At 45.5% G+C, this 126,911-nt stretch overlaps 1 protein-coding gene across 3 annotated transcripts; it reads right to left on the bottom strand.

Annotated features, from left to right (window-relative positions):
* Window positions 1–4,975: 4,975 nt before the first annotated feature.
* LOC125716953 (phosphatidylinositol 3-kinase regulatory subunit gamma-like) lies at window positions 4,976–111,743 on the bottom strand. 3 transcript variants are annotated; one of them, XM_048989832.1, is made up of 14 exons: window positions 111,629–111,743; window positions 108,852–109,379; window positions 57,953–58,081; window positions 56,471–56,672; window positions 55,645–55,730; window positions 13,365–13,467; window positions 11,965–12,063; window positions 11,664–11,844; window positions 11,246–11,371; window positions 10,908–11,050; window positions 10,375–10,551; window positions 10,076–10,150; window positions 9,678–9,848; window positions 4,976–9,221 (listed from the first exon to the last, which is right to left on the bottom strand). In XM_048989832.1, exons 2-14 carry the CDS (start codon window positions 109,165–109,167, stop codon window positions 9,023–9,025), a joined length of 2,007 nt encoding a protein of 668 aa, XP_048845789.1. In that variant the 5' UTR covers window positions 109,168–109,379; window positions 111,629–111,743; the 3' UTR covers window positions 4,976–9,022. The 3 variants fall into 3 exon arrangements, with proteins under 3 accessions (XP_048845789.1, XP_048845788.1, XP_048845790.1); XM_048989831.1 differs by lacking the exon at window positions 111,629–111,743 and adding an exon at window positions 111,489–111,583; XM_048989833.1 differs by lacking the exons at window positions 55,645–55,730; window positions 56,471–56,672; window positions 57,953–58,081; window positions 108,852–109,379; window positions 111,629–111,743 and adding an exon at window positions 20,613–21,098.
* Between the last annotated feature and the right edge of the window lie 15,168 nt (window positions 111,744–126,911).

Consider the following 126,911-nt stretch of genomic DNA (forward strand, 5'->3'; position numbering starts at 1 on the left):
TCACTCCTCTCTGCTATCCCTCCATTGTCCTCACATGGATCTCCTTCCTCCTGTCCCTGTGTCACCCACACCACCTGTATCTCTTTGTGAGGCCTGGCAAAATTTGTCACATTTACGGGGAAGCTGAGAAGCAGGAAGCCCACGGTGACCACTCAGTCCCCCCGCTGACATTTCAAACAGCTTTTCCACACTCAGCAGCATAGCAGCAGAGTAGCCATTCAAGTCTCTGACAGCTCTGAGAGGCGCCAGGAGAACATGAGTGGCTCACGCCAGTTGCATCCTGGGAGATTGGAGATTTTATAAAATTACTCCCCTGTTTTTTCTCTGTCTATCATTCCCTCACAAAAAAAGTTTAGTACTTTAGTACAAAAATGTGTCCTTTTGAGCGACAATGAATTATCTTATTAATTTTGAGGTTTTTTTTGTGCTTTGTCAGTAATACATTGATTTTCCCTTTACTTCGTGACACAGAGGTACCAATGTGGCTCATTGGGTTTGTTTTCAGCAAATCAGTTTCTCTGTATTACCACAGTCTGTGCCCAGTGATGGACTGACATCCCATCTATCAGGGTTGCCAGCTCTCACGCATCTGTTGACACACTTACTTATCTTACAGCAAATCCATATTATTCCATTATAAACCTAAAATTAGCTCAATCAAAAGCACTGGGGTAGTTTGAATGCCCTACAGACTAAGGTAATACTGTTACACACATGTAAATAAGTGTGCATGTCTGTGCAGACTTGTCTCGAATTGAAAATCTCACTCCAGCCAGCTGACCACAGTTGGCTACCCTGCATCTATGGTGATCTCCTGCCTTAGGGCCTGTGCATCCTGTGACAGGCCTCAGGCACTCTGGCACCACGCAGTGGTCTGCAGTCATGAAAAAGAGACAGATATTGTGTCATGGCATTCCTGCTGTAATTTGAAGGTTTTAGACAATCCTGTTGACAGGAAATAAGTAAAATTACAGAAAATGTTTTTGCACCATGTAAAAAAGTGAAATGTTATGAAAAATCTCTCCCAGCTAAATCTGAGCATTCTTTGAATAACAATGTTGCTTCCATATAGTGATATGTGCATCAAATTTTTACCGAAGTGGTATAAGTTAACGCTCTTGCTAGCGTTTTAAAAAGGAGGCTTTCTGCAGCGGTCAGCACTTCTGCACAAGAAGCCCCTTCCTCCTTCTCCTGCTGTCAGGGAGCACTCCTCCTCACCGTGGTGGGGGAGGGATTCCCCAAAGCCGTGTCGGTTAAGCTTTCTGGGACATGCAGAGCTAGAGTGACGTTTATTTGGAGAAGCCGAAGAAAAAATAAAACGTGCCAGAAGAACTTTTATTTTGCAAACTCTTCTGTTCCGTTCAGCTGAGACACCTTCCCTTTCCTGGCGGCTCCCACGTTTAAATTCGCTAATTTGTCTTTTACCGTTGGGAGGGTGTTTCTCATTAAGTGTTAGCTTGAATGGTCAGGGAGCGGGCTACGCTTCTTTATTGAGTCTGAAATTGTTCTTTTTTCCCTAAAGATGAGGTTGTTCCTTTGAGGGAACTGAGGCTCAGTAATATGGCCGCAACAAACAGATGATTTTATCATCAGAACGGCCCCCCAGTGTCACGCGTTAGATTGCGTGTGAGAGATGCAGTGTGGACGCCTTGAGCGTGACCCTGCTCGGGCTGCGACCCTGACTCCCGGCTCCAGACGGGTGGCCAATCAGGAGCACAAACTGTACAGCATCACGCTCAGCATTCTGGGAGGAGCTCTGCCCACAGATTCCTGGAACGGGTTGCTGTCTAAAGGGCACGTCTGCCTGAAAAACGACCCCGGGGCGTCTACCGCGAGCGCAAGGCCCACACCATGCCAGTAATCTGCAGCCCAGCCTGTATTTTTATCCCCTGTTTTCATAGCGGCTGCCTCTGGCAGGCTCGTATTTAACGGGCTGCACTTATTATGGGTAGGTAAATTTTCACTAGGCAGTGCCCGGTGTTGGCACAGAGGCCTGCGGCAAACTCATTACCACTTTATTATTCCCCGTCTGACTTGAATTTATCCCTCAGAATGGCAAGCCCCCCACCCTGCAGGGTACATCCTTCTCACATGTTCAGACCCCAGACTCAAACAAACAAACAAACAAAAATGCTACTGACAGATGCTACGTCATTGTTCATCTTAAAAAGGATAATACTAAAGTGCTAAAGCTAAAGGTGCTAAAATGCTAACACTTGATCGGAGGCTGGAAGAGTTGGGCTGTGGATTGTATCTGCGTTATATTGTTATTATTTGGATACGCTGAGGGCCGACTGATGATTGATGACCTATAAAGTCACCTCACACATTTATACTGTTGCCCGGGGTTATTTAGAATGAATTTGGCATTCAGTGTGCGCAGAAAGTGTTTTTCTTAGCAGTGACGGTTATTCTGTAAATTACTTAATGTGTACCCTACTAGTGAAATACATTGTGTAATTTTACTATGTAAGCATGCCAATAGGAGTAAATCCTTGCATTCCGAAGATTCGTAAATGAGCTATGTGAAAGAAACCCTGAAAAGAAGGAATGTTACATATTTCCCAGACTCCCTTGTTGTGAGAGGAACTTGGCTTGAACCCCCAGTAGCCTGATTGCAGGGTATCATTCGGGAAAGTGACTATATCCCATAGCTGTTAATCTGCCTGAAAAAAATGCATGTTATTTCTGTAAGGATCCCGCTGTACAGACTTGGGTCCACATGTGAAATTTGCCAGTCGTGGTTAAACATGCTGCCCCTCCTTAACATCACTGACCTCGTTCTTAGAACTTTGTATTCAAAGCTGTTTGCATTCTGCAAATCTCATTGGTGTAGAAAGGAAATGGATTAATACCGCAGCATGTGCATGTGCACAATGAGAATTAATGATTTAGCATCTATATATGAAGCAGGTTTATATTCGTTCCTGTACAATGGGGAATGTGGCAAAGGCATGTGACGAGCCCTTTCAGTCACCTGCGGATAATTGCCCGTAATATAAAATTCTATTTCGTCTTGGCACAAGCCCAGACTCCGAAGCCCAGGTCGCTGCAGCCTTTTCCGCAAACTGACGGCATTATTTTTTCCCGTGTGGTGAAAACAAAAGAAGTGCTTGGTTAAACTCGTCCCCTTCCGCTGCCCCACGAGGCCCCTGCTCCTTCCTCCGGTCCCATGTCCTCCATCCACAGCGAGCCATGCAAATTGTGTAACATCACGGCTCCAAAAAGGAAGGACTTGGGGCCACAAAGCGTAGCGCTAAAATCAAGTTTAAGATCGCATTAAATTGCACCAGTTTTGCGAGTTCTTTTTTCAAAAGGAGAACAATGAATAGAGTGACCCTACATCCTCATTTTCCCAGACCTGTTCTCTTTTTGGTACCTAAATATGGCTGAAATGTGTGGGATTTCGCTTTGCTATGGTGTCCCTCATGATGAGGATCAGACCTTCATCTGGGCTAAGTGAAGAGGAGTCAATGGCGCTGATCTCACGTTTGTTATTTACTCTACGCTTTCATGCTCTTGATTTGCCGGCTTACAGAATGTGGCAGATCAGGTAGAGTAGCTGGAGGTTAGGGCTGGACCCAGAAACTCTACTACATGCCTCTGCTCTGTGCCGTTGGGACCGGAGAGGTGGGACGGAGACAGGCGGCCCATCGCGTGCGCCGTGCTGCACTCTAACCCATGGGGAAGAAGAAACAAAAGCAGGCGAGAGAGGACCGTACTGCCGTAGGCCCCCCGCTTCTCCATTTCCACTACGTTTGATGTTTTGGCTGCGATTATGCGTAAAGTACGTCAGCTGGTGCTGGCAGCCTTTGTAATGCAATATCGGCTCTCCCTACCAGTCTCCTGAATTAAGGGACCCGTAATGTAATATCAGGCACCATCCTGAGCTGGATGGGGCTCGCACTCGAACAGGAAAAAGAGGGAATAATTTCTATCTCCTCTAACCTTCTCCCATTATCCAGCTGAGGGCATCTATCTTTTCAGTGTGTAGCGAGATGCCCTTTTACAATTTTAATGGGAACACAAGGAGGGCCCTTACACAATAAAGGTGATTTAGAGACACCAATCCCCCCCCCCCCCTTTTAAAAAACATGTCTCTGGGTTTGCAAGAGGTAACCAGAGCAGAGAAAAGAAAACCACATAAACACGGCTGGAACACGAAGACGCAGAACGCGGGAGACGAACGTAGCTGCGGACCTGAAGTACGGCTATGATTGAACGTGCCGAATTGCTAAACTGCCCAGATATAGACTACCACCCTACTGAGCAACACAAGCATCCAGTTATGTGGCTGCAACTGAATACATACAGCAGTCACAGCTTCAGTTTTAACCGAGATCAGACTTCTGATCTAAGTTTTTTTTTTTAATCAAACGGTGCGATTGTTGGTTCCAGGATCTTTCCATCAATCCTCCTGGGATTATCACAAACCAGTGTCTAGAGTTTACAGAGCATGGTGTGATGGATAAAAAAACATCCAGACAGTGGCAGTTCTGTTGTGGAGAGAGGTCAGAGAGGAATGGTCACTGGAAGCTAACAGGAACAGGTGTTTAAGTTTAGGGTGGGGCCCCAGATTTTCCTCTCCAGGATGGTGAGTCAGGTGAACATCTCTTCTTTTCTCCAGTAAACGTGCCCCAGATCCTCATATGTAACTTGGTCCAGCAGCTGTTACCTGTGTAATTTCCCCTTGACTGATTTAGTTCCTCCTCGTTATTTAGTAAAACCCCCCAAAAAAATCCTCGCTCGCGCATCACGTGACCATGACCTCTCCCCAGAGCGAGCATTACTTGGTGTTTCTGTGGTTGCTCGATGAGAATATTTGGCAGAACGCAGATCATGAAAATGCTGTATACATGCGAGAGGAATTACCGTGGGCATTTTACAGATCTCTCGTGTCACAAACAAATGCAATGGGGCACCGTTTGCACGTCAGTCACAACAGAGCAGGAAAAATAAAACATAAACCAGGAGCAGCTGAACAAAATATTTTCTTTTATTTTGCACGGGAAATGAGCATCGCGGAGTGTATTTGATGGCGTACACAAAAATCGTCCAATAACAAATGGATATTCAACGACCAATACAAACGGTACTGCGACAGACAAACAAAACGAACAAAGCCTGAAGCGAATGTGACACTTAATACTGAGAAAGAGGTCTTTGACTGGAGATTGAGATGAGATGCTTAAGAGGTAAAAAGGTACAAGTACGGCAGGATGGGGGGGGGGGGGGGGGGTTCGGACTGAGAGCAGAAGCACATTAGCAGGGCGACCTGTTTAGCTGCAGGGCCTGGGCTAATGCCTGGTTATTGCTTATAAATCTTAAGACCATTAAAACTTATAAAACTGCGCCCTGTATGGACGGGATGCTGGTGCGGAGGAGCAAGTCTCTCGAGCCGCCCCAGAGCCGTATCTGGAAACAGATCTCTGAAGTTGTACAAGTATGTAAGTAGACAGATGTTTCGCAAGCGAAACGATAATCTTGCAGACATCGATTGGTCTGTAAACATAAGCAAGCCCTCTTTCTTAGTATTACACTTTTTTCAAGATATATTTGTATATATTTTTAAACAGCTGTACATGGCTCTAATGTGTCTTAGCTGGAAACAGTGACCCTTTTTCTCGTTTTGTAAGCATTTAATTCAGATCTGAATACACCATAAAACACAAAATTTTGTTCATTTTTTTTTCTTTTTTTGTTTTGTACACAAAACAACAGGTCAAGAGTTCCAAAGATTCATGCTGTATTTCTGTATGCATGTCGGGAAACGGGTACGAAAACGAAACTAATGGATTAATGACACAGCTGTCCCTTTAAGCTGGGCTGGGGAAAAAAAAACTTATAAAATAATTAATGTAATTAAGGCCACTGCAAATAAAACTTTGCAGAGCTTCATAAGAAAAAAATTAAAACTAAAAAAAAAAAAAAAAAAACATTAATAGGAAAGCTACACTTCTCAGGACCACTTCAGCACCACGCGGCTGGTCCTTCACCTCCTCCGATCGATACTATTTAACTCAATCCACCGTCTGACTCAACCCCACACCAGTTACCCTCCAAAACTCCATCTTCTGATGTTGAAATCCAGAGACAAATGTTTCCTGGGTAACGCTCCTCAAAATGAACGAATCTGACTGCTTTCTGGCCTGCAGAGGACAATCACATTCTTGTAAAAAAAAAAAAACAACATATCTGAAATTACTGATACAGGCAATTCCTAGCTGTAGAGAGAGTGATATTACTCTCAGCTATTTTCACTAAGATCTGCAAATAGATGCATATTAATAGAAGCAGGCTTTTTTTGTTCTTTTTAAAAGTAGTGGGGCTGTCATTTACCTATTATTTTATTTAAGTAGCCAGGTAACCAGTGGCACTAGGAAACCTTGAGAAACACAGACATTAATCAAACCTTGGTTTTAATTGCTCCTTTTGGTTTGTTGAAAAATATGTTTTCTACCATAAAAAACCCCGGTACACCTTTGTGATGCTGTGACAATCTCAGTTGCATTCATATTCAGATTACCTTAACCACCAAGGTACATAAGCCATAATTTTACTATTTTAAAATAATAATAATCTAGAGGAAAAGTAATAAAGTTAAATGACCATAGAGCTTCACAGTGGCTTTTCTGTGATTTTCAGGGGAAATCCAGAACTTTTATAGAGAGTGTTAAATACGACTGATTCAACTTAAGTCTTTGGTCTGAAAAGCCAAGTGAAAATCGTAAAGGCCAAAAATACATGAAAATTACCAAAGACAAAAGGTAAGGAACATGAGAAAGTCATCGGCTGGCTTAGCCTGAGCGGAGAACCTCACCTTCCAGCCCAAAACGGCTGCAGCATGCGCTTCAGCACCTGTCCAATCTGGACCTCCAAAGCACCACCAAAAGATCCAAATATTAACATGGTTTTTTTGCCTCAGAGACCATCTGGTTACCTCAGCCCAAGTACCGTCAGCTATGAGAATCTGTCATTTTTATATAAGCTTCTATTGTATCAATAACATTCAACAGTGAGCAATGCAATAGTTCAAGTAGTATAGAACGCATGGGCCCTTTGAAGGATCCTGGTTAATATAAATTCAAAATAAAAGCACCCCCAGAAAAGGGAAGAACCAAGGACTAAAATTAAAAGCACTGCCACCAGGGACGTGCACATGGGGCTGGACAGCCGCAGTTATTCAGGGCCTGAGTCCATCGCTGGAACATTCAAACCAACGATCGCTCGCCCTTAGGATGACCTTTCGGGGGGGATCTCCCCATCAGCATCCCAGGACAACAGACCGCACCAAGGGACGTCGTCTGGAGTGAGGCCGAGCAGCGCCATTGTCTAAACAATAAGGTGAACCCTCTCCACACCACTGTTATTAGCTAACATCCTTTAAACAGTCTTGCTTTTAGAGGCAGACTGGAGTCACATGACTTTTGGCAGGGTGTCCCATTGGCCTTTCATATCAACATTGTAGCAGTATAGACAATTGCAATAAACAAGACCAATGACGGTCTTGGTACCTTAGCCAATCAGAAATAACCCATGTGACCACTAATGTAATGTATACAGCTCATCCTCAATGAGGCATTTTTCATTTTATTAAGTTTTACTTCCAGTGACATTTTAAACTTCAAAAAGTTTAAACTTTGGACAGAGCACCAAAGTGGAGAATTTCAACAGTCTGGTGCAGCAGACTGAGAGTTTACTGTTCGATTTCCTGTCTCAAATATTCATTTCTTTTCAGCGGACGCCCGGAACAATCTCCAAGGCACTGTAATATTGCTAGAAAATACTGTCCAGCTTAAAATAAATCTAATTTAACATAAAACCTATACGCACTAAAGGCTTTTGTTAAACTGATAATGCATGAACGGATATAATCAACTATAAAGACAATTAAGCAATTAAAAAAACAATTTTAAATGAGACACCTGTTAACTGGTTACCATTCTTCTGTGCCTTTAATTAGTGCATCGCTCTGCTTCTGTTCCACTTGTAACGCGTCACGTCACCAGTGTCACACGCACGTACCAAGTCCTCCTTCTTGCTATCCTCCATGCTTCCTTCATGCAGAATTATACGAATGCTGTCAGGTGTCGAGTGACACAAACAGTACGTAACAGTCCCGGTTATTTTGCCCATTTTTGTTTCTTGCAGTCCTGTAAATCTGCAAAACCATCGTTCGGCTCACGCTCTGAGACTCGCTCTGGAGAATGTGAGACTGCAGATGCTGCTATTTCCAAATAAGTGCTTCAGCCAGGCGATGCTGGTGCCTTCGTGGAAGAAGCTGATTAACGAAGGACACCTTCTCCACAGCACCACCCTCCGCTTTCCTCTGCAGGACAAAATTTTACCTCTTACAACTTTTGAGTTTTCTTTTGGAATTACTGATGTCCCCAACTATAATTCTGGATAGATGTCCCCCCCCCATTATTTCTCTGCTTGGCTAAAGCTTTCAGAAAGAAGCAATCACAATAATAATAACAATAATAATAATAAACTCATCCTTAACAACAAAGGTTATGCACTTTCCAAAGTCCAGTCTGATGCAGGCAGGAGGATGCACTGAGGCTGGCTAGAGGCTCCCACAGGCTGCTACTCTCACATGTCCTGCCCCCTCCGCTGACCGGCCACATTCTACATTAACCTTTCATGTCGAGCGGAAGCGGAAGAAAACTAAATGAAAACGGTACGATTTTCTATGTGTGTGGCTGTCCGACAGCAATACATCGAGACAAACAAATAGCAGAAGGAAGGAAAAAATAAAAAGGAGGAGAATGAAAGCGTTTGAGAGTCCCGGCTGAAGTCTGGGCAGCGGGGTCCCCAAACTCAGGTCCCTCTTCTTCTTCACATTCACAGACGCTGAAACCTTCCATGTGCAAATTCAAGCAGTTTTGAAAGAAATGCCCTAAAATTGTCCTGGTAAAAATATATATTTATATATTTCTATAACTCCACGGTAGCTGACACACGTGGGTTGCAGCATTGTTTTCTCTATTTTTCCTTTTCTGCCCCCCTGCGCAGGGCTTCATCTCTGCAGCGGGGGCGCCAGCGAGTGCACGGGGAAGGTGAGCCGCACATTGAGGGCGTCGTTGTGCTGTACCAGCGACGCACGCTGATAGTGCAGCACCAGCTCCTTCAGGCTGCCGTACAGGTTGTAGGGCTCGGCGAAGCCGTAGCCGCTCGCTGTGCTGTAGATCACGCAGTGCTTCACCTCGCTGTCCGCCCTGTGGGGAGGAGGATGCATGTTACTGTGGGTGTATGCAGTGACACTACAGGACAGACACTCGCATCGCAGGGCAGGCCTGCACAGACAGATACTCACACCGTGGAGCAGGCCTGCACATACACTCACACCACAGACCAGCCCTGCACGCAGACACTCACACCATGAAGCAGGCCTGCATAGAAAGATATTCACACCACAAACCACTCCTGCGTAGACGCACACCACAGAGCAGGCCTGCACAGCCCAGCAGACAGATACTCACACCACGAAGTAGGCCTGCACAGCCCAGGAGACAGATAGAGCATGGTGCAGGCCTGCACAGGGCTGCAGACAGATACTCACACCACGAAGCAGGCCTGCACAGTGATACTCATACCACGAAGCAGGCCTGCACAGCCCGGGAGACAGATAGACCACGGTGCAGGCCTTCACAGGGCAGCAGATAGATACTCACACCACGGAGCAGGCGTAGCAGCCTGGCTTGCTGCTCTCGCGGATGAGAAAGGCTCCATCTGGCTTCCCTAGCAGCAGCTCTTCGGCCTGCTGGCGGTTCAGGGGGCCCACAAACCAGCTCTTCTCGTCATGGTGGGGTAGGTTCTCGTCCTCCTCGGCCACGCAGTAGGCGCTGCAGACCAGGCCAGAGTGAGAATGGGACACTGGCCGAAAATGTAGGGTTCAAAGCTGACTGTACTGGCTGTAGCAGAATGCTGGATGCCAGGCCCTGTTTCCATACCAACCACACAGATGCAGCTGGCATGACGCACAGCAAAAGCAGGGAGGGAGCTCAGTGCAGCAACAAGAACACGATCACGATCAATTACGGCAGGGGGAGGGAAGGCATGATGTACTCACTCGTCAGTATTTTCATGTTTTAATCCAAGCCACTCGTTGATCTGCTTCTGCCGCACACCCTTCTGATTGAGCCAGCTATTTTGGGGGGGGGTGGGGGGGGGGGGGTGGGGAGAGATACAGAAAACACTCAGGACAGGAGTCATCCTGCAGTGTGGAAAGAAGCTCGGAGTGACACTAGCTGAATGGGACCCCAAACTGCAGAGTCCGCCCTCCTGGAGTAACGGCAAGGATGCGGGAATGGGGGAGCGGCTCCTCATACAGACACACCGAACGCGGGATCCGTTTGCATGGTCACTCACAGGATGTACTGGTCCCGGATCTTGCGCAGCTGGATCAGGTCGGGCTTCAGGCTGTTTATCTTCTTGTCCGTCTCACGGTTGTCCAGCGCCTGCCTCTTCAGGTCCTGCTCCAACCGGGACTTGCTGTCATGGATCTCCCCCAGACGGGACTTGAGCTTCTCACAGTTTATTCGGATCCTGGCGGACGAGGGCATTGAATGAGGGGTCACCCAAATTTTGGACTCGCACATGTAAGCACTGCACTAAATTTATTAAATGACTTTGCTAAATTTGCCCTGTCCCTTTCAGTACAAATAGCTATCGATCCCCCCATCGTTCATAACTGCTTAAGCAGAGCCTTGAGCCTATTGCAGGAAGCGCGAGGATAACGGAGGACAGAGCACAAAAGGACACTCACATGCACCAGAAATTTAGTGTCACTAACTGACCAAACTACATGCTTTTGGCCGGGAACATGGGGGAATCATGAGGAGACCGAAAAGGGGCTCAGCCCCCATGAAGCCCAGGAAGCGATGGAACACGGCTAGACTTACCGCTCCATCTCCGTGTCACTGCCGTCCATGTGGAAACGCTCTATGTACTCCTGGCTGCAGTGCTCCTGATTCTGGAACTGCTCCTCGAAGATACTGATGGTCTCGCTGAAGGCCTCGATGGCGGTCCTCTTCATCTGAATCTCCTGTGTGCCAATCGGGGTGGAAATCAGTCAGCTTGGGCGTAAATGTACGCAGCGATACTGGGACCCTGTCAAGACTTGGAGATGTAGCTCGATGTCACCCAATAATAAATCTAAGAAAACTTCACTTGCTAGGATCCCAAGAGGAGACGTGTAACGTGACATGAACGGCCGGAATACTGAGCAAACGGAGGGTACCTGCGAGGTCTTGCTGTACTCTTCATAAAGCCGGTCATACTCCTTGCTCTTTTCCTGATAATAATTGTGATATTCTTGGAGTTTCTTCCCAACAGCTTCAATGCTGTCTTCCTTCACCAGCTGGTCCTAGAGACACATACGTGAGATACAGTTTTTTTTAGGCTGAATTTTGGTGATCTGGGCAGAAAATGGCCCATGTACATGCACACGCAGACCCACGCAGTATGAATATAGAGGCTCTGAGTGACATTTTCCCTGCTAACACCCACTGGCATGCTGATGTGTGTAATGTTTTACGAACAGCCTTTTGGAAGTAAATAAGCAGCACAGTATATCGGCAAACAGGAAAAAAAATGGCTCCCTGTCCTTTCAACTAAGTGGAATAGTCTGTCTTGGGTGGTGGTTGTGGGAGCTATACCTGCTGATAGCGGGAGATGGGGTACGTGAGCTTGACATCCAGTTTGGTGTTGTACTGGGCCAGTGACTCGTTCTGGTAGTGCCGGATGAGCTCCACCACGGAGTCGAAGGTGAGGGGGTCAGAGAAGCCGTACTTTCCCTCCCTGTGGTAGATCCTGATCAGTTTGTTGTTGCCGCCTTTCCTAGAGAGGGCAAGGAGAGGGTATGAGACAGGAGGCCCAAATCACCTGGCAAATCAAATTCCATAATTCCAAAGATGGAATTATGCCTTGGTATTGCAGAGCGGATGAGGTCCGTATTACCTCAGGGTCAGCGTGTAATCACCCTGAATCTTGGTGGATGCATCCCGGACCAGGAATGTGCCATCAGGCATGTCACGAAGTTTCTCGTTGACCTCCTCTCTGCATGGGAGGGCAGGACACACAGGTTAAGTCTAAAGAGTGTCCAGGCAGGCGCAAAACAGTGTTGACAATGCCCTGGCTGCTCCTGTTGATTTGCTTGTTCTCCTGCCACTCATGCATGTCCTCCAATAACAATCAAATAACCAGAATGAACAGCCCACAGCCCTTGGAAAGTATGTGTACAAGGTGCTCTGAGACACGAAGCCAAGTTTCACTCCAGTCGTGGGCAAAGTCACTGTCCCATGTCTGCCGCAGATGTCAGATCTGGGAAACATCTTGAGATACTTTGGCTCATTAACCCCTGTCCTCTGAAGCACTAGAAACACACTATTCTACACTCCCTTCCCCCCGCAAAATCATGGGGGCATGCTTTCAAAACACGTCTCAGTCCCAGAGGTCCTGCTAACCTCCACCCCCACCAGCTGCCTCCTCCCACTTTGACAGACAGACTTCTGCCATAAGGTTGTCAGCTCTAATCTCAAAGGGGAGAAGGAATTGCTGTTGAACCCTTAAGCTTGGTACAGCTCTGGTGAAATTCTGATGTCACTGTGTATTTTAGAAACTCCGATCTGGTAGAAACGCAAGCTGGTCCATCCCACCCCACCCAGCCTACTCAGTAGCCACAGGTACAAAGGGAGCAGTGCTGATGCAGTCATTACTCTCTCCAACAGCAACCACCAGAACAAAAGAACTGGAGGGATCGGTGTAAAAGGTTGTCTTCTGTCCATCCATTAGCTGGTAGACCTGTCACTCAAGCAGGTCCAGTAAAATGGTTTCATCTCCAGAAAGCGACTTCGAAAAGCCCGACTCCAAATTTAGTTGGCAGCGGCCTCGCAGAGCAGCGCTTTAATCTGTGAGACGCCCAGGGTTTTACGAGCTCGTGTGGAAGCAGCCTTGGATGCTTGATGCTTCGGAAGATTTAGCCCCTCCCACCCTGATTCCCCCACCCCATTAATCTAAACCTGCTGGACTTGTGTGTGTTCAAAAGAAGCAAAGAGGCTGGGGACTGGAGCCACAAAATCATCAGGTCTTATGTTCCTTAGACCAATTTCAGGCTGGCTGGCTCTAACAAGAAAGAGGGAGTGTCCAAGGACAGGTCTGCTGACCATCTAGAAGTTGGGCAGACCCCCTTGAGAAGAGAGTAAGCTTCAAATGGCCAAAAATCCCATCGCTATTCATCATGAGGCAAGGATCTGGCACTTTCTGAAACACAATTGATGAAGCACCACGGTGCCCATTGTCTCATGTGCTGACTCCAGGGAGGTGTGAGAGAGACAAGAGCCTTGTTGACGTCAACCTACCTGGAGATGTCTCCCCAATACCACTCAGCCTCCTGGAGGGAGCAGTCGGATGCTTCCTTGATGCTGCTGGGGGCCGTGGGCTTGGCTGGCTTGGGTGGAAGAGCTGTGGGAATAACAAAGACAGAAGAGAATGAGTCACCAAGCCATCTCGCCAACCACCATCTTCTCAACCTTCCCTCAAAGTTGCTGTCCTATGGGCTGAAGCTCAGAGACTTCCACTGTGTCTGAGTAAGCAAATACAGCAGAGTCATAGGCAAGCAGGGATCTGTGAAACACTCTGCTGGAGATCACAAAAAACATGTATTCAATTATGCCAAGATCCCATCTGATGAACTAAGGGTCTCTCGCTCAGAGTGTTATATTCCACATGAAGATTTATTACTTTACGGATTTTACGCTTCCAGTTAAGGCTGGAGAATGTGCTTATAAGGGAAGTGAGTGTGAGTTTTAATCAGGCCACATACACCCACTTTTATCCAGATAAGGATCTCACATCTACGCAGCTGTACAATCGGACCAAGGAGTGGGAAGTGGGCTGCTTTTTGTGCTCAAGTCACTAAGTGGCAGGTGCAGGAAGTGGCTTTGGGTGCTCCTGGGAACAGGGGGGGTCTAGCTGCAGAAGGGCGGTGAGGAACAGAGCTGCCAAGTCATGCAGCCCGCTAACCGTCTCCTGCTTCTCCCTCCACCCACCCAGCAGCCAACTGTACCCTTCACCAACTCCAGGGCTGGAAGGAATGTAGGGAGCAGAGACTCCTGGGGTGCACAAAGGCCCATTCAACTAAATGAGGCAGGGGGAGGGAGTGGGGGGCAGGCAGGAAGCAGCACACTGACAGACTGGTTTGAGGGGCCGGTGCTTGATGCCCACCAGCGTCAAGGGGCACAGTTAGGCTGGGGTGCGTTACAGAGCACGCAGCAAGATAAAGGCACAACCCGGGGGGCTGGACATGCTTGACTGGGAGGTGGAGGGGGGATGAAGACACCCAGGTGATATGCTCCCCCCCCCAACCTGTATGCATCCGTTCACTTGTCCAAGATAAACTTTAAAAACCGCTCTCCAGTCCAGACACTGAGTGTCCCCCCCCAACCTTAAAGCGGTACTTTCTCTGCAGCGAGAGCAGAAAGGTCATCTGCCAAGAAGATTCCCCACAGGCCAAAAATAAGCAAGAACAAACACTCCTAAATGAAGGAATCAGAGTTCCTGGTTGCCGCAAAGCACCGTTGCACTGAGGCAGCAGTGCTGAACGTTAGCATCTCGCAAAGCACTGTCATGGGGCACACTGCCACTGTCACCCAGCCAGAGGCACAGTGATACAGCAGTGCTGAACGTTAGCATCCCGCAAAGCACTGTCACGTGTCACACTGCCACTGTCACCCAGCCAGAGGCACTGTGATACAGCAGTGCTGAACGTTAGCATCCCGCAAAGCACTGTCACGTGTTACACTGCCACTGTCACCCAGCCAGAGGCACAGTGATACAGCAGTGCTGAACGTTAGCATCTCGCAAAGCACTGTCATGGGGCACACTGCCACTGTCAACCAGCCAGAGGCACAGTGATACAGCAGTGCTGAACGTTAGCATCCCGCAAAGCACTGTCACGTGTCACACTGCCACTGTCAACCAGCCAGAGGCACTGTGATACAGCAGTGCTGAACGTTAGCATCCCGCAAAGCACTGTCACGTGTTACACTGCCACTGTCACCCAGCCAGAGGCACAGTGATACAGCAGTGCTGAACGTTAGCATCTCGCAAAGCACTGTCATGGGGCACACTGCCACTGTCAACCAGCCAGAGGCACAGTGATACAGCAGTGCTGAACGTTAGCATCCCGCACAGCACTGTCACGGGTCACACTGCCACTGTCACCCAGCTAGAGGCACAGTGACACAGCAGTGCTGAGCGTTAGCATCCCGCACAGCACTGTCACGGGTCACACTGCCACTGTCACCTAACCAGAGGCACAGTGACACAGCAGTGCTGAACGTTAGCATCCCGCACAGCACTGTCACGGGTCACACTGCCACTGTCACCTAACCAGAGGCACAGTGACACAGCAGTGCTGAGCGTTAGCATCCCGCACAGCACTGTCACGGGTCACACTGCCACTGTCACCTAACCAGAGGCACAGTGACACAGCAGTGCTGAACGTTAGCATCCCGCACAGCACTGTCACGGGTCACACTGCCACTGTCACCTAACCAGAGGCTCATGTGCTGAGTGTTAGCAGTCATTACTAGCACACCAACCCACCCCACTGCATCCCATAAGGAAGACACCCCCGCCACTCTCCAGGCCTCAATGGCTGGACCAGGTCAGGTCCTGATGACCGAACACCAGCCACATTCACCAGTGTAACTAGCTCACCAAGCTTGTGTGGAAAAGGGGGGGGGGGGGGGGGTTGGGGTACGTCAGCCAATTACACCTCACTGGATGGGAAACTGGAAAGAAGGAAAATATTTTCATATGACATAAATTTAAAAAAAAAAAAAAACATCCGCTACACCCAGTCACCAAAGTGGAGCTCCTTTCCCTCTGTAAAAATGTTCTGGCTGACGCAAATCACTTAACTAAGACCCGTTTGTCCGGTCCAACTACATCTGAAGGCCGGTCCCTCATGTGGCAGTTAATGATTAATGCCGTTCCACTCTATCCCCGCCGACACCATAATTGCAAGATTAATTATATATCCCGTAGCAGGCTGCACTGGAGACTCGTTAATGCAGCTGTAAACTCTCACGCTTTGAAGCGAAGGAAGACGGTGAATGTGGCTGTAAGTGATGTGGACCCACGGCACAAAGCAGCATTCAGCGATCCAGGAGGAGAACTGCGAGTTTCACGAAAAGGGACATACTGAGCTGAGCAGCCCCTCCCGGCTCACGTCCGGCCCGGCGCATGGACAGAGGCGCAGGTGCAGCACCGTAACGTAGTGGAGCGTATTCCAGGCCGGCAGCACCACGGCACCTGAGTGATTCCACCACCCAGAGAAAAAACCCGGGATGTGGAGCCTGGGCGACGTAGGGAATTGGGAATACCTCCACCTTCATCAGGGAATACCTCCGCCCTCACACACCCTCATCTGGGAATTCCTCCACCCTCACCAGGGAATATATCCACCTTCATCAGGGAGCACCTCCACCCTCACACATCCTCATCAGGGAATCGCTCCACCTTCATCAGGGAATAGCTCCACCTTCATCAGGGAATACCTCCACCCTCACACACCCTCATCAGGGAATACCTCCACCTTCATCAGGGAATACCTCCACCCTCACACACCCTCATCAGGGAATACCTCCACCTTCATCAAGGAATACCTCCACCCTCACACACCTTCACCAGGGAATACCTCCACCCTCACACACCCTCACCAGGGAATACCTCCACCCTCACACACCCTCACCAGGGAATACCTCCACCCCTCACACACCTTCACAAGGGAATACCTCCACCCTCACACATCCTTCATCAGGGAATACCTCCACCCACTCACACCTTCATCAGGGAACACACACACACACGCACACACACACAGGTTTGTAATTATATCTCTGTGGGTGACTCTCCATTCATTTCCATTGGGAAAACTCTAATCCCAACATGACAACCTTACCCCTAACCAGCTGTAACCTTAACCATAAGTAAACAAACAAAATACAAGACTCCTGGTATTTTTAGTTTTTCGATTGCATTCACAGATCTTTGCGAGGACCTGAAAAATAGACCCACAATGTAATATAAACCTAATCCACACACACACACACACACACACACAGGGCACACAACAGACCTGTCAGCTGGGATGCCTCCTGCAATAACATTACAAAGATTTAATGGGAGGGCAAGGGTCCATACATGGGTCACCTGCTGACAGAAATAGCAAAGGTAGTGGAACAGAATAAAAAAATCACACCGCCGGAACGGCCGATTCTGCTTTGTGAAGCCATCTTGTAGCCATTACCTGCATTGTTTCCAACTTGGGAAGGGATGGCACGGTTTGGCTGGGTTTCCAGGTCAACTCAAGGGGTTTCACTTCATAGCATTAAAACTGAGACCCTCCCCCCCCCCAATTCCCCAACACAACAAATAAATGGGGAATAAACGGTGAATGACTATTTAAAGGGCATCTCAGCATGCCTGTGTCACTGAGCCTCAGCTGCGAACCGGACCGGCACCGCAGTCTGTCAGTGATATCGGATGGAGCGGGCCAGAGGCCGCCCCGGAAAGGGCGCGTTGAAAAGAAAACAAAAGAACCTCCACCAGGTTAATAAAATGCCTGTCAGGCTCCTGTGAACTTCCATATAAATCAAAGTAATGCCTCGAACCACACCCAGGCTACACCCCCCCCCCCCCCCACACACACACACACACACACACGCATACACGCATACACCACCCCGGCTCCCGAAAAAAGAGAGGGCCAACCTACAAGAGGTGAGGTGTGTGGGGGGGATGTGATATGATTTTTGATTTGGCAACACAGGTAAGAGGTAAAGCCCCCCCCAAGGCCCTGTCTGACCCCCTCCCTGCATCTCCGCTTTCATCTCTCATACTCTGGGATCAGGCCAAGAAGGGTCAGAAGTTAACCTTCTTAACACACGGAACCTGATATCGCCAAACCTCCCCCCCCAAGCTGATGAATCCAAAAATGCCCCATCTGGTGAATACGTGTCTGACGGGCAGGTACAGCTCTGCGGCCGCAGCAGAGAGAAGCATGTGGCTGTGAAACGGTCTCCGGATTGCGGAGGTGTCAAACACTGGCACAGATTAGCATGAGCAGATTAGCGTGAGCAGACGGTAACACCAGGCCACTGGCCCCAGTGGCGACTCTCATTTGTAGCCTTATAGATGACCCCCCCCCCCTTCCAATTCTGTCTTGGCTCACTGGGCCTAACCCACACAAAGCAATGAGAAGCGATGTGTTGCCGTTGGAGACCAAGGAGACAGCTGGTCCCACGGGCATCCCTCCACCTGTGAAGAAGGGCCCTGGCGGAGGGGCAGAGAGAATCAGAGCACTGCCCCCCCCCCGCAAAATAAAAACGTTTGTCAGGCTCCTCTCCCTCAGTCACAGACCCCAACACACGTCCATATAATATTCTATCCAAGAATAAATATTCTAATGAACATCTGCAAGACATATCACCCCCCCCCTTCTCACAATCCCCCCGGGGGGTTAGAAATGACACTACCAGAGTAAACCGCACCAACTCACAGGAAGCCTATAGAAACGGGCACAAATATGGAGGAGGGGTGCCATAGCGCGAGTATCCTTAAACCTCCTACTTTTACTGAAACACCGCAGGACTTAGCGAGCTGGTACTATTGTTAACTTCTGGCAAACTCGCTTTGGCGGCGTATATGAACATTCATGAACATCATATTATAGATACGAGTATTAATCTGATCGCTGGGATCCCTCGCATTCCCTTACGACCAACACGTATAACAAATGTGAAATGTAACAATCTGCACAATGACAGTTACTTTCATTTTTTTAAATCCGTTTTGGCTTGTCCGATTTATGCTTAAGGTTCTGAACCGAACAGCGGATTTCAACAGAGAACTGAAACGACTTCGTGACTTCTTTATTAATGCTCTTCTTCTGAATTTACAAAAATCTTATCACGTCATAAAATTAAGTTTATAAACTAAAGCCATACCTTAATTTGCAAACTTAAAGAAAAGAAAAGAAATAAGCAAGCAACACCGAAGACCGAAAGAAAATTAAATGCGGACACATTTTAAAGGAGCGGCTCGCACTACACAGTAAAACTACAATAAACTAGTTCAGCAAAGATCTTGCAAATTACTGCACGTCGCAAGAAAACTACCGGAACACAAAAACAAAAAGGAAATCCTGATAGCCAGACGGACTACAGATACCGCGACTACAGGTATATAAAAGCATGAACTTGGGGAGAAAAATGTCTATGTACACCAGAAAAGTGGCGAGAAAGTCGAACCGCTTTATAACAGTAATATAATTCAACAGCGCCTCCATCTATAACATCTGCGACGTGAAGCAAAGGCATGACAGAGAAAGAAGCAGCGAGTGACTATCTGAAGGCAAAACGCCACATCTGAGGACGATGATCACTACATGACATGACAGTTACAACGAGACGTAATGTACCGAACTGCTCCTACGTATAATGCCAGGGTTTCGACATGCATTTGTTGGATTTTTCTACTAAAAGCCTGCCCCTCCCCCACTCCAGGGGCAACCGAGTTGAATGTAATTGAGTGATATGAGTAATCAAACATAACACAACCCCAAAAGTCTTAAGTATGCTACACCGCGATGATCGTATTTAAAGATTTTAAAGAAAACAGAGCAAGGTGGGCAAACTGTACAGATTATGTGGGTGACGAACACGAACTGCACAAGAACATACTTGCACTAATGCGATTTCAAGGAGCCTAACCGATTTATGTATAATTCCATTTATTCATACGCAGCCAATTTTCCAGATTATTTAGGGAAAATATACGAAGTTGTAAATGAGACCATTCCAGTACTGCAACGAGGATCCCATGAAGTAATTTGGTGGAAATCTTTTCTTGAAAGATTTCCGCGCATGGAGATCATAATTACACACAAACCGCCTCTCCTCTTTCAGACCTAAGTATTTCTTTTACAGAAATGCTACTATGAAACCTGATCCCGCAAAATAAGCGGCATTCGGCGCAACAGCTCATCCCTCGCCATGTAATAAACTGAACAATGCAAGACCAACGGATAAGTTAACGATAAATCCACGATAAGAAATTACTGTAAAGTCTTAGACATTTAAATGCGTGCAAAACCTGGTAGAATAACGAAATAACAGTGAAAGCATTGGTCATGCGTGATATACGTATGCATGTGATTAAATTTATATATTATACACGCATACATACCTGTACACAGGAAGAAAAACTATCGTTGATGCATAAACGTAAACGATTACATTGGAAAACGAACTTAAAAGCCAATTAAGCGTTTATTTTGTACCGTCTACAAATGTTACATTTTACATTATCGGGGCAAATTTTATACCCGAAGACCAGTACAAATCAGACGTTACTTACGCTGCAACAATTACATAATTACTTTGTCGGGCTCCGAAACAAAGTGATTTTTGTGGGTTATTTCGCCACAGAGGCATCAAAAGATTATACGTGTGAAAATCGGCCTTTTTGAAGATAGCACAGCCGGCATGAGATGGCTCATGGACCGTGTAGGTGACCGCAGTGAATGAAAGGAGAGATACCTGGGGGTTGATCCATTTCAATGTAAAATATTAATTCTGTAGAATATGGCATCACCACTTCCCTCCATCCATCGGCGTCCTTCTCCGTATTCCAGACTGTGTTGTACATCGTCTAGCTAATGTATTAGTAAATAAAACGCACCTCCTCTACAGCACTTAGGATAAAACAAGCATCGGAACCATAAAATGTACTATAATAAGCTGACTGTAGTCAGCTACATACGCTAAGTAGGAGGTGCACAGTCAAGTGTCCTGAAATCCTGCTTCAGAATGAATACGCGAAAGAAAAATCCCCACAGCACTGATCTTTCTTGCTGGGGAACATTCAGAATGTGAACAGTCCTACAGAAAGGCAAGTTGAGCCCAGTTATACTATCTACTCCGCTCTTCCTTGGGCTAGCAGGGACTGTAATCTTCATTTTTAAGAAAGAGCACCCCGGTTTGGTAGGAGAATTTTTACATCATCCCGGAACAGCCAACCTGCTCGCCGGCGACGGGGGAGTCCATTGGCTGAAACATTTCAGGACTCCTTCATATCTGTCTCCAATTAAAATGATTTATATAATAATCGTCAGGTTAGATTAAACATGTGCACGGTGCTAATTATGTTTCAATGACATATAATTTGGAAGTTCGGTCTTAATGATTATTCTTACCCCGTTCATGATTAAATATGCTCATCCCCTTAAGTTGCGGCTAAAGTGGTACGTCCCTACCGGTGCCTAGCTAATGCGCGCTGGCTAACAGCGAGCAGGACCTGGATTTGGGAGCCAATGGGAGAAGGGCTTTACTTTAACTCTGTTGCCAAAGTCTGAGCATCTTCTCAATTTTGAGAGACATAAGCGAGTTGGCGTACGTGTAGCGTTCCCTGGCCAATCAATAGGGCACAACACGCAAAACAAAACGCGATAGGCTGGAATAGTTACTATGAGGGACAAAGGGAGGTGAATCGCCAGGAGAGACCCCCCCACCGCTGCCTTTCAGTCATTTGACAAATGTCCAGGCAGCTTTAATTCTAAGCATGCGTGCACAAATTCAATATTTTCACATCCTTTCGTAAAACTTTACAGATACCATAGATAAATGCATAATATACAATTGTTGTTTTAAATAATCACTGTCTGAATACGTTTGAAGTCACGTAGCTTTGACTTCGCAAGGACCCTCTGCGCGGTCCCTGAGTCTCCGTTCAAGTATCAACAAGTTACTTTCCAAAAATGACATAAAGGTGTTTCAGTGACGCTTCTCTCTGTGCTTGTTAAATTTATGACTTCATCCGAGCTGACAACGGACCTGTAGCCCCACAAACACCAAGTATCCCGAACAATCAAGAGCAGGCACTTCTATTTTGTGACTCACTAAATCTCAACATCAACGGACCATAATGTCTGGCCACAAAAAATATGTTGTCATTAATGTAGAAGCCAGTTCTGCTGCCTAGCCCTATCCAAACTGTCAGAAGGAAAAGATTCACCGCTCAACTTACACGGCGGCTGTCAACCAAAGAATCCAGTTAGCTATCGTGAGAAGAAAGGCGCCCATATGGTGCGGGACCGGGACACAGATACCCTCCATCAAATGTGACAAGCACAGTCACTGTCAATCGTTTGAAGCAAAGCAGCATGCGGACAGATGGATCCAAAACAATGACCAGGAACCAACTTAACTTGCCTATTCTGCGCAGGAGCCCTGGGTAATATTATTCTACTTTGTAAATTACAATTACAACCATGACTGCAGGAAAAAAAGAACAAGAGATTAAGAAGAAGCACACAACATACCCTTTGGAGTGTTTCGTTTTTTACTTATTTCAAACAACCACTATTCCCTGAGATATATTATACAGTAAATATAAAAATCGGGGAGAATTAGTCATTTCTGTTATTCACAGCCCCACTTATTCTGCCATGACAGGTGTGAATCAAATCACCCTTTACGGTTCAGCTAAGCTTGAAAGTAATTGACCTCAAAATAATTTTGCTTCATCATCCTCAAATTAAAGACAGAATGGAAATTGCAAAAGATATAATATGGTAAGTGAGACACAAACAGAACTCATCAAAGCCTGAGAGATGCCTCTCTTTGTGATTTCATTCTTTGTTACTAGGCACCTGATATCAGAATTTGTTCCAACTAAAAAAAAAAATAAAAAGAGGCTGTTGCATTTCACAAATATTCTCACACAGCCCCAAGGACCTGGCTTGTGCAGCTGAGAGAAGATACTGTAGTCTGCCCGGCTACAAGGCCAGGCTAATCGATGCCCGATTGTGAGAAAATGAGCACGGGGGTCGCCTTGCCTGGACTTTCAAAAACAGAGCAACTACTTTCTGGGAGATTTCAATAATAGCAAACTCGAGTAGAGGGCATTGAAAAGTAACTCCTTGAGAGTGTTTGTGCTTTTGTGCAAGACTAACAAATGTTTAGAAGTTTCACTGTAGGTGTAAACAGGTTGTTTTGCAGGTTCCAGACAACACTACAAGAAAACTAATAAAAGGGGAAACTACCAACGAAACAGTGTCTAATTCTTAAAAGTTCAAATAAAAGCTTCTAATGTGTGTGAAGTGCAGGCCTCACAAAAGCTACATTCAACATTAGATAAACCCGTGTGGATATCAGTCTTTAACTGGTGATGCCGGGAAGCCTAAAGTGAACCAGAATGGTTTGAATCACTTGTGTTCCTAGTCCATCACGTTGACAGCGACGTTAGGGTTTAATGGAAAGCGTCAGATCTGGAAACATGATATGAACACACATGCGTGCGATCCAGCCGGCTGGCACCGGCGGGCTGTGGAGAGAGGCTCCGGCTACTGGCCGTCTGACAGGACATCTGGAGGGGACCGATTTCCCACACCGCAGCCCAGATGGTGATAAATAACAGCTTTTTTTCACAGAATCTCCCAGCACTGTCGCTACATATAGACCTATAGTAAACGTACTGGATTTTGGCTTGGAATGTGATACTACTGAGTGGGTGGGGTGGGAAGACCTCTACCATTAATTCAATGATCTTTCGAGCTCAACAATCATTGCTGCATAGTTTATTTGTACACCCACACGAGCAGCAGTGACCCCCCTCTGCCTCTGTCATGGTCTCTCCCAAAGTCTTAACCAATGACAATGGGGAAGATTTGAGAAAGCCTCTCTTAATGTCCCAGTAACACGCCCCACCATCACCACCATGCACGCACACCAACTTTTGCTCTTCATTGGTGGGGGTGAAGGTGTAAACCTTCAATGATGTGACTACAGCACTGTGCAAATGACCATTTTTGAAGTGATGCAACGATCCGGTGATGCTGTTCATTGCATGTTCCATCCATGTGTTTATGTGCCTGGCAGAACAACAAATTGCTGATGGTACAATTACAGCTGCATATAATCTGTTACAACATACAAAACACGTCACATTTTATTTACCTACCATAATAACCTGAAGAGTAAATATTAGAGGTATTCATTGTTCAGCAAGAATCTAAATGAACAGCAGTTGGCTCTAAATGTAACAACGTCACGAAATAGTATTAATGAATTGTGATATTTTGGGTCCTCCAGTACAAGTGAAGAATTGTAGCTTGACCTCTGTCTTAGCACGCATATCTGTGTGTTTTGGAGGTATCCATAGGGACAGGAGATAAGTTAAGCTAGAGAGGAGCAAAGAGTCTCAGTAAACAGTAATGGAGATTACGAGCAATTGATATTGTTTCACCTCATAGGGGTACATGACTGCTGTAGCAGGAGAGCGGTAAAGAGCAGTGCCATGTATCTGAAATGGATGCACACCGGAATATTTAAAGCCAGTTGTGACTAGGAAGACCTGTCTAGCTGGTGTGTGTTTGGCAGAAAAATGGAAATGTGAGAAAATGAGTGGTAAAAAGAGCAAAGGAGGGCATGTGTAGGTGAGCCATCATTTTGATTCTGAATAAATGAGGAAAAAATCTGAAAATAATTAAAGTCAAGCTGACTGTAGTCATCAGACTGAGCCCTACAATTCATTCCTCGTTGGATGCCTGACTTGGGCCACACACACACACACACACACACACATTCTTTTCTTGGCATGTGATACTGTTAAGAGGGCGGGGGCAGGAAGACCTCTACCATTTATTTGATGATCTCAACACAATTACCAATCTCTAACCCCACACCGAACAAAACTCAAAACCCTTTTAGTACTTTCTGGAACCATATGAATTCACAACAAATGCATTTGGTTTGAAGCCCCAAGGCATCAGATTTTCTGGAAAAAAAAACATTTTGCCATTAAGAAACCTGCATGCAAGCATATTTGACTGTCTTATAATTAAAACTTTCACCTTTTCTCACCTCATTTGCATGGCATTTAAATACCTGCTAAAGTATATGTGTTAAGACAAACACATACGTAAGTACAGGAGCACGTGCCTGATTGGGGTACTAAACCAGCTGTGTAAAGAAGCGCGAGTCTCTCAAAATTTCCGACCTGCTAGAGTGTCATGGAACATTCAATTCAACAAGAAATCGGCAATAAATCTAAAATAAATTGAATGAATCCTTTAGATTTTTTTCCCACTGACATTTAACAATCACAAAATATAATTGACAGTGTAATATAATTAGCGGAGAAGTCTTAAGGCAAATTAATGTCCAATGTCCTCACTAATAATTAGGCAATTTCACCTTATGTGACCCCTAAGGAACCAATTAAAACCTGCCAATTTTTCTTTTGTAAAATCAGCACTTGGCCAATAGCTCATCTATTCCAGTATTTTTTTTTTCATGTACTTTAGTTTTGCCTCTTTTGTTCAAATGAGGACGTTGTGCTTTACCTTCCCCATTTTAAATCTGTCTCTGTCTGATATCCTCTGGTAAATAAATGAAACTTTGTTTTAAGGCAGAGACAAAAAGGAAGTACTTGTACAGTACTGTGCAAAAGTTTTAGGCAGTCAGAGAAACGTTTAAGGCTACATATCTGTGTAAGTGTATATTTGCCAAGGATAAAAAAACACAATGTAACACTGGAACATATGCAGATAATAATACAATAAAACTAGCACGAATTTCTTCTCCAAAGAATCTGTTCTCCAAAAAGTTACTAATATCTTGCTGGATGGTTAGATGAACCCCACTTCTCCTCAGGGGCACCTCAGCCATTCCATGTATTTGTTCATTTTAACTCCCAGCTCAGTTAATTTTGTTTACTTAATTACACAAATAAGCTGATGATGAGGTACTGATTAGCCAAACATGGTTGAGTCTAAAAATGCATATTATATAGTTGCTGGGGTCACTTTAGGAAAGGTTTTGAAATGGCTACACATTTTGACAAATATAGAAACATGGTTTTGCACCAAAAGGAAGATCATGTAAACGTGATTTTATTTGACTACCTAAGACTTTTACACAGTAATCTATGTCAGGTCACACTCCAGCTCTGCATGATTATTGAAATAATTGAGACAGAATCCTTAGTGTTTCGTACTGGGAAAATGCGCCATCTAGTGGCTGCCAATGAAGCTCGCTAAGCAACATAACTTTGGGAAAGTATTCTGCTTTTTCACGAGTAAATAAAAAATAAACGAACACATCTAACAAATAACAAAAGACTGGCACTCTATTGCAACAACAAACAAACAACAATAACAACAACAACAATAATAATCATCTTCAAGAAAACAGTCTGGAGCGATATTTCACGCAGAAGTGACACATTTGACGTATTGTTAACGTTATTATGCTATACAATTTTATGAAAGTGATTCTCATATTTATTTTGTTTGAAAAGATGGTGTCAAACCACATTTAACATTTTCCAGCACATATCAGATGGTAACAATAATTTGATTACACGCGTATAGCTTTGCACCATAACAGTATCAAAAAAGCAAACGGGGGCAGCCTTAACTGAAAATTCAATACAAATAAGTATATTTTCACATACAAGGGTTTTGTACTGGAGACGGGAATTCAAAAGCGAGTTCTGGGAACATTAGATGCACGGATCTCCCATGAGCTCTAAGTTTACAGGTCTTTATCTGAACCATTCGTTATTTTTGATATTACTGAGCACAACAAAACTGATACCAGCACATTTCAATGAGGATTAGGTCGTGTGTTCCCTCCCCAAAGTGCCATGCTGTCAGCTTTTACTGGGGACAAACGGGGGAGCCGTGAAAAGGAGCGCTTTTTTCAGTTACTCAATTTTGCGCTTGAGTAGCTCTTAAACTTTTAACTTAATATATTTACGCGCTGAATTTAAATTCGCACGACCAAGTTCTGCATTCAAATATGCATAAAAATACTAATTTCTTGTTTTATTACTTCCAAAGGAGCCCTATCCAGTGCGCCTTCGCTTACACGTAGATTTCGATTGCAAGCTCTGTCAGAGCACATGCATCTCACGGGTTTGCACGGGCACGAATCTAATAAATTACATTGCAGACCTTAGGTCAGAAACTTGAGAAATGTCGCTGACACACCGTTCAGAGAAAACCTGTACGTGCCGGTCCGACGGTCGATTAACACCCCTTGGCCTTCCCCAGAGAGATAACAGGAAAAGGAAGAACAGCGAGTACAGCCTCGTCCTTGGCTATCATGGAAGTCGCTGGCGTTTACGGCCTTCCATCAGCAGAAAGAGACTATTTTGACTATCTTTAATCACAGCTTAATTTGATAGTGTAAAATTACTAAGTTATAAATAAGCATTGTGTGTATACACACGTGTAATTTATTGATTTGTGTGACAGGCAGATATAAGGAAGGGACGGTTTAAGCACGATACAAAAGCAAACATGACAAAGAGGGTGAGGTGTGAGTACACAAGAGGAGAAAATGAAGGGGAGATCGGATAATGGGTGTGTAAAGCAGTCAGGGTTCCTGCCTGACATCAAGCCCAGTTTAAAATTGGGACAGGTGGAAGTAATTAACATAAAGCCCCTGACAGGTCACCTGACTGTCCTGTCCCTACAATCACAACCCGTCCAACACCCAGTAAAAGCTACAAAAACCCCAAAATAATGATAGCATGTCAAGGAGAGATCTTTAGCTACAAATACACCTTGCTAGTATTTTTCCAATCAAGCAAAATTATCACCTTGGGAACGATTCCCTCAAACACAGTTCGTGGCAATAACTGTACTAACAATAATGTCAGTGTGTCAGTTTTGTTATAAAGAAAAGACCCAAATGAGCGAATCTCACTGTTGCCTAAAAATACCTCCTTTCCCATAGCGATCACACTCGAAAAGGTGCGTATTTGTTTAAACACCATTAAATCTCACACAGCACCACTTCGCACCATGGATAAAGATGCATGGGGTAGAACACAGCCTTAATCCCATTTGCTGCCCTTCAAGCTTAAGTGGAACCTTGCTGGGGAGACTCAGAGATTCCAGCAATGTAATTCCTGGCTCTGACTTTCTGCTTGCTCTGTGCTGATTATGTCCTGTCCTGCTACAAATGAGCTCTGGAATCTCAGCCTGTTAATTCATTCAGATGTTGTTTTCTGGGTTCCGCTTGACTTGTGAATCATTTTGTTGTCGCCCTAATGACCAGCTGAATTGTACATTTTCTAGAATCACCTTCCACCAAGTTCTGTGGTCTGGCCTACAATGTGACATTCTCCAATTTATGAAGTGCACTGACCTGTGCTTTGGAAATTCTGCTTTCTGATACGTTCAGGTGTTTCACAACTTGGATAACCGTATGGGAATTTCATTTCCGGATGGGGCGGGTTCTTACTAAGCTCTCCTCTGAAGAGCTTGCTGGGCTGTGGCATTAGAAGACGGAAGGTTCTGGATATGCCGTAACCTTAAGTGCTTTTTTGGCGAGCTTCCTTCCCCCGTTTTGGGTGGTGCCACCCTGGCGTGTGACCACGTAGCTAATAGTCGTGTGGAAAGATCTAGGAGGGACACAGAGAGCAGCACTCATAGGACACCTGCGGGCCGTTGGCCAATCCAGCTCTGCTGTACCAGTAAGGTGTGTGTCGGTAGCCAATCAGGTGAGGGCAAGGAATGAAAAGGCGGGGCCAACGTCAGGTGGGCCATCACTGTGGAGCTCCAGGAATATAAAACCGCCTCCCAGACAGAACCTGCTTGAAACTCATAATAAAGGTGATACTGAGATGGAGATGGAAAGGTGCAGCCTTATGCAGTGATGGCAAGGTTGGTGTGAGACACATGGCTATTGCAGAGGCTCCAATATGGCCAGCGTGTGGCATTCATACACAGACGTGCTCTTTGTAAGTCAATGTAACCCAGTGAGGAGTAGAGAATGGAAAAAAAATGCTTTGAGCCACAGTGCGTAAATGTAGCGTTTGTAAGTGGGAACCGCAGCCCGGTCGAGTAACAGTGAGTTCGCTCTTCACTTCGTCTCCAGGAAAAAAACAAACCGTCTATACTGCAGCCTGTATCCCTGGGCTGAGTCAGTCCAATTTCTCACAGGCCCAGACATGATCCCACAAAATCCCCCCAGACCCGCCCCACCAGGGTTTGTAGTGGACTGGGGCTGGGGGATGGGGATGGGCTGCAAGGCAGACTGCCACTTGGGAGTGCGTCCCGTAAGGGATACGTCCGGTGTCTGTCAGCACACGGCACATGGGAATGAAACCGAAGACCATACGTGACAGCCTGGTCTGGACTCGCTAGCAAAATGTGCCCTGGCAGGTAACAGGCTGAACTCAGCATCACCCGTCTCCAGGTCCATCTGCAGCTTTCCCTACAAAAACAGCACTTGCATCATTTTTACGATTTGACTTAACAGATATTGCAACCTTTTGACGAATGTGAGTGGTTATTATTAATGACATTAATGATGATGAAAAATAATAATTTGTTATCAAGCAAATATAATCAGGAAAACATCCAAAGTTAAATTTGGGTGTTGAAACACTGTTAAGGTTAAGGAATTTTATTCAAAGTTATGCTTAGACTCTTTATAAAGCTTTGTCTGGAGAATTGTTTGGTTTAAAAAAAAATGTCCAGTTCTGGTTGGAATTTCCATAGCAATGCCTGATTCACCATGTTAAACAACATTTAAAAAATTTGATGGAATTCTCTTTTTGGCATGTTTTCAGCACATACCCAGCTTTGACAATTGTAACATAATTTACCAAAATGACGTAAAATGCATTTAAATGTGGATCCAGTTAAAACTAATGTTTTAAAAATTAAATTCTGAACCAGCAAGAGGTACGAGATTTCTTTTTTGTACGCTCAGACAGATACTGCAGTCTGCCCCCTGCTCCATGGAGAACAATGAGAGTCCAGTAACCCTGAGATCTCTGGGGAGTTGACCTATCCAGCTCTCCACCGTGATGCCTCTGGCCTCAGCAGAGCTCCGTCTCCGCCTTCCTGGAACGCGCCAGCACCCCCTCCAGGGCACCTGACCCTGTCATGGAGCCTGACCTTTTGGTCAAGCTTTTGGGGCCAAAGTTACACTTTAACTTGCTTTCTGGCGTCATCAATGAAGATGGTTCCATTATAGGTTACATACCAGGAGTTAGTCAACTAGGTTAAAATGGATTCTAAGCAACTGGAGAGATTTAAACCACTTAAAAAGATATTTAACATTAAAATGTTCCATCTATCCTTCTATCATCCATATATCTATCCATCCGTCTTCTGAAAGCTTCTGCTACATGTATAAAAATGTTCCACAAACAACACACTAACAATCATCTGAATCATATGAACCTAAAGGTGTATCCACCAATCATATATCCATGGAGAAACCAATCCCTATGATTCTCTATAATCTTTCACGCCATCCCACCGGCACTAACAGCACATGGGCACATTGTGGACAAACAGTCCTCATATGCCTGATCTGTGCACAGAACCTTCCAGGGCTTCTCAGCTGAGGTGCAGCAAGGGCTGGAGCCTGAAGGCACTTTCTGCTTTCGCATTTGTGCCAGAGAGAACCGTTGTCTGTTCTAAATCTGTCGTTTTCCTCGTTCTCCCCGCACTGACCATGTATGTCGCTCTACTAAGTAAATAAACCTCAACTGAGAAGAATATGATCTGGTTCAGACGGGGCCTGGCGGCCGTTCCAAGGCCATGGAGGGCGGGTCACGGGTCCAGTTAGGGTTTCGACACCCTCCGCTCCTCCCCCAAACTGCCCACGGCCGAACAGCTGATGGAGATCAGTGCCATTCCAATGCCACACGTAAACACAGACTGTATTGTATGCATGTTTTAGGAATCAGGAAGGCAATAACAGGCAATTGTGGTTTCCCACTATTACATTACGGGTGGAATGTTAATGAGGTGATTTCTCTGTGTACAAACAACTAAGTCACAATAAAATTTAGCTCATCTAGTAAAATCCAAATATCAATAAGCTATTGTAATCAGGTTTATTATCAAAGGAGCTCCACGTTAATATTCATTTTGTGAAGTCATTGTGTAAAGGAATAGCTGCTTAGCTCAAATATATGCAACTATTTGTGCTGTCAGGAGTAACCGGCGGTTCTGATTTGTTTAGGGCGCCGGTGGGTGGCCCCACAGCAAGCGCCACGTGTCAACAGACCTCCCAGAACTTTATGAGCATCATGCTTCTTGTTGGGCTGTGGAGCATCTCATACTGGGCTCACTGTCTGCTTGCACAAACGCAAAGAAAGTGTCTATCTTAACAACTTCCTCCTCAGATTCCTTGGCGTTAGGACATTTCTACTTGTAAGAGCCATAGTGATTATACTGAAGGTAAGGTGGTGAATGACTGGAGCTGAGGAAATCCAAGATGCAGATGCCTTAGACACAGTGTAAAAGTACAGCACATGCTGCAGGATCGTCATATTAGGTGATTAGCCAGGAGCATGATGGGATGCAGCGGCATGGAGGGGAGCCGACGGGTGAGGAGCCAGGAGCAGAAGTGAGGGGACAGTGGACATCAGGTCACCAGCCGAAACCCCCCATCGGTGCTTGTTAAGGGCCAGACCCAGGGCAACGAGAAAAGGGGAAGCCCTCATCCCAAACCTCCACGAAGGGATTCCTTACAGCTCAGGTTCACCTGGAGATGGGAAGCATGCGTGGTGGGGGTGGGAGGAGTGTACCCTGGGAAAAACCCCTTCAGGCAGGATTTGGGGGCGTAAACATACAACATGGGAGGGCCTGTTTCCAGTGAGAGTGCTGGTGCAGCTATCGACCTACAAACACCAAACAACAAACTAGTAAAACCTTTGCCTTTCAAAGAAGAAACTAACTTGTCAATTCATTAAGAGAAAGTTTTTTTTTTTTTTTTTTTTGGGGGGTGCCCTCTGGGGGTAAGACAAGCTTTAGTTCTCATGTCTTCAGATCTAGGCAGCCCAGATTGGATTAATAAAGGCTAATCTGGCATTAATGGGATCAGCTGATGCTGCCTGCTTTCCCAACAGTTGCCAGACATAACTAATCGGCTCCGTGCAGAGCAGCCTTGCCTGTGCAGTCTGTCATCTGTGGGTGCCTGATGAATAATGATAGTAATCACAATCGTTACCACTCCCAGTAGAGCTCATTCTGAAGGGTACACACAGGTACCATCTCGTGTTATGTAGGTGTAAAGCATAAGGACATTATCATAATCAGAACGTCCTGTCAGGTGTGTCCCTCTCCTCCCAGCGGTAAAGGGGCCATCATATTGGTTTTGGAAACATAACACTCGCCTAGTAATTTCACTGCCAGATGCGAGATTAACAGTTAAAAGGTGGGAGCATATGGGCGTTTGAAGTGTCTATTCGAGGTCGAGTGAAGAGTCGTCAACTCCTATTTCTACTGGCTCTTTTCCTACTGTTTTCAAAATAGTGTGTGTGCCACCTCCTCAGATAATGAGTCTCCATCCCAAACTGTTCAGGAATTCTAGACCAGAGTCTCCTCTTCCCTACCTCTTACCCTACCGGGAGCAAAAACATGGACCATCAGGGGGTCCCCAAAGGCCGGATTGAGAAACACTGCTCCAGACTTCTTTGTCAGACTACCTGATTATAGCACTGTGGTTCCAAACCGGCCACTCAGCTTCACTGTACGCTTCTTTCGGAGCCTGTGCTTCCCCCCTGTTCTCTTCCTGGTGGATCTGCCTGCTGATTCTGAGACCGTAAATCATTAGATCCTTCCCTGTAGATGATCAGTTCCTTAGATGGAGTAGGAATCAAAAAAGCTATCCATGATAGAGAGCTACCTAAGAGGCAGGCCCTAATTGATGGCTGTAAGACTGGAATGAGGATGTCCTGGGCCAGGGTTAAGTCATGTGACCAGCCAAGTCATTCACCTGCACCTAATTCATCACAATACAAAACTGTATCTGTCTTACAGTATCTGTCAGCCCTGACATTACAGCCCAATCCTAAGAGCCAGCACTGGCTTTTCTCTGTGGATTTCTCTTATTCTGATGCCAAAACACCTGTCTTTTGTTTTCATTCCTCTCCACTATTCATCCATCCAACCATTCATTGTAATCGGTTGTCCTGGTCGGGGTCACAGGGTTCATTGCCACCGTTTTTTTTAAACTTGTCCTTGAATAACATCGCCATTTTGTCCTCCCTTCCCTGTGTCACATGGTTTCATTAACTGTTCTAAATTTCATCAGACTCTTTCTGCGAGGGTCCTGCAGGGGTCAGTGCTGTGTCCCCTCCTGTTTTCCTCATACACCAAATATCTGGGCATCTCATGGCTTCTCACATTCTTGCTGCTCATGTGTCTCATCCATCCTGTTCTCCCTCAATCACCTACCAGCCACAGCTTGTTTCTGGTTCACTGCCTTGGTAGCAGCAGACGATCCTGCCAAACAGAACGGATGCACCCTATCTAGAAGATCTCCTCAAACTTCTTTAAGGTCTCTATATTCCTCTAAATCAGTTCCAGGTCTGAAAGTTTAGAAATCAGGATCCCATCTGTTTTAGTGCTGTTATGTAAGCTGGAATAAGTGTTCCGTGTGTCTCAGAATCCCTCCCAAGCTCAGAAAAAGAACCAAACTACAGGCTCCAGTCTGCACGTCAGCCACTAACTTCTGAATGTGGGCTTTATCTGCTGCTGCTTGACACAGAGGCTGCAATGGTGTGGCCGCTGGGCATCACCGCGTGGCGACCCCAAATGCCCCCGGCTGGGCATCACCGCGTGACGATCCGAAATGCCCCCAGCTGGGCATCACCGCGTGGTGACCCCAAATGCCCCCGGCTGGGCATCACCGCGTGACGACCCTAAATGCCCCCGGCTGGGCATCACCGCGTGACGATCCCAAATGCCCCCAGCTGGGCATCACCGCGTGGCGACCCCAAATGCCCCCGGCTGGGCATCACCGCGTGACGACCCTAAATGCCCCCGGCTGGGCATCACCGCGTGACGATCCCAAATGCCCCCGGCTGGGCATCACCGCGTGGTGACCCCAAATGCCCCCGGCTGGGCATCACCGCGTGACGACCCTAAATGCCCCCGGCTGGGCATCACCGCGTGACGATCCCAAATGCCCCCAGCTGGGCATCCCCGCGTGGCGACCCCAAATGCCCCTGGCTGGGCATCACCGCGTGACGACCCCAAATGCCCCCAGCTGGGCATCACCGCGTGGTGACCCCAAATGCCCCCGGCTGGGCATCACCGCGTGACGACCCTAAATGCCCCCGGCTGGGCATCACCGCGTGACGATCCCAAATGCCCCCAGCTGGGCATCCCCGCGTGGCGACCCCAAATGCCCCCGGCTGGGCATCACCGCGTGACGACCCCAAATGCCCCCAGCTGGGCATCACCGCGTGACGACCCCAAATGCCCCCAGCTGGGCATCACCGCGTGACGATCCCAAATGCCCCCAGCTGGGCATCACCGCGTGGTGACCCCAAATGCCCCCGGCTGGGCATCACCGCGTGACGACCCCAAATGCCCCCAGCTGGGCATCACCGCGTGAAGAGCCCAAATGCCCCCGGCTGGGCATCACCGCGTGACGACCCCAAATGCCCCCGGCTGGGCATCACCGCGTGACGATCCCAAATGCCCCCAGCTGGGCATCACCGCCTGACGATCCCAAATGCCCCCAGCTGGGCATCACCGCGTGGCGACCCCAAATGCCCCCGGCTGGGCATCACCGCGTGACGATCCCAAATGCCCCCGGCTGGGCATCACCGCGTGACGATCCCAAATGCCCCCGGCTGGGCATCACCACATGGCGACCCCAAATGCCCCCGGCTGGGCATCACGACGTGGCGACCCCAAATGCCCCTGGCTGGGCATCACCGCGTGACGAGCCCAAATGCCCCCGGCTGGGCATCACCGCGTGACGACCCCAAATGCCCCCGGCTGGGCATCACCGCGTGGCGACCCCAAATGCCCCCGGCTGGGCATCACCGCGTGGCGACCCCAAATGCCCCTGGTTGGGCATCACCGCGTGGCGACCCCAAATGTCCACAGCTGGGCATCACTGCATGGAGACCCCATGTGCCCCCAAATGGGACTTGGAATCTACCCCCCCACCCTCGAGACCGAGTTTCTCATCCCTCTGCTAGATCACTGCTAGGTCACTGTCTAATTGACTAAGCTGAATTCAGTTCAGTCTATTATATCTCACATTGACTTGCTGGCTTATTGCTCTGCATTTCAGGTTCGGGTAACAATGTAGCATTCTGCTTACTGGTGGTGTTTACGATCTTACGATGTTTTTTAATGCTTCCATCACTCACAGTGACCTGTGAGAACATCATTCAGCACACAGGAGCTCTGGCGGTACTCTAAACTTACACATTGCCCAATCGGCCCACTTGGCACACGGTTCCCTTAAGTATCAACTTGCCCCAAGGTCTCAGGGCACCTTCAGGCTCCTGGGGAATGTCAGACGGTAATACAGGATGTTCCCACTAAAAGTGGGCTTGCTGAACAACACGTATCTGTGTAAATGTGGCAGGTGAGGGAGCCCATCTCGGTCTGCCCCCCCCCCCCACCCCCATCCTCTCCAAGCGACACACATGGATGCCTCTGCTTGTCCACCATAACTGTCTGTTATGCTCCTCCACCACAGGACACAATTCCTGCCTCCCACCCCCTCCACCAACCACCCTCCCCCGACACCCTAGGCACAATACATCTGCAGTACTCCCAGACCTAACTACACCCTGTGTGTCCCCCCCCCCTCAATATTGACCACTCTGCTGTCAGCACGCCTTCTGAGAAGAACTTCAAGGCGTGATATACACACAACTAAACAGTTGCCGATTGATCGCTCTAATTGATTACCACAGGCTAGTCCCTCAGCACCACCCCGAATCTCAAACAATCCTCCACCTTTCTGGGCTGCATGGGAAAGTAATTTCCATGAGACCTCCAGGGTTGACGTGTGAACTGAATTGTTTGGGAGGTCTCATCCCTATAGAGCAGAGGGTCCGTCCACAGTTGAAGGCTTTGAAATTTGTTCCTTCAGGTCTGGTAAGTCCTCTAGAGACACTGCAGAATTAGGGTCTAAGGTTCTGTTTAGATCACCTGATATATATTTAGAGAAAGTCTCAAATCCAACATTCTGGTAAAGACGAAGTACCTGCAGGAACAGAATGTCCAGCTCCGGACCTACATCAGGACATCCCTACCATTGCAGACCAGTCTGATCACCCCCCCTTACACTCTAGACACTGGTGGGTCTCCCCCTTAAAAGACTAATGGTAGAGTGAGCAGCATGTGACTGGCTGTGAGCAAAGCACATGGCTACAGCCAAGTCCAATCCACATCTCATGCCTATCCGATAACCTGATTTTTAAAGGAAATGAAATTAATCAAATAAAAGAATACTGTGATGCATTACATTTTGGGTTACAGTGTGTTCAGCGGTGTTTTTGCTCAGCCACAAGTAGTATCAGTAGTAGTGTCCATCCAAAACTACTAGCTAGTACTACTATTACTTCTAGTAGTATAATTCCTTCTCTGAGGATGGTGTACGGAGCAGGATAACATGAAGCAGGTGCAATGGGAGCTGCCGATGGCATGGCCTTCTGGAGCATGCAAGGCGTTCCACGCTGACTGCCAGCACAGAAGCACTACGGGCAGCGCACGGGACGGCCCCCGGGGTCCTGCTGCTGCGGAATGGTCTGCCCTCTGAGTCACTCCCCACAGAGTTATTAGTGGCACTTTCTGGAAAGAACCTTGGGACTCCCAAACTGGGAGCCTGAAATAGCGGGGTCTGGGAACGCTGCAACGTTTATAAAAAAAAGAGCAGGCGAGGCAGAGGACAATGGAATTTCCCAACCCGCCTGCCATCACGCCCTCGCTCCTTTCTCACAACCTCTCTTTCACTCACTCCATCTCTCGAGTGCACACATTCGCTCAGTCATGCCATCAGTCCATCCCATCGAAGCTAACCCTAAAAACACGGGGGGCGTATGCATAAAATCGTCCTCAAACATATGAAATTTTTTTACAGATGTGGGTCTGGAACAGGAGTGACGTCAGCAAAGCCTTCCAGCTCCTTCCGTGTGGATGTGGCCCCCAGCGGAGCTTACTCTTCAAAACAAGCCCACATTCAAAGGAAAACCAACATCCGGAAAAGTCGATCAGCTGCCTATGTGACGTTCTGTCTCTGCAACACATATATGATGAAAAATAACTCTTTCATATTCTAGAAAATTCCACAGCCTAGTTAAAACAGGTATTCACTCTTGTGCATTTTACATTACTTGCAGACCCTTTTGCAAGAACCATAATGATTGTGTAGAGGCTCAAATATGAATTTGCGTTCACTTGGCGACACCTTAACAAAGACACCAGCGACCGGGGCTACAGCTACACGTGAGGAATCAGCCGTTTGTTTAAGCTTCTGCTTGTCATAAGCGGACCATTCCATTACTAACACTTCTACACAGAATTTAACCACCTACAATGATTAGATACTCATGAAAGCACATGTAAAACTGTACCTTATCATTAACACAGAAGCCATATGGAGGGAAACACACAAAGGCAACGGAGGGACATGGAATTTTTCTTGTCTCTTATTAATAATTTAAATGTGGCACCATGCAGGATGAGGAGAGCCATCCAAACTGCCACTCTATTAGGGTTATCACTGCCACACAATGCCTAGTGTCCCCAACAAAGGGCTCATTGTTGTCCAAGGGGCCCATTGTTAACCAAAGGAAGGATTTATGAACCTTCCATGGTGACCTTCACCGATGACCTTCCCTTTAATCACTTAGCTCTTAGCAGAATTTGTGAACTTACAGGGGTGGCTGGCAAATAGGCTCTCTCCCTTCGTGCTCCAGCCCAAAACTTGCATGTGGCTCAGACACCCTGCACTGTTTGAGAAAGCTGCAGAAACCCATCGTCCGCTTAGTCCAGGGCCACACGCTCTTTGTAGGAGAGCAGACCTTTCAACCCTGCTTCTCATGCTCGTGACTCCAGGCATTGCTTAGACACCCCCCAAATAACAGGGACTTAATCAGGTGCTGTTGCCCAGAGGCTGATGATGTTGCTGTAATGCCGTTTCTCTACGGATTCATCAATATCACCTGGGTCAGTCCAGCTAGGGCTCTGACCCTCCGACAACAATTTATTCATTCCTACCCTCCCAATGCAGCCCCACTGTTTTCTTTCCCATACTGAGATGTGACGCTCTGACAGCCTGAACACTCTGTAAACAGAATGAGAGCTTCTATCCAAACTACTTCAGCCTTTACCGCACTCATTGTCACACCCCAGACTGTCATGTCTTCGCTTGAGCACAATTTGTCAGCCACCTTGTCCTCCTGCTCATTCCCTAAGCTGAATGAAGGACGGAGCCACCAGCCCCCACTGGGCCCAGCCCCAGCGGCAGCCTGTCGACAGGAATCCCAAATCAAGCACCTTCGAGAATCCGCCCCCTCATTCGAAGCCCCATTTTGTCAGGGAGCAATTTTGGAGCAGAACCCGAGTTCACTTCAACATTTAACCTGACAAATCTCTGCAGCTCATGTTTCAGCCGATACGGCTACTTTAGCCGTTTGATAGACGGGCCTATTTTCCCTGGTAATAGCCGCGGTAATCCCTCCAATCAGACACGAGCACTGGCTCACAATAGAAACACAGGGTCAATAATGTAAATCCCCAGGCCCGCGCTGCCTGGACGCCCTGAACGCTTCAAAGTCCTTTCTCGCCAGCAGGATATGATTCCACAGAACCTTCTGCAATAGAGCATGTAGAAAAGGAAAAACTAGCTATGAAAAGTGAGTTTTAGGCTGTTATCTGGGAGCTGAGGCGAGATCCACTTCAAAGCGGAATGCTCTGGGAGATCCACTGCTCATGACACAAAGGAACACAATTACCGCCTTGCGCCTAATGATTTTCGCTACGCTTCTGCTACAATCTTCTCCTTTTTTCTGTATTTTTGCTCGCAAACAATATGTAATTTAACAGGTTTTGAAAATCTGGGTCAATTTCAATATAAATAAACCAGCATCAGTCTGAATCCGGCCTCTGTTCTTTTTTATCGGCTTCTGAGAGGGAATATTTTATCCGAAGCGATTTCGCATGGCTTGGAATTTCACGCTTCAGCCCCTTACACAGCTGCATGTGCTCATTGGGATGATTTAGATTCCGAACGTCATTTGGGGGGGTACAAACAGCAGACCCCCCCACCCCCCCCCCCGGGACTGCAACCTGGCAACTCTTGGTTAGAAGTCTTTAACTACTGCTGTACGTTCTACCCTCTAATTACGTCCCACTCCTTGCTGAAGAAGGATTATAAGCCTCTTCTGTCACTGTGCACCAGCTTAGCTGTCACAAGATTATATTCAGATGAAAGAAAATGTAACAGTATGGAAATCACTGGAAATGGCAAAGTGATCAATAGATTATCTAGGTTTGGCTAAGCCTACCTCCTAACCCTATAGTTTTTCAAAATCTGATGGGGGGGGGGGGGTTGAGAGAGAAACTAATCGGACTTTATGAGGCTTATAAACTGATATCTTGATCTTCGGAATCTTCAAAGCACCGTGACCTCTGACCCTAGGGCAGTTTCCTGACAACCGTGCCATATTTCCAGATAACACTAACAAACTGCCGACCTTTCTTTTTTAAATGTTACTGTCTCTCTACCCTCAGTCTTCACAAACCAGGTGCACCTCTATTCTGAGGGAGCCCCCATTTGCCCCCCACCTACCCCTCACAGAGTGCCCCATCCTGTAGCTGGCTGACGGTCGCTTGGTGGTGCCCCCCATCCCTTCCCAAAAGCTGCTACACTGTGCAGTCTTGCACTCCCAGCTGTCTCCTGCCAGCCTACTTAACAATAACATGTTAAATGAGGCCCCTTTAAGTGCCCTAATGGAGGCAGAGCACAAAGGAGAGCAAAGCTGGCAGCCAGTGAAACAAACAAACACTGGATCGTGAAACTATCGCCCTCAACACCAAGGCATTCGTGAAAGGCAATGCTTTGCCAATTTACTTTTTCCATCAGTATCACTAGTTTAGACTCACATTCTGCGGTAAGGGTGTTTGTCCATAGTGACATTTACAGTCGTGATGTGCAACATATTTCGTCAACTGCATCTTGCGGCAGTAAAAAAAAAAAACAATTAAGATTGACATTTAACATGAAAAGATTCTCTTGATTTTCTGAAATTCAAGGAATAACAAATGAAACAAATGAAAATGGAAAAATCTCAGCTATGTCATTGAAATTCTTATCATGACACTATGGCAGAAGTGAGAAGGTTGGAGAAGGTTGTGACAGGTACTTGGATTAATCGGTGACCAAGACATGTGTGTATTGCTATTTATAATGACACCATGCCTCTGCTCTGGTCAGAGAGGATTACAGTCTGAAATAGCAGGGGAGGGAAAAGAATCAAAGCCTGAATGATGAAAATTTCTGATGTGTAACTGTGATTTCTTGAGATGAAGACGGCTGTTTGATATGGTGAGGAACAGCAATCTTCTTCAGAACATTTAGCATTGTGAAACAATTGCTTTTTATCAGTTTTCTACCACAAGTGAAACAAACAGAAAGAATGAATCAATTTTTTATTAGACATATCACACCTCATACTTCTAATGGGTTCTTTTAGTTTTGAAAAGAATAGCAAAACTCCATAAGATGGCAGGCAGAGATCTGTCTCACACATGTAAACAAAAGATCTTAATTTAGTCTTCACTATACAACAAAGGACAAACCTCAGACACACAGAGGTTTCTCGATGGTGTAATTTAGTAAGCAAAAGCCTTCTCTGATGTCTAAGATATCAGACTCAGGAAGCAGTTGCTAACTCCACCAACCTCATTCGATTATTGTTCCAAGCTCCAAAGAAATTGCAGGGTTTACTTGAATGTCGCCCACTCTCTTGCCAACATCGGTGCATTTTACAGCGTTCACACATTTCCAAAGGGGGCCCTGCCGTCATTGCGAGACTCCCTCGCCTGGCGCTAAACGCGAGTGCCTTTTTATTGCAGTCTGAAACTTTATTGCTACTGGGAAACCTCAAACTCACTGTTATAGCCAAACGGCTCGTGTGCTTCAGGCTCAAAATTACCAGGAAACTGCCCTGTGAACCCTGACCTTTGACCTGCCCTGGTCTTTAAAGCTGTAACTCTAAAGTTTCGAGGACAGCCTGGGCTCCGTTCTTTCCCTTGTGTCGTCTGTCAGTAACAGGCGTCACAGCTGCTGTTCCATGAGGCCTATCAACATGGAATTAATAAATCCATAGATCATTTCCATGCCATTCTTGTGAAGAATGGCTATGAAACACAAGAAAGAAAATATGTAGTCTTATTTAACAAAGGCGTATAAAGGAGTTAAGCATGTAACTCCACCAGTTGAATACTCACTACTAACAATATGGTTAGGCTTGAAGCTGAAGTTATCATAAACTCACCAGCTAGTTTTGACCATGTCAACATGGCATCAGTCCCTACAAGCATTAGATCGCATTTCCATTTGAACGCCTGAAACAAGAGTCTCACTCTATAGACATGTTAAGTTCTGATCAAGGTCAAGCATGCATGACTGAAGTAGGCTATTAAGTGAGCATTACTCAGCAATATCATCCATGACTCCAGAATAAAGTCACTGGAATTTACTGGAATAAAGTTGGAGTTGGATCTGCCTACCTATCAAATAAACAAGCTCATACATAACTGTTAATTTCCTGTGATGAGAATATTTTTTTCTTTTGTTCATTAACCCTCTGGGGTCTAGGGGTAGGGAACACACTTTCACTGACTGGGGCATGGTCACACATTTCTTTAAATATCATAAACTTAATTCATGGCAAATAAATTATTTCTTATATTTGTTTTGGCATTACACTCTTAATTTTAATGTCAATTGTAAATATGTCAGATTTATGTGAAGTTTGTAATTTGACATCAAAGTATAGACATTGCAAAATGCAGTTTGGAACACTTGCAGAAACATTATAAAAGTACATAGTAAGCAATGGTAGCAGTTTGTTTTGATCCCAGATATCTGATCACCAAAGTCTTGGCTACATGAAGATGACTAAATGGTGTAGCAACATTCACTTGGATAAAAAAATAAGAAAAACCAAACTCATGTCACTATTTCTGGTCTCCTTTCATTGAATATGTAGCAACTTTCATGTGTATGCATGAGCCATTCACACCTGGCCACACCCCCCCATGGCCCTGATGGGGTTGTATCTGGATCGCGTTTCACTTTTGCATTGTTCATCAAATTACCATACAAATGCGATTTGAATACGTGGAAATACGGCTATTTAGAATGCGACTAGCGATCTTCAGGTGAGGGCAGCACTACACGCCCCCGATGCAGGTAAAACAAAGAAAGGTGACAAGGTCTACTTTTTTGCCGATTTAGCCTCATTTAAAAAACTTTAATACTTCTGACAATGGACGTTTTGAAAAAAACACAAATTACAGATTTAGTCAGTGTTTTTTTCATGATTCTATGTAAAGAGTTATAAACTGAAATAGACGCGAAAAATACGCTGCATCGCCGACAATGCACTCGACCCCAGAGGGTTAATATATACTCAGTGGCCACTTTATTAGATTCACCTAGCTATTACCCAAGCTGGAACATTTTAATCCTGATGTCTGCTGAAACGTGAAGATTTACCTGAAAAACACTTTTTTACAGGTAAGACATCCTGTTAGATTAAACTTTACTTCCACAGTTGGTCAAATCCTATTTCCTCATACGAACCGCTTTTTCTTTCTCTACTAAGTAGAGAAAGTACAGTGTCTATTGTGAAGTCCTCATGTTCACCTTTAGCTGCTATTCCCTCTACACTTTTCAGAGATGTCTTTGACACTATTGGCTTTAGTGTGCTATTCAGGCTTAATGCCTGTCTTTTGTCACGTACTGTACTGCTTTAACTCTTACCTTAGCGAGCAAACCTTCTCTGTAAATACTGGAATTTTTCATTGCACTACTGCTCCCAGTGGGGTTCCTCAGGGGTCCATTCTGGGCCCTGTCCTATTGTGTATCTATATGCTCTGACTTGATAACATATTTCACAGTCACAGAATGTCATTCCATTGCTGATGATACTCAAGATTTACCTTGAAACCACATGACCCCTGCTTCCTGATGTATTTATTTGCCTGTCTGAAAGACATGAAAGTCTGGAAGGCTCAAAATGATCTTCAGATAAGTAGGAATTCGACTGAAATTATTTTACCGAGACCACCGAATGACATTAGCTCTGTTTCTCAGAGGCTGGGTTAACCCTTCACCTATGTAAACGTCATGCCACTCATCTTGGTGTAATTTTTTCACAGCAAACTTAGATTTGATCAGGCTTCTATCATCTCAGAAATATTTCAAAAGTTTAATTATTTCTATTCCTTCTAGACCTTGAAAAAGTCATTCATGTCCTGATCTCACTCCATTACTGTCATTCTTTCTACACAGGAGTCAGTAAGCCATTGTATTGTGCCTACAGTTAGTCCAGAATGCCGCAGAAAGGCTACTGACCCTGACGAAAAAGAGGAACCACATAACACCAGTCTTGGCTTTGTTACACTGGCTTCCAATTTCAGTTTAAAATTCTATCAATTATTTTTAAATTGGCAAACAGGTTGCCCCCTTCCCGTGTCACCGATTTGCTCCATCATCACGCTTTTCCCAGGTAGCTGAGGTCATCTGAGAAACTCTGACTAATTGTTCCATGAGCCTCACTAATGCTGAAGTGTGACCTTTTCAGTATAGGCACCTAATCTTTGGAACAACCTCCCTTTTAACATCAGGTCCTCCCCCTCAATTATGCTTTTAAATCTAGACTGAAAACCCACTTGCTCATACTGGCATTCAGTCCAGATTAACAATATATTTTTTATTGTCTAATGTTTTCAGTTTTTCCTTCTCTCTCCTCTATGGAGTTGTCTTTGGACTGGCATTATTATTGTGTAGCTATGCTTTATATTTGTACTGTTTTACTTATTATTTGTAAATAAACTTTGGTTTATGTGCTTTATAAATAAAAATGTACTTCCTCTTCTTACTTACTTACCGAGTAGAACCCACTTTTATCTCCAAGTGTAGATGCCTTTCCGTACACCATTGTTGTGCTGAGCTGTTATTTCTGACCTTCATGTTAGCTTTAAGAAGTCTGGCCATTCTTCCTTAATTCTTCTGTTTCATAAATGAGGTGTTTTTCAGAAACAGAGGTGCCCCTGACTGACGAAGGATTCTTGATCATCACATTATTATCTGTAAACTTTAGTAGTAGTACGTCAAAATCTCAGGAGCTCTTTCTGAGATGTTGGAGTCAACACATCACACCACGTTCAAGGCCAGGCAAATCAGCTGTTCCATTGCTTAGTCAATTGAACTGAACCTTCTAACCCTGATTGCCACGCAGGGTTATAATTTAACTAAACAAGCAGGTATACCTAATATACTGGCCACTCAGTATATTAGACTTAATTAAGGCCGTATATCATTGGCCAATACCTTCTACTTCTATGGGTTGTGTATGGTCTCTGGCCTGTGATCAGCCATAACAATTGCTCGCTCTACGACTCGCTTTGCGATCAGTCAGTCGCACAGTTTAAACCCAGTGAGCCGGAATGAAAACCCACCAAGAGCTTGCCATTCAGGACCGGCCCTGCAGAGCATCGGGCTGGTTCCTGCCCCGTATCGTTCCCTATTTTTTAGTCCACTTCGCGATTCTTGCCAGCATGCATGAACCTGGCTTGGTGAATTGCAAGGAGATGGGAGTGAGATGGACATTGGCCTTTATTCCCAGCCCTGTGTTGAGCGGGCATGCCGCCGGGCACAGGAAGGGTGACATTGGCATACAGCCAGCAGAGCCAGCCGATTCCACTTGCCAGCAGCACCGAGGTTAAGGGGACTGGCAGCCTGCTGGAAGACATTCAAGGTTTCCAACAAGTTGCTTAGCAAGCAGTTTTGTGTACACTATTCAGTGATACCCGGCCTACAATTAATAATTAGAAACTGCTACGACAGTGTCTGATGTTTGTATAGTCAACGTTACGGCAGATGTTTTCTTGATGGTTCAAGGCCTTAACCTGAACACCAGCTGCTGCTTGCAGGAACATTCGGGCCATTGGAGTGGCTTTAATAAAAAAGAGAAACTGGCTCACAGATCACCTTCAAGACTAGAGTAAGTAGTTAGAACATGAATAGATGGATGGATGGGTGGATGGATGGGCAAGAGAAACCAAGCAGACATCCTCTGGAAGCATCCTCCCAGCCTGCTTACAGATCAATAAGGCTGCGCTGAGAATGCCTTTGCTTTCACGCCGGAGCTGGATTTAGCGGCAGGGAGCTGCGTTTAGCGGAGGCTTCCTCAAAGGAGCAGGCTGTCGCGCTTCTCCTTCCCGCTCAGTGCCTCTCCTCAGCCGAGGGGGACCCATTCCTGTGCGGCCGAGCGGAACCGCAGTGTGTAATTAGGGGCCAGGATAGCGTGAGAGGCTGCAGAGCAGAGCACGCCACGGGAGCCTGGGAGCCGACTGCCAGCCAGCCCGCCGGCCGCCCCCTGCCGCCCTGCCCCCTGCCGCCCTGCCCCCGCCCTCGCCTGCCAGACGTGGCGTCCTCGCGGACTGCGCCCCTTAATGGACATCTGAGAACTAACAGGGAACTACAGCAGCTACAAAGGGCAGGTGGTTAGCGAAATTGGACTCGCACATGGATTAACATCTCCGAAAGTTCACACGCTTTCTGTTGTTCCTTTTAATAAGACACTCAAATTGACCCCTATAAAAAATACCCTGATATGCAAAACTTAACTGGGAAGTAGAGAGAATGTTACCTGGTCCTTCAAGGCAGAGTGTCTGTAATAATTTGGGCTGGGATGATGGTATTTTGAGGAATTCTGAGGAGTGGGTAAGTAGAATGCCATCGACAGAAACACAGTCAAGGATATCAGAACACTTCTCTTAATGACATACATTTTCGTGTCCACCCTTGGACTATTGTGATAAAATTAAGAAAAGTCTATTTTTATACAAATTGATTTTTTTATGTTTTAACTTCTCTTATAACAATTGTACTCGTACACTGCAGATAGATGGTTGAGCAATTACAATATCATAAATAAAGAAATGGGATCACCAGCTCAATTAGAGGTGGACATTTCAGGTCCAGAAAGTAAAAATCCAGATCAAGATTTTTTTTTTAACCAACCAGTTGAGTATAAAGAGTGATAGTCACAGAGTACTCCATTGGTTGGTTAAAACAAAACCTTGGTCTGGATTGTTACTTTCTGTACCTGAAATCTCTACCTCAGGTCTCAGTTGGCCAAAGGTTAGCTGAAGCTCTGGGATCATTTCAAGATATTCAGATGCAGACCGCAGGTTGGACTTAACGTAACAAGGCAAAGGTATAAACAGCCTCCAAGCTACTACCATTCGCAGGAACTCTGAGCGCTGCCTCACGCCCAGCTGAGAGACCAGCGGAAGCCATCGGACATGACCCAAGCTGAACCCAGGAGGTTTAGGTATACAGTACGACACAGGGAGTTTAAATAGCAGCCGGTGATTTGCGGTGTACAATAGTGTGTACGTAGCTCCTCAAAGCTATCTGTAATCTTGGAGTTTGTATTACTTCCATAAATCTGTCCATACTGTGCCATTATTATCACCACAAATGGTCAGGCAGGGCGTCTTGTAGTTTCCTCCCTTCAAGTGATGAATTTCATACCAAAGACAATGCAGATGTCACCTTTGAATATTTCTTTGCTGCTTTTTGGCCTACAGATCACACTGTGGGCACTTGTTGCACATTGGCATGCAGCTAAGCAAGTCTAGCTCATTAGGAGTGACATTAATTATAAGTAATTAATTTTATCATCCATTATGAATGAAGTGGCTTAAAGCCACGGTCATTTTGCCTGGGATTTGTTCTTAAGATCAGGTCAATCCCGTTTAGTTAAGATGATGTGGATTAACGTTATTCATAGTGGACCTCCTTAACCATGATCTGTTAAGATGAAAAACCACTGCTGGAGAATGCATCTGTCAGAATAGCAGGATAAGGTCAGTGCTGTGTATTTTAGTTTGTTGTGTTTGTATATAAATGCCCATAGTGTGCCATGGACTGGCATTAGATGTATGTAATTTAATAGTGCTGCACTATTTAAGGGCACATATCTTACTCCCCCTGACAATTCACACCCATGGTCTAATTAACATACCCCACACTATATTTATGTACATGGAATTACACTGAAGCACTTCACTCATACGACTCATTGCTGTATATAATCTTGGGATGGCAGCCAGAGAGGTTTGTCTGAGGTCTGTCAGACCGTACCTCCTCCCATAGGAGCGATACTGTGCCTCGAGTCCCTGGCTTTCCGGGTTATTGGGTGCATGCAGTAGACTGAGGGGGTCATGTGACTCATGGGGGCAGGGCTTGTTTGGGGCCCAGGGGCTGACCATAATCTCCCAAGCTGGTCACCCAACAACCCAAAAACCACACGCTGGCCTCCTCGGAGAACACCGCGTACATTTGTTTATTTTATTTTTTGTTCACAAATCAAATGTCAGGATGAGGATGAAAATATTGTGTACTTTCCGTGACCAGTTTTGCACCATTCTATGAAGCCATCAGGAAATGAGTCGCTTGCTGGAACATTCCTTCCTGACAGCATCATTAAATATGAGAAACCGAGCGCAGAGCACTTTTTTATCAAGGTGCAGGGACGGCTCCCCCTTGGTCAGGAGTGTCACCTGGATGTTAGCCCAGTCATCCCCCTGCTCTCCCTGCCATTCCCCGCTCTCCCTGCCGTTTCCCGCTCTCCCGACCTTTCCTCGCTCTCCCGGCCGTTCCCCGCTCTCCCAGCCTTTCCCCGCTCTCCCTGCCATTCCCCGCTCTCCCTGCCGTTCCCCGCTCTCCCGGCCGTTCCCCGCTCTCCCTGCCGTTCCCCGCTCTCCCTGCCATTCCCCGCTCTCCCTGCCGTTTCCCGCTCTCCCGGTCTTTCCCCGCTCTCCTGGCCGTTCCCCACTCTCCCAGCCTTTCCTCGCTCTTCCAGCTCCAGTGTAATCCAGAAGATGGGCCTTTTCCATGTACAGCTGCCAGCTTTTTCTGATGGGGCTCCCTGGGTCTGTTTCTATGGTTGACAGGCCCTTCATGGGATTCCTGATGTTGGAAAGGCCACCCCCCCCCACTTCTTGCCGCTGTCACAGCAGGCCATGGTATGTCTCAGCTGGAAGTCCAGGTGGGCCCTCTGAATGAGGCTGGCCTTAGCGCAGCGGCTGCCTCAGATCCCCTTTTGCTTGGGTCTCTCAATTAGAAACCCCCAGCTGTGAGGGTAATTGGGTCCAAAAAGGTGAAGATGTGCTGGCCGGGCAACTGAGGACGTGCTCCTACAGCCCAATTAAACAGAGAGACAGAGCAACGCTCATACACTCAAAACGCCCAAGTAAGTAGATTCTTTTACACGAAGCAAGATGTAAAAAGACCAAATGCTTTCCCTGATTGTACCAAGGAACATAAGGCCTTCCTGAGCAGTCAGCTCGTTAGCCAGGTCATGGACGACGCCATGGCCTCTTTTCATCCTTAAAGTCACTGAGCAAACACTCTGGCTTCCTGAGCTTCCCGCCCCAAAGACGTGACTTCAAAGAATTTGTCTTTCGCTTTCAACCACCCTTAAACAATCAATTATTTCAAGAAGCTGAAAACCTGGTTTATTAAAGCTTTGGGGGATGTAACTCCGATTCAGTTTTGCTGAAAAAGAAAGTACCAATCTACATTTTTTTATTACAATTTTCCAGGGACGACAGACCGACGGCCAGGAAACCAGCCAAATTCAAGGTCTGATTAAACACTTCACAGGGAAAACAGCCACGTCCCCAAAGAGATGATCATCTGTTGGTCAGCTGAAGACTCCCACCAGCAAAGAGAATGCACCATTGTGCCATGGATACTTGAACACTAGTCATGAGTCTGAACTATGCTACGTCAGCAGGGGTTTACTGTAGTCTATAGGTAGCTCCAGGGAGTAGGAGCCTTATACAAACTCCTATAGTGTCTATATACTTTCCCATCATGTCTATTTTTCCCCAAACAAACAGAGTTTAACGTTTCATATTCTTGTCTTTAGCGTCATTTCATAAGCATATACATGTAGTTCACAACTTATCATTAAAATGCATGTGTTGTGATATTATGATACACAACTTAACTTCAAGCAAAGGGGGCAAGTTCATGTTAAACCACAGCGGGGGGGGAGTCTCTGAATAGAGGAAAGATGAGATCACGTTATAATTTGTTCACCTGCATTTCATCAGTTTTTGGTTTAGACCAGTGTTTCCCAATCCGGTCCTCAGAGACCCACAGACAGTCCATGTTTTTGCTTCCTCTCAGATCCCTGATATCCCTGCCAGACTCTCCACATTTTTGCTCTCTCCCAGCTCCCAGTACAGCAAAAACGTGGACTGTCTGCTGGTCCCTGAGGATCGGGTTGGGAAACACTGGTTTAGACCATCAGCCAAGCAACACACTGACTCTTATGCCAATAAGGGTTCAGCTGAGACATCTAGGAGATGTATCACTGTATCACTCTGTTATCAGAATCACTGTTGTCTATCCTCTTTAGCCCCATTAAGAGGGCGATGATGGGATACGTGGGAGGACCTGGCCAATGAGCTGGGTTTAGGGGAGACGGATTTTGCGGCCCAGGGCTGCATAAGTGGAAAGGATCTTTTGTTTCATAATCTCAGCTCAAATCAAACTTTGAACACCGTCAGCAAAATCTTGAAGTCAATCCGATATCTAATATGTAGCCAATGAAGAGAGGCTGCATAGGGGTAATGTGATAATGTCTCGGCGTCCTAATTAATCTACTGATTCTGGGTCAGTTTGGTGCCCCCTAGTCACATGACGGGAGGTCAGCGATTAGGGGCGTACAGGGACTCCTGAGTGGTCGTCTTGATTTAATTAAACGGGCCATTGGCCCCAGGATCTGTTCCAATACTAGTGTTGACATGGACTCAAATGACGACATGGACGTTAGTGCAAGGCCGCCACTGAATACGCGAATAAGCTCACACATAAATACATTGAATAATTAATCTCCTGGCCCCTGTGGGGAACCAATTGCATAAGTGGAGCTTATTGGATATTACAAGGATTATAAGGGTTTCTCATCTAGAGCGTCGTGTCTTTTTATAAATTTTCTGTTTAAACACAGGAAATGATAAGATGGGCACTACTGATGAAGCATTTTCAGCACTGTAACATGACCATTATTTTTAATAATCTCGGCTAGTTGAAGGGTAGTGGAATACTGTCCAATGAATTACAGGCAGGCAAATTAATTGGTGAAATCGCCCCAAGTGCAACTGAGGGACAACATGTTCTGTGCTGCAGAAGGTTACTTGAAAAAAATCAGGAAGCCATCTTGTTCTTAACATTGTATAAAGACCAGTGTTTTTGTGTGTGTGTGTGTGTGTGTGTGTGTGTGTGTGTTTGTGGAGGGGGGAAGCTCGGCTAGGTTTTCAGTACCAAAAGCACACCCTGCCCCACAAAGAATGACTGCCAACGACTGACACTTACTGAAACAGCAAGATACTTTCAGTACAGAAGTGCTTCAAATGGCTTTCAGTTTCCATTCAACTTGAAGCATCTGTCACACTGACTAAAACAGACCTCTGCCATGTACAGACAACACCCAAGACTTCGGCTACTGGCTCATTAGTTCAAGCCATTGTGTGAATTTGTGTGAGTTTAAATTCATTTGCTTGAGATACAAACATGCCCTGGTTCTTGTATCTTTGAGATTCTGGAACAGAAGAGGCCCCCTTTTGTTGAGGTTGTCCCCTTGATAAGGGGCCTGCTGATGTCCTGACGTGGAGGCTTGGGATGGGTGCAGCTCCACTGACAGCCAGCCTTTGCTGGCCTCAGATGACCCCCGTTTCACTTTCTGCCCGGTCACGCACACGTCACCCTCTCTGAAGCACGGAGTTGAGTTGGGGGAGGGTCCGGGTGAATGAGGAATGCTGCATATGAGCAGGCTAGGAGCCTCAGATATGGCCTGCAAACGGGAACCCCCGTAAGGACAGGATTAGGGCAAATTCCAGCGCAATCTTTCTAGCTCAAATCCCGAGAGTTAATCAGCATGTTGAAGGCAAGCCGTGTGGAATTAAACATAAAACTCACACACCCTGTTACTCTGACTAACCTTTAGCTCTAACTAGGCATAATCCTGACCTTAGAGAGGTTATAGAAGCCATCTTTTCTTACGACGCAAGGAAACACCCTAGATATATAATTTAGACACCAGCTGACCTAACTGCGCAGTCTGCACGTCTGTGCATACATTTGTCCTCCACCTGTATCATTTCATTATTAGGCACATTACACCTTATTAGGTGGCATCTCTGTCAGATGGGACATCATCTAAGAGTACATCTGATAACGAGGGGGGGAAAGCTTGGCCCCCCTAGCCTGACATTAAACCTGCCCTTCCCAGCCTTGGGTTAATCCTTTGTCTGTAGCCCACGTGTCTCCTTTGGCTTAATGCAATTACGAGCCTTTAGAGGACGTTATAAAGAAGAGGCGGAGTCACCCTGACTGGCCATGGTCGCCGTTCTCCTAGCGGAAAGTAAACGTCCAAACTCCTCAACATCAGCACTTCTGGCAGCTTGTGTAACGGGAAATCCAGGGCTTAGCCTCTGCTAGGCAGTCTTTCAGCACGCAATCAGTGTGCTGGAAATCATATCAGTTCATATTAAGTATGCGCAGATAAAGGCTGAGCTTTCACATATTGTGGTCATCCCTGTTGCTTGACGTCTCTAGTGTGCTGGATCTTGGTATCCATCCATTCATCCATCCATCCATTCAACCATCCATCCATTCAACCATCCATTTTCTATATCCGCTTATGTGGGAAAATTATAATATGTTAAATCGTATTTTTTCCCATGGTTCAAATTCCACCAGCCAAGCTCTACGGGGTTCCTGATGAATTCCTAACGGACTGTGAATAATTTGCTAATGGACTGCTAACGGTTAAGTTGTTTGAATGGGGGGAGTGATGATGCATATTTAGAAAAATCATCTTGTAACCCCTCGCAATTATTTGGCAACAACCCAGAGGGTAATAAAACAACGATTTTGAAACCGAAAATCTACAGAAGCCCGTCCCCCTGACCCTCTCCTGACAGAGGGGTTGTCTGTCCCCCAGCATCTGGCTCCAGGTCTACACAGTTTGAGATCCACTGTTGTATACGGATGAGAAGTCCAGTGTCACAGCCATGTGCCGAGTTGTTGAAACGTTGGATATCCCAAACAATGATTAACAAACAATGAACAAGGCTGCATTGTTGCCCCCTAGCGGCCAGTTTCGACTTCCTGTGTCAGGAATGCATTGCAGCACCAGGTTCTAGGTGTCTCCCCATTAATGGGGTGGGAGGGGGGGGGGGTCCACAGAGAGATCCATGAAAATACAGATTAGTTTTAATCGAAGCTGTACGACACGGCAAGTCCCTGGCTCATAGGTGTGGTACTTGCACACCTGCTAGCTGTGACCTCCTGCCTGCTCTCGTTCCCACTCGTTCACAATCCCAGTGCCAGGGGATTATATAAAGCGCTTTTTTGGGGTATAGCGGCCCACTGCTTGCTGCCAGCGGCGCCATGACCAGAGCCAGCTTTCACGGGCTGGCTGAAATTCGAGGAGATTAACCTCAGCGGGGCGGCCTCTGGAAAAGCTCACTGTCCCTCTGAAGGAACACGCAGTACCAGAGCACCCCTTCATGCCGGGCCTTGACCTCTAACCCTTTCCTTTATCGAGTGCTCCTTTGTCAGTTTCACGTTAGCTGAGGGTCGTGTGGGTCGGACTTCATGATGTTCGGCTCACGGTGGAGGAGCAAACCTACAACGAATTTCGGTCTTGGCCAGTCATGCGGCGGCATTTTACTGGAAGAATTCCAGTTAGATAACTGGAAAGGTCCAACAGCAGAACTCAAATCCTGAAAACCTTCAGATTTTATAGCTCGGTGTTCTCAACCACCACCATCCCCCCACTGGCCTCGATCCTGGCTCCTTGCCAAGGCAAACCGCTGTGAAAGGCTTGCCCTGACCCCCCTCCCCCCACAGAAGGCATTAGAGATTGCAATTTCTTAAGGACAGGGCGACTTACACAAAATAAAAAAAACAGAAGGTGACCTCGCCACTCAGGGTGACCTCCTCGTCACGTCTCCTGGGATGTCATGTTCTCCCACTAGGATAATTATTGAAAAAGCTGTAATTACTACATTTGGACAGGTAACAAACTAATGCTATAACTAATGATTCCCTGTGAGAAACATATTTTACTGTCTAGTTTAAAAAAAAAAAAACAATAACATATATTGAAGCCATGTGATTTATTTTCAGTGTGTCGCAACGGGTGGGTGGGCGTCTCTGTACCTTAGCATTTTGTCAAACACAGAATAAAAATGATGCAAGTAAATTCTAAACCCAAATGTCGCTTGTTTACTGCTCACCCCGGTCCACCAGGGACAAGAACAGCCTTCATGTCTACTCGGCATTCCCTGAAATCTGTGACTTTCAGACATTTTTACACACATTTACACACATATTTCTGCACAAAGGAGGCCTTGGCTCCTATTTTTTAAAAGTGTGACTCAATTGCCTGTTTCAGAAGAGCTCAGAGAGTCATTTTCTGTTTTTATCCATGTTTTTGTAATTCCTTGACAAAAAAATCCACTGTAGAGGATTTTTGTGACAGTTTGTATAAAAATAATAACAAGTCATGATTGGCTGGTTGGTCTCATGAGTGAACAAGCAGCTTGAAGCTGGACCCACTGATAGCAACGCAGAGCAGAAGGTAAAGGACGCTTGGTCTGGAGCCCCAGCCTGCAGAGTGGGGCTCCTGTGTGAGACATCCCCCTAAAACTTCAGAGAGATTTCTTGTCCCTGCTCTTTGCTCCCTCAGCTAATGGCCAGGAGCCATGACAGATCCATCAGCTTTGCACAGAAGCAGCCATCTGGAAGGGAGTCAGGCCAACGCCAGGCTGGAAGGCAAACCCGGCTTTTAAACACCGCCTTTCTACAACAAGGTCCCCCCCAGCCGGCGCTGATTAAATGCGACGCAAGCGGCCCGTGGGCCAGGCGGGACTGCGGCTGATTCTTGCACGCTTGCTAGGAAAAAGCAGGCCGCACATTTTTTGCTGTAACTGCTTTTCGGCGTGGAATGACGCAGAGATGCGCTAATTCAAAGGGGATGACGTACCACTGTTTACAAAATACTCCCAAGTTTCTGCGATGGTATCCAAGGTTACTCTGAACGTCCTTTTTGTCCACCTTCTCTCTGCCTGAGCTGCCTCCGTGCTATGGCAACAGCGAGCTCTAACAGAGACACTGAGCAGCTTAATCTCACACTGATCCTCTAACACAATCAGACACTCCAGGCCCCTTGCTTCACCTCGTTAAGGTTCTGAAACACCAACATGTCTTACAATATTTAGAGAAACTTCATTTGTAGAGGATTTGTGTGGAACTATAATTAATAAGCTATATAATAAATTATTTCAGATGGGAATGTAGATGAACATTTGGTTGCACTGAGATTTAGAGTCAAACCTGATTTTTGGTTTTCTAAATGCACCATGTTTTTATGGGGTGTCTTTTAATACAGAATTAATTTTAACTGGCATTGACATGAGCTACGGCAAAATCGCTGCAGTTACCAGTGAGCAGCACTCCCAGTGTACCGGCTGTTAACATAAACAGGCAGGAATTTGTCACATTATGCTCCGCTGCCCCTGAATCATCTCCCACCGACCATTTTAAGGGACGTTAAAAAGGCTCCACAAATGGGTTCATTCACTGGCCTTCTTTGACTTTCGTCATGTTAATGGCTGCCGTCTGGGCCAATTGTCAGCTGCGGGGTAATTTACAGCCACCACCTTCGCTAAGGACACCACATCGTTTCTGCAGTGAGACTTCAAGCTGCACATTTCACATACTATCTCTTTTATAATTAAACTGTATTTTGTTCCAAACACTACATTGCGTTATTAATATTACTGTATTAGCTGTTCAACCAAAACTTCATTATTTTCACCTACTAAACACATAGAGCCCAGCTTTAAACAAGCCACAAAACTGACCAATAACAGGCCCTTGTGGCTAACCCAGCTAGTCAGAAGCGTTACCTTAGGCCTGCCAAACTACGCAGTATCTCATGAATAATCACTTCCCAGTGTGTTTCCTTAGGTTTCCTGCTATTCTCTTGACAGTAACCTCGATTTCCTCTCCCCCAGACCGATAGCTGAGTTTCTACTGGCCTGTTCTGATCCGCAGGCTGACGCAAAAATCCGGCCGTCTGCACTGGGAACCAGAGATGACAGATTTTGTCTGGGTTTAAATTTAGCGAAGCCAACTGGGTCTTAGGCAGTGTTTATACCCTGTTTCTCGCTATTAATAGCTACACAGTGTCGGCCTATACATTTAAAACACAAATGGAGGCTGCAGAAATGATTGTATCCTACCTAAAAATGCTGAAATACAGGCAGTGCAATTATCTGAACTGAACTTTTCAGGCTTCCTTTGGAGAAATTCTCTAAAACCCATCCTCACAATCCGACATTCTGCTTGACAATGACCTTGAGCACAGCTGGTGTGGCAGATGACTTGGGCTCCATCCAGGATCTCCCAACACGGATGAGGAAGACAGGAGGAGAACAAGCCTCACCTGGGGCAGCGGGTACTTCTGTCAGGCCGCCGGCTACGATAAGGGCCTCGAGGATCTTCGCATGATGCTCTGGGTTCACAGCGGCGCTGCCGAAAATGGAAGAGCACGAGATAAGGGGGGAGCCGTCATTCTGACAGAGGAGCCGGGCTGGACACCCAGGCTCCAAAATGTAGTCTAACAAAACTGCAGGGAAACGTATAAGTCAAACGCACAGGGTTTTATCAAAGACTTAAAAATGAGACTTTCTCAGTGTCCTTTTTCAGTGGGAGGCCTGCTCCCATAAACCACAGTTAAACTGCGTCCTGCACGCTGCCATGCTCAGGATGGCTTTCAGATACCAGAGCAGATAGATGTATATTTCCACATCTGTCTCCATTGCTTTTGGCACAAAGTCAAAATTATATAATGACATATTTACACACACCACTGCATGGTAAGTGACCCATGCTGGTACATAATAGCATGTTAGCTCTGCACATGTTAAGGATAATAACACATTAATACAAATTTCAGGGCACTATCGATGGGATGGAATACAGTGCCAATGTTTTAAGCAATTCTCACAACGGTGTTATGACATCACAGACATTAAGTAAATTAAAGGGTTCTAATACTAAAATTAATATTCATTAGCTACTGAAGTACTGGAACATATAAATAAATAGTTCCCTAACAACCGAGACAGCAATTTTGAGTGTAATGATAAATTGGTGTTGAGTACTTAAATTTAATTAATTATCTGTTTTGGCTACTTTCGTTTTCTCTGTGGCAGCTAATTTGCTGTGTGCCATATTGTGTTTGGTTTTCAAGATCAGTTGTTATTTACCTGGAATGAGAATGTTTGAACAGGGCTTCAGCATAGGCCTGGGCCAACATCCTGGGGCTCGCCTGGCATCGTGCCCTACTCTGAGCAGCTCGACACAGGTGCCCAGTCACGTGTAGCAGGAGCTGGTAATTGGTCTGCGGAATGCTGGGCGACTCAAGGATTTTCTTCAGCCGCTGACCGCACTCCTCCAAGCTGTGAATCTCTAAAAGACACATGAGGAACAGGGCCTTAAAAGGAACAGAGCACAACACACAAGTGCTGACAGAAAGGACCGCTATGGACCACAGAAGAATTCTTGGAAGAAGAGCCTGTCACAAAATAGCAAACCAACCGTAGCAAAATGAGATCCTGTCTAGAACTGGCCGCTACCACAAAACACTTAAAAAATAAAAAGAATTTTAGTTTAGTTCATATTGTCCTGAAAAGAACAATAATTCTGTTCTTCTTCTTCTAAGAAGAAGTCAGACACATTTTGCATGTACAGGCCGGTACTATGTCAGCAAAGCACACTTAAATATAGCATACAATCCACACCAAAGCATGAAGGTGGCCATGGACAGCTTCCCTTTAAGTGAAAGAGCGAATGTTTTTGGGGTCAGAGGTCACAGGACAGCAGGGGAACCGACATGCTGAATGGCGGCTGGCTGCCAGCCAGGCTGACCTCAGTCTCGGTGTCCTTACAGAAGGTACCCACTGAAATAGCTTTACAGGGGGCAGCAGGTGTCCGAGTCTCAGCGGTAAGAGGATAGTGGAGGATCTAGGATTATAATGCTTACCTCAAACAATGAAGAGCCAAAACAATTAGCTTAGCAAATGGCAAGTGATGGGCGGCCCTCGAATTAGGGCAGGTCTTTGTGGCACAGGACGGAGATTTCTCAGATTATCAAAGGTTTCTCTGTGAAAGCCCACTGATGCTAGTGACTTGGTGCCCTTTTAAAGGCCGTGGTTAGACAGAGTCCACGTCAGCTTTGGTTGAACTCTATCTCTCTGGCTCCACACAGCTCATGACCCATGGCGACATGCCAGGGAACAGACAGCGGCCTATTCATTTACACATCATGTCAAGCGGCATAAGCATCAAATACGCCACGGTAGGCGTCTAGCTTGGCTTCGCACGGCTAAGCAGGCGCAGGAACAGGCTGGCATTTGCAGAGCATTGAAATAACCGACAAATCCTCCTGCATTGTGGTAGTTACAACAGAAATATGGTAGCATCTTCACACTAAAGATCCATGATATGCGATCTGTGGAAGAACAAGCATGTCAGTGCAATTAATGGTTAAATTCACAGCCCAGGTTATGACTCATAATAATATCCCATGTTTTCACACAAGGGTTAACATAATTAATGAAAAATGTTATGATGAAACCTTCATTCATAATCTCGAATTCAGGATCCAGCTGAATGGTATCCATAGATAAATAGATACCAAACTAAGTTTTACCCAAATCTGGATCACACCAAGAGACAAGGCAGGTTACCTTGGGCCATGTAGATCATCTCACTATAAACCACATCTGGGACCACCGGTGATGAAAGGTTCCTTAAGCTTCGCCTCAGGGTGTCCTCCAGATCAGGGAGCCCACGCTGGTCCAGAGTCGAGGGGCAGTCTGCAATGGCATCGCGGGGTGAGTTTGGGAAGAATCTGCAGGCCCTAAACCAACAACCTGAAACTGGACAATTCACAGATTCTGACGATGTGGGAAGTTGCACTGAAAAATTTTGATGATTGTGGCAGTATCTCCTTCCTCTACCAGACACACCAAACATGCTTTATCCTTTTAATACAGCTATTACAGATGAGTAGAGGGGCTCATCCTGCAACCTGGCCCCTCCCCCAAAATATCCATGGCCTCCCACACAGGTAAACTACATGAAGCATTCCATTCTGCCAAGCCTTTAAGTGTTCATCCTCAACATACATACTGTATAATCGCTCACTTCATAAAGCACCAAATGAGTCTATGCATGAAAACAGACACACAGTCACCACACAGCAGACGAACACCTCATTCAGCACAAAAAGACATTTGCTGTGGTCCAAACCACCTTTTTGCAATATTTTTGGATTTTACAAGTATTCAAGACAGGCTGCAAGACAGCTTCTAAAATTCAGAGACAAAAGCCTTTCACTGGGAACACATCAAAAGCACCAGATGAACACAATAGACAGTATTATTGGCTCCACAGACCCAAAGACCGCACAACTGCGAGTTAAAATGTAGAGAGTACCAGACTGTTGACTATGAAAGAGAGCCAGAGGAAATGGCCGAGGGGGTCTTCCTGCAGGGGGGTAGAGGGGTGCTGTGCCAGGACAAGCCATTTCCCAGATATGCCATGCAGGAGTCCACTCACACCCCTGATTTCCCATCTGAGGTTGGCGACATGCAGGAGGTCCCCATGACTCACCCAGATTCTCCCTGTACGACACACACGTGTGCCATGGCAAAATGTGCCCTGTGCAGGCAGTTATCTTTGCAACTGACCCCACCCCCCATCATGACCCCCCCTTCACTCGACACGCTCCAATTTTCCTGCTCCTTTCAGTTTCCTTCCTGCCTACACAGACATCAGACCCCTAGAGAGAGATGTTAATGACATTGATTCAACCCTGATTAGCTCACTTGATGGTCCGGGAGTCAAGTGATACAGTCATTACACGGAGACGGTACCCTCTTCCCGGCCATCGCAATCACTCTTCAGCCGGCCTGACTGACCCTCCGTCTTCAGGCCACAGCTGTAGACTAAGAACATAAGCTTATGCTAAGAACATAAGAACATCCTGCTCATTACGATATTTGCCCAGAAAGGCGAAAAGTTCCCGCATCTACCACACTAACAGGAAGTAAGTTTCAAGCCCCCTTTGTGCAACAAAATACGTTTCTTGATTTTTGATACAAATGGAAGCCGTACTTCCAGAGACTGAAACAAGCCCCCTGCGTCTGTCACTGTGTAGAGCACCAAGTCATCATGAAGCTGCCCCCTTACCCCACCCCTAACAAAACTAGATGCCAGGAAGCTTGTGAACCGGCTTTGGGCTCTACACACCGGGTGAGGCACAAATCACTACTCCTCTTTGGGTATTATTGGTGACTTTTCTTGAAATCTCATTTCTTGAGAAAACCATGAATCACGAGAGACAATAAGCATGTCCTTGCATTCCCAGCCTGCTTCAGTATGCAGCATTACCCTGGACTGGCATGGGCAGTTGATAAAACGGATGAATTTGTCAAGCAAATTATATGAATTGGCTCAAAGAGATAGCGGCAAAGAACCAGGGGGGGGGGGGGGGGGGGGGGGGTGTGTGGAGCTCAGTTAAAACTATTACATGATTTTGGTGCATATACAAAAAAAATTGGATTGAGACAAATTTGACCGCTACACATGTCAGTGTCTGCTGAGATTATAAATGATATGTTATTAGATGGCAGTATGAATGACCTGCCGGTTAGTCGTCCGAAGCGATTAGCTGGAGTCATGCTAATTGAGTTGACCCCTCCAGTCGCACTTGACGTATTGCCCTTGAGGAAACACAAGGGCCCCCTGACCACAAAATATGCAAACAGATTGGGGTGTTTGGCCTGCGCACACATTACGCAATTGAACCATTCGTTGTTTATGTCCGTGTCCGTCTCCAATCACGCCTCGACTCATCGACACGATAAAACGGCAGCATTGGTTCCTCTGCTCCTCACCTCCCGCTTAATCTGTTCATCCAATCAACAAATATGAATCCTCAATTTTTTTAATCTGCCTCCAGAAGGAGCTGCCATCCATTATCTCCTGGCATTGACTGAACACATATCATAGCCCACTTGATGCCTCATCAGCAATTCCTGACTGTCCTAACAAGGTTTGTCTCTCACTCTCCCCCTTTGTTCTCCGGGCTGCTCTGTCAAGCCGGAATGACCTGACCCATAGCTTCCTCGTAAACCATTTCACACACGTGTCAGTATGATTTATCGTGTGCCCGTGCAGCAACTCGCGAATGTGGACCCGTCTGTATTCAGCCAGCACACACCGTGTTAAAAATCAGTTGTGGGACCCCGTGGTTATAAGAACCGGTGGTTTGTTAAAGCAACAGACAGATTGAAAAGTCACCAGGCGAGATCCCCGAGAAGAGAATAGGGAACACTCAAATTACCCTAATAGCTCAGTCATCTCTAAAGTGAAGATTGCCAGTTTAATCTGGTTTCAGTGTGCATAAGGAGGCACAGATGGCTAAATCTATAAGCTAAAGATCAACCACAGGGAGAAGTGCTACACATAATTACTCCATGATGTCGCTCTTGATCACAGTGATTCCGAAGACATGAATCGGGAAGGCAACCCGAACCTAGGTAAGAAACCCACTGTTATATTAAGCGGCCATAAAAACAAACGTCCCCGGCTTGGGAGGCCTCCTAAAACAATACACTAAAGAGCAATAACAGAGACTTTTATTTCTCTTCCCTTTCTCTGACCTCTTGTCTTTGTTTTTGTCTTGAATGTGCTCATACAAGTTGTGGTTTTTGATCAGAGCTGGCCCCTTATGGAATGATGTGATTAGCCATGTGCTCCTTGGTAAGGGAGAGTGGGGGCAGCTTCTCTGTCACCCCTGTCAGGCTTTGGTGCCTGTTGTGCTGCCATTTGAGAATGATATGGTGGTGGTCCAGGCCATGGACCCAGAAAACAAAGGAGAAACTAGCTAACAAAAAAACGTAATAATACGCAGAATGGCCCAAAACCAATACATATGCTTTTCTCACATGTAGCAAGATGTCAGCAAGGAACTCTTATTAATGCTCCCCATAGATGATTTATTTCCAGTTTAAGCCACCTTAATGAAAGTCTTGAAGTTCTCACGAGTCCTGCTTAACTTAATACTTAATTCACGAAATTGGCCTTGATTTTTTAAATATTTAGACATGGATCGGTGTTTGATACACAGATGTGTATAAAAATGGGTGTAAGCCAAGCCTTTTTCAGAATATTAAAAGAATTAAATTGCAATAATTTTGCTTTCACCTCCGGAAGCCGAGCATCTATAATTCACAGGAAGCCAGCGGACAGGAACCACCTTACTATCGCCGAGCCTCTCGCTAAACATTCCCACATATTCTTACCCTGACATGTTCTCGCTGGCTTACTGCATCCCAGAGCTATTTCGGTTATGCCACAAGCCTCAGCTTCCAGCTGCTACGGTCTGCTGACCCTCCGTCCTTAACCACAAAAGCAAAAATCTCACCCTTACTCCCTCTCCTCTGCAGATTGATTCCTGCCTTAAAGGAGTCAGAGGAGATGTGTGAATGACATGAAGCAGAAATCAATTTCCATCACAGCCTCCTGACTTGATGTGGGAGAATAACCACTTAAATGAGAGAATTGAAAGTCAATGTTTGTCTTATTCCTGTAAGAAACAGCATTTAAAGTAGTTCAGAAACACAAAAATTCAATACAAGTTTATTACATGCAGTCTGTCTGTCAATGCCTAGCATTCTAACGGTTTAAACATAGTACTTAACATTTAAAGTGTTTTTATTGAGTAAGAAGCAACTCTCTGCGGTTTTTAAAGACGACTGAGCGATGCCCATCCTTTACTGACTGGGGTCGTGGTTCAGTTCAGGCGAGATAAAGGCAAAACCCAATCGGTAGCACTGTAGCTACTCATCAGTCATTTTTAAACCCATTTCATCGATCAAAGCACCATTTGTGTAATCAAACAAAGGTTGAACATACATCGATCTACTTCATTGCAGTCCTCAACTGAATACCGCTATCTTGGTATCCAGAATGTCTATTAAGAAACAGGTTTAGTGCAAGAAGGGTTTCCTTTCAAAGTTTACAGGCACCAGGCACTGATGAGCGAGATGCCACAACACATCAAGGGGCCCAGGAAAACCGATAAACCAGCAAGGAAAACCAATTAAATTTCTTCCCTGTTACATGAGGCTCTGGATTACACCTTCAGACAGGGAAAAAGACCAATCGACCCACACTGTCACCATCACCTGACCCCATCCTGTGATGCCCATGACCCCCCCATGCGACAGCAGCTCTAATTCCAGGGAAGCACCCCCTGACTGTGCTACACCTCTGACCTCAGGATAGCACAGCAGAGCTTCTCTAGGTAAACAGCGGAAGGCAAGGGCATTGTTAGTTAGGTTTCGGGCCCCACGAAAGCATATCATATCGGGCCCCATGACAGCATATCATATGGGGCCCCACGATAGTATATCATATCGGGCCCCATGACAGCATATCATATTGGGCCCCACGATAGTATATCATATCGGGCCCCATGACAGCATATCATATGGGGCCCCATGACGGCATATTATATGGGGCCCCACGACAGAATATCATATCAGGTCCCACGACAGCATATCATATGGGGCCCCACGACAGCATATCATATGGGGCCCCACGACAGCATATCATATTGAGCCCCACGACAGCATATCATATGGGGCCCCACGACGGCATATCATATCGGGCCCCACGACGGCATATCATATGGGGCCCCACGACAGCATATCCTATCGAGCCCCACGACACCATATCATATCGAGCCCCATGACATCATATCATTTTGGGCCCCCAACCCAGACCAATAATTTTTTAGGGGCCCATGTTATCTTTCCCCCTTCACAGCACCCCTACATCTAGGAAACAGATTAAAATGGTTATAAAATACATAATATACACTGTACAGTGTATATGACTGCATAATTTCATTTCATCACTTGGTTTGTGATTTTTCTCATAAATTATTTCAAGGTAAAACATGAACCCTTCTGAATGAACAATGCTGAATATGTGAAAAAATCTAGTGCCACACCAGATGATATTCGGTTGCAGCAAATGAACCTTACATTCAGAAAGTGAACAGATAAACTCGCAAATATTCACAAATATTGTTCACAAATATTCCTTGTTGGTTTGAGGACAACCCATTGACAGACTCTAAATGAAAGTTCTGTATTTTGTTGGTGCATTTGTATTTAAACAAAGATATTGTGTTGTGATTAAATATATGTCAGTTTTACATATTGGGGCATAAATTGCAAAATTATACCCCATTATCTGTCCAGTTCAATTAAATCTGATACTTCATACAAGTCCCAAGAGCGTAGTCCAAACTACTTCTGTAAAGAATGAGCAACAGAAATATGAACTGACATGAAATGATGCTTAATGTCACTGAGCAATAATAAAAGCTAAGTGGTACAAAAAGTCAGAATACAATAGAATCCATACATGAGATATTCTGTTCCAGAACAACAGCATCTGGAGTCATTAGTGCATTATGATACGGATGGATACCGGGATCTCATCTTGGATGAGGTATACAGTCACATTCTGATTTATTAGCTATTTTACCTTGCTGAAGGAAAAACAGATCAAAATATAATTTTTTTAAGTGGTTTAGGTCTATGTTTGGCAAGCAGGTGTTGCTGGTTATCCCCTTCTATCCCTTGTGTTTACCTAGGCTGACCCACCTCTCACAGTCTCCATTTTTTCTCCTTGTTCCCTGAGCTACCGTGTGGCTGAGTGGGCTGAGCTTGCAGCTAATTGATCATGCATCCTGAACCGTCGTGAGTTTGAGGCTGGCCAGAGGCTGTTTGGTTGTCGGCTTTTGTTTGCTTTCCCAGTTACCTGTTCCCTGAAAACCTTGGCCTGAATACATGTATGTACTTTGCTTTTCCTCGTGTTTCCTTTAAGCCTGGAGCAGTTCTGGTATCATTTACCTGCTTTTGTTTGACACAGCGTAGTCCCTTTTCTTTTTTGTTCATGTGAATTTAGTTTGTAATGAAGGCTCCCTGTGTCTTAAAACCTGCGTTGTGGACCGTCGATCATGCCAAGATGCAACACACTACACTGCTAAAAATCTGAGATGTCATCTGGTGAAATAAAAAAAATTAAATTTGCGCTGTGCTAATTCTCATTAGGTTTTAATTTGCCTGCAAATATACTGTGTCTCCTTAGGTTATTAAAGTCTCACTGGAGAACCAGCATCTATGGCCATAAAGTTCACCTCAAGTTGAAAAACACTGAAGAAATGTGAATGTGAATCTTTCCTCCTCTGTACTCCTAGAATCTCATAAAAAAAACTACCCTGTCCATTCTCTTGGGACCTCAATCGGTTTTTGTTCTGAAGGACTTTCCCCTGTTAGGTTCATACCAGTTTTGGCAGATTCCAAAACTGTTAATTGCTAGCAGAAAATAGAGTATCACTATTGGTCCTTCCTATGCATTGTGAGAGTCTGGGCATTCTGGGCTTGTGAGATGAAGTGAAAACCCGGTGTCTTCTTTGTCTGTATCTGCAGATGGTAGCTGGGAAGGTGGCGTGTTCTACATCCTCCTACACCGTAGAAATCACCAAGCACACCCCATTCTATGATTGCATGGTAAATAGGCACTTCTGCTCTTCTCCATTATATTATTTGCTCCTCTATTCATTAGTCATTTCAAACAGCTTGGATTGCAACTTTTAAGACATCGGTGAATAGCGGAATGCTAAGACATAGGATTTAATAGGATGGCATTCTCTTTAAATTGCCGTATTACCTTTTGAACAGCAAACGGACTGGTCAGGTTGACCCTTTATTATGGGCCTGGGGTTGGATGGACTCACAGTGACTAATCACTGGGTCGACAGCAAGACCGAAGCCCAGCCGGCAGAGTGTCACCAGGACGATGGTCGGGTAAAACGCTGATACTGTCCAGCACATACACTAATACTGACATTCTGAGTGGCTTTGTCAGCTAAGAATGTGCATTTCCTCTGTTACAGAGGAACCAGGAATTTTCAGTGAGTATAGCAGAAGGTAAAACAAAACTTAAACATCCGCTGATTTTGGAAAAGATACGCACCCCTTCCTAAATGCTTATCGAGGTTGGGACTAGGGGCTTGGAGAATGTCCCAGGCAGGACGAGGAGAACAGCCTAGATGGGATGCCAGCTTATTGAAACACAACAGACCTATTGGAAATGTGCAAAAGAGTCCCCCATTTATTGTGGAATAGCTTAGAGATGGGTTCAGCCAATACACATTTTTATTTATATCATTATGGAATGCTGCAGCAGTTAAATCAAATAGTTTGAGTAGAACAAACTATTTAGAGTTTTAGACACTCCTCTACTTACGAACTTTCAGACATACAAACGAAGACGACTGTAAGTCCAAACTTTGTTCGTTGGGCTCCCGTTTCCTGTCGGCAACATCAATTTTTTTCTGCGCACCAATTCTGCCTTATAACATAAATCAGAGAAAGACTTTTATTATTTCATGAAGTTCTAAATATCAATAATGTTCGAATGAATAAAGAAATATTTTATAGCTTGTAACAGACACCAGGCCAAATTTAAACAGCCAAAGTATAAACTTGCAAGACCCATGGAACCCTTAACAATGCAGTGTCATAAAAAGAGAGCTGATGTGTTCCTTCGTGACATAACCCCAGACATCTGGCTGGTCCCCTTAAAAACACTGATCTTTTCTGTTAATCCTGGATGCTGCCCTTCTAATTACTTTTCGCCTTTCTCCTAGCAAGATATTCTTAAGATATTATAGACATGCCGCCTATGGCACACTGATTTTTCTATTCTTTGTAAGGGCATCTAGGCAGGGGTGCCACTAGAAATTTTGGGTCCCATGAAAGCATATCATATTGGGCCTCCAACCCAGACCAATGAAATCATTTTTCAGGGCCCCTGTCACTCAGTGGCCCTCGGAATCGTCCCAGCTTTACCCCCCTTTGCAGCACCAAAGGTACCAGGAATCAGAGTCATTAAAAGCTTCAGAGACACAAGTGGAGACCCATGGGCACAATGTCAGTAAAACATCCTGCACTCTGATTTTCTCCACACAAGCAGCATTGGAGGGCAGCTCTCCTGGCAAATAAGGCCAATGAGTTATAAACCACCAGCTGTACATTCCCATTAAGGACTCTAATGTCCCCCACTTGAGCACAGTACTCAAACCAAGTCCCATAAAACATCTACCTGTATAAAACGCAGGTTGTTCACATTGTACTGTTAGCCAATCAGCTGCATGCTAAATAAATGTATCTGCACAACAACAGTAACAAAAAACTGAATTCTTTGTTCAGCTACTGGTGAGGACAGGTTCCCCCTGCAGGACAGGATGCTCCACCTCATACTGCATTTATCATCTGTTAACTTGAGCCTGCTAATATAAACGAATCACACACCCAATCTGATAAGGAAATCCGCGTCACATCAACCAGCAATACGGAGATACCCATCTATGTCTAACCCGGCTTGACTGATTTAGTACCAGAGCTGATTGGTTTTACTAGTCTATTATAGTTTTGTTTTTAACTACACAAGTAAAAAAAAAAACCTTTCAGGCACAAAAGGATTAAGGTGCACAAATATATTAATGATATAAGAAATGCAAATAAACTAATAGAGTCTTCAGCTTCCAGCAGAGGCGGGGGCTTACGTCACGAGAGCCACCCCTCTCGGAGAGCAGTGCCGTCAAACGTGCTGAAAAACACCGGTTAGCATGTCGCTTGCATGGCGCCTGGACCACAGTGCAGAACGCGAGTCCCCTGGGGCTGTCAGCCAATAAAGCTTTCATTAGCCTCCGAGTCCTGCCCTATTTGCCACAAGCCGCTAGCTGATTTCCTGATAGACCTTTTAAAGGCTCTGAATAGACTTCCGCCTTTAGTGTAACGGACGGTACCTAAAGAATTTCCACTCACTACGGTAAAGAACAGAATGCCTGCCTGACTAGATCCTGGGGAAACTAGTGTCAAGACATTCCCATTGATTTTTTTGTGCTAGAAAAAGAACTTTTAAATAAATAATGTATAAATAATATAAACACAGCTACCTTTTTGGATTGATTTTTTTTTTCAGTTAACTCAAAAGCAAGTCCTTATTTTATATGATTAGTAAACAAATCAATTGAAAAGCCTCTGTTTATGGCTTAAGCATTTCCATTTATGACTTAAACGAACAAAATAAATCCATCGGCTGTACAATCCATTAATTCACTTGTTTGCCTAAATTTACATTCAACCTTGTTTAAGATTAACATAAATGTCACGTTTAGCTGCTGTATATTATGCTGAATGACCTCAGCACAATAATCCAGTTGATTCTACTTGTAAATTACATGCAATATGCAAAAAACAGTCGTAGAGGAAACATTTACAAGAGAAATAGCTAAAAAAATACAGCTGTGATTGTCCCACAATGGCGTGGAAAATAGGTTAAAATAATAAACCAAATGTTTAGAATCCATAAGAACAACATAAAAACGCATTTTTTGTGGTATGGCTGCATATTTAGTCGCCCGATGCCATTTCTCAGAGGGAGGTAAACGTGCAGGCCGCCCGGCACAGAGACACTGTGTTCTGTGTTTGTTTACGTGTCTATGTGGCTTTCTGTTGCCACACTGTGGGGTGGAGTTCTACAGGGCACCCTGCATTTTCACGGGATGGGGGGTTCTGTATTCCCGAGAGGGAGCCTAGAGTTTGTGTAAAGGAACCTGATCACAGCTTTGGAGTCGACAGGCATCATTCCTGGGTGACCGCGGGGCCATCGCCTCCGCCCTGACCATGATGAACTCACTCACCCCTCCGTTGGGATCCTGGAGTCCAGGGCCGCCGGATTCTTGGCTCCGGCCCGTGTGGGGTACTCTCCTGGGCCGAACCAAAACATGAGAGGTGGCCGACCGCCGTGCGTGCCATCCGAACCTGACTCCGATGGCACAGCACGTATTCACTCATGTATTCCGGCATAAATGTGGGTCACTGTGGGGGCCAAAAAAATCTGCGGGTTTCCTGTGTTTATTTATTTCTTTTGGGAGGGGTCCTGGATATAGGTGGTGTCTTAGGGACAGCCTGAAGCGTAGAGGGAAAATGATGCCAAGCTTTAGCCTTAATCACAGCAATAATTATTTATATCGTATTATGGGATTTATTTACTAACACGATAATCTAAAATAACCGCTGTTGGTTTTTTTATGCTGCGAAGATTAGAAGCCCAGCAGCTGAGCCACAGTGGAGGATTGGCCTTGCTCTGGGGTGGTAACTGATTACTAAAACCCTTTATCACATTGGTGTCGGTATGCCGGGAAATGGTGTGGGTGTATGGGGGTGGGGGCGGAGGGGGTATTCCTAGACGAGATCTGCGAGAGGGGGGATAGGTCACACATCGCTCCAGTACTTCAGATATGGCAGACAATGGCAGGGAGGGAGTGTAACGAGGCAGAATGAGCCACTCTCAGTACCAAACACAAAGCTATCGAGAACGTCTACCGGCGAGAAGAGACCGCATGCGCATATCTTAGAGAGCGAGCGAGGTTTTCCATACACATCCATGTGGTGCAATTTACTCTCTGAGCTGAGATCCAATCACCCGGTGATGTAATGTTTGTCTTCTGTTTCTATGGCCTGTAGATTGTTTTGACTGTGCATATAACATTAGAATGTTCCCTGTATATCGAAAGATTACATAAGAGAGCTCTCGACACTTACATACCAAGGTAAAGCATCATCTTTGGTAGGGAAAATAAAATTTTGAAGCTCTGAAATTTTGTACTATACATGATAGTTTCTTGCTTTTATGCAGTGAAAACGAGTCTGAGGGCAGTAAAACTTACTTCCACTGCTGAATGCAAATCTGGGAAGTCACATGACACAGGGCACATGTTTGGAAAAAGCAGTCGCAAAACAAAAGTCCGACAGAATCAAACCCCTACACTAAAAGTGAACAAGTAATTAGCCAGGAACTCTGGCACACAATGTCGCCCATTTACTAGCTAGGTGACAAAGTTATAGCTTATGCTTTGGTTAATCAGATGTTACGGCAGTGGCTGTGCAAGAAAAAGGGAGAATCATATTTCTAAGTGCGTATAATGTGCTGGGCCAGAGTGCTCCCTTGTGGTGTCTAAATGAACTTCCAGGGCACCTTAAAGACTTTTGACAGACGTTTCAAACTGGAGGGATTCCTGTTTATGTGACAATGCAAAACAACTACACAGATACTCAACAAAGCGAGCAAATCAATTGTAATCCTATATCAAAATGTGAGGCACAAGCTTTTCCATTAGTCTGTACCGGCGCGGATATTTTGACATTTCAAGAAGTGAACTTAATCTATTGTCCTTGTATTGTTTGTTTGGGGGAGGAGGCATATATACTTTCAGAATGCTCATTCATTATAGTTTCAGTAGAACAGTGGCTGCCCCAGTTAGTATAGGGCATGGGGGGCTGGGGAGTACATTTCAATGCACACTAGTGAGACACAGAGATAAGAGTTTAATTTTAGGGTCACCAATGGATCTTAAAGGCATCCTGGGAGTGAGGAAGGAGTGGAGAGAGGAACACTGGGATAGGCATGGTAACGCCCCACACACACGCACACACACACACACACACACACACACACACACACACACACACACACACACACGCACACGGACCATTCATTCATTTATATGGGAAAACCCTAACCCCAGTCACGACACTCTTAATCCCTACCCAGGCCTAACCTTGGTCCCCACAATGTTAAAATAACAGGTTTTTATCACATTGTGGGGACCAAATATCCCCACAATGTACTATATGCATGACCACAGACACATACACAGATACACAGCACAGTGCTCATGTGCAAGAGTCCCGAGCCCCATTACAGAGAAATCGACTATATTTCGGGCCCCATGTATCTACGCTTAGCCAGCCGCTAATGCACATGTGATCTACAATCCTCCTTCCCAAGCTACTGCTCGGACATGAGCACTCCTCACCCGCTCTCCCTGGAGTCTCCATGATCCTCGTCCTGGCAGTGGTGCAAGGGGCTCCAACAGACCCCAGGGTGTTGGGGAGTAGATGGGAAGGGCAAGGAAGGCAAAGAAACCTGGATCAAAAATCCCAGTGTGCCTACTTGGAATTGGTTTGCGACCCCCACTCCATTTCCCCAGGGTTACAGTGCTGGTCAGGTCGTACCCAGTGCCGCAAACACACAGAAGGGCCTGGGGCATCGAGCATGCATCATTCTTCAGTCTTAGCGCATGATGCTAAATTAGCTGATACAGCAGGAATGATTTCAGTCGGTTCAATGTTTTGGCTGAGGTTTGTGTGGGATGGCATGCGGGCAGAGGTGACAATTTCAGGTCCACAAAGTAAAAATCCAGACCGTGATTTACTTTCAACCAACCAACCAGTTGAGTACTCTGACTGTGACTCCTTATGCTCAAATGGTTTGTTGAAAGTAAATCATGGTCTGGATTTTTATTTTCTGGACCTGAAATTGCCACCTCTGCATGTAGGATGGGTCGCAGGTGGAGGTGTCCAGGGAAAGGGGGGCTAAAGGACAGTGGGGAAGACAAGAGGCCCAGAAGACAAAACGGTGATTTACGGGATATGTTGCATGATACCACCGTTTTGCGGCCTGACTTGGGCGTCCTCACATTGTTTGGTAAATAACTGATCAGAATTGTGACAGAGCAGAGTTCACATGGGGGTTATGACTGTAAGCTGGAATGATGCCCCATGCTCAGGGGGCGGAGCTCGCACTGGAATCCATCACATCGGTAATCGACAGTCGGCCTGAACCCTCACCTTTAAAAGAAATCCCCATTAACCCGCAAAGGCAATCACTAACCAATCAATGAATTAAGTTACCGTCAGCAACAGGCCTCATGAATAGTGCTGTTGTCAGGCTTTCTGTTTAATTCGTTAATTAAGTTACCATTAGCGTACACATGTGACTTCATGTTCAGATTAATAATAGCTTGCTGATTATGTCCCGAAGTACAAAACAACTGCTTAAACAGCACTGTACATAAGGCAGTGGTTTTAATTGTAGTTAGTAGACACATATTTGGCAGCCGGTGCATCCATCTATCTTTCACAGCTGTTTCTCCAGTTGGGGCTTGGAGTCTGTCCCAGGAAGCACAGGGGCCAAAGCGGGGGGGGGGGGGGCAGGACGGGGCTCCAGGCCTTTCTGGCCAGTGTATCTTAAATATAGCCCCCCCCCGGCTGCCTGCGAGTAATGTGCTGCATTCAAACACAAGGCGGTGCAACACGCACTGCATGCATGGCTGCACTCCATCACAATCCGGCAATGTGCTGGCCACTCTTTTCTATTAAGGAGACAGAACCTCATTTCTGGGGGAGTTTATTCATGCCCCCCCGAGAGAAACACACACGCACGCTGATCCTCCGGGTGAGCACCCCCCACCCAGAGTGCAGGTTATTACCACGGAGATCAGAATATTACCACAAAGCCATTCAGTCACTTGGGGACTGAATTCTGACTGACTCCTCCGCCCCCCCCCACCCCCACCCCGACACCCCAGCCCGCCTTGAGACGCGCACGCCGCACTGGAAATTATTTATTGATCTGAGGAATGTGGAAAGATGGGGCTTTAAATGCCGTTCATGGAAAATTTTCTCATACTGTTGTTTGGCTACATTGGTGTCTGTGTGTGTCTGTATGTGTGTGTGCTGGTGTCTGTGTGTGTGTGTGTGTGTGTGTGTATGTGCTGGTGTCTGTGTGTGTGTGTGTATGTGTGTGTGCTGGTGTCTGTGTGTGTATGTGTGTGTGCTGGTGTCTGTGTGTGTGTGTGTGTGCTGGTGTCTGTGTGTGTGTGTGTATGTGTGTGTGCTGGAGTCTGTGTGTGTGTGTGTGTGTGTGCTGGTGTCTGTGTGTATGTGTGTGTTCTGGTGTCTGTGTGTGTGTGTGTGTGTGCTGGTGTCTGTGTGTGTGTATGTGTGTGTGCTGGTGTCTGTGTGTATGTGTGTGTTCTGGTGTCTGTGTGTATGTGTGTGTGCTGGTGTCTGTGTGCGTATGTGTGTGTGTTGGTGTCTGTGTGTATGTGTGTGTTCTGGTGTCTGTGTGTGTGTGTGTGTGCTGGAGTCTGTGTGTGTGTATGTGTGTGTGCTGGTGTCTGTGTGTATGTGTGTGTTCTGGTGTCTGTGTGTGTGTGTGTGTGTGTGCTGGAGTCTGTGTGTGTGTGTGTGTTCTGGTGTCTGTGTGTGTGTGTGTGTGTGTGTGTGTGTGTGTTGGTGTCTGTGTGTATGTGTGTGTGCTGGTGTCTGTGTGGGTTTATATGTTTGTGTGTGCATGTGACTCTGTGTGTCTGTTTCTGTGTGTGTGTGTGTGTGTGTGTGCGTGAGCTTGTTCGCAGTTGAAACACGCTGAGCGAAAGGCGCTGTTTCTCTCGCCTCTTGGTAACACACTGTCATCCGTACTGACCATCTATTCCAAAACAGAAAACTTACAAAACTACCATTAATGACTGATTGACTTCTACACCCGCTTCAGCCATACTCCCAAATCTCGGTAGGGGGAGCTCTCAATCCAGACACGTAGACCCACTTTGGGGCGAGTTGGGGGGGGGGGTGGTTAAAACATACAGTCTTTGTTAAACACAGGACAGTTCATTGGTGTCCTCCGTCAGCTCCTGGTGAAATCTCCTCTTTGTCCGTGACGGAGCCCAGGGCCGTACCTCACTAGACTGAAAACACAGAGCACCCGTGGACGACATATATAATGTGTCTCAGAACAAAGGATCCCTCACAAAGGTGTCTAGGCATGGCCGGGAAACACACGTCTAACACAGGGCTGTGTGCACCCAGCGTGGTCCTGGTAGGGGTTGTGGGGGGCGGTGGAGGTGTGGATGATGTTCAGTTTGACTGGCTGAGGAGGAACATGGAGTCCAAGCAGGCTGTACAGGAGAACCACAGCCCTCACCTGTGCTGCCTCTCAGTGATGATGGATGGAAGTAAAGATTTTCTGACCAGCCAACCTGACATGCCATACTTTACATTTCTGCTCAGTCCTCCCCCCCCCCCGCCCCCTCAGTCTTCTTGTCAGAGTATGTTCCTTGCATGAATTCACAACCCCCACAGGGACAGAAAAAAATGGCTAGATTTCCACAAGGTTTACAAGTTAGCCATGATTGTGATGTTTTATTCCCAGTGATTCCTCCCCACCCAGCCACATAAACATACCCACTGAGGTCTGTGCTGCCCTGAATCACGAATCAACACCTCGCCCCTCGGGGTACACAAACAGGGGTGTTTATCGCCTGCCTTCCCCGTGTGACTCACAGACGTCCACCGCGATCCCCGAAAGCGGTTTCCCATTTAGGCAGACATATGGCGCCATCCCCAACCTAACATGATCTAATATTTACTAACTCATTTTGTGAGATCCCACCCACAAAGCTTCCACTTGACCATTTGTGGAACGGGACTGGAGAAAAACGACATTACGATGTCACTATCGACAACAGACATGACGGAGCAACTGTGTTTCGCCCAGTACAGAGAGCTGCTCTGAATGAGAGTGGCCGAGTCCTGTTTGGCCAGATCCTTATAACCTGACACGGCTCCGCCCAGTATGCTGGCCAACTGGCTCCCTTCCCAGAGTTTTCCTCAGGCGTATTTCTCTTCGGTCCTCTGGCTGAACCATGCTTCCTCGGTCTGGTCAGAGTAAAGAGGCTGTTTCTCTTAAAGGCTGAATTACTCTTGGAGCGAACAGGGGCATTACATGGCTCCCAGATTTCGAAAACATTCCCGAGGAGGCGCCAACGTACTCTCATGTTACAGCTGTGGGGTTCAGCGGGATTTTTTTCCCTGCAAAGGGGCCATAGAAATTGGGAGTAGGGGGCATTCAGAAGAGGGAGCTGAAGTTCTGAGGCGAGCCGTCTTGGCCCACATTCATTTTCAGGCAGACATATGAGTTTAGAGGATGGGGGAAAGAGAGAGAGGGGCACCAGCTGACCCATGACCACTGAGGAGGATCAAACGCATCACATCCTGGCAGGGAGTGTCGCCCCTCGCCTGGTTCCCCTCCATCCAATGCCAGGCGTGGGCGTGAGGGGTAGCAGAGCCGGAGTCTAGATGCAGCCTCCTCTGGTCAGGGGGAGCCATGACTCCTCCTCAAGACGAGGCGATGTTCAGCAGTGAGGGAACTCCCCCCACACCCCATAGACACCTTCCCTGAATTCCCACCTCCTGCATGGTCAATAGACCTGGTCAAAACTTCTTCTTCTGGTCAAAAGAGGCATCCTTTAATGCTCATTCAGTTCATATTTACAAATGAAAATTTGATGAGGGGGAGGGGGATCCTGCAAATGCTTTCAGTGGGGGGGGGCACCAGCAGGAAAGCACCGAGAGCCTAAACCCAGCAATCCCAGAACCAGCCTCTTTAATTCAAGGACGAGAGCAAAAGTAATCAACTTTAGGAATAATCTATATGTGGGCAAGAACCTCCTCCTCCCTACAAATAATTCATAGCCCCCCTGCCGGGCCCCCAGGCTCCTTCTTATTCGCACAGGCCCAGTATTCTCTTCCTATCTGCACGACGCCGGCTCTCTTTGATGCTGACCCGTCCAATAAGAACACTCTGATAGATGTAACAATACGCCTTGGTGTGAGGTCACCTCCCTTCCTGGGGCCCAAGCTCTGAACGTAACGTCACACGCAACTTAGTCAAGCTCGTTATGTTACTGTGTGAAAATGGCCGTGAGATAACATCACCCAAATATTTTATAAACACAAATTTTCCAAACACAAAGCAGAAACAGATATTACATGTTCCCTGCTCTTGGTACAATTCACCTTTGAGCTGGTCTTTCCCAGTCGAAACAGAGGGTATGAACTGGCATCACTTAGACTGAGTGCAAAACATGATTTTAGTCACGGAAACTGCAAAACAAATAAATGTCCCCTGAAATTAAAGGCAGTGGCCTTGAAAGGGATCCATACGACTTACCAAAGTGGACCTTGGGCATTTATATGTGGCCGGAAAGCAGGTTTCCTGACAACATATTTTGTAGAAATTACTGGCTAATGAATGATGCCAAATATAAAGTAAATGATGATTAGATAGTGCAGTATATAACTTAAGGTACAATTTTATAGCAAGAATCCAATCTAACTGACAGGAAATGACAACTGCAAATCCACATCTTGGACCCTGGATTCCAGCTGGTGCAGCAGAATGCAGTGCCTCACTTGCTTCTCTTTTCCTTAGTTTTCAGCTGTCTGTAAAAAGACGGCTCTTATTTCTTGCTAAATCAATTTGTACCATCAATCGCACAGCCAGTTTTTTTTGTTGCTTAGTGGGTATAAGCACAGTGACTCCGCATAATGTGACATCATCCGCATACCCTCTATAATGGACGTCCGCTTGGGTTCGACCTCCACTCTGCTAAGTCACAGAAGCGCAGAGATTACAGCAAAGAGCAGGTGAGTTACATCACCCAGCATACCTCTGGGCTGACCACAGGCTGGTAACTGATTGCCCAATAAAGAGATGCAGCTAATGTTCTTTAAACTCCAATTTCCAGGTCATTCTCGCCAAGTCACTGATGTTACAGGAGGACAGGCGGTTTTGAGTTACCCCGAGTAGCAGCGCCTTAACATAACCTGTTACGATAGCGACGTGCCTGAATGACAGAGTTGCCACATTGCGGCACTGCTCCCTCTCCATGGTAACAGAATTCCCTAGCCTATTGCTGGAACGATCCCCATGGCACAGTGGTGATGATGGTGCGTTGTTGGTGTTCGTCACAGCCCTATAAATCAAAGACACATATACACAGAAACAGCTTCATCTTTACCCCTATGAAGTTAAAGCATCCTGATGTGTACCACTGGCTTTCAGGACACGTGATCCAATCAGGTATTAACAAAGTAGTCTCCATGGGTATATAATGGATAATGGATACCTGGTTATTTGGTACCTCAGGTTTGGCAACATCTCCTTGAACCTCCTTATACATCAGTAATCAGCTTCATGTTATATGAAAAAGCACTATGTAGTATACCAGCATCGTGGCTGAGCTCACCCTTACTGAGATTTGGCTGAAAATACCAGGATATCCAAAAGAATAATTGCATGGAATAAAATGACCAAACTTCAACCCAAAAAAAAAAAAAAAAACTGCCATTAATCCCAGCCCAGTGAGAATGGGAGAAAGCCTGGAATTTCAGATGACAGCACTCCAAACTCAGGCTCAGGTCGGCATTTCAGTTGCTGTGAAGGACACCAAAGACGCTTTGGCAGAGGGTAGAGATGTAACATGTGGAGCACAATGTGAGGTGACACCCCACCAGAATAACCAAAACCTGCAGCACTGGAGATTAGATATGTGCAGGGTCATGGGAGAGTGGCAGTGGGGGGGGAGAGAGAGACAGGAGGCTCCACAATGATACAGACAGCAAAATGCATGTGTGTAGTTAGTGAGTTTAAATGCACCATTCAGGGGTAGCACTGCTGTGGGTTATTATAAAAGGTATTTATTTTCCTTTGCGCTAAATATCAGGTTATAGAATAGCTATCCCAGATTCAACTACATCACATGCGGTGGACGTCTTGCACTAAAACTTATATGCTTCACAGCCACTGCACTTGACAAGCACTATTTCCAAAAAGAGAAGAAAGAATCACTGGGCAGACTTGTGTTTTGGTGATAAGTGGTCATGTTAACCGCTGGTGATAAGTATGTGTGTTAAGTATTGGTGATGTTTGTAAGGGGTAAGTGATTGTGATGAGTGTTGGTGATAAGGGCTGTTTATGGGTATTGGTAATAAGTGGTCATGATAACTGCTGTTGATGAACAAGTGTGGTAAGTATTGGTGATTAGTGTTGGTGACGTGACCGTGGTTACAGTACTGGTTATGGGTACCGGTGATAAGGTTCGGTGATTAGTGTTGGTGATGTGACCATGGAGACAGTGCTGGTTATGGGTACCGGTGATAAGGTCCGGTGATGAATGATGGCGATGTGACCGTAGTCATAGTGCTGGTGATGGGTACCAGTGATAAGGTCCGGTGATGAATGATGGAGATGTGACCGTAGTCATAGTGCTGGTGATGGGTACCGGTGATAAGGTCCGGTGATGAATGATGGAGATGTGACCGTGGTCACAGTGCTGGTGATGGGTATTGGTGATAAGGTCTTGTGATGAATGATGGCGATGTGACCGTGGTCACAGTGCGGGTGATGGGTACCGGTGATAAGGTCCGGTGATGAATGATGGAGATGTGACCGTGGTCACAGTGCGGGTGATGGGTATCGGTGATAAGGTCTTGTGAAGAATGATGGCGATGTGATCATGGTCACAGTGCTGGTGATGGGTATCGGTGATAAGGTCCGGTGATGAATGATGGCGATGTGACCGTGGTCATAGTGCTGGTGATGGGTATCGGTGATAAGGGCCAGTGATGAATGATGGAGATGTGACCGTGGTCATAGTGCTAGTGATGGGTATCGTGATAAGGGCCAGTGATGAATGATGGAGATGTGACCGTGGTCATAGTGCTGGTGATGGGTATCGGTGATAAGGGCCAGTGATGAATGATGGAGATGTGACCGTGGTCATAGTGCTGGTGATGGGTATCGGTGATAAGGGCCAGTGATGAATGATGGAGATGTGACCGTGGTCATAGTGCTGGTGATGGGTATCGTGATAAGGGCCAGTGATGAATGATGGAGATGTGACCGTGGTCATAGTGCTGGAGATCCGGTGATGGGTGCCGGTGCTTTCTCAGTGTTTTAATGATCTGCTATGACCCATATCGTGCGTCACACCTTCAGCACTGTGCGTTTGAATCTAAAGGGGATTTAATCACTTGTGCTTTTTGAGTCTAAATCTTATTTGACTGTATTTTACATAGATCGTTGTGCACAGAAATGCTTCCTATACTATGGATATCTATGGTTATGGTTTAATATTACTATTATTAACTAACCCATCATACGTGCTGCTCAGTGGGGGCGCATCATAAATGCTGCCTCCCACCTCCAGGGCTGGGGCTTTGCCCACTGTGCCCAATGATGGATTGGCATCCTGGCCAGGATTCTCCCCTTGCGCTTCCCGCAACCTTGTAAGTGGATAAGTGGTTGGAAGATGGATGGACTAACTCATCACACATGGAATACAAATTACAGAAGCAATCTATTTGTTATTTTTAGTATATCAAACTCTGCTGTGGGTTTTCATATGACTTAAGCCCAATCAATCAATGGCCCAAAGGCTGCAGGTGGGCTTGGATTGAGCTTCTGGGACTATAACACAGCAGGCAAGCTCAGTCGAGCATCACTAAAGCACCTGATGGAGAGACCAGCTCCGCGGTTACAGGCATCCAAGCAGCTACAGATCTGCGCAGTTGCCGAGCGACAGAACTGGGCCAGTGAGGCCACCGGCCCGGCACTGTGGCACTGGAGGAGGCCCTGAAGCACGGAGCAAGCAGATGAGCAGAGGGAGGAAAGTGCATTGAACCATCACAGGAGTAGCAGGCAGGTAACTGTTTGTGGCCTTAGCAGTAGGCAGTGTAGTGAGAGGTTAAGTAAGTCTTCCAGAAGCCTGCTACAATGCCCTTGAGGAAGGCTGTTAACCTGAATGACTTCAGTAAAATATCCTGCTGTATAAATTGGTAAAAGCCATTTCACAGAACAGCCCGTAAGGAACACATAACCAGTCTACCCTGCATAACTGCTTACTCAGAGCAGGATTGCAGCAGGATTGGAGCCAATCCCAGGAAATACAGGGCAGGATGCCATGGCAACAGAGTGCCAGTCCGTCACCATGCACAGACACACAATGCAGCCAATGGGAGACCTTAATTCACGGGCATGAATGCAGAAAGAACTCTTACATGTAGCCAGGAAAGGACAGGTGAGCCCACAATGCTACTCACTAAGGCACCATGCTGTCTAAAAATGAATTAAATTGTTATAAATAAGTCTGAGACAGACCAGCATCTCATGATGATTAATATTCAAGAGGGTAAAATGAACAAGGACACCAGGTGCGAAGGAACAGACCGCCAAAGCTCTCAACAGCATGGATACTGAAGGCAACCTCCAGACACCTGAGTACAGACTGGGCCAGCCCAAGGCAGTGGCATTGTGTGAAGAAAATATGACCACCTCCCCATAAGCAAACTCACACACACACACAGCTAAGAGGCAATCAGTCATCGTTTGGAATTTTTTCAGTGACAAAAATGGTCTGGAAGCTAAATGAGGTGATTGAAAGAGCTCACGTGCACCTTGATTCATTCTCACTCCTCCACACCGCCCACACATCTCCAGCGGGGTGAAGGGTGAGGTGGGGGCCGTGTGAAGCTCGAGCAGATATGAGGTGCTGGGGTCAGTCAGCTCAGCCCTTCATCCTGCAATCAGGTTTCCTCAGAACTCACAAATCAGACCATTCGGCCACCTCAGCCAATCAGCATTATGTTATATACTATTACGTACCACCACTGTCTGGGGAACGTTATTTCACATGCACCATATGCAGTAAGACCCCACTTCACTTAAATAAGCCAACAAAGTACACTATCCTTCATCCACTTCTGATGCCACAAAGCTTGATTTCTGATTGGCTGGCCCCTCTAGGGGCGTGTCTGACTGGCAGTCAATCTTAGCCCAGCAGTTTACAGGTAAGGCTTAGTAAAAGTAAAAAAGTAAAAAATATATATAAATGTATGATCATATTGCATTTCTAATGTACATCTCCTGTGAGCGTTTACATTCCTTTAGGAGAAAATGTTCATCCCTTGCAGGGAACAATGTTAATAGGATGTAGATTCTTAAAGTAATACAGGAATAAATGGCTAAACTGAAAAACACAGGTGTCACGCTGCCTGGGGGGGGGGGGGGTGGAGTGTGCTTAAGACAGGCAGAGAGGCAAAGAGACAAGCAAAGAAACTGCTTGTTTACAGCAGTGGTGGGTATGGCTAGACCCCAAAAGAGTTTGATATGGGTTTGATTCCTCTCTCTGTGCTTATCTTATAACAGTTACCTTAATGGGATGAGTCATTAGAATCACCCTCAGACAGCATAGGAATCAGACTCTGAACTTCAAGTTGTCAGTAGGATGAAGTCGGAGGCGAGTTTCTTTCTGCTCTTTACTTTCCCTGCTGTTCTTCACTTGAGGGGGCAGTGCTGGATTTGCATGATGCAATTTTTAACTGCTTGAATAAAACCAGACATGAGGTAATTGGGAGCTGCTGTTCTTTGTGTGTGTGTGTGTCTGGATTAGGTTTATATTACATTGTGGGGACCAAATATCCAATGTAATAAAAATCTGCTTTTTTCTTACATTGTTGGGACCATTTCTCAGGTCCCCACACTATAAATCCAATCAAAAAACTAAAAAGTCTTGTACTTTGTTTGGTTACTTATGGTTAAGGTTAGGCCTGGGTAGGGGTTGAGTTTGTCATATTGGGATTAGAGTATTCCCTAAAGAAATTAATGGAGAGTCCCCACAAAGATATAATTACAAGCCTGCATGTCTGTGTGCGTGCATGTGTGTTTGTAATTATTGCATTGTGGGGTCCAGATTAGGTTAGGGTTAGGGCTGGGTAGGGTGTGTGTGTGTGTGTGTGTGTGTGTGTGTGTGTGTGTGTGCATGTGTGTGGATACCAGTGCTTGGCAAGGGCAGCGTCAAAATGAAAAACCGGAACAAGGACACAAAACAGACAGGATGTCCCCACTTCTGGTAGAGGACGACTGTTACTCTCCACTGTCTCCCAACCCCCCTGTCCTCTGGCATGCTAATTCAGAAACTGCGCGTCTGCTGGGCTGCTCGCACTAGCTCTCCCCACTGGAAAGCAGTTATGATTAAAGCCAGCAAAATTTATTCAGATTAAACCAACCATAACGTCCTTAATGCGCAGTGACAGTTACAAACAGCCCCGCCCTTTAAAACCGTGTTTAAAATCGGTTGCTGCTGCAATCACTTTGATTAATTCCCCTTCATTCTCAGTCCCTGGACAGAAACTTGACTTGAATTAATTGACACTTTGCATGCCGGGGCTCTCGCCATCACATGGTAAACCTAATTAAAATAAGAAAAAATCTAATTTATCAAAGACTCTGTGGAAGCCTGGCAGATTAAATCACCCCGTAATCTAATTTGAACAAAGGAAAATTAAGTACAAGTATGCAGAGGATCTTGCAATCATAAAGGGGAGTTTTGGTTAAAGTCGGAGAATATTAGTTGCCGGTATAAAAGCATAAAAATGTCTCTTCAATGCCGACGCATCACTATCAGTCTTTTCCGATAAAATTCGCCCTCTTGGTAGACAAAGCTGAATAAAAAAAGACGGAAATTGAGAACGGTCTAATCTCATACAACAGATAGTGCCGCTTCGTATCTGCGCTGAACTCGCTTACGCCAACAGCGAGAACAAGAGTAAAAAGAGCCGAGATTGATTTGTTAGATACACACGTATTAAATACAAATAACACTACAGTGACTTAAACAGATCTTGTACATTTGGGAGACCTGAAAGTAAGCCCAATACAGTTTGAAAAGCTATTTGGAAGGTGGATGGAATTGGGGAGGGAAGTGTGTGGAGGTTACTGAAGGTAATAATAAAGATGTAAGTTATGCTTTACCCCCCCCCAGGTCCATATATCTCACATACCACTTACCCAGTGGAGGGTCACAGTAAGCCAGGAGCATGTCCCTTGGCAAAAGGCACAGGACACAAAGGGGGGGACACCCAGGATGCAATGCTAGTCCAGTACGGCTAATTTAGAACAGTGGTTCTGAACTGGTGGATCGTGGAGCCATTTTAAATGGGTCACAGATTGTGTGGTCTAGAATTAATTGAAAGTTTTTTGTCAGACATTTGTGGCTGCACGTGACATGCAATGTCGTCCCAGAAATCATGTGTTTTGTTTTACTGCCAACCCCAGCCCCCCATTTTGTGAAATAAACAAACAAACAAACTTACAAATAAATAAATGCAAACAAAAAACTTAGGATCATGACTTAATGACTGGAGAATAATGTGGGCCCTCAGACTACTTCAGCTGAGAATCGCTGACTTGTGTTTCTCAAATTGGTCCTCGGGGACTGTCTGGCAGGGAGCTGAGAGGGAGCAAATTGTGGACTGCCTGGTGTCCCCGAGGGCTGGGCCGAGAAACTCTGCTTTACAGACACTAATCCACCTAGATATTTTCTGAAGTGTGGAAAGCAGAGTAAATCCATGTGACACATAACACATGTAAATAATACACACTCACAAAGCTGGGGTGGGATTCGAACCTACAACCCTAAAGGTATTAGTGCTACAGCATCTCCCAATGAGTCACCAGCCTAAACCCATCCTAGAAATACTGTCAAACAAGTGGCACTGGCTGATTATGTGCTTATTATGTGTCTTGCTGTCTAAGTGTTTGGGTATGTCACATAAATACACAGACGTGTGAATGCAATCAAAGAAGGGATTGTTCAATTCAAGCATCCACAGTTCACAGAGAAGAAACAGCCACGTGCCAGAGGAGGAAGGTGGCGATCACGCTCTTTGTCTTTAAAAAACGCCTCTCAAAGCACCGGCTGTCATCTGTGACCGCTGCTTTGACACCAAATGGATCAGCTATTACCGCTACAGCTAGCTGGCACCTACTAGGATTATGACGGCTTCCCTGGGACCAAGTGTACAGCGCCTGTGATGCATTTGGTATCTGGTTAAAGAGACCATGCATGATTTTTAAGATAATTTAAGATTATGGGAAGATACAAACAGGAGTAGCCCTCACATGGTACTGTCTTCACAGTAGAGTATATACTGTAGGGTGTAATGGGGGGGGGGGTCTCAAGGTGGGGTCATGTCTGGTGATGAGCCCCTTCAGTCACATGGGTATAGTTACCAATACCAGAAAACAGGCTTCTTCTCAGATGTCACCTTGTTTCATATCAGGATCTAACCCTCATCTTCTGTTCCCGGCCAACTGTCTTTTGTGTTTGCCTGTTGATCCCAAAACTGAAGTAAATTCACTCTACCCCCCCCCCCCCCACCCCAGCCACACATGGGTCTGTTCGCCAACCCAAGTCTCACTTCTATACTTGAAAGCACACACTGAAGAATGTGGCCCTTCTACATGAACAGGATACTCAGAGTGCACAGTATAATCATCATTCACCTGGTAATAAAGCTCAAAAGCTGAATTATGGCTGTTAATTAGAAACACAGGGTGCAGCTGGCTTTTAGCGTGACTCCCCTGACGTCCCCTCAACCCGCCTTCAGATTTCCAAGAAGTCAAGGTGTCCTTTTATCATTCAAACACACCGTAAGTCCTCTCTGGCCTTTCTTCGGTCGTTATTCGCTATTCTCCCTCCCGTTTATAGTCCCACCACATAAATCATCCCTACGCGGCCCGCGTGGCAAGGGTGACTGGGGGGGGGGGGTGCTTTCAGCATGTCGTCGGCTGAGTAATTAATGACGTACAGATCAGATTATGGCCAACGTCAGCGCAGGGCCTCACAAGTTAAGCATGTACAAGCGTGCTGACATCTCTGACCAAATCCGCCTGATAATTGAATCTTTGTGGATCACAACACGTGACTCTCAGACAGCTTCACATTTCGTAAGTTAATATAAAATAATAATAACAATTAAAAGCAAGAATAATTAATAGCAGTAGTATTAGTACAAAAGTCATATTTTTATTATACAAAACACATTATTGTAAATGTCGCTGTTCTTACCATTGTTACTCTCGTTGTTGTTGGTTATTGTCATTATCATAATAACAATCCATCCATCAATCCATCTTCCAAAATCACTTATCTTGTGCAGAGTGACAGAGAGCCCTGGAAGCTCAGGGTATGAGACCGAGGGCAACCAGCACAGGATGCCGGCCCACTGCCGGGCAGGCAGCAGGGTGCATGAGAAAAATGATGTATGCTACCATTCAAAGGTTTGAGGTCACTTAGACATTTCCTTGCTTTTGAAAAGAAGCAAGTTTTTATCCCATTAAAATAATATCAGATTGATCAGAAATACTAAGTGGACATTATTAATGTTATAAATGACTAACACAGCTGGAAAAAGCTGTTTTTTAATGGAATATATACATAGGTTTACTGAGGCCCATTATCAGTCCAGTGTTCCAGTGGAACATGCATGTTTGCTAATGCAAATTTATCATTTTAAAAGGTTACTGGATCATTTATGTTAGCACATATGAACATTGTTCTGCTAATGAAAGAAGCAATAAAAGTGGCATTTGAACTAGTATCTGGAGCATCAGCAATTTGTGGGTTTGATTACAAGCTCAGCATGGACAGAAACAAAGAACGTTCTTCTGAAATTCGTCAGTCTATTCTTGTTCTAAGAAATGAAGGCTATTTCATGTGAGAAAATGCCGGGAAACTGAAGATCTTGTACAATGTTGTGTACAAGGACCTACATCCGAAAAAAGGAGGGCATAGTGAAATCGGTAAAATCCGCTTTCCCAGCTTGGAGGAGCCTCCTGGTTCTGTCCCTTCACAGATCAGTGCAACCTGGCTCTAACCACAATAGTGAGAGTATAAAGGCAGAATTGCAAGGAAAAGCTACAGTGGATCTCAGAATCACCAATAAAAAGAAAAGACTGAGATGGTCAAATGAACAGACACTGGATGGAGGAAGACTGGAAAATATGCTACGGATAGACGAATCTAAGTTTGAGGTTGTTCGAATCGCAAAGAGGAACATTTGTGAGATGCAGATTAAATGAAACGACACTGGTGGAGTACTTGACAACATCTGTTAAGCATGGTGGATGCAATATGATGGCCTGCTTTGATGTCGGTAAAGTGGAAGATTTGTACAGGGTAAAAGGGATATTTCCTATTTATTTAGCTATAATTCCTATTCAGATTCATTTCATGTATGATTTCATGGAAAACAATGACATTTCTAAGTGTCCCCAAACTTTTGAGCGGTAGTATATAAACAGTACTATCGATTAAAAGGTTTTAATTTCAAAACATGTTCACGTTATTAATTTGTGCCATATTCCTTTAGGGTAACACATGATTTCCTCTTAAAACTATTTATTCTGTTCACATTTGTATACTTAAGCTGATTGGTCAGCTTGGTCAGCTGACTAAGGTGATGCCCCCCCTATCTTGAGCAGTGTTTCTCTCACCTGGTTTTTGTTTCCCTGGTTATTAGCTTTCTTTGCCCTCCCCTGGGAATCCCAGATTCTAAATGGAACTGCATCAGTCCCAGATGTCTAAGGTGCAAACTGCTTTGTTCACATATCCCATCCCGGCTTGTATTCTTCCTGGGATGAGTGCATAGTGCGGCGGCATCCAGACCTACATCCGATGCCTCCTACGTCCGTAAAAAGGAGGACACAGTAAAATCGGTAAAATCCGCTTTCCCAGCTTGGAGGAGCCTCTTGGTTCTGTTCTTCAGCTCATCTGGTTATTCCACAAGATTGCTCATAAATCAGATAGGGGGTGGGGGGGTTATAAGCTCCCGGAAAAAGACACTATGTCTAGTTTCCTGTCTTACCCAAAGTAAAAACCACCCTCCCACCGCTGTACTCCCCAGCATCACGAGACACCCTTGCAAGGTGATTTCCCATCACACCTTTGGCTCAGCAGTTCATGAAGAACATAAATTGTGGAAAATGAGGCAGAACAGAGCCAAGGCTTCCTGAGCAGGCGATCCGGCGGCAGCATGACGTGGGGAGGGACAAAGGAGGGGGCAGGACCTTGGTGCCAAAAGGGAAATGGAAAGCAGTGCTGATCTGCACAGTAACCTCAGCGAATCCCCACGAGATTCCACCTCCGAGTTGAATAATGGTGTTAAAACAACCTCGCAAGCAAACAGAGCTGTGCTGAGGCGGAAATCAGCAATCGGATTAGCCGTGCACTTAACATCAAGGCGACATCCGGCACCCTCAGCCAACACCCCACTGACACAGAGTTTATACCCTCTAAACCAACATCTGGAGTTTTCTGTTAAAGAATAGCATTCCACTGAGGGTCCTGGCCTGCTGCCTGCTGGCACGAGGTGGAGGCAACCAGGTACGAGTAACAGCCAGGCTTGATGGAAAGGAAAAGGAAACAGAGAAAGGAAGCACAGAAGTGGGCTGGAGGAGGCCCCTTTGGACATTCAGGTGTGTGTGATCGCCACACCGCTCACATCCGGCCACCCTGATATCACCTAGATACAAAGACAACGTTGAAACAGCTCAATGGACAAGACAATGCCCTGAAATAAATGCAAAAATCCGCAATATAAACAAAAATATTAAAGAAAAAAACAAAAAGGTATCCTTTATTTATGAAAATATTTGGTATGCTCTAACGAACCGCAAATAATGGGACGATGACAGAATTTTTTCTAGCTGGATTAAAGGCTGACTACTGGTAACAGTGCTTGTCTGTATTACAACAGAATAATTCAGTTCATCTGAATGCAGGTTCCTCCATCTCTCAGCAAGATTTCATTAATTTCGTGCATCATATTTCATGACCGTGATGTAGCAGCTGACCGTTCGCTCCTCCGTCTCATACCCAGGGACTCCCGGGATTTGAAGCTGTACTGGATATGCTGAAGATAGATGGATCACTTTTCTGATGCGTTGGGTGTCTCAACAAATCATTATGACAAAGGCCATGGATGCCCCCCACCCCTTGGTGGATGTTATTATCCACTAATCCTCACTGGTCACGAAGGAAATCTTCCCCTGAGGTCATGTAGGGTGCTGCTGAAAAGCATGGAAGAGACATCAGCCGTGGACCTGGAAAGGTGAGAGAGCTGAAGGCATTTCTCACAGGTTTTAACCAGTTTAATCTGCTAAGGGATGCACCACATAGGTATGTGTATATTATACCTGTACCACACAGGTAGGAATAACAGGCAGGTTGCCATGGCAATGTGGATAAGTAACAGGCTAGGGATTGGCTGAGATCCTGCGTGATGTTTTTATCTCAAATATATTTCGTGTTGATTAATTTTTTTCACCTCTTCTTTGTCGGTTGGATGCAGAGGTCATGACCCTGCTGTTTTAACTGGATTCATAAACACGTCTGGCTCCTGCTCACCTCTCCACCCTAACCCCCGATCCTGTCCCGATGGCTGACCTCTGCCCCCCCCCCCCCCCCACCATGCTAACACACCAGCGTTGTTTCGACTATTAATTCTCTTATGAGCTCTCTAATAAAATAAAATAATCAGACAGCCATGATTACATTTTTAACATCTAAGCAGATTAGATAGTTTTAGCTTATGCTGCAGTTTCACCTGGAAAATTAGCAGCCGGTGCATATTGCGGGGGGGGGGCAGGTTTGCATATGAAAGCCTAATCAATCTGGCTCTGACCTTTGACCTCTCCCACCAGTAGTTTCCGCCCACGTTTTGCAGACGCCTATCGGAATCCGATCACTTCATTCCCATATTGCATGAAAAGGGAAAAGATGTTTACGGAAGGGGAGAGTCCATAGCTGGAAGAGGTAGAGGATTATCGATGAGCCAGAATGGCCGGCCTACAGCAGGAGGAAATTACATGTCGTGCTGAATTAGCAGGAAGCCGGGTGGCCATTTGATGTCTGGTTAGAGCGTGATGCGGCCGGCGGGGTCCCTCTGTGCTCTGTCCAATGGCGGAGCGGCGAGAACATGAAGGAGGTCTGTATCCTTAACAACGTCATGGTTTGCACTCCATTTATGGGAAAATTATTTTAATGGTTAAATTGTCATAATGCAAGTTTAAAGCTGTATAAATCATTCCATTCAGCTGCAGTGTCACATTGAGGAGGGGGGTCTTGTCTCCCCCAGCTCCGTAGGCCTCTCGCCTCACACCTCCCATTAACTGCAAAGCTAACAATTTCAGCCACTTGGGCCTTTAGCCCAGCGCCGGCTCAGCTAATCGCAAAGCAGGAATGTTAGCAGCTAAGAGGCACAGCTTTTAGCCTGTTTTAGGGGCTGTAGATTCAATCCTGGGTGGAGCCCTACGCCTTTCTGTTTCAGCGCACTAATGGAGTGGAAATGTCCACATCCAAAAGTCCAGATTCATGCACCTCTGAAACATCTGCTCAGTGGCAAATTAAATTATGGGCGGAACATTCCTCTATCCATCCATCCCTCAACCATGTGACATGGGGGGGGAGGGGGGGGGGCTCTGATTCAAAACTTCACTTCAGTAATCAACACTGAAACGTGTCATACATACAGATACATAAATGCGACAAAATACGAAAAACTATACAATAATAGTGAAAGCCAGTAACATTTCTATGTATTTCAGTGTGAGCTGGACATCTGCCTGTGTGGCCCAGAGGCTGGGATGACAAACTCAAGGAGGAGCAGGAGAATCCAGCAGGTCTCAACAAAAGTTTCATGCTTCAGCATAAGGGGCAGATCCACCAAACAAACTGGAACTTCACCACATAAATAAGGGAACGAACACGCACACACACACACACACACACACACACACACACACACACACACACACACACACACACATACACACACACACGCACACACACACACACACATACACACACACACACACACACACACACACACGCACGCACACACACACACACAGCTGGGAGACACGTCTGCCAAACAACTGCATAACAAAAACAGGGGAAGGGACACACACACACACACACACCACACACATACACACGGTTGACAGACAGCGCCTCCAATTAAAAGGGAACATCACTTCGTAAACAGGGAAACAAACACATATACACACTCTCTCACACACACACACATATACAAACAGCTGGGAGATAGATGAAAAGGTGAGATTTGTCCTTGTCACATCTTGTCATGTACATGATGATTTGTATGTGAAACTACACGCCCAGACAAAGCTCTCATGATCTCAAAGACAAAGACTTTGTGATTTTTCACCCAAAACTCCACCGATCAGAGATATATTTATGTTAAGAGAACACATTCACCAAAAACAAAAATTACACTAAATCAATTTGTATTACATGCATACATACATCTAATTTCCCTGAATAATATTTCTCACCAGCTAGCTCCCGGCTACTGGTTAGTACTTAGGTCCACCGTCTCCTGGGTTAGAGGCCCTGTTGTATATTGTCCACATGGTCTCACTCTCATTGCTCGGCTTCCTGTGAATACACAGCATTCCTCCCGCAGCTGGGTAACTTAGTGACTCCAAGCTGTGCACAGAGTGTAAGCATGTCCTGCAGCCCTCTGCCCTGTCCTTGCAGGGGCCAGGTTCAGGCTCCCCGTGACCCTGCTGGGGATAATGCCGACAGCCAGGATGGATGGGTAGGATTATGGATGAAAATGTGGAAACCATGACAAAACTCTCCTGACTCCTACTGGGCTTTTCTGTCACATCGCTTTGCTATCCATCAACCAGTCCTTTGCCCAAGCTGGTCCATGAACAAATCTTAGGAATCTATAAATCAAAAAGCAGTAGGTTCTCCAAATGACAAGCAGCAAGAACAAAGCTTCTGTTTACAGGGAATTTGCATGGAGCCTTTAATGCCTTATCCACACGCTGTGGAATCGAACCATCAACTCGCTCTCAGTCCAGCTTAAATAATGTATGAAATCATGGATACGGCCTCCCAAGATCCCACGTTGGCGTCGGTCAATAGGAGAGATCTCACACATTTTGGCAGGTGGCAACGGCAGCCAAAGTAAGACTCATCACTACGGAGGTGGTGAGATCATTAACGGCAATTGGGCAACAGCAGCAGAACCAACCAGATGATCAAACAGCACGGAAATCCACTCAATTCTTAATCAGTACCATCTGACTCTGTAAGCAGAGATCATGTACCATGTTCAGAAAACACAGGAGAAAGCATAAATCCCATAGCTTCCCGCGTTTGCTACGCAACTTAACCAGGATCAAAAGAGACAACCAATCATTTCTGAAAAGGGAATAAATGGGAAAGAATCGGACCGCAACGCAAGCCAAGCAAGCGTGTCGTGCGCGAAAAATAACAGCACGAGGCGAAACATAAATGTGAAGAAGGCTTGCTACCCGAAAGGCACCCCTGCCATTTATCTTCATTAGCCTGATGCTGTTATGCATGCTTCGCCAAATATTTTCTGAGTGTCTCCTGAATGTGGAGTTAATATTTCCTCTCCTCGACCGGCAACATGTACTTCAAGCTGATTTGGTGCTGAGATCTGGTGTCTGTGGTAAATCATCCGTAAGGAGGTTATCTCAAGCACTGCATCAACTCCACATTGTGTCATTAAACAGAAGAATGCTTTCTTCAGCTGTTCATGAGGGCCAAGAGGAATACGTTATGACAATCTGCAGATCCCCATGAATGCAAATATAACTCTAGAGATCAAATAAATCTCATTTGGGTTTATTTTCTATCACTATGAATAATCCATCCGTCCATCTTGTAACTGGGAGTTGTGGAAAGCCGAGAGTCCATCCCAGGCAGGACAGGGATGGACAGGGCAGGGGGGGCACTTTGGACAAAATCCACAGACTTGACATTGTTTATTGTGACATCATATGATGCATAATCACTGCGGTGATCACTGTTTCGGCACACTGCCTGTGCAGGATCCCAGAGGCAAACCTTTGCCGGCATGCTTTGCAATTTAAATAATGTAAATTAATATGTGTATTTGTGTATTTATGTTAATGGTAAACTTTGATAATGTTTGCTGTGGAATGTGCACGTTTCATTAGTGTAACTGTGAGTGTCGTGTAAACTGTCAGGTTCCCTGTCTGTGCCGCTGCTAGTATTTAACTTATAGTGGCTGTTCATAGAGAGAGCTACTTCCAATTTAAAAGCATCTCCTACATTAAAATGACTCACACAGTCATCACAATACGTTTATTTACACTCTGCATGTGAGTCTGCTGCACTGGAGACATTCTTCGCCCTCTAGGCTTCCATCCATCCATCCATTTTCCAAACGCTTATCTTACTGGGTCGCGGAGTCTATCCTGGAGTCAGGGAACAACCCAGGATGGGAGGCCAGCCCATCGCACGGCACATTCACACACCATTCACTCACACATGCACACCTATGGCCAATTTAGCAACTCCAATTAGCCTCAGCATGTTTTTGGACTGTGGGGGGAAACCGGAGTACCCGGAGGAAACCCCACGACGACATGGGGAGAACATGCAAACTCCGCACACATGTGACCCAGGCGGAGGCTAGAACCCGAGTCCCAGAGGTGTGAGGCAACAGTGCTAACTACTGTACCACCATGCCGCCCCCGTCTGACATACACTCTTGTGCAAATTAATTCAAACAAGGTGTCCTGTCTATATGCGGAGACTGACCACAGTGAAGACAGACATCACAGTCACATTAATTCATACTTATCTCCTTGGGTCTGGATTTAGGACGAGGAGGACTGATAACTCTCTAACCCCACCCGAGCAGGCCTGCCAGTCTGTGGGCACAGTTCCTCCTCTGTCCATCCACCCAGATCTAACCCCACCCGAGCAGGCCTGCCAGTCTGTGGGCACAGTTCCTCCTCTGTCCATCCACCCAGATCTAACTCCACCCGAGCAATTTTGTTTGGTTAGGGCTGGATAGGGGTTAAGGCTGTCATAGTTAGCATTAGCATTTTTCCCCTAGAAATGAATGAGTGGTCAAAAAAAAGGAATGATAAAACGGTTATTGTTTGTTAAGTTTACTTTTCTTAAAGCAATTAAATTTTCCAAAATACATATATCATACAATAATATCAGCTAGACCTTATTCCAAGTACATTCCATTCTATATACCAGCATACAGTGCGCCAGGTAGCCAGATTTTCATGCATGGATTATGAACATGACATACAGACAGAATGTTTTCACCTGCAGGATGCCAGCCAACAGACACAAATATGCACAATAAAATTCACATCTAACACTCTTATTCAAATAATATTTTTCTTGGCACCAATAGCACATTAATTATTCTGTTAGAATTTCAAAGGTATCCTGTCTGCCTGCCTCCTCTGTGTGCTGTCCAGCGGGCTACCAGGCAGCCAATCACTACAGCCCAGTGTTTATGGACTGTGAAAGGCCATAGGATCTGTCTGTCTGCTTCCTCTGTGTGCTGTCCAGCGGGCTACCAGGCAGCCAATCACTACAGCCCAGTGTTTATGGACTGTGAAAGGCCATAGGATCTGTCTGTCTGCTTCCTCTGTGTGCTGTCCAGCGGGCTACCAGGCAGCCAATCACTACAGCCCAGTGTTTATGGACTGTGAAAGGCCATAGGATCTGTCTGTCTGCTTCCTCTGTGTGCTGTCCAGCGGGCTTGTTAAAAATGAAGATATAAGTATCGATCCAACCATATGATGTTGGTCAATACTGCTGCTTGATATTTAAACTTTATCAATAATCGAAGTTCGTAGCACAAGAGCTAAAGACTGATTAAAGAATGATGATTGCACTGGACAGTCACCCATTTTCCTTAGTGGAGAAAGAGGGATTTCATCACCTTATTCACCACTTATAAGAAGCCTCAAAGTTGCGAGTCGTTTTTAATTCATTATTAAATCTGGTCCACAGATCGATCTTGTTTGATACTGAGTAAAAGAAAGACATAACATCATTCCGCTAATTCCGCAAGCCGGCAACTTCACATACACATATACACATAATTTCCACAACACTGCACTGCTAACTATAACCTTAAGCTGGGCATACACTGTGCGATGTTCGGCTCCATTTGAGCCGGTTTTTCACTCGCGCCATAATTCCTGGAGCCTGGCCGAATTTCAGCTTGATCATGCGTCGCATATCATATAGTGTACAGAATGTAAGGAGCACCGATTCACTCCTCCCGACCGGCAATTGGATGATCGTGAGAAAATCAAACATTCGAAATTTTGGTCAGTCATCGTGGGGATATCGCACTATGGAAGTAGGATCACGAGCCAACTCACTTCAACTTGAGTGGGTTGTCCTCATTGCGCACGTGTGAACACAAAACTGAAGTACTCAGAAATGAGATTAGATATGTGCGCACGCTTGTCTGTTGCCAGAAACCAGATTGTAACAGAAAGCCAGTCCTTCGTGGCTGATTGCCTTTCGTAGGGTTAGTATCCCTCTTGACGATATATGGAGTTAACCTCTCCAGGAGGAAACTGAAGTCCTCCACAGACATTCTAAGAAGGTCCCGAAAACCCTTCATATCATCTACTATTTACACAAAACTTACATTAATACAGCAAGGCAGTATAGGTGTTGAATGTTATTATAGCCTGTTGTCTGAAACTGATTGGTGGTGGGATCTTATGTGTTACAGACTAAACACAACATTGAGCTTTAAGGACTGCGATAAATAAGCACTTGAATAAACACAACATACAGTAACTGGCCTGAACGTTTGAACAAGCAAGCAAGCAAGCAAGAACAAGCAGGCATGTTATTGTTTGCATTACAAGTTCTGTGTAGGTATCAGGCCATCTGCAGTGTAATGTATCTGTCGCTGCTTTCCTCCAGTTCCCGTTGTAAGATGGACAGGCCGTACTGTCCACGTCTTCCCAGCCGTCTTCGTGTCCAAACACGCCGGCGCCTCCTGTTTTTGGATTTTTCTGCGCACAAAATTGCACAAATGGCCAAAGCGGCGCGTTTTGCTTTGGTGAGCGTCGCCACTGATGCGGGTTCTTCTTCTTCTGCTGCTTCTTTTTCGACGTTTACGTGTTCATATAGCTCATGTGGTGTGAGAAGTCAGGTCGCATCCGAATATCGGACCATATAGTGTGCGCACATAAATCATGAGCTCTGCCTTTTCATCGCATGCGATTTAGTTGTACAATTTGAGCTGGGTGTTTACAAAACGACTGGAAATATCGCGCAGTGTTTGCGCAGAGTTGAGCTTCCTGCCCTTGGCTCTGTCTGTGGGATTTGCATTTTTCCCCACATTCAGGTGTTTTTTCATATAGGGCATTATGGTGCTGCCCCTGGTTTCCTGCTGAACTGTCATTGCGTCCTTCTTTCGATTTGACAGGAACTGGAGGTGAAATTGCAGGTTTCTTGCTGCTGAAGCACAGCTGTGGATATTTCCCAAGCTCCACTGGGAGGCCTGAGCTAGTGTAGCTTTATTCCAGGGCTGTCAACCAAATCTGAAATGGTTCAAAGCTGACTGTTCATCTAATACAACATGACAAGTCACATTCCCATAAACCTCCACTCAATTTACTGATGTTTCATAAAAATTCTGTATCTCAACACATGTGTAAAACAGGCAGGGCCAAGTTCGAGGCAGCAGACAGGTGACATCCCTCCCATTCGCAACACCTAAATGGTATTGACCAGTGTTTCTCAACCCAGACTTCTGGGACTCCAGAGACAGACCAGGTTTTTGCTCTCTCCCAGTTCCCAACATACATGTGCCAGGTATTTGGTTCAGTTGTGCTGGTAGGTAGAGGAGAAGTAAGAAACGTGTGCTGATTACAGCGCGTAGCCACACCCAGAAAACAAGAAACCACTTCAGGGATGAGAACCTGAGTGCAGCCATGCAGCAGGTGATACCTCAGTGCCACACTAGTCGGAATGGACCAGTGTGAGTTTTTTCCCGGTGGCTGGAGTGCCAACCCTGCCACCAACTCCCAAATTTTCCCTGTAAGTTGGAGGACCTGCTTGCAGGGCTGGATGTAGATTAATGTCATACCCATAATGATGCAACTGCAGGTTAAGGGCCTCGCTCAAGGGTCCAGCAGAGGAGCATGACTCCTGGCATTCACAGGATTCGAACCAGCAACCTTCCAATTGCTGGCACAGATCCCTAGCCTCAGAGGCACCCCTCCACCCACGCTGGCAGTTATGACGGGGCAAAAACATGGACTGTCTATTAGTCCCAGAGGACTGAGTTGAAAAATGGTATTAACCATGTCATAACGATGTGTCTCTAGTACATGAACAGTACAAGAACAGGATTCCTTGCAGATGTTAGCTGGATATTTATGGGTATTTCCAGCGAGGTAGAGATTCACCATGATTCAGGTCTGGAATTTTAACTTCACTGATCCCTTAAATTTTTATTTGACAGTACAAATTATTGTTACGGATTGAAATGCGTAGATACAGGATTAATTCGTCATTGGGCTTAACCTTTATACAGAGGAAATGCAATATTTAAATTGCAAAAATGCCAGAAGTTCACTACCGATGTTAGTCTATAAAATTGCTGTGCGTCAGCTAATGACAGCATAAACACAACACATGTGGTTTCTGTTCACTAGGCACACAACATTTCCCAGCCTACTCTCAGTTTTATTTAGTTTAAGCAATTCGATTTCACTCGGCGCTTGGATACCGTGAGCTTGCTAACTAGCATGGCAGCTAACAGAAGCTGGCAGCCTTTAATTGTCTGACTGGGTAAAAGTGGGGTGACACAATGGCACTGTGGGTAGCACTGTCATCTTACCCTGCTAGGGTTTTGCATTTGAATCCCACATTCTGTGCTACACACCATAATGAAGGAGCTTTCCTTAAAGGCAGCAAATACACAGTATACAGACGGGTGGAAGCTGAGGCCCTGTTTACCGGATAATACTCACTACACCATAAATCTTCTTTTTCATCATGTGCTCTTCATGTTCTTATTATTTATTTTACCATTTAGGGGCGGCATGGTGGTTAGCACTGTTGCCTCACAACACTGTTGGGTCACATGTGTGTGGAGTTTGCATGTTGCATGTTCTCCCCATGTCGTTGTGGGGTTTCCTCCGGGTACTCCGGTTTCCCCCCACAGTCCAAAAACATGCAGAGGCCAGTTGGAGATGCTAAATTGCCCGTAGGTATGCATGTGTGAGTGAATGGCGTGTGAGTGTGCCCTGCGATGGGCTGGCCCCCCATCCAGGGTGGTTCCCTGCCTCGCGCCCATTGCATCCGGGATGGGCTCCGGACCCTCCACGACCTAATAGGATAAGCGGGTTAGAAAATGGATGGATGGATTTTACCATCTAGTCGCACCTTAATTCTATCATCAAGGGGGAACTCTCCAAGGAAGGGGGAAGTGATATATTATTTAGCCAATTTAATAAGCAATCCAATGGCAATTACTCAGTTAAACCTTATCAGCAGTTTTCTATATATGAGTAGATATTTTCATAAATTATTTAGCATTCAGTATTATTGTTAACAGAAACATATCATCAAAGTCATTATTTAATCAAATTCTTTCACGTAATCAAGAAGTTGAGAGCACCTGTAATTTTTCCAGACAGACTTGAGTATTATAATGTCTTTAATGTAGAAAAGTCACTCCAGAAAACCCGTCACCCTCAGGTGTAAAGCTGGACATTTCCATAGTGCTGAATAAAGAGCACGCAACAAAAATAAACTCATTTTACCTTCACAGTCCTTCACTGCTGTTAACCTTCTAAAGAAGGAGGGCCTCCTTTGTCTGCCGGCTCATCTCTGTTCGACTGAACTTCGGGAAAGTGCTCAGTTGGTATCTTAATTAGCCCAAAGAGATAATGTATAGGTTCCTGTTCCAGCATCATGAGGGGAACCTTTTGGATCCCCTAGGCCCCAAACTCATAATTAAGGCTCCAGTTATTCCTCAGTGGCACAACCGCGAAGCTGACGGCACAGAGGGAACAAAGACAGCAGTCGGGGGGCTTCCTGCCAGTGCCCTGCCCTGTTTGATCGTTATCCTTGGTGCTGGGAATGAGGTGGACCAGCTAACACAGCAGAATCCTGCTATTAAAGCATGTTGCGGGTGTGGGGCTGAAAATATTGCAACATTGGGCATAGAGCTGGGAGCACGTGGGGCCGCACTGTAGTCAGAACCGTCATTGCTGGTGGACTCTTGGGGGCGGCATGGGGCACAATACCAAGGCCCTCCTGTCACCTCGCTCTCTTTAGACTGGGGGGGGGGGGGGGGGGTGCAGTCAACCCCTTTCATCTCATCTCTAATTAGAGCCAGGGTGTGACTTCAGGACAATCAGCACACAGCTCCACAGGTCTCACCCTGGGAGAAAATTCATTCCTAATAGGACCCCCTAAGTGGGGGCTACTTCAATGCCTGTTTAAATATGAGGCTTTTTTTCACTTGTCAGCTTTAAATGGTCTATATGGAGCATTATTCTATAAGAATAATAGAAAAAAATGTCCTTGGGGATAATAGCCTTAGATTCGTATAAAGGATCATGGGGTTTTGGGTTCTTTGAGCTGATTGGCTGCCCCTTTCACATCTCATGCACTTGAACTTGAGCTCCTTTCGGGCTAATTTAACATTTCAGATGTGTGCATTCACCCGGGATCCGTTGAGGCGGCCCCTCCAAGCCGCGTCTCTCTCCATCTTCTGGATCCAATTACGGGCAGAAACACGAGCTGCCGCTCGGACTGAGAACAGCACTGGCCGCTCCTGCTGCAGCACCGGGGGGGGGGATGTACTTTTTTTTACACTCGCATGATTTTCCCAAGACACAAGTATTTCTTTCATAAAAACTTCTCAGAATTAGTATTACTGGGGCAAGTCTAATGATACCTGCTCTTTATCTGACCCTAAAATAGCCCGTCACTGACCTGTCTGATTTCAAGTATTATTTTTACCAGGGATGGGAAGAAGTCCTTCTTTGACGAGTCCGAGTCAAGTCTTGAGTCATTTGTCCAAGTCCAAGTCATTTTTGCTTTGAAGTCACAAGTGATCAAATTTGTGACTGGAGTCCAAATCCAGTTGTGAATCATGTAAATTGAGTCCTTAACTATGTCAGTATTTTTACCTTCAGTGATTAAGACTTGCTGCATCAAAAACCTGCCACAACACGTTATAGTAGGGCTGGGTGATATATCGGGTTTTTACGATATTTCGATATATTTTCATACAAGATATATGATGAGACAATATCGTTTATATCGATATAGTTTGTTGCTTTAAAATTATATACATAGCGCCGCCACTTCGCCTATTTCTCCTCACCCTGTCTCTTACAAAACTGCGCCCCGCCCCTCTCCCTCTCCAAACACAACCCACCCTAACTCACTCACAAGCGACAACTCATGAAGCGACAACATGGAGACAGCCGCAGACACGAGGAAAGCTAGCGAAGCGGAGCAGGGGGGTATTTCACGAAGCAGGATTTCTTGTTTAGCCACATAATTTGTCAGATTTAAGGTAGTCTGAGCAACATTTAAGTGTACGATTATATAGTCCATTTAGCCCAGATCACCATAAATCCAACAAGTTATCTGGCTAAGGAAGAAATCCTGCCCTTTCCCTCAGGTTTGCCAAGTCTAGTCTCAAGTTATTAAATTTGTGATCTGAGTCCAAATCGAGTCGCGAGTCAATGACTTGAGACCCCACCTATGCATTTTACATGCTTATTGTATATAGAGAGGAAAGCTGCTAAAGTTGTCATGAATGGTAATTTCCTCATTTATTTTCAGTTCCTGTATTTGAAGGTGAACAGCTGCCTCCAAAAAGGTTTTTTTCTCTCAATTTCCTTGGAGAGTTTTACACTGTTACTGTGTCCCTACTGCAATTAAAGGCTGCCAGCTTCTGTTAGCTACCAAGCTAGTTAGCTAGCTGACGGTATCTCCGTGCCGAGTAAAATCGAATTGCTTAAACTAAATAAAACTCATAGCAGACCAGGAAATGCTGTGTGCCCAGTAACAGAAACCACATGTGTTTATACTGTCATTAGTTGACGCACAGCAATTTTATAGACTAACATCACCAGTGAACTTCTGGCATTCGTGATTTAAATATTACATTTCCTCCGTAAAGGTTAAGCCCAAGAATGAATTAATCCTGTAGCCACACATTTCAATGCGTAACAGTAATTTGCACCATTGAATAAGAGTTTAAGGGACCAGTGATTTTTCCCTGCATCACGTTGAATTTCTACCTACCTGGAAATACCCATAAATATCCCATAAAACATTTGCAAGGAATCCTGTTCTTGTACTGTTACTACATGTACTACAGAGGCCTCATTAAGACATGGTCAATACCTGTCTTTTTCAACTCAGTCCCCTGGGACAAACAGGCAGTCCACATTTTTTGCGCCCTCCTACCTACCAGCACAACTGAACCAAATAATCAAGAATGAACCAAACTATTAAAAACGCCAAATACCTAGCACATGTATGTTGGGAACTGGGAGGGAGCAAAAACCTGGTCTGTCCCTGGAGTCCCAGAAGTCTGGGTTGAGAAACACTGGTCAATACCATTTAGGTGTTGCAAATGGGAGGGATGTCACCTGACTGCTGTCTCGAGCTTTGCCCTGCCTGTTTTACAGTCCTGATTCTTTACTGTTCATATGGAAACAGGACCTAACAGATGTGTTGGGATACAGGGAAGAAGTAAATGGAGTGGAGGCTTATGGGAATGTTGCTCGGGATGTTAGATGAACAGTGTGCTTTGAGCCATTTCAAATACTTTGCCTGACCACCCTTGCATAAAGCTAGTGTGGATCAGGGTTCTAGGTGGAGCCTGGAAATTAACCAGAGCTGTGTTTCAGGAACAAGAACCCTATGATTTCACTTCTAGCTCCCATCAAAGCAAAAGAAGGACACAATGACAAGAGATAAAGAGGAAGTCAGGGCCAGCACCCCGATCCCCTGAACTTCAGGTTGGCTTCCTTACATGTTAGCAGCTGTTGTGTCTGACCATAAACAGAATGCTAGCCCCGGTGGGTCCCTTTTGCAGCCCACACTCCCGAGGTCAAGGACTCACTGGCTCTGTATGTCTTGCTGCATTGACACATTCTTGGGCTCTCCCCGCAATCTAAAGACTCACATCTCAGGTAAGCTAGTGCCTTTATGTGCACTTGCCCGGTAGAGGAATGGAGGTATTTCCAAGGACTACATCTGTCTGTTGGGATAATAGCCACCCTGACTCCACCGACAGAGCAAAATTATAGATCGGTCAGCAGAATGGCATGGAGTAGAGCAACAGAACAATAAGAGTGGACCACGGAATCCTCATCTGATGACAATCCACGACTCAAAAACAAAAACAACTATAAACAGCTTTACAAACGCCACAAAAATACTTGTGCAGAAGCCAGCATTACCTCTTCTGTGTCAACAGTTTTTCCCACTTACTACTTTCCAATACACTCTTGTTGTCTTGGAGACAGAACACAGATAAGGCATTGGGGTTTAGATGGTAAGGGGTGCCATCATACGCTCTCCTCCAATCAGAATCCCATCATGTGACCCTCATGGAACAAGATACCTTTTTTTTGACCTGTCATGGCCAGAAATAGCCAAGAATCACTGACCTACACACTGTCAGGAGGACTGAAAATAGCACTGGCACAATGAAGACACCCCAAGCAACTAGGACCAAAATCATGCCATTCCCAAATTGAAAATATTCCGAGAAAATAGGATAGACCCTCTTGACTTTTAAGTTACCAACATATTTGTGGAGAAAAGGACATCCCGCCATTATGGATTAGCTCTCACTTTTTTTTATAGTTTTCCGGGAAATTTTAACTGCGTTTGCAGAACAGCCTCAGGAAACCCAAGATCTTGGATTTTTCCGTGACATTGCTGCCCGCCTTCTTCAATCTGCCTCACATCACACGTCAGCCAAATCACAGATACTCCTGTGAGGCGCTAGACCCCCTCAGCCGACATTCTTACTGAACCATACGATACCAAGAGCTCTGAAACAGGACTTTTCTTCACGCACAACCTAATGCTGACTCTCTCTGTCTCTGTGCCCCCCCCCACCCCCCCAGTACACCTACATCTTTACCTATCGCTTATAGAATCCAACAATCCAACCAACTGTCTGGTTGGTCTCAACGAACACATAAAACGTTGTTTTTGCATAATACCTCATGTCTTGTGCCGATATATTGAACTACAGTAAAATCCAGCTATAACAAATTTCAAGGGACCTGGTAAAACAGTCCGTTATATCCAGAGTCCGTTATATCCAGAGTCCGTTATATCCAGAGTTGCTGTGCCAGAACACAACTACAGGACACCATTTACTCATGCCACACCCCAGCAGACACACTTGTGGTATAGATTATTATATTGTACATGTAGTAATCCAACTTTACCTGACCAGATGCATGACTGTTAATAATCCAAACTACGTATCTGTGCTGGATATCACCGGCACGCTACGCGCCTTGTAGACAGAGCCTGTATGTTCGTTATAGCGAACAAAACTACAGCTAAAAGCGGCCCTGGGGACCAAATTGTTTGTCCGTTATAAGCGAAATTCCGTTATATGGGAGTCCGCTATATCCGATGCTTTTACTGCATGTTCTTAAAGGTCCACGGCCGGAACCAGTGGACTTCGTCTGTTATAGACGATATTCTGTAATAAGCGAGTCCACTATAACGGGATTTTACTGTATTGCTATATAACACATGTATTGTTATATCTGTATACAGGGTGATTTTAAATTATGTAAAATATAAACTGAATGCATGGTATTTGATTTCAAATGTAACTCAAAATGTTTACTGTGATAATTAGAATGTATTCAGCATTTATTAATCATTTACAGTTAGACCTACGTCGTAGATAGGTTAAAGGGTCAGGAAAAAGACTTATTACGTCAGTAGGAGGACAAAGACGGCATAATATCCATACTCATTTGCTAAATCAAAAAGCCACCTGCAGGTAATTAAATCTGCTTACAAGCCACTTGTTATCCTTGAATGCCTTTGCCTTCTTACATTGTTCCTCTGAGGATCAAGTGCCTTTTGTGATTAGTGGAGAGTGACATTTTAATTCCCAAAATATCACAAGTCTTTTTCCAGTTGAGATGTCAGTAACTTTGTTATTATGGCCATACAGATATTTCTCACCAAATTCAAGTAGGATTATTATCGCTAGGAAACAGCCCTGCAATTACACAGCGAATTTACCTTCCCCATTTAGGTCACACAGAGCCTAGCAAAGGATCAACCGTTTAATTAAATCCTTCAAGCAATTATTAGCGTAAGGGATATTTTCCTGATATTTAGCTTCACTGCTTTTGCAGGCATTTCGGTCTCAGGGGAAAAGCCTGTAGAGAGAATTCTGAGGTTTTATTCCATGAACCATCTTAAAACCAGATTATTCTGCATTCCACTGGATAAGGAAACCTCATGCTGTTTATGCCAAATTGCTCGGTATCCAAATACCCGCTGATAGACCTGAAACTGCAGAGAGATATTCTGCTTCTGTCCTTTCCAGCAGCCACAATGAATCCCGGGATCTGCATAATGAGGCATGAATGTCGTAATAATTAAACCCACTTCAAAATGAACAAGGCATCACCAGCTTTTCCCACATGTAAATGAATGTAGAGTTAGCCTGGGTTTCAGCGGTCAGACACTGCGCGGCTCAGAGGAAGACAATCAGTTTGCAGGGCTATCAGTAGCTGAACACACTTCTGTTCTGTAACTAGCTGTTTACAAAGAAAGTGAGATTTCATTTATGCTTTCTCTGCCCCCCTCCCCCCACCCCAATATCACTGTTACACTGACACTCAAGTAACCATGAGCTAATGTGCTATGAACTCTTTTTATTGGAGCTCCCAAAAAAGAAAGAGCTTAGCGTGAGCAGAACTGTAAGGCTTTAGGTTCCCCGTGGTCTGCTGTAAGAGACAGGTCAGGAGAAGGCCAGGAGGAGCCAAGTGCACCGTCAGGCGACACCGTCAAGCGACACCATCGGGAGGCACCGTTGGGCGGCACCGTCGGGAAGCACCGTAGGGAGGCACCGTCTTGAGGCATCGTCAGGCGACACCGTCAAGCGACATCGTCAGGCGACACTGTCAAGCGACACCATCGGGCGGCACCGTAAAGAAACACCGTCGGGAGGCACTGGCAGGCGGCACCGAAAGGACCAGGCCCGTTGGCAGGAGCTGATCTGCAGGCCTCCTGCTGCCACGAGCCTCCTTGCAGGCAAACAGAAGCATACACACACACACACACATGTAGGGTATATCCTCATTCACTTCTATGGGAAAAATGTTAATGCTAACTATAACAACCTTAACCCCCACCCTGCCCTAACAATAACCATAAGTAACCAAGCAAAATACAAAATTTTTTTGCATTTTTAGTTTTTTCATACAGGAGCAGTCACTGATTTTTATAAAATAGAGTTTTCCCTTATGGGGATCGGGAAACCGGTCCCCATAAGGGAAAAAAAAAACGGATATTTATCACGTTAGGGGAACATTGTGTGCCTATACAGATAGGTGTACACGCTCGCGCGCACACACACACATACACACACACACAGGCTTGTAATTATATGTTTGTGGGGACTCTCCATTCATTTCTATGGGGAAACTCTAATCCCAACATGACACCCTTAACCTCTACCCAGTCCTACCCTTAACCATGAGTAACCAAACAAAATATGAGACTTTTGGCCTTTTCTGTGTTTTGATTGTATTGACAGATCTTTATGGGGACCTGAAAAATGGTCCCCACAATGTAAAAAAACAGGTTTTAATCACATTGTAGGGTATATTTGGTCCCTAAAATGTATCATAAACCTAATCGACACACACACACACCCTGATCAGTTGCACCCTGCATGCTTTCATTGGCAACTAACTGTGGTCTGGGGAAATGAGCGTCAGTCTTGCCACACTGTGTGTGTGTATGTGTGTGTGTGTCTTTGTATTTACTACATTGTGGGGACCAAATGTCCTCACAATGCGATAAAAACCAGTTATTTAGACATTGTGGGGATAATATTTTTGCTCCCCACAAGGGAAAGTTCAATTTTATAAAAATCTGTAATTGCAATGAAAAAACTAAAAATGTATTTTGTTTGGATTCTTAAGGTTAAGGTTAGAGCTGGATAGGGACCAACCCCCCCCCCCCCCCCCAAAGATATGAACAGAAACGTACGTGACTGTACCTTATTTGTGACCAGAAAGAGCACCAGTGTGTAAACAAACCTCCACATGTGACACATCTAAAAGCAACCCATTGGGTCCTGACCCATGTGATCCGGTTCCCAGCTCCTCTGATCGCTCTTTGCGAGATGGAGAAGCCAGCAGGCTTCAGCTAACGGCTCATTTCTCAAACTTGGGCGCCACTGGCGGCTTTGAGAGTGTCGCCGTTCTAAAAAAGAACAACTCAAGAACAAATATAAATATCCCTAAAGCCTCCAGTCACTTCATAAACATGCTAAGATGGTTTCGTTAAGGTCCATTGTGTCTACCTGTAATTATCCTTCATTAATCTCCTTTCTATCTATCCGATAATGTTGTTGCACCGTATTGAGGATCGCACCATATAAATAATTCAATTATGAAATTTATAAATTCTATTGTGGAGAGATTATGAAACAGCTACCGGTGTTTCCCGAAGAACAGGAATCTGGATTAGAGCTGATGTCTATGAAGCAGGCCGCCCGTAAGAGGGGTTTGGGCTACGGGCAGCATGGGACTCGAGGAAGGTGATAAACGACCTGGGAAGGTATCGTGAGAAGATCATAACTGGCTTTTCGATAGTGCAGCCCTGAGCTGCCGTGTCCATGTCCGAGCAGCGCAGATTTACTGCTGGAGTATCTTCCGCTTGAAGCGGGGCGTTTATCATCCGTTGGACTAGATCTGGCGGAAAAACGGAATAAAAATTCATGGCCTCAACCCTGAGAAAACAGGCACAAAGGCTGCTTTTCATGGCTTTTTCCGATGCCGCGCTCCTTTTGGACGTTTTTATGAGCCCCGGCACTTACGTGCCGGAAATCGATGAAGAAAAAACAAATAGGTAAAAAATATTATTCTATGACAATCTACAATTAGCTGTAATATGATAAAATAATCAGACAATAATAACCCTTGATCAGGACCTCTGTTTAAGTGCATGTTCAGACAGCGTGTACGTCTGGTGCTTTCGATTTTTCGTAAGTCAGCTAATCACATGATCTCATTCCTTATAAACACTAAACAAATAAGCCAGAAATACAAACACTGGACTTTCCTACCCAGAAAGTCTGTGCCTTTGAAGCTTTCCCTTAAAATTAGATCACAACGGCTACAAAACTACAATGCCCCAACCCAGAATGTTCCAGTTAAATTAGCCACCCCCTTAGTTAATTACCTGGTGCCCTGATCTCATTTTTCACACAGCCACCACCCTCCCCACCGCACAATTTTACCTCGTTACTTCACTTTTATAGAGGAACTGCAAAACTGCCACACTCTTAAAGACCTACCACTTAAATGGATGGGCTGAGTGACTCACTGCTGTATAAATACCAAGGTTACACATGATGGAACGTTCCAGAGCTTAAACATTTTAATATTAGCGGGAACTCCTTTACACGGTGACAGCAAGGATGTTTTTTTGGGTAGGTGTTTATACAATATACCCATATGAGTTTTTTATTTATCCTTATTAAACATTTAACGCACACACACATTCAACAATGTACGTAACATATACAGATCAAGACATGAATGTGAAGAAACTGAATATTGAATGAGATTTTCAAAGTACTACTAAAAATATGTTTATACTTGGTGGCTGTCTGCAGCTTTATTAAAGCTATTGTTTTGTTCTTGTATCTCCTAAATGCATTAATTAACCGGCCTGATCCAGTTCTCAGCAGCATGTAAAAGTATGTAAAACGGTACTACCACATTTCCAGCCACAGAACGGCGATTCAGCTGCGAGCCAGAGGATGTTCTGCCAAAATCGGGGCTGTGCCGCCCCTCGCATGGGAAAGTCACGCTGCAGACTCCAAATGGAGCGTGGATGCAAGCTGACGGCGGCGCCGAGACCTACATCTGCGTCCCGGTGACCCCACCCCAAAAAGCACCGCGGCGTCAGCACTATGGCCAAGGGGCGAGAACCCTCGCTAATATTACCCTGAGGAGTAACAGCGGTCAGTCATACGCTGAAGAAAGTGCTAGTGGGGGGGTGTTCTGATGGTGTGGGGGCTGGTATGAACTCTCAGCTCCTCCAAAATGGCCGCACTCTTGGTGGATGACCGTGACTGTGTGGGAACCCTATTAACAGCCTCTGCACATCATCACAAAGGATCTCAAACCTGTACGTCTGTCGCTCCTGACGGCAATAAAAGTCACATCCCTGAAAAACTCAAGGCCGCTGACATTCTAACCACCCCCCTGACAGAAATGGCAACACACCTCCTCTAATACATGCTGACAGATCTTCGGCCTTGTCTGAAGCCACCCCTCTCCCCCCGGTCTTGGCATCTCAGCTCCAGGAAGAAGGCGAATCCCCTCAGATTACTCCCGCCCCTCAGAGCCAGGCCCGAGCTCGCTGCCAGATTTTATGTGCATGTTATTGATGGGAGGGGTGGATTTGTTCACCTCAAGCAGTCATTTAGCACCCCTAGTACACAGAAGACCCTCCCTCATGGGTCCATGTGTGGTCAGGACTCATTTTCTGTCATCAGCTCTTTAATGTTGTCGTTTCTCCTGACCTCGGAAATACGCGCCTCGCTCATGATATACTGCGAGGGACAGCCTTCATTTCCGTAAGACACTAAACTGCATGTTTACAACAGAACAGCTCGGACGGGCTTGGCATTCGCATTTGATAGAGGCCCCCAGGCCATTTAAACGGCCTGATTTGCCAGTGGACAGATAGGGCACAGAGTGGCAGGGGATTCTGGGAAAATTGGGGTTGGCTTCACTCGGTAACCACTGGGACCGAGCCTGCCATTGATGTGGCCTGAGGCGACAATTCAGAGCCAACCCATACTCAGTACACTCATCTCAGCTAAGTTTGGGAAGTGTCCGAGTTATCATATAACGAACAGAACCCTGGAACAGCAATGATATTATATTAGGTAATGTTCTCCAGAGTAAAGGTGGGGTTAAGACTACAGCCAACCTGAATGGAATTTAGTCACCCAGAAATGAGTCAAACACACACAGATATTAAAAAATCAACCAACACATTTATCAAGCATCTCGGGTTTAGGCTGACTGTGAGATACAGGGCACTTGGGCTCACAAGATAATTAATCACTGCACGCATCTGTATAAAGATCAGATAATTAAACATCATGCCGGGGGCCAAACATCTTTCCCGTTCAGCTGTATGTATATTAACAATAACTAATTAATCTCCCCAGATCTGCTAGAAAGACATCACCAACCCTGCTATTTAATCACTTACAATTAGAAAGTACGAGAACCAGATAATATTAACATTCAAGTTATGAAGTACTAAGAAAACCGACCAAAAACGCCCATGAATAATAGTGAATCTTTCTTTAGCGGGATTATGGAGTAATTTTCCTTAAAAGTGGCAGATTATAGTTTCCCGATATCTCGTGGAATAAAATGGCACCTTACTTATAAAAATGGTCTGCATGGAGTAAAATTTAATAATCTGTTCATGACGCGAATACCCATTACTTAATCTCTCATTCGCATTACCTTTTGCAAATACACAGAATCATAATACGCATTGAGGGTCATATATTACATGTTATTGCTGCTGCTACACAACACGGCAAAAAAAAGAAAGAGAAAAACTTGGATCTGATGTGTTGCGGTCCAAGTATAGCAACTCCCTCTTCCGTGAGTGCAAAACACAGCAGCGAGCCAGGCAGTTATAAGAAACAGCGGCGGTGGGACAGCGGAGGAACGCGGTCCAATTTCGGCAAATGAACACCAGCCCATCACGGCAAAGGCGATCCAGCGAAACCCGACTGCAGCGCAAAACACTCACGGCACACCGCGCTTCTCCAAAACTGTCCGCAGCGTACACCCAATTCTTTATTTTTTATCTAAGTCTTTCTTTCCAGTGCTTCTTTACCCCTTTACTCAAAAGAGGGCTGCCTTGCTTACGCAACACAAAATAATCCCGGCGATTTATACCCATGCTAGTCATGCAAGTACGTACACGAAATGTCAGGCTCACTTTCCTGCAAACTGAATAAACACAAGCCTACTTTTTCCACATTAAATCGACAAACACATGGGATCGATTACATAAATAATCACTGTTAAAAGGAACAATATGAGACAACAAAGTCAAATTTGCCAGTACTACTCAGCGCCGGAACGTCAGACTGCGAAGTAAAATTTTTGTTGGACCACAAAGATAAAGCGATTACCGCAGGATTCACGCAGCCTGGGCAGAGAAGTTTATTCTGTTTTTTATTTTTCTATGCACAACATAAAAGCGCCTGGAAACGTTATTTTGACCACATCTGTTTGGAGGGCTCAGGCACGCCAGCAGTGCGTGTGGTGCAGAAATTCAGCCAGCCTCCCCAGTTGGGAGTAACGCAGGAGGGACGTCATACTTTCACACCACCTCTTCTTCTCCGCTTGCTTTCTCAGATTCATGCAAGGAATTGAGGGCAGCATTGGAGTTACCCCAAATAAGCCATGAGGACCCTCACCCCATTAAAAAAAATTATGCCATACTAGTTTATTATGATTTTTTATGGGACCACACAAGAATCATTGGTCACTTTGAACACCGCTTAAGATTATTTACATATTTATCAGCCGCTTTTATCCAAAGCAACATAAAAGTGAGACAGCATGGTCAGCCAGTGCCAGGAGCAATTGGGGCTAAGGGCCTCGCACAGGGGCCCATCATTCTGCAGGCTGAATGGCCGTGCCATGTGCTTGTATGAATTCCACATGGAGCATCAGTGCTATTGGGAATGACTGTGATATTTATTTGGGAAGAGATCAAGGGCGTCCAGATTACACACAGACCTAAAGGAGATGCCATGCGGTGGCACTAACCTCCAGCAGCAGACATGGCCCCAACGTGCTGAGGTTCCCCTGGGGCTGGAGGGACTGGTCTGGGCCTTGGATTGGCCCCTGGGGGTTCTGTCGGCCTGGAGTCCCCATACTCCACAAAGGCGCTGGGGAAGTCGTCCCTCTGGCTGGTGCGCTCACCGGTCTCATGCAGCCAGCACGCGGCACTCCCCCCGTCCTCTTCGGTCAGCAAGGGCGTCCCGGTCAGGGGGACGATGTCTCCGGGCCGCAGGGCGATCTCAGCGCCCTGTTCCTGCTTGTACTGGAAGAGTGTACGGTGCTGCAGAGCGTCAGAGCCCATGGCCCGGGCCTCTCATGAGCTTCAGGAGTGCGATGATGCTAAAAGTTTCCCTCCCTGTGCTAAGCTCCTCCACAGAGCCCGTATTTCCATCCAGGAGTGTCAACAATATATGTGATTCTTAAGCTGCCATCGGAGGTTCTCCTTTCTGTCTTTTTCTTATAAAATGGAAATCCACTGCAGAAAAGATGACCAGTTTCTGGATGAATCCTCACCTGAAATGAGCGACAGTCATCAAAATCTTGCTTAATCGAACATTATCAAACTTTCATTGCATTTCCAGAGAGTGGGACTCGAGCGTGTATCTGCCTGGGGGATCGCAGAGGGATCCCGGAGTTTTGCTGTGTGGTCGGTTCGGCAACGCGCTGCATCAGAGCATGATCCCCAACCTGAGCTGCTCTGACCCGATTGCAGAACTACGTGAACTTCGTATGACATTACCTTTACTAATAAGCCAAGTTACAATTTTATCCATTAAACACCATTTGGGCATTAACTAGAGACCTGTAGGGATGAAATACCACCAATTTCTTTCATGTTCTATGGCAGTTTATGAAAAAAAAACTGAAAAATAGAGCCAGACTTCATTAGTGCTCCGAATGAAACAAAAAGTGGAAATCGTCTCAAATGAGAGAAAATGAAGTAAATTTTTTAATATCTGACATCCTTCGGAAGAATGGCTCACATCTGTTTAACTGGGAATAAGCATTATAGCTAAGTGAACATTATATGAAACGAACAAACAATATGCGACTCAGTGAGTTAGTGGTCAGATTCCAAGCCCAAGTGGAATTTGCATGTTCTCCCAGTGTTGATGTGGGTTTCCTTTGGATACTACAGCTCCCACCATCCGAAGACATGTGGTTAGCTGAAATTGCCCATAGTATGTAAAGTGCGTGCCCTGCGAGGGCCTGGCACCCAATGCAGGGTGTGTCGCATGTTTACTGGGGTTAGCTTCTGGCTCAAAATGACCCTGCACTGGGTAACTGCATATGGAAGAATGGATGAGTAAAAATCATTCATCTACAATATTCTATTCGGAGGTGATTCAAACCGAATCGAGATCATCATATTACCAGCTCATCAAACTGAACTCAGTGCAATACAGGGTCTATTACACCTAAGCAAGCACTCGCTCGACTGCGCCGCATTTACACTAGCAAACAGCTTGGACTCTGGTTTCCACCCACAGACAACTTTCTTGGAGGAGCGCTGTGTGTATGCGTCTAAGTATGAATGGCCAGCGACGTACTGAAGTCCCTCCAAGACCGCCAGTAGTCTGCGCTTCCCAGGAAAAATACGCTCATCGCAAAAAATCAAAGCTAAACAAATACCGGATCGAAAATGGATGGGAAGATCTTACGTAACATTAGCAGAAACGCTTCTTACTGAAAAGCAGAATGTTTATAAAGAATTCGAGGAATTTGTCTGCTTTAAGAGCTATTGAGATGGAGTAATCATTAATTTAACCAGGTTTTATTTACTGCTTTTTCATTACTACACTTATGTGTTATTTTTGTAAAATGATAGCGATTTGGTAGAGGTTACTAGGGCCATCAAAAAAACCACAAAAAGTCATTATATCTAATCAGTATTTAAAGGAAAATGGTATATCTGACATATACAGTATGAATTGGGCGTGACATTTAAAACACAATATTCTGGTAAAATTGTGCCTTTGGTTATGGGCTGTGCACATTCTGTGTGTTTTGGGGACGTTTGTACACTGTTCAAACACATTTATGCTCCGATTCATTGCATGACCAAAACTGCATCTAACTGGTATTATAGAATGTCACTGTGTGGGAGAAAATTAATTGTATTCTTATTTGCAATACATTAATTGCAAATGAGACAAGATAATTCTACTTTTTAGCTTTACCAGATTTTATGTTTAAATTGTGACTTGAGTCAATTCCTACTCTACAATTTAAAGAGGCAAACCTTGAATCTAGGCCTTAGTAAGTGCTTGGCATGGATTATGTTACATTACTGAAGGTACCCCAGGAACGGACAGGGTCTGAACGAAGGCCGCATTAAGGGTTAATAAACCACACCCGTGGAATTATTAAACTTCACACTACGCGATAATCGGAACAGAGAGGCAATAATCAAGTTTGAAAATACACAATACTGAATTAAGTTCATGCACAAAATATTTAGTGCAATTACAAACTGTTGTGCGTGTTAAAATATGTTAATCGTTTGGAATTGGGTAAGAAATAAACGGCATGTGGCCAGACGGTTGACTTAATGATCGCCGCTTAAGAAGTGCGGATCACTCCGTGAGGATGGCAGAAACTCGGATGGTCCAGTATACTCACCTCTCGTTGCGCACTCGAAAAATCAGCAGTCTAAGCAGGGACGACATGTGCTATCCATCTAGCCGAGCATTTCAGGGAAAACAATAAAATAATAATAAATGAAGCCTGATATCGGGAAAAATATATACATTTATACTTACATATAGAGTTTGATCCGGAATGTACGGTCAAAGCAGGCGTAGCGCTCCACTGTTGCGGATCGGAGGACTACTTACTTATACGACAGATGTTAAAACCACACCTCCTCAGTTTGGGAGGCTCTCCACCAAATGCAGCCTGTGCATGCTGGACCGACTCAGGCTGTGCTGCTATTTTTATATATTTATTCAATTAAAAGGCACACTGAAAGAGGATCATGCATATAAAGGCGGAATGGTGTATTCATGCAAATTAAGTATGTATGCAAGTCGGGTGTGGATATATATCCAAAATAATTAGGCGACGAGATGTAACTCCCATTTTAGTTTTGCCTTAAAGTTACTCCATATTTTTTTTTAAATAAGGTCAGTTCTGTGGCACTAGCAAAACATTCCAGTTGTCTATGATAAATTGATCTCAGCGCTAAAACCGAACTATTATTTTTTTCCATCGATCAATATTTCACAATACAACAGGTTGGCGAGTGCATAATTTGAATGGACGCCAGTCGCTTGAGCTCCAAACTAGATTTTGGCAATAAGAAATCTTGACAGCTGAAAAGAAGCATGGCGATAATGTGTTTTTGAAATAAGGTTTCCCAGCAATTGATCGTTCGCTCAAATGTTTTTGAGAGTACATTTTACAATCCGACCTTAATTTTACTATTTCATTTAATAGTATTTCATTTAAGACTATTTTCCCTTTACGAGAATCCTGCATAGTATCTGTATGACTGAATCTGAGCTACGAGTACGATTCATCTGCAGTCATGTGTGACGTCACTAAAGGACAGCAGTGAGCAGTACCTCCACCACTCAATCAGAAGCTGAAAGACAGCTGGGACTTGTGTGTGGGGCAGGGATAGCAGGAAAACAAGCAGGGCAGTGGGGCCCGAGGACCGACTTTGAGAACCACTGGTCTGTGCAGTGTGAGTCCAGCAGGACGTGGAGGGCCCACCTGAACTGTATAACCAAAGAAGTCTCTAGCTTTTAAATCTTCCGGTACCCAGTCGATCCTCTTACAGCTATTAGAGTCTATAGAAGTGTGGATTTCATTTTCCCTGAGCTGCCATAGTAGCAGATTAGGAAGCAATATAAATTGTGAGTATTTTATTGTTGTTCACTGGCCAGATGGGCTCACGAAGTCACCAGCAGCCCCTTTCTGAACAACGTGAGTTCATGACTCCTCAAAGGAATGCAAGTCAGCTCCACGAGTAATGTGCCGGCCAGCCGCTCTGCCACCGAATCTTCTGCCAGGTAACGATTACCCAAACGGGCATCACGCGGCGGTAGAAAAACAGACCGGGAATTCACAACTGACGTGACCCAGGGGAATGAATGTGGCAGTGAATGAGGAGATCAGACCCGCCGTTCAAAGAGAGCGGAACCATGTGAAACCCAGAGTATCGCATGACATTTCAAAGTCATTTTTCCAGAATATTCGCATCTCTATTCGTCACACCAAAGCAATTTCCTGGGGTAGAGTAAACGGTCATTGTGGAAAAACTTTATTCAGTGAACTTCTGGCTTCTACCAGCATGACCAGCCAAGCAGTTATTTTATTGGCAAGTAAAAGTAGCTCTTATATTATTAACAAGTACATTGGAAGTTCTCTTTGGGTGTTTCCTCAATAACTAGCCTGTCCCAGGTTGCACCCCAACTTTGCGGCGTGTTCTGCCTGGGTGAGACTTCAGCCTGACCTCTATCCCACCCCCACAGCCCTGGACAGAAGATGGATGTATGCATGGTTGGAGGATGGATGTTCAGTGTTACACTAAACGTTGTACACAAAAAAACAATTGTTGGGGGGGGGGGGGGGGGGGGGGCTCGAGCCTATCTGAGGTACCGCAGGGCTGGGGAACACCTCAGACGGGATGCCAGTCTGTACAATTGAAACAATCAAAAATAAAGTTTGCAAGAAGCAACTCATTTAAGCAGTATACACTGCCAAGAAAGCTTGACACTGAGGTCAGTACATCAGACAGGACAGACAGTGATGTCACCTCAATACAGGGTTTGGAAGGAACCATTGAGAGGATGGGGGGGGCTTCACTGGAGGATACCATACTTAGTGCCTGTTCTGCAAATCAATCCAGGGATGTGTTATTCGGATTGTGCATTGTTTAATCAAGTAGCAGATGGCCAAACATTTGAAGAAAATATATTCCACTATATTTAGGATGTTTTGAAAGTACAATAAGCCACCAGAAAAATCAGTCATCGTATATAGGGATGCTCTGATGAGGGTTTTTGGGGGCCTATCACTAACTATCGATCACCAATATCTGATTGCGGGGGGGGGATCTGCCATTTTAAGTGTCACTTCACACCCAGTTATTGGAGGGATTCTTCACACACATTGCTTTTGCTACACACAGAGATACGTCTTGCGTATTTTGTCATTTGATTGGCTCTTCTGACCGGCCTTTATAGAGAACTCCAATCGAACTATTGAGCATGAATATCAGCCGATAATGATTATGGCTGATGGATCGGAGTGTACTTATTTGTACGTCATCCACAAAATTGGTCTTTCAGATCAGTAAAATTAAAGGCCACCAATCGAGTCATTACGACCGAAAATCTGCCGCTTTAAATCAGCTGCCGGTCGATCAGAGCATTTCTGGGAGCATGTTCCCTGTGACTGATCAGCATCCCGTCCAGGGTGTCGCCTGCTTCATGCTCTGTGTTACCTGGGTTAGGGTCCAGCCCCCCCGTGACGCTACATTGGATACAGCATTATAGAGAAATAGATGTATGAAATAAAAATGACAGCGGCAGAACCCCTCTGAGAGCAACCAGTGTTCCCCGGAAAACATGGAGCGCTGCACAGATAGCAGAGCATTAGGTATGCTTTTGGATGTTTGAATACCAGAGTTATGGACATCATGACCTTGGGGAGGATAGTGCTGCCCTGAACAGCCATCAAGGACCAAGTCACATTTTAAACTTGAGTAAGTATTGGGCGTGCAATGAATGCCTCCTTCAGTGCTTAAAAATAACACATTTCCCATAAAATGGTGCTGTCCCTCATCCCTTGTTCCTTTACAAGTTGACGTATTATAATAGTAAAAAGTATCATAAAAGTCACAGAAAATCGTGATGTAATGTGTAATACGACATCGAGTGGCGCTCGCTGCATGTACGCCTATGAAAAGTTAAGAAATATATCAAAACTTTATGTCATGACAGGATAATCTCCAGCAACATGTCCTGGGACCAAACACATAATCTCTTCCGCTCCTCGAAGGCATGAAAATGTTTGCCTTTTAAATATCAGCTCTCTGCTCTTTCAGCCAGCCAGTGAAGTCACTTATTTTTTGCACGAAGTACGATTTCAGCCTAAGACGTGTAATGATCTGGCAAAGAAAGTATTGGAAGCACAGAAAGACCAATTATGCTTTTAATTATTTTTTGGTTCATGGAGAAGCGAGGCCAAACCTTGGAGTAACATCATTAACCGAAAAGCAAATACATTGAGTCAGTACGAATTTAAGGGAAGGGTCTGGGGGCATTTTCTGCCACAAAACCTTGGCGTAAAGGTCTGAAAAAGCACCTGTAATGTCAGAATTAATCATAACTTTGCATATTGTCAAAAATTGGAATTGGTGTGTATTTTTAACTGGTATAAAAACCAGACACAAGATACATTATGCATTAGAATGACCTATTCTGTTAGCATTTAAGGTTATTAAGGGAGTGAGTTATTAAGGAGGCTGCCACATCCTAGCATATGTTCTCCTGTTGTACCATTGAAAGTATTACAGATTCTGCACTCCAATTAGCTCCAGTAAAACATCCAGCCGTACACATATGTAAAACTGCACTGCAATTAGTAACCATTAATAACCAGCTAACTATGTAGCTAATGGCTACTGTATGCATGGTTAAATCTGGACCGAGAATATTGATCGGCAGTCCGCAGTTTTCACAAACGTATGGAAGACAAGAGCCACTAATGGTACTTCAGGGCAGATGGGGGACTGGATGCTACAGTAGAATAGAAAACGACATTTTCTCTCAATTTTTAATTCTGCCCTCAACCCAAGGAGGTCAAGACATTAAGGCGGCCTGTGAAAGATGAAGATGAAAACGCAGGATCCCCTAGTTGGTGTCGCTTGACATGAGGTCCTCAGCAGGGGGCCAGAATATTCTTTAGAGAAACTCCTCCCACCTGCTGGGATGTGGGCCTATATGTGACAGGACATCAGGAGAAGACGCCTCTGCCAGACAGCAACTCATCAATGCTGCAAGACACAGACTGATTATTAAAACGCCCTCCGCCACCTGTCTGCGGCTGTAAGCGAAGCACCGCTCCAGCTTAACAATAGCAGGACCTGAGGGCGGAGCCTTCACACCAGCGTACATGTCTGCCTCGAAGTAGCGGCCGACTGAATTAAGTTGGGCGACTCCATCTGCTGTGCATCGTCAGAAAACCCTGGCCGTCTTCTCCTAGAGCTTCTGACGTGCGGATTTCCTTCACCGGCTCGACATATGGGCTTTTAACTTGTCAGAGATTCAGTGTCACTCCGTAATTACACACCCTGGATGATTGCAGTAGCACAACGTTGACCTGAAGAACAATGAAGTTCCTTCACGCTTGTCCATGACGTAGGGCTCAGATTAATGATGAATATGCTTTGTTTGCCTCACTAAACTCACATTTGAGTTTATAACGGAACTCATATTTCACTTGATTATGCCCTTGAATCGTAATCTTTCCTCATTCATTTCATTTAGTTTCTTAGTTGATTGTTTTTTTTCAAGGTAACTCCTGCTTCTATACAACTGGGAAACCCTAGCAGCGCGGTTCAGGGTTAGCACCTTGTTCACGTTCCTCCTGGGCTGTAAACCAGAACCTGCAGCTTATGATATGAATGTAAGTGAGATGATGCCCTTTCTATCGTACAATAGAGCCTGATGAGATAACAGATGCCTCTAGGGCAGAACTGCTACAGAACCATCATTTTTAATGCCCAGGATACGTGATGATAACTAGTAACACTGCACCAAACCACAAATACGGTCACATTTAAAGTTACTGAGAAACAGCAGCAAAGCACATTAACTATAATGGATTTTATTAGCAGAGTTAAATTAATTATACTGCAGTGTTACTGGCTTTAAACCAGAAAAATATAAAGAGATGTTTTTTTCCACAGACCCACACTTGATAAATCAGTAGATTTCATATTTTCTGATAGTCTCACTCATAATTAACATACAGAAATGTATAAAGACGGTTGGTTTGCACGGAGGCAGAAGTGCACAACTGGCAACCAAAACACAATTTCACAACCTGGAAACTTCCACCGTTCCTTATCATGCTTCCTCAAAGAAATCTAAGGTTTATCGAAAAACTTTGCAGAGTTAGAATTACCCTTCAGTGAATTTAATTTATATGGAAAGCCATAGCACCCAGGCTGTGCTTATCATTACAATGTCTGAAATGGAGGAATTCGGGAAAAGTACACAAGCTGTAGCCTCCAAGTGCTTCTCACAATCATTAGGAGTTTTCCTTAAGAATCCTGATCCTTCATCCATTTTGTGCATCAGATAACAACAAGGTGATGTGTGAGGGTTTCCATGGCAATGGCTTCCCTCGGACTGACCTCTCTGATGGAGGGAGAGAAGGAGAACAGCAAGAGGGCATGGCAGAGTCCTGTTCTTTGTCCAATTGTGTCTTTTTGGGGCAAAAACCTGGCTGAAGAAAAGTATCTGCTTCCAGCCCTGGAAATGGACTGCTGTAGTACCCCGGAATGAGTCAATTCCTCAAAGTCGTGTTGGCCTATTAAAATCCACAAGAGGAAATAATGTTCAGTTAAATCAGTAAAAGTGGGTTTTCAGCAAAAGAAACAAATGATCTTCTTATCTGAATACTGAATAGTTTGCAGTAATGGATTTTGTCTTATCTTCCAAAGTAATGTATTCAACCTGGAAAACTTCTCAACAGATACTGCTAAAGACATTCAGGCATTACATACTGACTGACCTAAGAAAGATACCAACCTGAATCTTGGATCTGATAATCAGTGGAAGATCATGGACGTATAATTTGTTTTATTCATTCAGTCCCAAGTATGGAAGTAGTTTGTTTCGTTTTATCCATCTTATATATTTGTTTTTTAATGTGAAAATAAAGAATTTTCAAATAGCAGGGAGTCAATAGAGCATTGCAGGATACTACTGTGATCCAGTGTTTTTACTGTACGTCTTGACTATGGGAATTGCCACTACCTTAAAGATAAAGGAAATTTATGATCTGACTCCCGTGGGAATGGCAGGAAATTTCAGTATATTCACAAAAGAATAAAGGGACAAAGTATTCTGGAGGATATAGCACTGATGAGGCCGCCGGCCTGCTGTCTGACATGTAGCAGTTCAGACCCCTGTCCTATCACTGCTTACTGGCTGAAGGTGAAGTCCAGAACACATGGCAGGGATGGAGCTTCTTCTCCTCTGACTTTGGCTGCATTGACTTCAATGTGGGTATCGCCTCCTACCACCCCCCCCTTGTATGACATCTGGGCGCTTGCCAGTGGTACTGCTCTGTTGTCAGTCACATTCAGGCCATTTTACAGAAGCCCCTCTCCCCAATATGCTGGCGGGCAAAGCACCTTATGGGTTTGATATTCATGCTTTATATTTAATCCCATGATGGTTGTACTTCGACCTTGTGCCCTTCTCTGCCCAAGATGAGCTCTAGGCCCCCTTACGACCCTGACCAGGATCAGATGGATGGATGGATGGATGAGTGGTCTGTATTTGAGCTTGCTGTGGTGACTCAGTAGGTAGATCCTTCATTTCACACCTCCTGGCTTGTGGATTTGGTTTCAGCCCAGAGTGTCTTTGGGACATACAGCAGTATTTGTACGTTGATTTAGTTTTTGCCCAAAGAAACAAACAAGTAAGCAGAGCTTTGAGTCAAAGACAGTTCAGTCAGAGTCTTGGGCCCCAAGAACTATTGGAGTTAAGGGCCTCGTTATTGATATAATTACCCTGCTGGCCCTGGGACTTGAACTGACATGGGTGCAGACCCCTAACAAACTGAGTTGCACACCATCTCCACTCTGTGTGTGGAGCGTGTCCGTCCTCATGTTAGTTGTGTGTCCTCATACAGTCCAAAAACATATGGCATATGGTTATTGTGTGTTTTTCTTATTATAATGTTAGAATGCACGAGGGCGGGCTTTTACCCCCAGGGGCCCTTTTACCCCCAGAGGTTTTATTTCTCCCTTCTTAGGAGTTTCTGGTTCCTCTCCTCCATTGTCATCTGGCTTTCGTTATTCCTTTATCTTCCCTTTCCCCCGTTTTCGTATTATTCTGTCTTAACGATGTCGTAAAGTATCACAGCACTCTCACGTAAAGCGCCTTGAGGCAACTCTGTTGTGAAAGGCACTATATAAAAATGAATTGAATTGAATTATTATTACTGCTAAGTAATGTCGAAGTTGATGCAGAATACTGGCGACCATATTGACATGTGACACACAATGTTTCTCATTCCTCAGTCCTACGTAAATCCGCTTTATTCCTCTGACAAGTCTCTTTCTCCATGCGGCCTTTTGAATTGTCTTTGCTTTCACTGGGATGTGATTTGAGGGATACTGTACAATAGTTTGCACACTCAGTCAGGTCTCCTTTTTTGGTACTGGAATACAAACTGATTTCTTTCAATCTGTAGGTCATTGAGCTTTTTTCCAAATTCGTTGACGTAATTCTTCTTCAGTCACTTCTAACGTTACAATCGGGATGCCTTCCATTGCCATGACTGTCCTTTTTGGTTGTGATCTCAAGACATATCTGACCTTTTCTTCCATTATTGAAGGTTATACAATCTATGTGACCTCATGAAATAAACCTTGGTTGTTGATGTCTTTTCTGCAGAGGTCATCTGTGTATTCCTGTCCCATCAGTTGCTCATTGACATCCCGCCACTTGAGGTTGAGACCTCTTTTTAAATTCAAAGGTTTTCTGGAAAACACTAACTGGCTTTTCTATGTTTATATCTTTCTTCAGTGACTTGTATTGGTCTCTGTCCTTTCTGGAAGCATCTATAGAATTCAATATTTTGTACATTAATGGGATCTTTGCCTTTCCTGGTTTTAGCTACTCGTCTGATCTTTGCGTTTTCCACCATGAATTCCATCATCCATTTTGATTTCTATGGCTCTTATATTCTGACCAGTGGTTTCTGAATTCAGTCTGCAGTTACTCAGATGCTCTATCAAATAGGTGGTGCATCTTGAATCGGCCTCTGATGTTTTATTTAAAGGCAATATATTCATTCTTCAGGTCATTTCTGGGGATCTGAAGAAATCTTGTTGCTTCTTTACAACTGAAAATACATGGCCAGTTAACACAAACAAGGCGGCTGCGACTGGATACGTACGACAGCGTGAGGAGGTTCATTTACGGTGTGGCTGAGCCTCACAATGGCTAAATCTCCTGATCTAAGCATTTCTGAATGTGCTGTGATTGTTGGTGTCAAACGTGCTCGTTCCAGCATCTCAGAAACAGCTGCCCCACTGGGACTTTCATACACTGCAGTTTATAGAAACTGGTGTGATGAACACATACATCCAGTCCGCACCAGTTCTGTTGCTGAAAATATATTGTGAATGAGAGAGGTCAGGGCAGAATGGCCAGCCTTGTTAAAGCTAATAGGAAGGGCTCGAAAAAAAATAACAGCTCAGCACAGCAGGGGTGTGCAGAATGGCATCTGTAAATGCATAACTGATAAATGCATCAAGCCTTGATATGGTTTTGAGGACAAAGTAGGTCCCACCTCAACCTCATACTATTTAAGTTTACCTACAAGAATGCCCACTGAGTATATTTCTCACCTTCTCATTTCCAACTTTGACATTTTGGTCTCCAATCCCCAGGAATGCATTTTGTTTGCATGTGTTGTCAATTTCATCAAGGACCTTAGCCGTTGGTGTATAAGCCTATATGACTGTCCAGTAACACTTTACTTGTGGGAGCACAACAATTTGAAGTAGTACATTTTTACTTACTGCATTAATTAGCCAGAAACCTAGTGTCAAGTGCCAACTGTCTAGTGATCCTAATTTATTATAACCGTTCATGTATTTCATGCAGGAACTATATTAGTTTATAATTTGTTCTTCAGTAGTAACTGAGTAAATAAGTTATTTGTGCCCCCCCCCCCAAGTAAAGTGCTACCTGGCTAAAAGAGATGCCAATATAATTAGATTAACATAAGTCAGTTATTCACTGCATTATCTCCAGAGCATTATTTCCAGTGTCCTTCACCCTCACCATTCCGGATGGTGTGTTCTGTGACTGAAAGTGTTTACAGTGATCCCCCATCTATTGTGGACGTTACGTTCCACACCCATCAGCGTTAGGTGAAAATCTGTGATATAAAAAGACCATACAAATAAACATTTTTTATAGTTTAATCCTTAAAATACCGCTCCCACATGCTTTAAACACATGTACACTTATTAAAACAACACATATGATATGTGGATGTCAGGCTAAGGATATGAGTAACATAATAATAATAATAATCCATCCATCCATTATCGCCTGCTTGATCTGAGGTCGGATCGCGGGGGCAGCAGTCTCAGTAGGGAAACCCAGACTTCCCTCTCCCCGGCCACTTCATCCAGTTCCTTCGGGGGAATCCCGAGGCGTTCCCAGGCCAGCTGAGAGACATAGTACCTCCAGCGTGTCCTGGGTCTTCCCCGGGGCCTCCTCCCAGTGGGACATGCCTAGAACACCTCACCAGGGAGGCATCCAGAAGACATCCTAAGCAGATGCCCAAGCCACCTCATCTGGCTCCTCTCAATGCGGAGGAGCAGCGGCTCTACTCTGAGTCCCTCCCAAATGACTGAGCTCCTCACCCTATCTCTAAGGGAGAGCCCAGCCACCCTGCGGAGAAAGCTCATTTTGGCTGCTTGCACTCGCGATCTCGTTCTTTCAGTCACTACCCATAGCTCCTGACGATAGGTGAGGGTAGGAACGTAGATCGACTGGTAAATCGAGAGCTTTGCCTTTTGGCTCAGCTCTTTCTTCACCATGACAGACCGATGCAGCACCCGCATCACTGCTGATGCCGCACCGATCCGCTTGTCGATCTCCTGCTCCATCCTTCCCTCACTCGTGAACAAGACCCCAAGATACTTAAACTCCTCCATTTGTTGGAGGACCCCATCCCCAACCTGGAGAGAGCATTCTACATTTTCCAGTTGAGGACCATGGTCTCAGATTTGGAGGTGCTGATTCTCATCCCAGCCGCTTTACACTCGGCTGCGAACTGTCCCAGTGAGAGCCGAAGGTCACGGTCTGATGAAGCCAACAGAATCACGTCATTTGCAAAAAGCAGAGATCTAATCCAGAGGTCCGCAAACCAAACAACCTCAACCCCCTGACTGCGCCTAGAAATGCTGTCTGTAAAAGTTATGAAAAGAATCGGTGACAAAGGGCAGCCCTGACGGAGTCCAACCCTCACCGGAAACGAGTCCGACTTATTGCCACCCATGCGGACTAGGCTCTGGCACGTCATACAGGTACCGAACCACCCTTAAAAGGAAGCCCGGCACCCCATACTCCCGGAGCACTCCCCACAGGACTTCCCGAAGGACACAGTCGAATGCCTTCTCCAAGTCCACAAAGTACATGTAGACTGGTTGGGAAAACTCCCATGAACCCTCCAAAACCCTGCGGAGAGTAGAGCTGGTCCACTGTTCCACGGCCAGGGCGAAAACCACATTGTTCCTCCTGAATCCGAGGTTCAACAATCCGACGGACCCTCCTCTCCAGAACCCCTGAATAGACCTTACCAGGGAGGCTGAGGAGTGTGATCCCCCTATAGTTCTTGAAGAGGGGGATCACCACCCCAGTCTGCCAGTCCAGAGGCACTACCCCCGATGTCCACGCGATGCTGCAGATGCGTGTCAACCAGGACAGCCCTGCAACATCCAGAGCCTTAAAGAACTCCGGGCAGATCTCATCCATCCCTGGGGCCCGGCCACTGAGGAGCTTTTTAACCACCTCAGCGACCTCCGCCCCAGAGATAAGGGAGTCCACACCCAAGTCCTCAGTGCTTCCACGTTGGAAGGCCCGCTAGCCTGCCGGTAGCTGTCAGCTGCCTCTGGAGTCCCACAGGCCAAAAAGGCCCGATAGGACTCCTTCTTCAGCTTGACGGTATCCCTCACCACCGGTGTCCACCAGCGGGTTTGGGGATTGCCGCCACGACAGGCACCGACCACCTTACGGCCATAGCTCCAGTCAGTCGCCTTTACAATGGAGGCACAGAACATGGCCCATTCAAACTCAATGTCCCCCACCTCTCCCGGGATATGGGAGAAGCTCTGCCAGAGGTAGCAGTTGAAACTCCTCCTGACAGGGGATTCCGCCAGGCGTTCCCAGCAGACCCTCACTATACGCTTGGGCCTGTGAGACCTGGCCGGCTTCCTCCCCCACCAGCAGAGACAGCCCACCATCAGGTAGTGATCAGTTGACAGCTCCGCCCCTCTTCTCACCCGAGTGTCCAAGACATGCGGCCGCAAGTCCAACGACACGACTACAAAGTCCATCATCGAACTGTGGCCTAGAGTGTCCTGGTGCCAAGTGCACATATGGACACCCTTATTTCTGAACATGGTGTTCATTATGGACAATCTGTGATGAGCACAGAAGTCCAATAACAAGGTACCGCTCGGGTTCAGACTGGGGGGGGGTGTTCCTCCCAATCACGCCACTCCAGGTCTCACTGTCATTGCCCTCGTGAGCATTGAAGTCCCCCAGCAGGACAAGAGAGTCCCTGGGAGGAGAGCTCTCCAACACCCCTTCCAAGGACTCCAAAAAAGGTGGGTATTCTGAACTGCCATTGTGCATAAGCACAAACAACAGTCAGGACCCGTCCCCCCACCCGAAGGCGAAGGGAGGCTACCCTCTCGTCCACTGCGGTAAACCCCAATGTACAGGCGCCCAGCCAGGGGGCAATAAGTATGCCCACTCCCACTCGGCACCTCTCCCTGTGAGCAAGTCCAGAGTGGAAAAGGGTCCAACCCCGCTCAAGGTTCCAGCCGTGCGTCGAGGTGAGCCTGACTATATCTAGCCGGAACTTCACAACCTCGTGCACCAGCTCAGGCTCCTTCCCCACGAGAGAGGTCACATTCCATGTCCCTAGAGCTAGCCTCTGCAGCTGAGGATCAGACCGCCAAGGTCCCCGCCTTCGGCCACTGCCCAACTCACATCGCACCCGACCCCTATGGCCTATAGGTGGTGAGCCCATTGGAGCCAGGTACGCGATATGCACAGAACTGTGAAATGTCGGGGGAAAATCCGCGATATTGTGGGGGCACAATAGCTGAACCGCGATATAGCGGGGGATCACTGTATATCCATTTAATTGAGTTAATGCCTATTATGTTGACCCCATATCCATCTGTACCACATCCGGCTTTCTTTACTTCATACTCTGTACATTCCGGGCTCCATCAGTGATCCTTTATAAGTAACTTTGGATTTTCTTGCCCGGCATGATAACAATGGCCGCTGTACATCTAAATAGCTTTAATTTGATTGCATCATAAACACCAGCCATACTCCAAAGGATCCTTAGCTTCTCCTTCTGGCCTGAGGGGCTCCAGTTCCCTGTTGTTATCCGTTCTTGTCTATCTGTCTATCAGGTTTTCTTGGTGAGGTACCTTTTCCTTCTTCTATTTGAAATAGTAAATTTCTCATTGTCACTACTCACATCATCCACCAACAACATAGTCCTATAGTCTGCCCTGTTGCCATGGTAATGTTGGTCGTGTTCATTGGTACTTTTCAACCTTGTTGACACACAATTGCACGAAATTTTAATAACGAATTCAAGGCACACAATGAGCTAAATCTCGATATCTTGTCAATGTGCTAATTAGCTGAATTACCTTTCTGCTTAGCATATTAGTGTCCCATTTATGGCTGATTTACATTTGAAGGGTTCTGCAGATTTTTTACATGCTTTTAATAAAGTTTAACAATTAAGAACCAACAATAGTATGCGGGAAGGTGAGAAGCTTTGCTATAAAAGGCTTAGAGGATCATTTCTCATTATTCAGGCCAGCCAGATCAATGTCTCATTCAGACAAGGCGAGAACCCTCTTGTGCGGGGGGTGTTGGCCGAGGAGCGGAGGGGTTTTGTGAATGGCTGAGCTATCCAGCACACGAGCATGTCCAGACAGGGACTAAAACAGGATTAGTGTGCAGTTCCAGGCACAAAGGGGGGGCCTGTTCTTCACAGGCCAGTTAGCTGCCAAGGGACTCGTGGCCAGACGACACCTGAGTCAAGACACAGCTGCCAGGCCTGCTGGCTTCCTGGAGGGGCCTGCCACATGGGGGCGGGCATTCCGGGGCAGACCACCCCGGGCTAATTAACACACAGACCTCTCATGACTCTCATTCTCACCAGCAGAAAGACTATTAGCTAATGAATGCAACAACGGAGCAGCACGATGCCATCAATTTAGCCACATTACGAGGCGTACGTTAATCACCTCTAACAAACTAATAAATATGTAACAGATTAATGTCTGTAAACATGCATCACGCCCACAGATGGAGAAAGGAAGTGTTGTGATGAGAGTTAGAGAATCTAAACATGGTCACATACGAATTCCCAGGATGCATCACTGGAATCTTGTACTGGTATGGCTAATAGAATCAGTATACCATTCTATTTACAGTTGGAAACTTCACCAGTATATGCCAAGTTCACCCTGGATATAACGTCTTGCTTGCCATTGCCCAGAACGTGTTTTGATTTTTCAGATTCTCCAGTTGTTTATTTATTTATTTTTTTTGTTTTGCTGTGGTTGGTTCAATGCCAACTAGGCAGAAGCCTCAGGTAAAAAGTTAACAAAGGATGGGTTCAAGTTACTTGCGTGCCGTCATCCAGGAGCCTGACCATTTGTTATTATCCTCATTTTTCAAGAAGACCTCTAGCTTTTTTCCCCTAATAATGCCATAGTGAGAGGCATCCGTCCAACGAGGGAAGTCCTAAGGGCGAAGTAACCCAGCAGAGAAATGGTTCATGCTCATTTCTGCGAGAATGATAAAGGACAAAACAAAGAAGCATGAATGAAATGGATAAATGAATATAAAGGCGGCAGAATGGAATCACTTTAGATGGCAAAAAAGAGGCGGGGGGGGGGGGGGGGGGCAATGAAACTGTGGCTTATCCACTCGATTTCTTTAGGACGTCAGAAGGGAGGATGCTAAACGGAGTCACTCAGCCACAGCGCCTTTAACTTCACCAATTTTCTCTCTTCCATTTCCAGCAGCTGGGAAATGGAAAAATATATAATAAAAATAAACACAAGGGGGACACGATCCAGAATGATTTGAGCTGCATGTTCCATCTGAATTGACACGGAGAAACTGGAGTGTAGAAACGGAAGGTTTTTTTCAGAACCTGAAGTAATGAATAAATTACTGCTGATACACAACAATGATACGCAATGATTATAATTATCATGCCCTAATTCATATTTAATTGGCGATCGTTTATCCTGAACTGTTTAGCAAGTGGAACCGATCCAGGGGTGCATCTGAAACACCAGTATATTCCCCTCTCCCCTTATTAGTTAGAAGACTTGCTTAATTAAACGATTGTATCAGGTTTGGAAGTCAAGTTGCAACGACGCAGGCAGTGGATGCTGGGATACCGGCGATTACAAATGGCCTGTCATCTCCTATCTGAGTGCGAGGCCAGGATCTGCTTCTTGCTGGCCGCCTGTATGGTTTATTGACCAAGTCGTCAGGTAGTAAATGTGAGTCAGTTGGCCCCTTCAGCAGTTCAGCTGCAAAGCCGGCCTATTGACGTCCCCATATTAGCGGGGTTAATTACTGCTGCCCAGCATAGGGGCCCAGCCCCCCCAATGCACGTATCATTTACTCAGTTGGTGTTTAAAGAATAAGCCTGTTTGGAGCTTGGGGGGGGGGGGGGTCCAGGGTCTGTGCAGTGACCCCCACCACCATCCCACCGTGTCGTCATGCACACATTAGATAGACATGCGGGTTTTCTGGTGGGGGGGGGGGGATATTGCAATTTTCTGCAGGCACTCCCCATGACAGTCTGCAGTGGATTTTAACAATATGCATACAGAAATTGTTCAATAAACAATTATCAAAAAAAAATCAATTCTTATCATTAGTTATATGCGTGTGTGTATGTATGGATAATGTTGTATTAATAGCTGGTTGTATAGGGCTTTGACACTCTGTTTGAGACGCTGTTTTAGGAAATACATTGTATTATATT

The sequence above is a fragment of the Brienomyrus brachyistius genome, chromosome 21 (genome assembly GCF_023856365.1).
Source record: "Brienomyrus brachyistius isolate T26 chromosome 21, BBRACH_0.4, whole genome shotgun sequence".
Classification (NCBI taxonomy): Eukaryota; Metazoa; Chordata; class Actinopteri; order Osteoglossiformes; family Mormyridae; genus Brienomyrus; species Brienomyrus brachyistius.

Coding starts and splice junctions, on each gene's coding strand:
- LOC125716953 (XM_048989832.1), bottom strand. CDS start 109,167: ATGGGCTCTGACGCTCTGCAGCACCGTACACTCTTCCAGTACAAGCAG. Junction 10,151..10,374: donor ATCCGGGACCAGTACATCCT/GTGAGTGACCAT, acceptor CCCCCAAAATAG/CTGGCTCAATCAGAAGGGTG. Junction 9,222..9,677: donor TGCTACGCCTGCTCCGTGGT/GTGAGTATCTAT, acceptor TCCTCCCCACAG/GGCGGACAGCGAGGTGAAGC.